The sequence below is a fragment of the Thermobia domestica genome, chromosome 14 (assembly GCF_964235325.1).
Source record: "Thermobia domestica chromosome 14, izTheDome1.hap1.1, whole genome shotgun sequence".
NCBI lineage: Eukaryota > Metazoa > Arthropoda > Insecta > Zygentoma > Lepismatidae > Thermobia > Thermobia domestica.
In genome coordinates this window covers 11,819-155,997 of record NC_137467.1, presented here as the reverse complement: position 1 = coordinate 155,997, position 144,179 = coordinate 11,819, and the positions used below count along the sequence as shown (strand labels likewise).

General features: G+C 36.1%; 2 protein-coding genes across 11 annotated transcripts in view; both read right to left on the bottom strand.

The window, feature by feature from the left end:
- The window catches only part of Ptp52F (Protein tyrosine phosphatase 52F), a 220,511-nt gene extending 147,108 nt beyond the window's left edge, over positions 1-73,403 (bottom strand). Inside the window, exon 1 of one of the 2 annotated variants that reach the window (XM_081737647.1) lies at positions 73,382-73,403. The gene's annotated coding sequence lies outside the window, so the exon portion shown is untranslated. Of the gene's footprint in view, positions 1-30,553; positions 30,851-73,381 lie in introns of those variants that run through there. The other variant, XM_081737646.1, reaches the window with a different exon arrangement.
- Positions 73,404-88,976: 15,573 nt separating this feature from the next.
- LOC145669471 (uncharacterized) lies at positions 88,977-143,347 on the bottom strand. Of its 9 annotated transcripts, none has more exons than XM_081737643.1 (4): positions 143,246-143,347; positions 136,563-136,664; positions 129,238-129,535; positions 88,977-100,060 (listed from the first exon to the last, which is right to left on the bottom strand). In XM_081737643.1, the coding sequence occupies exons 2-4, from the start codon at positions 136,573-136,575 to the stop codon at positions 98,221-98,223; spliced, it is 2,151 nt and encodes a 716-aa protein (XP_081593769.1). In that variant the 5' UTR covers positions 136,576-136,664; positions 143,246-143,347; the 3' UTR covers positions 88,977-98,220. The 9 variants fall into 9 exon arrangements, with proteins under 9 accessions (XP_081593769.1, XP_081593766.1, XP_081593770.1 ...); XM_081737640.1 differs by having other exon boundaries at positions 129,238-129,769; positions 143,246-143,263; XM_081737644.1 differs by lacking the exon at positions 143,246-143,347 and adding an exon at positions 142,932-143,155.
- Positions 143,348-144,179: the final 832 nt, after the last annotated feature.

Genomic DNA, 144,179 nt, shown 5'->3' with positions numbered 1-144,179 from the left:
TTGTCTACTCGAAGCCAACCAAGGCTTATTTTGGACTTACGCAGCATCCACAGTGTCACTTTTCATCTTTGCACATGAATTCTACACTAATTTCGTTCGTATTTGACTACTTTTACATGTCACCTTCACCTCTTGGTAGGGATTTTTTCAGTATCTCGCCCCCACAAGTATGGAGAAATTTCAACCAACTAAGTATAATTATAAATTATCATCTGAAACACAACAGTACGGGTGATCTTTTTCGCAGAGGAATTCGTTAACTACTGTTTCAATATCAATGTATTGGCTTTTTTTGCTGTCCATGCTGGAGATTGCCAAAGAGCTAAACTTCATTCTGTACTATTATGCTATGAATATAGTGGTTTAATTCACTGAATACTCGCTTAGATGATGCTCTCGTCACAGGAAAAGTGAGATACAGTTATAAAAGAAAAACGAAACGAAATATTTAAGTTTTACGTCCCACGTTATGCCGACTACGCTAATGGAGACAGTGATGATGAGAAACGAATGAAATCGTTTAATGAAGAAAGTGGGAGGAAACTGGAGAAACCCTGAAGTCCTGTGTGTGTCCTGAAGGAAAGGAAGTTCATTTTGCACATTGTAACTAAGTTACAAGAGGTTTACGTCCTAACTGAACGGCGCATCTACCGAGTCAACTTTTGGATTATCCCCTTAAGGTAGCTTTCAACGCAGCTAAGGGAAACGTATGTGAACGAGTAATAGAATCCTCCGTAGCAGAATGGATAAAGTCATGGTTCGATGACCACAAGGTTCCTGGTTCGAAACCTGTCGCCGAAACCAGATTTTTTAAAATCTTAATTCCTCAGTTCTGAAGATCTTTCTCTCCTTTCGTAATCATCTGATGCTCTAAAAGGAGTTCTCTACATTAATTCGACAACTGCTTAATGTGATCCTCGCAGTTCGAAAACTTCCCTTCTTATCTTTCACAAAATCAGAATTTTCGTCATAATACGAATGCTGTCCGATCATTTTCCCCCCAATTCTAAATCTGTGTATACAAATCATCCCTCTCTGTCTCCATACTTGAATCCCTCCCTCTCTCTCTCTCTCTCTCTCTCAATGTCACCCAGGAAGTCATATGGCTTGAGATCAAACCTTCGACTCTTGAAACCAAATGTAAGCTCTTTAGCAATGTGTTATCGTAACTCTATAGGTCTGTTGTTAAAACCAGTGTCTTTTAGACTTTATTCGGGGGGGGGAGGGGGGAGGAAGAGATTCTCCGGCGACATAAGATTTTCACTTTTTATTAGTGTATTACTATACATTTGATCAAAAAATACGTATTTATGAAGCTCAAGAGAAGGGGAATTACACCCTCCTGTCCTGCCCAAATGACGCCCCTGAAACATTTGCTTGCACTTACTGAAAAGAAATTAAATGAATCATTGAATAAAACTCGTTTCTGTCCGTAGATATTTTAGAGCTCTTGGCAATTTCCATAGATTTCTTAGGGAGCATCTTACTAGCTTGCACTCTTTAAAGAAAGAAAAGAATGAAACTAAAGATATTTATGAAGCTCTTGGAAGATTGTGTGACTTTCCTTTAATTTAGGCTCTTAAAATTATTTCAGAACAAACGAATGGAAAAGACTGTTTTAAAGCTATAACGTTGTAAACTTGATTCCTGTTTCTTTTTCAGCTGAATGGAAAGAGTGTACTACGTCACACACACTGCTTTAGACAAGGAGAGGTGGAGGACGGGGAGGAGTTGGAATAAATACTAGAAGCAACTAATCGATTGATACATGTATTGCGGGAATGCATAAGAAAACTGGGCAAGAGTTTGTTATTCATTTGGACTTAGAATTTTTGTAACAAATTTTATGCCGCGGACTGTACAGCTACATAAGCTCTGTCAAACAAATGAGCTTTTATAAACCATTTTTGTTTCTTTATGAAGAGGTTTTTAGTATATTTCCTACAACCTGTGATGTTAATTCACGCACTAAGGTCATGCTTCAATAAAGTGAAATTCTGAAATATAATAATGTTATGTTTTGTATGTATGTACGGTGAGTTATTAATCTTTTCCGAACCCGAAAGAAAACTTTTGCTTTCCTTATAGCATGTAAAAAATCCCGCTATCCTCAAAACTAAGAAGCTTTCCGCTCGAACAATTCAGTGGGTACACCGCTGTGTACCGTATTGTAATTTTGTATATACTATAGTATATTACATGAACTTTGTTATTATCATGGTGTTTCAAATATTTTATATCAACGCGTTAACGACACTTTTAGGTTATACGTAGAGAAGAAAACAAACAGGATTCTGAGAACTGAATACACTTAACCTAATGTTACGGCAATAACTCACGCAACATAATGTACGACACTGCCCATCTTTTACAATTGAACGCCTCTCCATATGAACGTGTTAGACGCCAACCATTCTGTAGAATGTTTGTATTAAGAGCTTGTCATTCTCTTCTCTTGCACAGATAGACGGCTGTGATTTCTACGCCTTTAAACAAAACAACAAAGCATTGATAAGAGCAACCTGTTCGTTTCGCAAAGCCAAGGTCATGAACAAGCTGTCACAGAAGTTGCAGAATGGAAACTTATTTATTTGCTTCTGTACAACGTTTATAAAAAATCAGCGCTCTTCTCGAAGGGCAGGGGTTACGTAACAGTCCAAACAAATGCTCTACAAGACGAACAAAATGAGGCTCTATATTAGAGCTCGGTATGAGTTATGAATGAGAAGATGCTTTGCAGCCATTCACGAAATTACAAGCAAGCAGCATATTTCGTCGTTACCCATACGTTGTAGTAAAAAAGTAGACTGTGAACTTCCTAAATCCTATTATCACTAATTTAATAATAATAATAATAATAATAATAATAATAATAATAATAATAATAATAATAATAATAATAATAATAATAATAATAATAATTTAAATTAGTGTGTTCCGATGTTCTCCCTCCGGCACTCGACCCTGGGACCCCATACAATAAAGACGCGTGCGAGCTACTTACTCATTAGACTCTGATGATATCGTGAGTGATTCAGAATACAAGACTCTAAAGTCCATTAGCATCCAGTTAGCGTACGCGCCTTTGGCGTGGGAGACCCGGATTCGATTCCCGGCGGGAGCGCATGTGGTTCGGATTCCACGTTAATCAGTAGGTCCCGTCTCATATAGCCTCGCTGCTGAAAGAGACGTTAAGCTAAAAAAAAATCAATCAATCAATCAATTCATTAGCATCCAGCTATAATAAATAAATAGAAATAAGTTTATGTAGTTTTACTCAGATAACACTATGCATGTGTTGCCACAGGACACAAAGAAAGAATTTGACTCCTTTAATTCGGACAACTTTCCAAAAATTAGTGATGTAAATATAAAATATGTAAATAATAGAACAAATAAAATATGCATATTATGAAGAAAAAACAATACATACGGGTTCCTACAAGAATATAGTCAAACACTTTTCAGACAACAGTCTGACCACTAAGGGATAGATATAGTAAAGCACTTGCTGCAAGCATCTTAATACTTAGAATGTGATGTTTCTCAGGACAAATTTCCTTCCCTCTCACTTCGATTTCTTTCGTAAAAACCTGGCTCTTGTAAGCGACAAACAAGGTGAACGATTCCATCAAAATATTTCAATTTCGGAAGAAAGCTACCAAGAACAGAGAAGGTAGAATATCTTGGTAGATCGTTAGTTCGTCTCTGACAAGGGAAGTTCTGTAACTTTCAATGGCGGAGCAATACCTCAGTGCAGGGACGTACGCAGGGGGGTGGGTCCTGGGGGTCCGGACCCCCCCCGAAATCCGGACTTTTTGTAAATTTAGTCCAATTTTACAATTTTTAATATAATTTAGCCTGAAATTGTGTTTGGACCCCCCGAAAAGGTTTGAACCCCTCCCGAAATAAATCCCTGCGTACGTCCCTGCCTCAGTGAATAACGTACAAGTCTCTGGCTCCAATCCAAGCCCCGATTAGTTTGTGAAGGGCAATACTGTAGGATTTGTCGGCATTGTCCTGTTTCCTCCTACATTGCCATTCCACTATTCTTTCATAACCATTCACTTCCATTCATCACTAATCTTCTTTAGCCTCAGGGGCGTAATCGCAGGACGTAACACTAGAAATTCCATTTCAGCTTTTAATTACATATATTGTAAAGATAAAAATGATAAAATTCAACTTAAATAAACATTTCAAAAAATTGTCGAAAACAAAATTCACTTTATTCTATTTGATCCTATAGTACAACTATGTTAAAGTACTGTATCAACTCTGTATTTTTACCTAAGAAGAGAGAGAGAGAGAGAGAGAGAGAGAGAGAGAGAGAGAGAGAGAGAGAGAGAGAGAGAGAGAGAGAAGAGGGAGTATTTGCCAATTTTGAATTTTCTTTTCTTTGATTTTTCGCTATGAGAGCGAGAAATCGGAAAATCTCAACATGCAATTGGTCCCAGAACTGACAAAGAGAAACAATGAAATGGAATATTTTAGTTTTACGTTCCCACGCTTATGCCGGCTAAGCTAAAGAAGACTGTGATGATGAGAAATGAATGAAGTGATGGAATGAAGAAAGTGGGAGGAAACGGGAGAACCTCGACAAAACCCACGCACACGGTGTTTGTCCACCACAAACCTCACTTGGCACAAGCTGGAATCGAACCAGGAACCCCATGCACCGGAAGTGAACGAACTGAGAAACGATAAAACGAAATCAGAATAAAACAATCTACATCAGCGTTTCCCAACCTTTTTCAACTTGCGGCACACTACAGGTGTAACTTGAATTCTCGCGGCACACTCAGATATTATTATTATTATTATTATTATTATTATTATTATTATTATTATTATTATTATTATTATTATTATTATTATTATTATTATTATGTAAATATAAAATACAGTGTTAATTTTTTTCTGTGATTACTGATATCCTTTTCAGAGAGAAGAAAGCTAGATTACTTGTTTTCCTCCATGGTAAATTATTATGCTTATTTTTGATTCTAATTTAAAAACAGAAAACAATTACAATGAAGTATAGCACTCAGGTTTTAAAAATACGCTTTCTTTTTCGAAAATTGTATCCAAACTTTCATTAAGAAGGAAGATCATTAAAGAACAAAGAAACAAATCTCTTGTGCTTTTAAAACACAAATGTAGGTCATTTGTATCCATGTTTGCTTTGTCGAAAGGATTGAATGATATTTTAAAATTTCAAGTTACGAAGTAATCTGCAATAATGAAGAAGCAATAATGGTGATAACAATGATAACAAATACTTTTCTAACATTAAAAATGTACAGAGTATAAAACTTAAAATTGTAGATTCATAGTAATGTACTTAGAGGTTCATAGTAATGTGCAACACATTTTTCCTCATAAATATAATGTAAGACTCAATGTTTTGCAATTTGATTGAGTGAAACCTGTCTTTAGCGGAATCGAGCGGGACTTGCAAAAATTTCCGTTAAAGTCAGGTTTCCGCTTAGTGGAGGTAGACCTTTCCTTTCTTTTTTTTAATACATGCTTATAAAGGGGCATACTGAGATAATATATTGCTGTACGTACATTCTTCGATTACAGTACTTCTTTCTTCTACGAATAAATACACAAAAAAATTAAAATGAATACAAAATATGCTATGCACATGTTTTCTTTATTTTTCTAATAGCCAAACAGGGTTTTCTGTGTACATTGCTGCTTCACTTTCCGCACACACTTTAGCCTGAGAAATTATGCTAAGTGAATCAGAATCACTTTTCCGTAAGGCAAATTTTTGCAGTTCCTTTAAACTTCTGAGAGCATTTTGATATGTATTTATTCTACACTCTTCTTGGAACTCGGTATCGTATTCCTCTTGTTCCTCTATCTCGTTTTCTTCTTTCCGACATTCCTTATGATTCTTGATTAAGTTGCGGGGATTAAGGACAATTTGTGGGGGTGAATATGAGTAGTGGTTGGGGAAGGTCAACACTGTCCAGAAATATTTAACAAAAGAACGAACATTTTATCGCAAACAGTGTAATGTATGTGTCTCACAGAATGTCTAAACATCTAAACGCTGTAGTCCGGAACTCAGAATTTTCCGTTAAATGTTTATTTTTCTTTCCGTTGTCCGCTTAACACAGTTTCCGCTTAATGAAGGGGCTTTTACACGTTTTGTTCTCCAAAATTCATGGGACCGTGAAATATTTCCGTTTAGGACAGTTTTCCGTTTAATAAAGGGTCCGTTGAAGACAGGTTTTACTGTAGTAGAATTAACAATTTTGTTTCGATTTCCTCGCGGCACACCGGTTGGGAAACGCTGATCTACATGATATAAAATAGCACTTAATCAAAACATTTACTCCTGAACAATATGTTTACATTCTCTATTAAAATGTTAAATACTCCCTTTGACACGTAAATATGAAGAAGCCATACCATTCACTATTTTATGTAACACAAAGTTTTTTTTTTCCTATTGCGACACGTTCACAAAACAAATCGTATTTTTAAAATATTTGGAATTTGGAATGCCTCCCATCAGAGAAGATTTAAAAACCGAAATGAAATAGGAGAATTCTGAGGTGTATATGATTCCTACAGTTACTAGTTCTCATTTTTTTCCTTTTTACCTAGCTTCCTCTTCTGTGAACCCTACCTCTCTCGTAAATATAGTGCAGGCCCCCTACTCCCACGTGTCACTCAAGACCTTCTGACCTACGTTTCCTCAATGTTTACTCCACGTCCCACACTCCCAATGGATGGGTCACTTCCAACGTTTATTTCCGGTGGCTTCCACACAAATAAGTTCCACATGGCTACGTCTTGCGTTGATCTATAAACATTATAATGAAAATAAAAGACTGTAACATTCGTCCGGAACAAGAAACTGTAAAGAAAAGAAGTGTCTGTGCTGCGTGTACACCACGTGACGGAGTTTGGTTTTAGTGGAGAAATTATAGTAGTAGTCTATATTTTTGTGACCCTTGGTTAATTTCGGAAACCGCTTCCCGTTACCTATTATCATTTTTACTCCATAGCAATAAACGTTAAAATCGAAGTGGTTGATTTATGCCACTTCCGATTTGAACAGAAGATGAAGAGAGAAAGATACCTATTCTCCCACCCCTCTTATAGTTTTTCTTCTATGTAAATCAATATTAAAACATGAAGTTTTCGTTGCTTTGAATTACATTCGGTTCTAGCAGAGAGTTACAGATGGAGACGAAATGAAATGTATTCTCGGCCGATTGCGGAAAACTGTCGCTATTAATTGTAGTTTGTATAGTAATCAAACCTAGAAAAATTCATTTCTACTACTTCCGGTTTGAGGATCACATTCCATTCCTAACTTTTGACTTTCTAGAATCTGGCCAAAATAATCAAGCAGTTCTTCAGTTTTTTTTTCTCTCCGGAACAGACGGAGAGAGTAAATACATAAAGGAATTTTGCTAAATCAAACTCTTTAAAACATTTACTGTATGAAAATAAACGTCAATTATATATCCCTTTAGCTACCTTCCTTTCCTATCTATCATTGTATCTGAAAAGGAAAATTTAATTTTTGGAGCCTTATTCTTTTATCATCAACCGGAAATGACGAAATAACTAGACTCATGTATAAAAGAGTAAAAGGGTAGTCGCTAACGCTCTCGACTTTGGTGTGAGCGGTCCGGGTTCCATTACCAGTGGAAGCACTTGGTCCAAACGATGTAACAACTTTTTCATTCTAGCCATTCTAAATGAACCTTTTCCTGGGTTTTCATCATTCACATCAGGCAAATGCCGAGATGATACCTAATTCAGTTTCATCAACGTCTTCTTCCTTCTCTATCTCTTCTTCGTTCTCCTTTGTAGAGTTCTTCAATGTATTGATATCGTCTTCTTGTTATTTCATCTTCTATCAGAGCTGTCCCGTCCTTGTTTATGATGTCGTCTGCGCGTTTCTTTTCCTCACCGAACTGCTTTCTAACCTTTCTATACGCCATTTCTGTATTGCCTTTGACAATATTTTCATCTATTTCCTTGCACAAGTTATTTATCCAGTTTTCTCTGGCCTTCTTTACTTTTCTGCTGATATGATTTCTGCACCTTCTATATTCCTCTTCTTTGTTATCTTGAGCTGTCTTCTCTCCATTATATCCAATACTTCTGCTATTATCCAGGATTTATATTGAGTTCTCGTTTCTCTTCGTATATGTCAGTCGGCTGCTTTTGTAATCCCTGCGTTCATGGCTTTCCATTTTGAGTTCAACTGCTAAAGCTAGCTTAGACGTCTCTCTGACTGTCACAGTTGGAAATTCCCTTTCGTGTTTTCATCTCTTCTTATACAGGGTGACTAGTAATTCGATACATTCCTTGCAAGGGGATATTCTACAAATACTTTGAAACATTTTCACCTATATGAACCGGGGGTCGCAAATCAATAGTTTCTGAGTAATCTGCACATATGTGATTTTTTCGAAATTTGTCGGCTAAGGAGAGGTGCGAGAGAAAGTTTTACCCTGACCCACTTCCACATATCGTAGAACAATGAAAGGACCCCGCTCAGAGCTTACGGAAATCCAGTTTCCGTTAAATTTGCTGGTATTGCAGCATGTTGTGTATTTTGGTCTCCTGATGTAAAGTCTCAATGGGCACGAAGCCCGGAAATCCCACGTTTTAGAGATCATCACTTAAAGAATTCACTCGTTTGTAAACTGAAAATAATAATTAGGTTCACATTTTATCTATGAAGTACAAACGAGCCTCTGTACGGTATACTAGGGTTTTTGGGGTCACTGATTCCGAATTGGAGGTCGTTTAACCTCCATCAAGCCAGGTTCAAGGTCATTTGAAGGTCAAATCTAGAGGGTACGTTACAAAAACCTGAACAAAAAGTACATAAATGTTTTTCTGAGGCGCTGGATCCGATTATGTCATTTTCTTAAAACGACATGATCATATCAAGGCCACTGCAAAGTCAAACTTAAAAGACCGTAGGAAAAATCTGAAAACACATAGATAAGGATTTTAGGGTAGCTGAAAAAAAACTTTCAAAGAATCGCAGTCACTTCTTACCTCACGTTCGAACCTGTAACACAGCAACGGTGCAGACTTACGAGCTGTACATTACCACATGACCTACATAGGTATGAAGTATTACACATGTAAAATTTCATCGCTCTACAATATGTGGAAGTGGGTCAGGGGGAAATTTTCTAGCGCAACTCTCGTTACTCGGTAGTGTTGCCACGAGACGAGAAATTTCTCGTGTCTCGTCTCGTAAACGATGTAACAACTTTACGACACGAGACGGGACAGAACCCTTTTAGACGAGACACGAGACGAGACAGACTACTTGTCCCGTCTCGGAAACGAGACGAGACACGAGACGGGACGGGACGTCTCGTGAAATGTCTCGTCTCGTCTCGTGTCTCGAAAATGAAAACGCTGGCGGGAATGGCCAAGATTAAAATTGCCAGTGGTCATATAGATTGCAAAAAGAAAATCCCCTGTGTGAGAAAACATGTTGAAAAGCCTTCATAGAAAAGTGTCCTCTGTCTATCGAATGAAACAATCGTGATACATGAGCATCCAGGGATATCATCCTTAATGTCTTGTCCCCAATTCCCCTTGCTGTAAACTGAGGAATTCTCTCTTTTTTATTTCTGGCTGGAATGATGACAAACAAAATCAAAGACAGGGAAGATATTTACAAGGTCAAGAAACCGAACTACCACCACCATCTATTCAATTTGAAAACTGGGTAAGGTCTACACTCATTACAGGCTGTAGTTGAAAGTTCTGGCTGAGATGGTGGAAGATAACAGAACAGACCACACTTGTCTTTATTCTCTGGTGGCGGTATTCTTTTTGCTATATGAACCGAAAACGGCAATTGAAGTATGTCATCTTGCAACTAAAATTTTGTCTTCTCTCTCTCTCTCTCTCTCTCTCTCTCTCTCTCACACACACACACACACACACACACATAAAACATACTTTTACCATTTTACCAATCGCTCGCTTATTATACAGCAGTCATGTTGTAAAATTCACCTCTTCGTTTGCAGGCGAAGGACAAAGAAAGCAAAGATATTATCGACGAACCCTTCAAATTGTTTCCTTTCAGCAAATTTATGATACTAACAATAACACTTTAGGTGAAGAGGTTTTACAGGGGGACCTTCGTTTTGTTACGCGGAAATGTTTGATCTGACCAGAGTGCGAAATTGTCCTCTGCTTTCATGTTGAGAGGAGGGTAATACTTCCCTTTCCTAGTGAATAATAATCATTAGGACCTGAATTATCTTCAGAAATTGTTTCTTACAGGCATATAAAACCTCTCGAACTTGATAAGTTTAAAAAACATTTGGTATAATATTCATGGAACTCCGTTGAAAGCAGAAAATATCATGAGAATGATCAAAATTCGAACATTGGAGAACATAATTAACAGAAAGAAATAGGATACCCAAACCATATTTTTAAACCTGCTATAAAATGTATATCCTATATTTTTACTAATTCCTTACTCCCATGAAAGTATCCTGGGGCGGATATTCTCTCCAATTTTTTCAGACTGAAATCCTTTTATCCCATACGATTTCGCCCCCTGACACAATACGAAGAAACAAATGCTGTTAAAATCCATACACATGACCCTTCCAGGACTCAACCCGGGGTCTTCAAGCCATGGTCTATCGCCGCAGACCGCTCGGCTTGGTATGAAGAGGTACGTTGTATGATTGCGAATAGATCACGACAATATAAGAAACCTTAATCCAAAATGGCTAACCAAAAATCAACTTTTTTTTAGCCACTAGCTAATCTGGGTGTACTGTCATGAGTTTGTTACACAAACGGGGCAACCACCACATAGTAGCACTCACCCCGCGGTTATGGGAACAAATTTGAACCATGGAGGTGAAGACTGGCCCCAAGCATTGTTTCGTCCGATGTGTCGTTCAGCTCCCATTACTATGGCACTTTAAGTAGAGGTTACTGTGCAGTAACATATAAAATTTCAATCAAATACTTTCCATTACTCAATAAAATTATTTGTTCCGAGCTTTTTTTTAAAAAAATAATTGCAACAAATCTAAACATGCTAAAATGGAAAGTAGTTTTTGGATTGTTATGGGTTAACACTGTGAAAACTAAAGGCTGGAATATATGAAATCAAAGTGTACACACATATTTCCATATCTCTCTCTCTCTCTCTCTCTCTCTCTCTCTCTCTCTCTCTCTCTCTGTATATATACAGTGAAACCTCTCTAAAGCGGACAGCCGTGGGGAATCAAAAATTGTCCGCTATAGAGAGGTGTCCGCCTTAGAGAGGTTTCAATATTTTCTTACGTAAATTAATAAACAAGGTAATATGCAATTGGAAAAAATATTTTTGCATGAATCATGTATTTATGAATATCACCAAAGTGTTACTGTACCTGCATTATCTTGCGTCATCCAATTCCCTATGTTCGAGACACGACATGGGAATAAGATGTTATAGTTCTCTGCATTTTACAGTTGTCGCTACTTACTACGTTTTCGGTGTATTGCTTTAATTCGTGAGTTAATTGCAGTCCAGTAATGACTTTTTAAAAATACAATATGTGTACCTGTGGTCAAAAATACCAAACTTGTCTTCTGCTTGGTTAGAGATTCCACCCACCGGGACAGTAGAATGATGTGTCATCCCAAACAGTGGGCAACTGTCAACCACTTTTGTTTCTGAAACAGGTTAGGTGGAAGTAGAATTAAATAAAAGGACATAAGGGTGTTGTGGAACAGAGACCCTTCCTCACGGTTGCTGAACAGACAGTTGAGGAGGCAAAATGTTGTCAGATTCTCTGTTGTGAGATGTTCTGTGTATTTTTACTGTAATTTTCAACTTGTTTCTAGATAAAGTGTCCGTAAAAGGAGGTAAATAATACTTATAACAGACAAGAAAGACTGTCCGTGTCCGTACTAGAGAGTGTCCGCTTTAGAGAAGTTTGCCAATATGTTTTTTCCTATTACAGTGTTTGGGGATTACAAAATATATCCGTTATGGGAGGTGTCCGCTTTATAGAGGTGTCCGTTAGTAGAGGTTTCACTGTATATATATATATACTATAAAGCAAGTGGGCTGATAGTATACGATAGTGTGGGGGATAGTGACACTTTTACATCGAACTTCCCTTGTCGTGTAAACATTATTTTACATTAGTGTCTTCATCTTCGACGTACTTATGAGCAATTTGCTGTATATTCGTGTATTGAAACTGGTGAAACAAATTTCAATGTTTCAGAATGGTAAAAAAAAAAAAAAAAAAAGCCAGGATCGAGAAGCCTCAGACAACTAACAGCAGAGATGTATTATCTTGTAAACTATTTGTCCTTGCCTTGTGAGCTTATTTGAATTTATTTTTAAGACCTTTAGGCAACTTTGGCCGAATGGATGATGATGGGGAAATTAGTGGAATGAAGAAAGTGGTAGGATACTAGGCAACTTCGAAAAAACACAAACATTCGAAAAATGATATGAAATGAAATCTTTGAGTTTTACGTCCCACGGTTATGCCGGTTAGGCTAAAGGAGACAGTGATGATGAGTAATGAATGAAATGGTGGAATGAAGAAAGTGGGAGGAAACGGGAGAACCCCGAGAAAACCCACGCACACGGTGTTTGTCCATCACAAAGTTGACTTGGCGAGGCTGGGATCGAACCCGAGACCCCAAGCACCAGAGGTGAACGCTCTACCACTGAGCCCCCGCGGTCCCCACACACATTCTATGTTTGTCCATCACAAAGCTGACATGGCACTAACCGAGATCGAACCGACTACCACATAGACCAGAGGTGAAGGCTTCACGGTGTAGCTACCGTGACATTTCTTGTCTTGTGTGGTGTGGGTAATACTTGTAACTTAGTTGTATCTTGATTAGCATAGTGCAGTCTGCTACATTTTACTTTCATTCCCATGGTATGCTACTATATTTTTTACGAGACAAGACGAGACAAGACGAGACAAAACGAGACAAACGAGACGAGACGATACGGGACGGGACAGAACCTCTCGAGACGAGACACGAGGCGGGACGAGCACATTTTTTCGAGACGAGACACGAGACGGGACACGCTTTGCACGAGACGAGACGAGACAGCCTGAAGTCTCGTCTCGTCTCGTCTCGTGGCAACACTATTACTCGGCAAATTTCAAAGAAATCACATATGTGGAAATTACTCACAAAATATTGATTTGCGACTCCCGGTTTATACAGGTGAAAATCTTCCATAGTACTTGTAGAAAATCCTCTTGCAAGGAATGCAGCGAATTACCAGTCACCCTGTATATAGTCGACTAGGATAGTAGCCACAACCAAATGACCCTCTAACCCCTAATGGAATTTTTCATTGTGGCACTAATACCTAATACAGTCGTACCTTGGAATCCGAACTTCATCCGTTCCAGAACCTGTCCGAAGTTCCAAGAAGACTTTTTCTTTAAAACAAATGAAACAGAATTAATTTGACCTAAGTATCACGAACTCGAATCATTTCAATAGCATATACAGAGCAAAATATTAACAAATAATAATAATTGAATAGTAGCTAAAACCACATGATATGTTAACTTGGTAACTACAAATTATGCGTATTACGCCACTATGCGTGGTAATTAAACGCCGATTGTTGGTGATTAAACGCGACCAAATGACGATCAAGCAATCGATCAATTTCGCTTCATGTTAGCTTGTAGACTCCTCCTACTTATATACTTATGACGTCACTACGCATGGCAATCGAAAGATTATTGTTGACTATCAGACTACAATTAAGCAGCCTTTCCTAATTCTGATCGGTTTTAGTTTCATTGGGGCTTACTGGTTAATTTGTTACACCCTCTACAAATTTATACTTATTATATCACTATGCATACTGATCAAACGATAATTTTCGTCATAAAAAGCGATCAAACGATAATCAAACAATCTGATTAAATTTCAATCAATTACGCTTACATCTAGTGTTATGGGTTAACTTAAAAAAAAAAAAAAAAAAAAGAAAGAAAAAGAAAGAAAGAAAAATGTTTTATTGCGTCACTACACGTGCTGATCAAACCCGGATTCTTGGCGATTAAACTCAATCAAAAGATTATCAAACGATGTGGATGAATTACGATCAATTTTGTTTTCATGGAAACAGGCTACAGGGACGTTTAAAAATATGCATATGCCGTCACTATGCGTCGCGATCAAACACTGATTATTGGCTATCAAACGATCTAGCCGTTTCGATCAATATAGTTTGCACGGGGGGAGCGCTAACAGGTCACCTGTCTGAAAGCGTGTGGGTGGCTCAAACACAGTGGTATACACACACAAACGCCCTTCCCCCCCAAACACACATAAACAGACAAGGAAACTGTTCTCACAGTTGTATTCCAGTGCAAGATGTGTTCGAATATTCTATTGGTATTCAAGATCTTCCAGTTTTGTGGTATTTGGATTCCGGAGGCAATTACGCCTGATGACGGTAGTACTTCCGTGGAAAAGAAAATTAGACAAAATGCATACAAGTCCTTTATCGCTTCTAGGTACTTAACATTTTGAGTAATTTCCTCTGTTCTGAAATTATGAGGCAAAGGAAATCTGTTATTTTTTTCTTTCTTTGACAAAAATATACTGATATTAAGACGCTTTTATTAGATGATTCAGTGTTTTAACATCGAATAATCTATTTTTGTTACTGGAAATGTAAATAGGTGACTCAAATTGCGACTATTTAATCTCTGAGTAAACATTTATATCAACAAATTGCTTCTAAGAATCTCCGTGCGTTGGCAAACAAGAAATTGCATCAGTAAAATGTACAAGTATTCAGCAAACATAAGTCTGTATTCTTAATACCTCAACAACAGAACAGTTGTAACTTCTTGCACGGAAGTAGAAGAGACGAAGGATACATCAGAGCATAGATCGATACTATAAATCATAATCTAACGAGGGAGCGTCACGAAGTGGCTCCGCTGAGATCCGAGCGAGACAATTGTGTTTGCATTTCACGTTATAACTAGACGAATCCCAAAGTTATACGTGCCACCGGGCGGAATATCATGAGTTACAACATGTTAAAGCTATTAGCTACAGAATAGTTTGAAACCAGTCATTTGTTCGGAAACGATTGAGTAGATGGAAATCTCGGCGAACAAGTACAGCTTAATTTTCAAGGGCACAGTTTTTGGTATAAAAAAGTTTGCCCCTGGGTCTCAGACGGGGTCCGACTCAAATTTTCAAATGACAAGCGGGGTTAAATAGCACATCGTTTGAAAGCTGTTGTGAAACGAAAGAAACTGGAGCAATTTTCGACTTTCTATAACAACCCTATGCAAAATGACGGTGGATCAAAATGTAAACAAAAACTTAATTGAAAAGCCCATGGCGTCTCCTATAAATCGGGAACGGTGGGACAAATTTGAAAAAAGGAAAGGACGTGTGGCATTATTTTCGAAGTACAACTATTTACGTTAAAGTATCTTGTCCCAGTCTCCCTTTCTTCCCCTCCCTCCACACACAGGGTCGCAGGTGGTGTCCAACTGAAAAGTTTCAAATGGTAAGCGGGGTTAAATATTGATAGCACATTGTTTGAAAGTTGTTGTTAAATAAAGAATATGGAGCATACTCGACCCTCTATGATAATCCTGTGCAAAATGGCGGCGGGTCAATGTGTAAACACAAACTTAATTCAAAAGTATATGACCAATTTGAATTCAAGATGGCCGCTTAAAACATAATTATGTCACTCATAAGAGTACAAATCTAAATCTATTTTTCTCTATTATGTGTTTAGAAACAAAAGGAAGACTAATGAACAATTGAATTTCATTTCAACTATTATTTCATTCCGTAACAAATGTTTTGTTCCTAATGCACGTTCGTCACGATTCTCTCGAAATCATTTTCGTAAATATAAGGAATATGAGACTTCCTATTCATACTGCTAAACGAAAGTCGAATTCCTTCGGGACTTTTCTAATTTTATCATACGTAGTTCATACATAAAGAACTTGCTGCACCAGTCAGGCTCTTGGGGGCTCTATTGTTACGTATTCGTGATGATTACACTCGTATGCCATTCGTTGGTTTGATCACAATATTACAAGCAATACCAAATACACAAAAAACAACAAAAAGAAAAAAGCGGTCATTTACAAGATTGGCGAGCAGTACTAAACCCCGTGTAAAGCATTTCAGTACGTCGAGCTGGTTGGTTTGGTTACAATATTCCAAAAAATAGCATATTCACATAAAACAGTAGCGTCATTTCAGATTTGGCTGGGGGGGGGCAAGACCCCTTGATATATGTAAAATTTCGCGTTTTTCACTGACTTACTACTATTATATTGATAAAATCTATATAAATCTTAAACTCGGGGAGGGGGAAATGCCCCTCCCTGCCCCCTAAATGACGCCCCTGACACAAAAACTCCTTTTTCACGCTGGCAGCCATATTGGATTACAGGTGATACGTCTTGGATATTTTGTGGATATCTTCTATTGACCATAAATGTAAAAATTACATTTCACTTCTCCAACTCCAGTGGTCTGAGCTGGTCATGTGTTCGATACATAGGGCGCATTTTAGTCTCGAGGTGTCGCGTTTTTGAACACTTCATATCTTTTCGTCACCTACTGACCAACATTCATGCCAGATTTGGTTTCCCTAGTTTCAACAATTTGGTACGCCTATCCTTTCGACATAGGTTTTAAGCAGCCATCTTGCATTCAAGGTGACCATAGACTTTTCAATGAAGATTTTGTTTAAATTTTGACCCGCCGCCATTTTGCACAGTGTTATAGAGAGTCGAGACTTGTTCCATTTTCTTTCATTTCAAACAGCTTTCAAATTATGTGCTACTTAAGCCCCCTTCCATTTTAAACTTTTGAGTTGGACCCCGTCTGGGACCCTCGGACAAACTTTTTTTTTTTTTACACCAAAAAGTGTGCCTTTGAACATGATGGGATATGTGGTCTGTCCGAACAAATGACTCGGTTCAAACTATTCTGTAGCTAATAGCTTTTATATTACAAAATATGTTGTAACTCACGATATTCCGCCCGGTGGCACGTATAACTTTGGGATTCGTCTAGTTATAACATATCAAATGGAAACACAATTGTCTCGTTCGGATCTCAGCGGAGCCACTTCGTACCCTCCCTTAAAGACACGTCTCCCTTAGCCTCCCGGGGGCGTTAAACTCAAACATAAACCATAAACTGATTACCTGGAATCGAAGAAGGAGCATTTCCCAACAGAGAACAGTACTCTGTGAAAGAAAAAATGAAAAAAGAAGAAAGAAAGAATGTATATAATAGATCTCCGGTTCATGAACAAGTTTTCTTAACAGCTTTTCCCTCTTTACGAATAATATTTTGCGGTACGAACGTGCGCACACGCATGTACGCACAAAATCCCATCTCCCAATAGCACCATTGCGCGTTTGCCACAAGCTTTGAGGCTCATTCCATACCAGTGTTCGCAAAATGTTGCGAACCGTGACTCAAAGCACGATTTGCAAAAATCAATTATACTGCTACACCCATTATCGAAAACTAAAACGCAGAGTTGCGTTGCGTTGTCACAATCTGTTACGAAATGGAGCGCATTATCTCTTACAGTCCTGAGTTCAAAAATTATCTTTTTTTCCTCTTTTTTTTTATTTTTTTTTGCACGTCTTGTGCTTTTAGCCTTTATATTGGTTTAAATTAATACTACTTATTTGTCTTTAAAAAATAGAATAACGTTATTTTGATTCTAAATTATTCTTCAGAGAAAACACTAGAACGACAATAGTGTACAGTACGATGTTTTCGTGGCTAGAACAGATTTATTATATTTAAATTAATTTCAATGTGAAAAATAATTTCAGTTCGGAACAGATTTTGTGATCCTAGCGTCTACTATAAAGATCTCCAATAAATATACGATACAGTACAAGAAATATGAATATTCGAACCGTAAGTATTGAAAATGCTTTACTTTCGTTGGTTCGGATGACTGGGGAGACACATTCTAGTAAGCTCACATTTGTTTTAAAATCCTTGTTTCAGCCAGCATTGCTACTGAAAAAATGTTTTATCTCGAAGCAAACAACAAAAGAATGTTCGTTGTAACAGATAGGAGCAGTGTTTCTTCCAATATGTTTTTTCTGGAGGCACTGTCCCCCCCCCTTCCCGAGTTGTGACAGTACTTCTTTGAAGGAGATCAATACAATACGTCTATAATATAATAATATAGAATGGTACCGTGTGAAAATAATATGTCGTCCTCCTAATATTAAGTGTGATCCCCCCGGGAAATTTTTCCGAAAGAAACACTGGGTAGGAGGAATTTCTAGCTCCACGGACGTCGATTCTGGAGTCTCCAGGAGGCCTGCTTCCCCTTCCCAAAGTTTTCTTGGGCCCCCGTGTTTGTACTTAAATTCTCATTCATTTCTTGTAGACAATATATGTCAACAACATACACATAGGGAATCTACCTGAAAGGCCCCACACACTTCCCTAGTGTTATACAGAAATCTACAGACAATATGCCAATTAACAACGGACAGCATCATTACCTTCTCATCTAACCTAAGTCCGGCTCTGATTATACAAACACAACGTTACTTTCTGACAAAAGTACCAGTGCCGAATACTCTATGGTGTGGAACTGGGCTAACTGAGAGTTTAACAGAATTTATTGTAGATTATGTTGGATCCAAGGACACCAGAGTAATCAATTTCTCCTGTCTTTTTTTTATTAAAAATGCCATTCAGAGTACGTCAGAGTTCGTCATAAATGGTAAGATGATGATTACTGTCCATCACTCAAAACTTCGTTCAGAAACAATTAAAATTGCTTTAGATCCTTCCATCTTGTGCACAATTATCATAGCCGCCCATAAATAACGTGTGCTCTCGGACGAATGACCCCGCACAATCCTTATGGAAACTGCATTTCGGTGGAATTGCGTGAAACCGTGATACGTTGTAGTATAGATATTGTGTTCCTAAAGTCTCAATGGAGGCAACCACCAATCACTGATCATTTGACCACTACAGAGTCACTTTTTGAAAACAGCCGAAGATATTGATACCGATATTCTGGATTTGGGTGTAAATGACTGAAACCGTGACATGTTATAGATGTTTTGATCCCGAGAAAAACTCTCAATGGTTGCAATCACAAATCTCTAACCGTTTGGTAACTATAGGTATTTTTTTTTTTTTTTTTTTGAAAACCATAATGATATTTTAAGGATATTTTGGATTTCGGTGAAAATGAATGAAATTGTATGTTGATGTCGTGATCCTGAGAAAAAATTGTTAATTTGTGGTTACCGAGCAACTTTAGGTCAATTGGTACAGAATTTGTTCGCATTCGGGAAGTTCGGTTCGGGTCGGTCATTCTGTCTAGGGTTTATCACAGCTTTCATTTTTCTCGCAAGATTAATTGGGATGTTATTTATGTTTAAATTGTGTTGGCCGCTACTCTCCCCATCCCGTTTCAGGGTTGTGGGATAGGATGACGAGATATAAACCTTTCCAGTTTTCCATAGAATCAGTGCCGTGCCATGGAAAATCAGCGCCCGGAGCGAGAGTATACGACTGCGGTCCCGTGCATATGAGTGAGGTCGACAGATCAACTGCGAAGCGCTAGAAAATTTTCTAAAATGACCCTCCTTGATTTTGAGCACTTTTATTGCTTTTTCCTTCCATTTTATATACTGTATATCTTTTCTTTTTTCCTTCCGAATTGTTCGCCTCCATACCTCGGGACACCGCTATCAGTAATAGTGATTAGGAAGGGGCGCGGACAAAATCCAAGCGGATAAAATCCAAGAGGACAAAATCCAAGCGGACAAAATCCAAGAGGACAAAATCCAAGCTAAATTCTGACAAGGCGGACAAAATCCAAGCGGATAAAATCCAAGGAACAGTATCATGTTCACAGCTGTGATATGTTCCTGTGAACACCCTAATTAAATTCATTTACTATTCATTCATTAATTTCATTTACTTTTAAAGAACTGAAAATCCAATAAAACATGTAAGATTGTCACAGTAAGAGCCCAGATGAGCTTTAATTACTTATCCATCCATATGAAAATATGTAAAAATATTATGCGTGTACAAATACATTATAAAAGTATGTATTTTCTTCTCAATATAATGCATTTAAGACCTCAGCATATTATTGTGAGACCAATCATTGGAGTATTTTAATTCAATTCTTATGATGTGGCATACAGAAGTCTTGATTTGTTTGTTGGTAGTATTTTATGTATATTTCGAAACAAATAATTATGAAATATGAAGTGTGTATTTTTAATAATGTAATAATGTGTGTGAATTAAATAATGTAAAAGTGTTATCTAGAAAATCGAAATGTGAAAATGTGTCTAGACAAACTAAATGAAAATGTATATGTTATTGGTTATTTTGACAACTGTAACTGAAGTAGATACTTTGAGGTAGAGAAGTATTTTTTATATCTAAATTATATCTTTTTAATTTTATTTTTACTTTAATTCTCAATAAATATAATAGAATTAAGTAAGTAGTGTACTCTTTTTAAGACTGAGCTGCTTTGCTGTTATTTGTTATCTCTGATATTAGCCAGTGCTTTCATTTTGTGGTTAATTTATGTGAGTATACTCTTTTTAGTCAAAATATTTCTGATCACCCTAAATTGGATTCACCTGGGCATGTCCTAGCAGTGACCATACTATTTTATGAGTAATTAAAGCTCATCTGCACTCTTACTGTGTCAATCTTACATATTTTATTGGATTTTCAGTTCTTTAAATCTAAATGAAATATTATTTCAATAAATTGAAGAATTACAGATAAAACTTTAGAATGAATTACAATTGAAGAAAGAAACAAACATACAATTTAATTAGGGTGTTCACAGGCACATACCACAGTTACGCACATGATACTGCTCCTTGGATTTTATCCGCTTGGATTTTGTCCGCCTTACCAGAATTTAGCTTGGATTTTGTCCGCTTGGATTTTGTCCTACACCCATTAGGAAAGTAGCATCCAAAGATACTTAGTATGAACTGTATACTGTAACGTCGCGCCCTCTACCAGTATTCAAGCATCTATAAAGGCTAACATATTTCTAAGTGGCTGTTACTGTAAAAGTATCTAGTACCTAAATTTATATTTTAGAATACCTCAATAAGGATAATACAACAAAAAAGAACTGGGTAACAGACGGGTTTTGTCGGAAATTGTCTGAGAGGGACAATTAAGATGTCAATCGATTCAGTAGGACCTAAGGAGTGTTTTAAAGTTGGTCTCATCACTTGCTGATGTATGGTTGCCGAGATATTCAAGATCAAAGTATAAGGGTAGGGAACCGTAGATAAATTGTGAAAATCAGTTCTAAAACGTACCGCATACAGCAGAAGACAGCACAACGTTGTGGAACAGTTAGAAACAGTCTGTCACAGTTTAAAGGAAAAATCTAAATACCAATTTTTCTGTTTTTGTTTTCTTTAATTGTAAGGGATTCTGTGATATGAACATCTTGTTATAGGCTAATAATTGCCATTCCCATTCTACCCTTTATAAGTAAAATTACCAACAAATCCTTTCTAAGCAGTATCTTACGTCACAAATTCTATGTACTGCCTAATTTCAAGTATTTGCTTTAAGCAGTTTGTAGTGTGCAAAACTTGTTCCATATATTTTCTATCTTTACGTATTTTAATTGTAATTCTTTCTCTTGTTATAGAAAAAATACTTCTGAAATCTTTTCTTTCATCCATAGAGGCTAAATTTTTCTTTAGTGATACTAATTTTCGAGCTTATACAGTGTAACAGGCTAAAACGCTATTGAAAATCACATTGAAAAGAATAAATAGAAGGGATTCAAACTATAACCTCTACCGAAAGAGTCTTACTCAACAATGAAAATTAAATAAGGTCGAAAATTACTATCAATAAAGAACCTGAAAGGTCCGTATGAATAAAAGTCTTGATGAATAAAAGAAAAGCTCTTAGAACTATTTTGTTTTTTTAATAGTTTTTAAAGAAAAAAAATCACATCGCAAAAACAAAGAGAGGTTTTGGATTGAAAATAGCACCTCTACCGAAAAGAGTAGTTACCAGCAAAAGAATTTTATTCAACAATGAAAACTGAATAAGGTCGAAAATGTGTATCAAAGAAGAATTTAGCATTTATGGATAAAAGAAAAGATCTCAGAAGTATTTTTTTATAACAATAGAAAAAATACAGTAAAATACGTTCAGATAAAAAAAAAGATATGGAATGATTTTTGCACAGGCCCGTATCTACAGAAGGTCTAACAGGCCGACCCCCTAAATTGTTACTGAACGCTAAAATTTTCACGATAGTCTTTCAAATGAATTATAATATGGTTCGATTGGCTGCTCTAACTTCCACCGGACTCCTCTACATTTTAGGGCTGGCAACTGGCCTGGTTTTGGACACTACAAACTGCTTAAAATAAAAAGCTGAAACTAGGCAGTACATATAATTTGACATAATATACTGCTAAGAAAGGATTTGATGGTAATTTTACTTGGAAAGGAAAGAATGGGAACGGTAATTATTAGCCTATAACATGATGTTCATATCACAGAATCCCTTACAATTAAAAAAAATATTTACGCTTTTCCTTTAAACTGTGACTAGTGTTGCCACGAGACGAGACATTTCTCGTGTCTCGTCTCGTCTCGTCTCGTAAACGAGACGAGACACGAGACGAGACAGAACCCTTTTACACGAGACACGAGACGAGACAGAATGCTTGTCCCGTCTCAAAAACGAGACGAGACACGAGACGAGACGGGACGTCTCGTGAAATGTCTCGTCTCGTCTCGTGTCTCGAAAATGAAAACGCTGGCGGGAATGGCCAAGATTGAAATTGCCAGTGGTCATATAGGTTGCAAAAGGAAAATCTCCTTTGTGAGAAAACATGTTGAAAAGCCTTCATAGAAAAGTGTCCTCTGTCTATTGAATGAAACAATCGTGATACTGTACATGAGCTTCCAGGAATATCATCCTTAATGTCTTGTCCCCAATTCCCCTTGCTGTAAACTGAGGAATTCTCATTTTTTTTCATTTCTGGCTGGAATGGTGACAAAATCAAAGACAGGGAAGATTTTTACAAGGTCAAGAAACCGAACTACCCCCACCAGCTATTCAATTGGAAAACTGGGTAAGGTCTACACTCATCACAGGCTGTAGTTGCGGTATTCTTTTTGCTATATGAACCGAAAACGGCAATTGAAGTATGTCATCTAGAACTAAAATTTTGTCTTCTCTCTCTCTCTCTCTTTCTTTCTTTCTTTCTCTCTCTCTCTCTCTCACACACACACACACACATAAACATAAAAACACACTTATACCATTTTACCAATCGCTCGCTTATTATACAGCAGTCATGTTGTAAAATTCACCTCTTTGTTTGGAAGCCGGTCGAAGGACAAAGGAAAGCAAGATACTGTCGACGAACCCTTCAAATTGTTTGCTTTCAGCAAATTTATGGTACTAACAATACCACTGGAGGTGAAGAGGTTTTACAGGGGGCCTTCCTTTTGTTGCGCGGAAATGTTTGATCTGACCAGAGTGCGAAATTGCCCTCTGCTTCCATGTTGAGAGGACTGGAATACTTCCCTTTCCTAGTGAATAATATTCATTAGGACCTGAATTATCTTCAAAAATGGTTTCTTACAGGCGCATAAAACCTTTCGAACTTGATAAATGTAAAGAACATTTGGTATAATATTCATGGAACTCCGTTGAAAGCAGAAAATATCATGAGAATGATCAAAATTCGAACATTGAAGAACATAATTAACAGAAAAGAAATAGGATACCCAAACCATATTTTTAAACCTGCTATAAAATGTATATCCTATATTTTTACTAATTCCTTACTCCCATGAAAATATCTTGGGGGAGGATATTCTCTCCAATTTTTTCAGACTGAAATCCTTTTATCCCGTACGACTTCCCCCCCCCCTGACACAATACGAAAAAACAAATGCTGTTAAAATCCATACACATGACCCTTCCGGGACTCAACTCGGGGACTTCAAGCCGATGGTCTTTCGCCGCAGACCGCTCGGCTTGGTATGAAGATGTACGTTGTTTTGATTGCGAATAGATCACGACAATATAAGAAACTTTAATCCAAAATGGCCACCCAAAAATCAACTTTTTTTTTAGACCACTAGCTAATCTGGGTGTACTGTCATGAGTTTGTTACACAAACGGGGCAACCACCATATAGTATCACACATCCCGCGGTTATGGGAACAGATTTGAAGCATGGAGGTGAAGACTGGCTCCAAGCATTCTTTCGTCCGATGTGTCGTTCAGCTCCCATTACTATGGCACTTTAAGTAGAGCTTACTGTGCAGTAACATATAAAATTTCAATCAAATACTTTCCATTACTCAATAAAATTATTTGGTTCCGAGCTTTTCTTTAAAAAAAAAATAATTGCAACAAATCTAAACATGCTGAAAGTAGTTTTTTGATTGGTATGGATTAACACTGTGAAACCTAAAGGCTGGAATATATGAAATCAAAGTGTACACACATATCTATCTCTCTATTTATCTATATACCGTATTTACGCGTGTATAACGCGTCCCCGTGTAAGCCGCGCACCCCCAATTTCTGGAACGTTAAAATTAAAAATAAATAAATACATAAATAAATAAATAAATAAATAAAAACTCATGTAAGCAGCGCACATCAATTTTCTGAAAAAAAAAATGTACAATGTATTTTTCATCCTACTTTTAATCATTAAAATTGTTATACACAGAGATATTCCAACAATACTGTGATTATTAACAGAAATCACTCCCGTGCCTAGCTTTCTTCGTCGCCGAGGAGCTGGAGCACGTATCACCATCGAACTAAATAAAGTCTTCGCTCCCATCGCTGGCATTGGAAATGCGGCATTTTTTAAAGCTGCGGACGACAAGATCCTCTGGAATTGAATTCCATGCTTCAATAATCCATTCGCACAAAAGGCGGAGTGCAGGTTTCTTAATTCGGCCAGTTGGCGTAGTTTCGTGTACTGCAGTTGCCATCCATTCAGTGTACAGTCGCCGCAAGTAGTTCTTGAAAGGCCGGTTGATGCAAAGAGGAAAGATGAACTGCAACTTGTCATTTTATATTAAAACTTTTCTACTCTTGCAAAATTACTCACGATATTCCAGTATTAGGCTAATAAAAACTCCCCGTGATTTTAAATGCTTGGTGGCTCAGTCAATTCTACATTTCCTTGTGTATGCCGCGCATCCTGTTTTTTGACTTCGTTTTTGTGCAGAAAAGGTGCACGGCATACACGGATAAATACGGTATCTTTCCATCTCTCTCTCTCTGATATATATATATATATATATATATATATATATATATATATATATATATATATACAGACACTATAAAGCAAGTGGGTTGATAGTATACGGTAGTGTCGGGGATGGTGACACCTTTACATCGAACTGTGCTTGTCGTGTAAACATTATTTGACATTAGTGTCTTCATCTTCGACGTACCTATGAGCATTTTACTGTATACTCGTGTATTGAAACTGGTGAAACAAATTTCAGTTTCAGAATGTAAAAAAGCCAAGGTCGAGAAGCCTCAGAAAACTAACAGCAGAGATATATTATCTTGTAAACTATTTGTCCTTGCCTTGTGAGCTTATTTGAATTTATTTTTAAGACCTTTAGGCAACTTTGGCCGAATAGATGATGATGGGGAAATTAGTGGAATGAAGAAAGTAGTAGGATACTAGACAACTTCGAGAAAACACACACATTCGAAAAATGAAATGAAATGAAATGAAATCTTTGAGTTTTACGTCCCACGGTTATGCCGGTTAGGCTAAAGGAGACAGTGATGATGAGTAATGAATGAAATGGTGGAATGAAGAAAGTGGGAGGAAACGGGAAAACCCCGAGAAAACCCACGCACACGGTGTTTGTCCACCACAAAGTTCACTTGGCGGGGCTGGGATCGAACCCGAGACCCCAAGCACCAGAGGTGAACGCTCTACCACTGAGCCACCGCGGTCCCCAAACACATTCAATGTTTGTCCACCACAAAGCTCACATGGCACTAACCGAGATCGAACCGACTACCACATACACCAGAGGTGAAGGCTTCACGGTGTAGCTACCGTGACATTTCTTGTCTTGTGTGTTCTGGGTAACTCTTGTAACTTAGTTGTATCTTGATTAGCATTGTGCAGCCTGCTACATTTTACTTTCGTTCCCATGGTATGCTGCTATATTTTTACGAGACAAGACGAGACAAAACGAGACAAACGAGACGAGACGAGACGAGACGGGACAGAACCTCTCGAGACGAGACACGAGACGGGACGAGGACATTTTTTCGAGACGAGACACGAGACGAGACATGCTTTGCACGAGACGAGACGAGACACCCTGAAGTCTCGTCTCGTCTCGTCTCGTGGCAACACTAACTGTGACAGACTGTTTCTAACTGTTCCATAAGGTTGTGCTGTCTTCTGCTGTATGCGGTACGTTTTAGAACTGATTTTCACAATTTATCTATGGCTCCCTACTCTTATACCATTGGCGTCTCTGGCATGTAAAATTTGGGGGGGACATCAAAGGAAATGATCTAACTGCTAGTATCTTAGCGGAATGTTAGATTATGTCACTTCAAAATATTGGGGGGACGCGTCCCCCCGTCCCCCCGCCAGAGACGCCCATGCTTATACTTTGATCTTGTATATCTCGGCAACTATACATCAGCAAGTGATGAGACAACTTTAAAACACTCCTTAGGTTCTACTAAATCGACTGATACCTTAATTGTCCCTATCAGACAATTTCCGACAAAACCAGTCTCGTACCAAGAACTGAAAAGGTTGCCACAACTGAAAACAGGGACCAAAAGAAAACCAGCGGAGCCTTCAAACCCGGACTTACTCTCTTCTTTTAAATATTCCCTGCAAACGATTTAGAAGTATAGCAGAGTTTACTAAATAGACTTTCTCGAACTAAATTAAATGACATGGGTGAGATGTCTTCTAGAGAAAGTTGTGGAAACAGGGTAATTGGTTGAACACACAGCTGCTTCATAAAATACAGCATAAATTATCGTGAATTAAAACTTCAACTTTTGTTCAACTAGGCCTATAATATTGTCACCAAATAAGGCATGTTTCAATCTATAGATTAACAGAATAATTCTCAAGCGTGAGAAAATAGTATCGCTAAAAATTGTGTTTCATACAGCCTATATTAGGCCTAAATAACATCGGAGAACTCCTGCCAAGTAGCAACTTCTTATTAAACCTTGTAAACGCATACAATTATATTTGGTTAAAATTATTTTGTTCATTACTGTACCTACATCATGTGTAATACATCTTTGCTGAAATCAGAAGATTAGTAGGCTGATTTAAGCCCTTCATAGCTCTCAGAGGGAGCTACGGGCCTCGAGGAGAGAAGAGGAACCACATTTAAGGTAGGGGTGTTCGATAAGGCTGAGGACCTATCGAACTTCGGGAGTGAAAATTTATCGAGTTGTCATCGGGTACTCGAAACCGTTCGAGTATTTGAAATTATCGAAGTTTCGGGTATTATCGAAATTTCGGGTATTATCAAAACTAGTGATGAACAGTTCGGTTCCTTCACCTCTCCAATGATTTTTTCTTGCAGCCAAACTAGTCAAACAACTTTTTTCATCTGACAAGTTATTGCAAAGTTGTATTTGTCGAAATCATATGTAAAATTATTTTTCTGCCTGCCCCCTTATTGGCGCAATCGGCAAAGTGACTATTAGTAGACTAATGGTGTCTTGAGTTCCAATTCCATTCGTGTGATCCATGTTTACTCTTCCTCTTTCTCTCTTCTGACAGACTGCTTAAACCTTGTACAGATTTGTGGGGAAAAAACTTTTCCTTCACTACATTGCTAAGGAGAGAAGTTTTAAAATGAACACTCTGCATATATGTAATACATATTATATACAAGTATGATAACCTCGAATACATCGTTTCTTTCGAACACTCTGATAATCCCGAACTTATCTAAATATTCAAGCTACTCGACAAATGCGATCATATTGATATATTTCTTTATTTGCTGCTTTCAAACAATTCGAGATTCTCGAACAGTTCGAGTGTCTCGAAGTTGTCTAATGTTTCTTACATTTCGAGTGCCTCAAACACTTCGAGAGTCTCGAACATTTCGGGAGTCTCAAACATTTCGGGAGTCTCAAACATTTCGGGAGTCTCAAACATTTCGGGAGTCTCAAACATTTCGGGAGTCTCAAACATTTCGGGAGTCTGAAACATTTCGGGAGTCTCGAAAGTTTGATAATTCGATAACATTAAAATTCTTTATCGATGAAACGGTTTTGAAATTTTATCGAATTGTTATCGATTACTCGATTATCGGAACAGCCCTAATTCAAGGGCTTCTGACAGGATCAAGTTTCAACTGTTATTCTTGAAAACATATAACGGGAGGGGGGAGCGAAGGAGACAAATGCCAAGTCACTGATTGGGAGCCCCAAGAATTCCTTCTGCGGCGGAGCCTCGAAAAGATTTATGCAATGTTCGAAATGATTGATTGATTTTTTTAGTTTAGCGTCCCGTTCAGCAGCGAGTCTATATGAGACGTGGACCTATTGATTAAGGGTCTTCACTACAGCGAAATTAAACTACCGCTAATTTTAGAGTTTTTCTGTAATATCTTCAAATCAAATAAAAAATATTCAAAAAATAGAAACGTAGTCAACTAGATAATATAATTTTGCGTGTGGATACTGTTATCACAACTCATCTATCTGATTTCAATTTGTAACTGTAGAAAGATTTAGCATTTTTTGCGGGTTCTGTAAATAGTGAGATACTAAAAGCGGATAGGTGAGTTGTGGTAAAGGTATCACATGCAAAATCGTATTGTCTAGTTCACTACGTTTCTATTTTTCGAATATTTTTATTTGTTTTGAAGATATTACAGAAAAACTCTAAAATTAGCGGTGGTTTAATTTCGCGGTAGTGAAGACCCTTAACGTGGAATCCGAACCACATGAGCTCCCGTCGGGAATCGAACCCGGGTCTCCCACGCCAAAGGCGCGTACGCTAACCGCTTAGCCACGAAGGAGCTCAATGTTGGAAATGAGTCGTATACTCTTCCGACACTTTTTTCCATTTAGTTTTTATGCTGGCATCTTTCATAGTTGAACACGTAAACGTATTAATTGGAAGGTACACTTGAAAATTCATATGCAACACATACAGTAGGTTACCGAAGTTAGCGTTTTGACATTTCTCGTTTCGAGAGGGTTTCTAAATTTAGTGGAGTAGCAATCTAAAACTAATGGACAAGGGCGCCAAGCCGATTTCTCTAAATTTGAAGGGGGGGGGCATTCAGATGGTGAAGATTTTAAGACAAATTGCACTCAAATCATACCAAATATTGTATATTTATAAATACAATAGGGGGCCCCCACATGAGCTTTGGGGGGCCGGGCCCCGCCCCCTCCCGAGTTCGGGGCCCTTGCTAATGAACCCTTCCATTTCTTTCGTTTCCTTATTTGCGTCAAAGTATTTTTGTAAAGGAGAGACAATGAAAATCGACAGGGTTGCGGGGTTTGAAACTATTTTATTATTTCAAAACAAAAATTCAATTTTGACTTCTATAACAGATGTTTGATTCATTTTCAAAACCGAAATCGAATATCGATTTTCGGTATTCAATTTTTCAAATAACTGAAAACGTCATGAATACGAACAGCACTAATTTGAAATCTGGTTTTATTTATTTGTTTAATCAAAAGATTTAATGCTACCAAATGACAAAGAAACAGAAAAAATATTAATGATCAATAAGCCTATCCCAGAAAAAAAAAATAAAAATAAATTGATGGCAAGCAAATGCACAAATTTAACTAACGTTGTTAATAAAACACGAAACATGCCATTATTAATAATGGTTCTACAGATGTCACCTGCGTTCCGCAGCTCTAATATTGCCATTTGTAAATAAAATCACCCGATATTTTGACAGACTATTTTCTGTCCTCGCCACCTTTGTCATGCAAACGGCGAAGGACCCCGTAAAGGTTAAGGCCGCCTGTACTGTAAGCCTTTTTTGTGTGTAGGATCATTCGGTGGATTTTTCTTTTTTGACGATTTCACCGCTCGTTACAGTATGTTCCTGGCCTAAAACGGTTTCCAAAAAGACGAAACCCAAGCTTTCACGTCTAAGAATGAAATCAGAAATATTTGATATTCAATGGAAAAGGAATTCATTTTCATAGAAGCTTCAACATAGTTTTATATAACGTTGATGATTACAAAAATCCATGTTCGATAGACAGATAACATGATCCTATTCAAAATTAAAACTATGTTCTTGAACCAGATTCGAATTCTGAGCACCGTTTTTTTTTATTTATTATTATTATTATTTTATTCGTGCTTTCTGAATAATGTTACAATCCATTTAACTAGAAAGCTTAAATCAAAATATTGTAATAAGAAATGAATAACACTTCACCTACCTTTTAGAAATCAACAAAATTAAACGTGGCTACAACCCATTAAAAAAAAAATTACGTTAATTTTATCATATTGAGAAAACGCACTACACAACAAAAACACTCAGAAACCGTCTCGTACACATTAACACTGTTTGACCATCGCTCACTCACTGCAAGCGCTGAGCTCTAAGACCCTTGCAGCAGTTGCTTATCAGCTGTGGAGTCACGTGGCGTGCAGATAGCTGAAGGAAGTGACACAGGAAGGAAACAGAAACACTTGAGACGCTAACGACATTCCCTGTCAACAAATAGGCCGTTTTATATGAGTGTATCATCTGAGATTTCATGATGCGTTTTCTGTTTCATAGAAGCTAATATAGTTAACGCCTTCATAGCATAGTAGCCTCTCACCAGCATTTAGCTATAGTGAATCATCCAACTACAGCTACATAAATAGCCCTATAGGGCTTGAGCCATTTCTCCAACCGGGGACCGAACTCCGGTCTGTGTACACCACGAAAATGATAGCATTAACTATTTATCAAAATGAACCAGTTATCAGTCTTAAGTTATTTGCACCCCATTATTTGAACTTGGACAATCAATCACTTTCATAAAATGATCCATCTCAGTCTGCGGGTATAAACGTAGGAGTTAAACTAGAAACAATCCATTCAAGTCAGGAAAAATTAAAATTAAGGTGAATTACCCTATAGTCGACACATAATACATCATTCAAATGCCAATCGCTTATATACAGTAGATGTAGCCTATTATTATAAAACATTCTATATGGCTTTCAAAAGAATATTCTGCTCTACTATTATTACTGTATTAAATACCAATATAACATGTAAAGAATTTGAGTTAATAGCAGGGGTAAAAATAAGGGCAAACACGGGGGAACGCCGTTACGACGTTTCCAAAAGTATCTATAGCGTCCCTCCACTTCCTAAAAATACAATGGGCGTGACGTTATGTGTCCCCCTATCTTTTCAGATTCTGGTTACTATTTACCCCTGGTTAATAGTATTTTTAAAAATAGAAGTATACTCGTTTTAACATATGCTCGAAACAAAACAAATTAAATATTCACTTCCGAAGAGGACAATTCTATGGTACTTAGATAATTGTGACTAATAAAAGTGTTCCGTGCGAGCGGTCCCGGGTTAGATTCCCGGTGGAACACTCGGTGGAAAAAGTGTAAAAAAGCTTTTTTCAGGCTAGCCGTCCTGAGTGATGTTTTCTTAATTCACACCAGCCAAATGCCGAGATGGTTCCTCATCTATAAGTCCCTGGCCGCTTCCTTCCTTTTCAGTGGCGGATTTAGAAGGTAAAAAGTGGGGAGGGGGCAACCAGAGCCTAGACTATGATAGGTGTATCATGAGTTTATAGTAAACTTTCAAAAATATATAAATAATAGCTTAAGTTAGTTTTGTTACTCAAAAACTGGGGGCCTAGCGCCCCGGCCCCGGACTAGATCCGACTCTATTCCCTTGAACTCGACGACGGACGCCATCTCTTCTACGTGACGGGTTAACATGGACTTAGATGTCGAAAGCCCAGAAGTCTAGATCCTAAATCCTAATAAAAGTGTTCCCCATTTGAAAAAAGTTTGAGAACCACTGCCTCCTATGTCCACTATCCAACTGTAATATAAATCAAAACGAATCAGTACGCACAGGGAAGGGTTTAAGCTCCTAAGTTTATATTATTTTAGGTGTTTGTATACATAGATAGCCTATCTTTAACATGGTAAACACTGGCGTACGCAAGGAGTGCTTTGGGGTTTTAGCCCCCTTAAACAAGATATGTAAAAATTAATATTTACCAAATAAGACATACGAATACCTAAACCTATGTAAACTTGGGAGCTTGAAACCCTTTCCGTGAACTTTGCGTACGCCACTGATAGTAAATGCTTGTTTTTCCGTAATATCTTGTTGAAAGGAGAGTATAATACGGAACCTCTCCCTTGCTTACCACACTGATCAAAACAAACTTATTTTCTCAGCGAAATAAGTTAAAAGTGAATTCCTACTAACATTTAGTGCCTATCTATTAATATGATTTGACAGTAATGTGTTGCATATGAGATCGCACTTTCGTTGCTTGAAATCCTCTCGACATGTGGGAGAGCTTTTTGCAGCGCGGGAGGCCTCTGTCGGTGGGGCTGGAGAAATACAAAAGAACATCTCCTCGTGGGCTGCAACAATTCAGGGGATTTTGGTCAAGGTTGGGAACTGTTTACATCTTTCATTCAGACGGAATTAACAGATGTTGTTATGAGCATTCGCTATTGACTAATATTCTGAAAGGAACGTTTACAACAAACACTGTCATACCATGTGAATGAATTGATACTTCACTTATGTAGTGTAGTCCCCGTTTCGTTTTGCTGAGAAGGTCATCATTTTGGAATCACCGCTAACTGAAACTACAATAAGTAGTTCTTTAGCTACTTACTATACGTACATTACCAAATGCAGAATATTTTTTTTTTTAAGAATGATGGATTTTCCACTAAAAAGCCGGACTTTCTATTGCCCATTGACCGTCGATTAAAGGAAGCAGGGGGTCACGGTGCTTCAGTTGTAGAGCGCCCACCTCTGCTGCGTGGGTTTCAGGCTTGAATCCAGCTCCCATCAACTGGGGTGGGTGTGGCGTGTGTGGGTTTTCTCGGGTTTTCCTGTTTTCTCCCATTTTCTTCATTCTCCTTCTCCGTTCATGTTCATAGTCACCGTTTCCCTAACTAATTTAGACGTTAAAGTATAATAATAATAATAATTATTATTATTATAAGGTGAACCCGAATTAGGCGCTCCCCGCTGTCTGTTATGATTCTATTCCAGAACCATTGTTCCGAGTACCGTATATAATATTGTTTTAATTTTAGGGGCATAAGTTCATTTTATAGTACCAAACTACTTAATGCCGAAACTTTTTATATATATATATATATATATATAGCAGAACTTTTGTTTGGACAAACGTGCATACAGAAACTGGTTCTGATGATCTTAATAAATTGACGCAAACAGTTTAACATTTCTATCATTTCTTGTAATTTTTAAAGGAAAACGTAAAAAGCATATACTCTAAATGTACGATAATTCAAGTGCGTCCGTAAAGTTGCGCAACCCAAAGTTCGAATGCGTATATCTTTTGAACCAAGAACAATAAAGAGATGAGACTTGAAACAAATGTAAACGTGTTCTATGTAGATTTTTTCGAGATCAGGACCAATGTTGGAATTTGGATTTTTTTTTGTAGTGTCGAAAGAAAGTACCGAAAGTATAAAATAGAAAATGTAAAAAATGAAGAAAATCAATAGGCTATTCAGTTGCAGAAAACTGATTTCCTGCGGGTGAATCCCTGTGTACATGTACAGTATGCATCAACATTTATCCATTGGTGCGAAAATGTGACAAAGTGTTGTCATGTAGAAAGACTATTTAATACAAATCTGTAAAATGGGTGTTTTTTTTTTTTTGACAGAAACGCTGACCGTGCCAACACTGTTGTCGTAAAATTACTGCAACAGATGTGTTTTGGGTTAATTAATGATAAGCAATAAGAATTTGCACATAATTGATAACCTGGATTTTTATTCAAAAATTTGCTATAAAAAAATACCCACCTGACAGCTGGCATAAAAACTCAGGTTATCAATTATGTGCAAATTCTTATTGTTAAGCGGAGGGGAACTTTCTTATTTTATATATATAAATAAAACCCATCCCAAAGTTTGGAGCCCTTAAAAGTAGCAGTATGACAACCCACCGCCCCCCCCAGAAGTCGGTCCTGGATCCGCCCCTGCTAGGTTACCACTTATTTTTCTCAGTGTATGCAACTCTGATATGAACACTGTAATTGGCTAGAATTACCTGTTGTGTTCTTCTTAAATAAATCAATAAATCAGGGGAGCTTTAGGATTTAAATTTTGGGCAGACCCGCTCCCTCGCTTATGGATACATATACACATTTGATTGATTAATGACAGTAATAAATCACTTTTACAGTCGTGGTTGATGCTGTTTCTTAAATAATTATCTACTACAGTAAAACCTCTGAATAACATACACCAATGGGACATTAATTTTTGTCCGCTACTGAGAGTTGTCCGTTAAGGGAGGTTTCACTGTATTAATATAAATAGTGGAAAATATATTTACTCTTTATTGTATCTTTTAGCGTTTATATATTTTTTTCAAATTTTTTGGGTAGTCCCGTGCTTACCCGCTGAAGTCACCACTGGTGTGGATCCCACGTTAAACTGTAGGTCCACGTCTCGTGTAGACTCGCTGCTGAAAGGGACGCTGAACTCAAAATCATCATCATTACAATATTTTTATATCTGACAGGAGGGGGACTATTTCCATGATACCTCTTTGCCCCATATGACAACTTTAATAAGATTTACAAGTTAACCATCCATCACCAGAGCGACTCACAAACTCAGAATGCAGCAAATATAATCTTGTAAACCGATTGTCCCTCAGGGCAAAAGGAAGAACTATCGAGTTGCTAACCACGGTAAATAGAAGAAAGTTATTTGTTACTGACAGCCATTGCCATTGAAGCTCAGAGTCCCTGGAATTAATCACCTTCCGTTTTTTCCACCAATAGCCTTGAGGCTGAAGACGATGCTATTTTGTTTATAAACAGTCACATTACGTCATCTATAAACAGTCATATTGTGTATAAAGAACTTCAAAATTCATTCAGTTCGTATTAGCTTTGTATCAAATGAGCAACATCTGAGTCACTAGACTTTAACGCAAATTGAACTGCTAAAAACAGAACGGATGAGTAATTCAGTGGTTAAAAAACAGGCTTCATACGCACGTGCTTGATGGTGTGATCCGTGCGACAACATTTATATTAGCGTATTCTACTGAGACGGTAGGATTACATCTTACGAAAGTTGGCCTTGCACTTAATGCAGCGAAAACTTTACCGAATAACATTTATAGATGTTCTTTTATATATAAGCTGGACAAAATTAAACCATTTTGGAGAGCCACGTGGGTCAATGGTAGAGCGTTGTATCCCTGGTTCGATTGCAACTCGTGCCAAGTGCATATTGTAGTGCAGAAAGACCGTGAGCGTGGGTACTATTTTAGGCCCATCATCGTTTCCTTTAGCATGAAACGTAGAAAGGAGACGAAGAAGAAAGAAAGAGAAAGAAACAATTTTCTGATTGAAGTTTAATTATATTTCAATGCATAGAATGACTTATTTCATAAATTAAACGCAAAACAAATGTGTTTATATGCCACACTTGTCGTCATAATGATAGGCTGTGTGTTTATATGCCACTTCCGTCTCTATAGGTTTAAATGATATTATTCCTATTTCGCAGGATTGCCTTAAGATATTCAAAAGGTGTCAATTTCTTTTTTAAATTATTAATAAAATGTATGAGTTTATTTATTTATTTATATTTTTTTCATCCTGGGATATTGTAGCACTAGTTCATTTTTCCCGTTTCTGTATTCCCCTCCCCCCATGTGTGAGAAATTTGGTTGGAGTTTAGGATCCCTTTCACCAGCGAGGATATATAAGGCGTGTTCCTACAGCTTAACAAGGATCCAAATCACATGAGTTCGCACCGGCCGTGGGCTAGGAACTAGGAAGTGTGGAACAAAAGTTAAAAATTTAGCCTAAGAGATACATTCACTCATATTTCAATATTGTCCGGTATTTCGTTCGGTTCTTTATTTCCCGTATTTTGGTATGGTTCTGAATGGCTCGATATTTCGATGTAATTCGATGTGTACGGTATATTCATATTTCGGTATTTTAAAATACCGAAACCGATTTCGATTTACGGTATCTTTGACTCCTACTTCATCCTGTTGAAGGTAGTGATCAGCAGAAAGAAAACACATTATCTTCAAAATATTGTTGTATCATGAGAAATGTATTTTACTATTTGATTTGTGTTATGATTTTTTAAAAAAGAAATTCCTTTTTTTAAAGAAAAAGCTAAATTTTATGTGTTTAAAGTTCTTTCAAAGCATTATATATATTGTTAATTTTTTTTTTTTTTTGGGAAACTTATAATTTATTAACATGGTTAATATACATTACAATTTTCAAATATTATATGAAGGTTATTGTTAAATAATATTAGTAATGTAACAATCTTTCAATTTTTATTATATTAGAATATTGTATATTGTATATTGTTAAATTATATATAAAAAACATCCTCAACACACTAGGAAAGCTAATAATTTACGTTTACAACTTAACAATGTAGTGTAAAATTTAAGCGAATAATAATAATACGATTTAACCTGTTTCTGAATCAGAAGTTGCATCTGAATGGAAAATAAATATGTTAAAAAAATATCATGAAACGAAATGAAATCTTTAAGTATTACATCCCACGCAAAATACGTATTAATTCGTCACGACGAATACGAATCTTATTATGACGAACGTAGTAGTCAGACTGCAAATACAAGCGAAATTCTCATTGACGAGTTGAGTCGTCATTGGCAGTTAAGAGAATGAACTCTGATAGACGATTGGTCGAAACTTAATTCTATGACTAAAGTATCTCGGCTGGTAATTGAAACAGTTACTATGCCGTGGGTAAATGAAAACTTCACCCATGACCCACTCTGGCCCACCACTACCAAAATTCATCATCATCAACTCTGACAAATGACCACGCCCTCCTCTCCACTGACTAAAGAGTTTACATTTGTAATAAAACAATGCTGAGAAATTATCACAAAGCGGAGTTTGAATTTCTACTGTCAATCGCTCAAGAACCGTTCTGTTACAATATCAGTGTTTCTGACCTTATTTCCTTCTTGAATTACATACACTTTTTTTTAGCGGAAAATAGGATGAAATTTAAAAGTCAAGTCAAAGTAGGACAACGTAAAGAAAGAAAGAAAACATATACAGTGGACTCTTTTTAATTCGAAGTCCAAGGGGACACGAAAAACTTCGAATTATTCAACAACATTCATTTTCACATATATAACAACAAACAAACCAAAGTAGTGTGCATCAAAAATATATTCATATGGTGTAGACTACCTGTAAAGCTGCTTATTATTTGTGTGATCGAATACCGCAAACTAACAAATGACATTGACTCCACATAATTCAAGCTACGTGTACAATGGAAAATATATTTACGTACAACACTACAACATACATTGAATAGCCAAAACAATTAAACACCAGTAACAATTTGAATATTTTGTTCTCACTTTTAAGAAGTCGTAAACCTCATTTTCTTAAATTTGATTGTTTTTCTATGGTCAATAAATCTTGAATTTCATGTATTGCGTGGAATACGATATTAATAACATTTGGTTGACTTTATCAATAATTCATCTTAAATTTTCAACCAATTCAGAAACAAGATGAGGTTGGCACACGTTCTCTATCTTTACTTCTTCCCCAACTCACCTTCATCTTTATCATTACATAGATTTTCTATTTATCTTTTGTATTACCCTTCCCTATGGCTGCATCTGGATAACTTGAAACACGTTAAAACTGTATTTCTCTGTTTACATCTGTCCAACATTAAAATTTTTCAACTGTATTTACTTCGAATTATCCAAAACATAGGTTCAAAAGTTCGATTTATCCACGATTTTTTACTATTGTTTTCAATAAGTTTTCAAAGGGAATGGACTTCTGTTCGAATTATCCAATATTTCGAATTATCCAAGTTCGAATTGACGAGACTCCACTGTAATGTAAAATTTGACTGTCTCAAAAGTCAAGTAGGTCTACTAAGTTCTATAAGTTCTATTACTATTATTACAATTACAAATATCGATATTCAAAAGTGTCTGAAATTCTTTTTTTTCACTTAGATATACCCATGCCAGGTAAGTAAATAGAAACAAATGAAAAGGGAAGAAAAATGGAGTCTTTGGAAGTAAAACGTAGACAAATTCAGTAGTGTTCAGAAGATCCTGTTTACAATGCACTGATCAGAGTTATTTGATTTTGAGTCTAACGTCCCGTTCAGCAGCGAGGCTATATGGACCTACTGATTAACGTGGAATCCGAACCACATAAGCTCCCGCCGGGAATCGAACCCGGTTCTTCGACGCCAAAGGTGCGTACGCTAACCGACTGAGCAGAGTGAGTCGGTGGGTCAGAGTGGATCACGGAGAGTGATGGGACGCAATGGGTCACGGGATGTTGATCCATGACCCACTGACCCGCTCGCAAATCTTGACTCACGATCCACTGACGCACTCCATCTGCAGTCAGTACTCCATTTATGGAATATTGATAAAAACCGTTAAACTCAACGTTGCTTGTAAAGATGTTAAGTGATTTGCTGTCTCCCAGTTGTCTATTGCAAAGAAAACGAACTAAAAAATTACCTTTCGTTCCAGCTATCGTGTGGAGTAACGGACGGATATTACAATCTGTGAAGGCTCACTCCGGTGATCACAATAATGGACGATTGGTGAGAATAACAGTTGTTGTCAGACTAATTGGTTGATTAATTGGTATTTCATCTACCTGTTCCAGAGATGGAATAGGTCAATGGGTCGGTTGGTCAGTGGGTCAAATGAGTCAGGATTTGTGAATGGGTCAGTGGGTTGTGGGTCAACAAGATGTGATCCACTGCGACCCACCACTCACCATGACTCACTCTGACCTACCGACCCACTCTGCTCAGTGCATTGTAGACAGGTGCTTTTGAACACTGGTGAATTTGTCCACATTTTACTTCCAAGGCATCTATTTCTCTTGCTTTTTTCATTTCTGTTTACTTACCTGAGATAAGTATATCTAAGTGATAGAAGAACTTCAGGCACTTTTGGATATTGATATTTGTAATTGCAATAATAGAAATAGGACTTATACTACTACTTAGCTTTCGAAGCCTGTGAGTTTTTAGAGGAGCTAACTACTGGAAAAATACATTTTTGAATCACTGTAATATATAAATTATTATATAAAAATTGAATGTAACTATCTGTGCCTGTTCATCACTGCCAAATTGCAAAGTCAAATGAAATTACTTGATATACAGTTAGACCTTAATCCAAACTGGGATGTTATCATATCGTTTTCATTATAATGCATATCCTCCTAAAGGGGTAGTGGGAGTCCGAATTTTTGCGAAAGAAAAATAGTATCTCAGAAGCTGTTCAACTTTGGGAGCTGAAATTCAGTATATTAACACGTTCAGCAAAATGTCCTACAACATGTCCTAGCATTTTTAAAATTCTCTTTTATGGGGAGATCACTTTCTATATATGGGAAATTGGTAGTGGGTTACGATTGATATTAGTAGAAAAAAATTCAGAAGCAATTATTAATTGAGAAACAGAATATATAGTGCTTCGCTTTATAATCCACTACTTTCTATTATAATAATTGCTGAAGCTTGTGTTTATTATTACAGCACAAGACCTTAAACCCATAAAATTGTAAGAAAAATATACATAAAATTTGTACTGTAAGCTTAATTACATGGAAAATTTAAGTTTGTGTTGGACGCTTAATTGTATAAAAATTTTTACACTATTCTTTCCCCTTTAACGTTGGTCTACTTACCTTGATTTGGGACTTTGGAATTTCATCTTTTTTTCCACTGAAAAGTATCGGTAATTCAACAAGGAAATAATTATATATGATAATTTAATTGAAGTTCATCGCAATATAGCCCATGACAAACAGTTTACCATTTTATATCGTAAAGGGCAGATCCACCGGTATTGTAACAGCGCTGCTTGAGCGATTGACAATAGAGAAGAATGCGTGAATCATGGGTCACAGTTGATGACGATGGGCTTTAGTGGGTCACAGTGGGTGAATGGTACATGGGGGTGGTGGGTCAAAGTGGGTCACGGCGGGTGATGGGTCAGAGTGGCTCCTGGGTTAAGTTTTCATTGCCCATCTCTGCCCTGTTTATCACCGAGTCTATATGAGACGGAATCTACTGACTACTGGACATATTTGGGTTTGAATCAGAGCCGAGTACTCCTGCCTGTAATCGAAGCTGTGACTACCCACAAAGAAAGCAGCGCATTATCCACTGATTTTCTTAAAAGCTAACTGGTGAGCTTAAAAGTAGTTGAGTAACTTGTTTTCTTAAAATTCTCACTTGATTACTTTTAACTTTGTATTACGTTGATTACTTTGCACGTTGCCATTCTTCTCAGATGAAGTCTCCAGGGTTTCTTCCAGAAAATTTTGTCCGGCGGAGGGCAAATCAAAGTGTGAGGGGAATGCTCCCCTAGACAAGAGAAACGTGATCAGAATTTAACTTATTTTTGGTCTCGGGGGAAGAGTTTGGGAAGAAAGTGTTCCTGAATTAAACATTAATTGCTTCTTGTCATGTGCTACCATTTGACTATAGCAACTGGATGCTTCAGTCCATGAAGGGCCAATTAAGGGTAATGTGTATTAGCGACAACATAAAGCAGTGATATTTAACGTAGGATACGCGATGACTTCTTAGTAAGGGTACGTGAAATTTAAAATAACTTATTCCAATTAAATTTATACCATGATTCTCCTGCTTTTACTTAATTAATTATTTGTTTTTTTTTTATATACGTAGTGATTTCAATTAAGAATCGGTTAAAAGTAGGGATGGCCACATTTTCCGGAAAAACGGAAAACGGAAAATATCTTTTCCGCAAACCGGAAAATTGAAAACGGAAAACGGAAAATTTTCCGGAAAATCGGAAAACGGAAAATTTTCCGGAAAATCGGAAACGGAAAATTTTCCGGAAAATCGGAAGGCGGAAAATTTTCCGGAAAATCGGAAACGGAAAATTTTCCGGAAAATCGGAAACGGAAAATTTTCCGGAAAATCGGAAGGCGGAAAATTTTCCGGAAAATCGGAAGGCGGAAAATTTTCCGGAAAAACGGAAACGGAAAATTTTCCGGAAAATCGGAAGGCGGAAAATTTTCCGGAAAAACGGAAACGGAAAATTTTCCGGAAAAACGGAAACGGAAAATTTTCCGAAAAATCTGAAGGCGGAAAATTTTCCGGAAAACGGAAGACGGAAAATTTTCCGGAAAATGAAAATGTTCGCTTGGAATAGTGACATTGGTCGTCTTAGGGCCTACATTAAGAAATATAACGAAAAATGCTACGCGAAAACAACCTGTAAATGAGGCAATGCTCTTCACCATCTAGTGCTAAAGAAACGCAACTCAAACTTAACATTAGACAGGAGAGAAAAGGTCGAGTAAATCAGCGACGAAACATTCCTTCCTCCTACATCTATTTGTACACTTGCTTAATCATGTACTTTTTTTGTTTGCGTGAGGGCTTGCAGATCATTCGTTTGCACCGGGAAATTCCCATCATGCGTGTGTTTCGGGGAATCCCCGATTATGCGTGACCTGAGGGCAGAACTCTGGCAGTAGAGCTGGCAGTGTGTTATTAATACAACTGGTATGTTTATATTCCAACCATTTCTTCATTGCTTATCATGACCACGGTGATCTGTCAAGGTCACAGCTCCTGGGGGGCCGGGGGCAGCCCCCTCAAAGTTCATGTGGACCCCGCATTCTATTTATAAATATACAATATTTTGCACAATTTGAATTCAGTTTTGTCTTAAAACCCTCATATATACCTTCTGCATCTGAATGGATCCCCAAAGTTACAGAGAAATTGGCGGCTTAGATTGATTCTATAGAATCCACACGCAGTAGTATTGGCGGGAGTACACTACGTATTCCAACTGAGCTCAGGCGTTAGAACATCGGATTAACATTCAGAAGGCCAATGTTCGATTCGAGCACCCTATCGTCCCGATGTTTTTTTTTCTGTAAGTTTATTATACTCAGTTACATCCGACCTGTGCCATAGACTTTTTAACCCTAAGACAAATTCAATTCTACTGATGTAATTCAATTTTACACTTTACCCTAGTGTTACCATCTTGCAACTATAAGCGTCACAAATTCCAAATACCGGTACTATTGAGATAAATACCATAGTATGTAGCACTACTTGAAACTAGCGCCAGCTATTCATATAATGATCTATTCCACATAATTCTCTTCGTAACTTTTTCCGCTACTTTCTCTTAAACTGAAGGACGATTCCACCTAGTTATCGATACATCAATTCAGTTCTCAATGCTGACTTATTATCTGTGATTCTGTATGCATTTGAAAGTTTTACTTATTATTAGAGCAACCCAAAAGCATACAAAAGCATAAAAAGCATAATAGCTATTTGCACATATGGTTGGTACCTTGAACATGGTTGTGGCTGTCTAAGGGTCCAGAAGAAACTAATTTTAAAAGCATAATTTTAGAAAATAAAGCATAAAACATAATTTAAAAGATATAGCACAATTCTTTAAAAAATCTCTTTAACTTCAAGTTTAACATACGAGTATTAATATTTTTAAGAAACAATATTTACAGTGCAAAATCATTGAGAACATACCAATGCAACAATGAAAAGCTTATTTTTATTTTTGTAAACTTTTTGGTCTAATCTTTTGACGTGGAGAAAAGAATAAAGGACAAAAAGAAGAAAACTTCCACCAACAATGAATAGTACACAAGAACTCCACACTATAATGTTATGTGTACCTCTTGAAGTTGAGCACTTTCTGTACTTATTGGTGGCATCTTTTACTTTCCCTTTCTGTATATATGCACCTCTAAGGCGCACACAAGTGATTAAAAAAAAAAAACTGACTCGAGTAAAGCCTCTCTTTACAGTGCATTAGGTAGAAAGTTCATTAAATATGAAATAAACTGGTTGCATAAAATATTAATAAATAGATCAAGATATTTAGAATATTTAATGTATAGTAAATATTATACGTTATACACGATTGATGTAAAACAATGATTGAAATTAATAATAAAGCATAATTTGGAAAAAAATAAAGCATAATGTGGGTTGCTCTACTTATTATTCTACATTCATGTTTTGTTACTAAATTGTGAACTCCTAATGCAATCAAAGTGTTTATTATTATTATTATTATTATTATTATTATTATTATTATTATTATTATTATTATTATTATTATTATTATTATTTCATAAACGTAGATGATAATCTAGGTGCTGCTACTTCTATATCTCAAATTATCGCTTCACCTGGCGCACGCTCAAATGCATCTAAAGTAACAGAAAGATCCCAGAAAAAATGTTTTACAAATAAGGGAACATAGTAGTACGTAAGAAACAGAAAATAATTATGTCTGATCTCAGAGACCCTAAACCTTGTTCTTCCGCAAGAGCACAGGTGCTTGATAGTAAAATAAGTAATACGGTACCAAAGGATTCCTCCAAAGGATTCTTCTTCCTTTGTCTTTCGTTGAAGCAATTCGGTTTCTTGAATTTATGAATGAAGTAGAACCAAGTTACCACTCACCATCCAGGCAAACTGTAACTCGCCGTATTGAGGCCTTGTTTTCTAAGGAGTAGTGTGGCTGCGGAATCGATTGATTTGACAACAGATAGCTGGGCTTCGCAGGCTGCGGAAAGTTATATTACAATCACAACCCACTATATGCTTCCATCTGAGTTCAATAAGTTCAGTCCTTCAAATAATTGAAATAGAAGTGAGGCACACAAGGGTAAACCTAACCTAACCTATAAGAAACCCCCACACGAAGAAAGACTCTATTAGAATAGAAAGAGTTCAAAATAAATTTCTGCGGTTTCTGGTGTACAAGAGAACACGCATCTTCCCCACATATGAAAATAGTACTTCTCTTAATGAAAATTTTAACACAATGTCTCTCAATCACAGAAGAGTGTTAAATGACATACTCTTGTACAAAATATTAAATAACAAATTAAATAGTAAGGATTTGGTCTCTGACTTTCATCTCAGGGTACCCAATGGAAACATACGTGTGGGCAATGGAAATTTCTTTTATTGTAAGAAATCTCGAACAAATGCAATAAAACAGTCCCCAACGTGGAGGATGGGTGCAGTGTACAACAAACTGAGTAAATGTAAAAAAACTTCTCGATATACACGGTATGAGTCAGAATAGATTTCGCAAATATCTTACAGCTATTCTACACGCAAAAAAAAAAAAGAAAGGTTACTAGTAAACAAGAAAAAGGTGGACAGTAACCAAGTTAGTTTGTCAATAAGGAGTGCGATTTAAGTTAAGGTTACTGGCAAAAAGCATGCATAAAACAAAAGCCACTCGTTCGATCTCAATGAAAGTTTCATCCTTTCCTTGTCATAGTATCTCACGAGTGTATGCTAAGTTCGAGCGCGTAAACATAAACGAGAAGTGAATGACAGCCGAACAGAGCAAGGCTGTCCGCGAGAGGCTTATCCAATTCTACGAGAACCAGTGGACATGTGATTTTATGGCTGCTTTAAACCATTTTAAGTGTGAATATCCTTATAGTACAGTGCATAGAATGTTGAAAAATTATGTGGAGACTGGTGAAGCATCACGAAAGAAAAAATCTGGTTGCTCAATTTCAAAATGTACACAAAAAGTGAAAAGTTCGATTAGACGAGAACTCTTGAAGACCCCTAACTTGTCAAACCGTTTTTTTAGGACGAAAATATCAAATTTCTGAATTCAGTGTAAGGAAGATCAAGAAAGAATACGGATTCAAGGTTAAAACATGTAAAAGTGCACCATTTTATACAGACGAACAGAAGAAGCGCGCTAAGATCAACTGCCGCAAACTCTCCGACAAGAAGTTCGCGAACAAGATTGTGATCATGGATGATGAAACTTACTGTTACCAAAATTTAGCGTTCGTACCTGTTTCCAAGTATGTATCGTACATTGGTAAACGTCAAATTAATCCTAGCAAGTTCGTGAAACCCAAAGACAGGTATACGAAAAAGTTTTTGATCTGACAAGCGATCGTGACAAACGGTAAAGTTTCGTCTGCTCTTGTTCGAAGTGGGGCAATCAACGGTGACCAGTATTTAGAGTACATTGAAAATGTTTTGTCTCTATGGATACAAAAAGAGTTCACCGGACATGATATTGTGTTTTGGCTCGATATGGCATCCTCGCATTATGTGAAAAAAGTGCGAGACGCGCTTACTGATGCTGGTATCGGGTTTGTCGGTAAAAACGAGAACGCGCCAGAACTTCCTCAGGCTAGAAACATTGAGCATTTTTGGGCTCTAGTTAAACACGAAATGGCTAGAAAAGCTTACTTTCATCAAGGTTGTGAAAGATATGCAAAACAAAGTGGTCGGAAATATCAAAAGAAGTGGCGAAAAGTAGTGGACAAGCGCTTTTCCAGTTCCTGTTCAAGCTTAGAGAAATCGGCCGTAAGGGTGTCTACAGCGTCAAATAGTAAACTACTTCTTTTTTCAGATATCATTTGTTTATTATATTAAAATGTGTTGTGATTTCTCAAGAAATAAAAAAGTTATTACAAAAATTCAAAGTTCCCTTAACTTAAATCGCACTCCTTATATAGACAACAGAGTCGTGTGTCCCAGCAGCCAAGTCAAAAAGGTTAACGAGAGAAGGTGATCGTAACCTTGCGTTACAGGTTAACATTGCTAGGTTACAGTGTAATAACTCACAGGGGTACGCTAACCGATCACGTAGTTACCACTATCAATCATAGCCTGTAACCGGTAACCTTGTTAGTATGTTGGAATAACCGACTGCTCGGTTACGAAACAGGGTGCGACAACTTTCTAACCGTGTATTTTGATTAGTATAACTTATTTAATAAATAACAGTAACATATATTCACTCAGCCACGAGCACATCACAAAATACAATACTAAAATAGATAATAACTACTTATTTTCATTTCTAGTATGTACTTTTTTTTTGTCGTCATCTCGTTTAAAGGGTAACGCCCTTTTTTTTTTACGTTTACCCGCTTAAAGGGTTGCGCCCTTTCTTCGGGAAGAGGTCGGATTGTATAGGAGCATCAATTTTAATATGAGAGGGTCTAGGTGGTGTTTAGTCATCTTTATTTAACATTTTATTCAGTTCACTCATAGGGATGGGCATCAATTAAGTGAGGGCAATTTTCATCTGCCATGGATGCTAAGGAAGAGGGTAACGCCCTCCCCTTATAAGCCACCAATATCACAAGTATTTAACTAACAGTGGGAATTTGTTTAGGTGATACTCTTCCCTATAAGCAAAGACGTAAAAGGATTTTGATATTTGTACCGTAACGCAACGTAAAACGCATTATGTTTCCTGAACACATTACAAAATTATTGTTACGAGTGTGTGAATTATTTGACGACAATTACATAACTAGTAGTGCTACCATCTAGTGTGGATATTTGTACTAGAAACATGTCACATAACATTTTATTCATTTAAATCTCAGAATATGCATAAACCTCCGTAAATAAACTTTCCTTCACATTTCTCTATTAATTTATGTAGAATCCATATTTTAATAACTGTTTTCCTATTCCTTCGGATGTATTCATAATTCTTAAAACTTTTCGTTCTTAAAATTGCAAATGGCGACCTTGCTGTTTGTACTTCTAGTAATGCAGTGTTACCAGTAGACAAGTTTCGGAGGGTTAAATTTGCCTTGTGTGAAAATCGGTTGATAACAACACAGTGTTTTAAATTAAATTAACCTTCTTGAATTGGTTACCTTCTAACCTATTTTATAGGTTAATAGCAACCAAACACTGGATTGTTTCTACACATTTTCTAGTAACCTTTCTTGATTGATTACCGGCGACCTCGTAAAATTAACCTTTTTTTGTCTCAGAAGGGTTGTTACAAATTATTAACTGGTTCTAGCAGCTAAATTGTCCATTAACCCCCACTAGGTTACAGGGGCGGATCCAGAGGGGGGAGATCGGGGCGATCGCCCCCCCAGGAGGGGAACTTTCTTATTTTATATATATAAATAAAACCCATCCCAAAGTTTGGAGCCCTTAAAAGTAGCAGTATGACAACCCACCGCCCCCCCCAGAAGTCGGTCCTGGATCCGCCCCTGCTAGGTTACCACTTATTTTTCTCAGTGTATGCAACTCTGATATGAACACTGTAATTGGCTAGAATTACCTGTTGTGTTCTTCTTAAATAAATCAATAAATCAGGGGAGCTTTAGGATTTAAATTTTGGGCAGACCCGCTCCCTCGCTTATGGATACATATACACATTTGATTGATTAATGACAGTAATAAATCACTTTTACAGTCGTGGTTGATGCTGTTTCTTAAATAATTATCTACTACAGTAAAACCTCTGAATAACATACACCAATGGGACATTAATTTTTGTCCGCTACTGAGAGTTGTCCGTTAAGGGAGGTTTCACTGTATTAATATAAATAGTGGAAAATATATTTACTCTTTATTGTATCTTTTAGCGTTTATATATTTTTTTCAAATTTTTTGGGTAGTCCCGTGCTTACCCGCTGAAGTCACCACTGGTGTGGATCCCACGTTAAACTGTAGGTCCACGTCTCGTGTAGACTCGCTGCTGAAAGGGACGCTGAACTCAAAATCATCATCATTACAATATTTTTATATCTGACAGGAGGGGGACTATTTCCATGATACCTCTTTGCCCCATATGACAACTTTAATAAGATTTACAAGTTAACCATCCATCACCAGAGCGACTCACAAACTCAGAATGCAGCAAATATAATCTTGTAAACCGATTGTCCCTCAGGGCAAAAGGAAGAACTATCGAGTTGCTAACCACGGTAAATAGAAGAAAGTTATTTGTTACTGACAGCCATTGCCATTGAAGCTCAGAGTCCCTGGAATTAATCACCTTCCGTTTTTTCCACCAATAGCCTTGAGGCTGAAGACGATGCTATTTTGTTTATAAACAGTCACATTACGTCATCTATAAACAGTCATATTGTGTATAAAGAACTTCAAAATTCATTCAGTTCGTATTAGCTTTGTATCAAATGAGCAACATCTGAGTCACTAGACTTTAACGCAAATTGAACTGCTAAAAACAGAACGGATGAGTAATTCAGTGGTTAAAAAACAGGCTTCATACGCACGTGCTTGATGGTGTGATCCGTGCGACAACATTTATATTAGCGTATTCTACTGAGACGGTAGGATTACATCTTACGAAAGTTGGCCTTGCACTTAATGCAGCGAAAACTTTACCGAATAACATTTATAGATGTTCTTTTATATATAAGCTGGACAAAATTAAACCATTTTGGAGAGCCACGTGGGTCAATGGTAGAGCGTTGTATCCCTGGTTCGATTGCAACTCGTGCCAAGTGCATATTGTAGTGCAGAAAGACCGTGAGCGTGGGTACTATTTTAGGCCTATCATCGTTTCCTTTAGCATGAAACGTAGAAAGGAGACGAAGAAGAAAGAAAGAGAAAGAAACAATTTTCTGATTGAAGTTTAATTATATTTCAATGCATAGAATGACTTATTTCATAAATTAAACGCAAAACAAATGTGTTTATATGCCACACTTGTCGTCATAATGATAGGCTGTGTGTTTATATGCCACTTCCGTCTCTATAGGTTTAAATGATATTATTCCTATTTCGCAGGATTGCCTTAAGATATTCAAAAGGTGTCAATTTCTTTTTTAAATTATTAATAAAATGTATGAGTTTATTTATTTATTTATATTTTTTTCATCCTGGGATATTGTAGCACTAGTTCATTTTTCCCGTTTCTGTATTCCCCTCCCCCCATGTGTGAGAAATTTGGTTGGAGTTTAGGATCCCTTTCACCAGCGAGGATATATAAGGCGTGTTCCTACAGCTTAACAAGGATCCAAATCACATGAGTTCGCACCGGCCGTGGGCTAGGAACTAGGAAGTGTGGAACAAAAGTTAAAAATTTAGCCTAAGAGATACATTCACTCATATTTCAATATTGTCCGGTATTTCGTTCGGTTCTTTATTTCCCGTATTTTGGTATGGTTCTGAATGGCTCGATATTTCGATGTAATTCGATGTGTACGGTATATTCATATTTCGGTATTTTAAAATACCGAAACCGATTTCGATTTACGGTATCTTTGACTCCTACTTCATCCTGTTGAAGGTAGTGATCAGCAGAAAGAAAACACATTATCTTCAAAATATTGTTGTATCATGAGAAATGTATTTTACTATTTGATTTGTGTTATGATTTTTTAAAAAAGAAATTCCTTTTTTTAAAGAAAAAGCTAAATTTTATGTGTTTAAAGTTCTTTCAAAGCATTATATATATTGTTAATTTTTTTTTTTTTGGGAAACTTATAATTTATTAACATGGTTAATATACATTACAATTTTCAAATATTATATGAAGGTTATTGTTAAATAATATTAGTAATGTAACAATCTTTCAATTTTTATTATATTAGAATATTGTATATTGTATATTGTTAAATTATATATAAAAAACATCCTCAACACACTAGGAAAGCTAATAATTTACGTTTACAACTTAACAATGTAGTGTAAAATTTAAGCGAATAATAATAATACGATTTAACCTGTTTCTGAATCAGAAGTTGCATCTGAATGGAAAATAAATATGTTAAAAAAATATCATGAAACGAAATGAAATCTTTAAGTATTACATCCCACGCAAAATACGTATTAATTCGTCACGACGAATACGAATCTTATTATGACGAACGTAGTAGTCAGACTGCAAATACAAGCGAAATTCTCATTGACGAGTTGAGTCGTCATTGGCAGTTAAGAGAATGAACTCTGATAGACGATTGGTCGAAACTTAATTCTATGACTAAAGTATCTCGGCTGGTAATTGAAACAGTTACTATGCCGTGGGTAAATGAAAACTTCACCCATGACCCACTCTGGCCCACCACTACCAAAATTCATCATCATCAACTCTGACAAATGACCACGCCCTCCTCTCCACTGACTAAAGAGTTTACATTTGTAATAAAACAATGCTGAGAAATTATCACAAAGCGGAGTTTGAATTTCTACTGTCAATCGCTCAAGAACCGTTCTGTTACAATATCAGTGTTTCTGACCTTATTTCCTTCTTGAATTACATACACTTTTTTTTAGCGGAAAATAGGATGAAATTTAAAAGTCAAGTCAAAGTAGGACAACGTAAAGAAAGAAAGAAAACATATACAGTGGACTCTTTTTAATTCGAAGTCCAAGGGGACACGAAAAACTTCGAATTATTCAACAACATTCATTTTCACATATATAACAACAAACAAACCAAAGTAGTGTGCATCAAAAATATATTCATATGGTGTAGACTACCTGTAAAGCTGCTTATTATTTGTGTGATCGAATACCGCAAACTAACAAATGACATTGACTCCACATAATTCAAGCTACGTGTACAATGGAAAATATATTTACGTACAACACTACAACATACATTGAATAGCCAAAACAATTAAACACCAGTAACAATTTGAATATTTTGTTCTCACTTTTAAGAAGTCGTAAACCTCATTTTCTTAAATTTGATTGTTTTTCTATGGTCAATAAATCTTGAATTTCATGTATTGCGTGGAATACGATATTAATAACATTTGGTTGACTTTATCAATAATTCATCTTAAATTTTCAACCAATTCAGAAACAAGATGAGGTTGGCACACGTTCTCTATCTTTACTTCTTCCCCAACTCACCTTCATCTTTATCATTACATAGATTTTCTATTTATCTTTTGTATTACCCTTCCCTATGGCTGCATCTGGATAACTTGAAACACGTTAAAACTGTATTTCTCTGTTTACATCTGTCCAACATTAAAATTTTTCAACTGTATTTACTTCGAATTATCCAAAACATAGGTTCAAAAGTTCGATTTATCCACGATTTTTTACTATTGTTTTCAATAAGTTTTCAAAGGGAATGGACTTCTGTTCGAATTATCCAATATTTCGAATTATCCAAGTTCGAATTGACGAGACTCCACTGTAATGTAAAATTTGACTGTCTCAAAAGTCAAGTAGGTCTACTAAGTTCTATAAGTTCTATTACTATTATTACAATTACAAATATCGATATTCAAAAGTGTCTGAAATTCTTTTTTTTCACTTAGATATACCCATGCCAGGTAAGTAAATAGAAACAAATGAAAAGGGAAGAAAAATGGAGTCTTTGGAAGTAAAACGTAGACAAATTCAGTAGTGTTCAGAAGATCCTGTTTACAATGCACTGATCAGAGTTATTTGATTTTGAGTCTAACGTCCCGTTCAGCAGCGAGGCTATATGGACCTACTGATTAACGTGGAATCCGAACCACATAAGCTCCCGCCGGGAATCGAACCCGGTTCTTCGACGCCAAAGGTGCGTACGCTAACCGACTGAGCAGAGTGAGTCGGTGGGTCAGAGTGGATCACGGAGAGTGATGGGACGCAATGGGTCACGGGATGTTGATCCATGACCCACTGACCCGCTCGCAAATCTTGACTCACGATCCACTGACGCACTCCATCTGCAGTCAGTACTCCATTTATGGAATATTGATAAAAACCGTTAAACTCAACGTTGCTTGTAAAGATGTTAAGTGATTTGCTGTCTCCCAGTTGTCTATTGCAAAGAAAACGAACTAAAAAATTACCTTTCGTTCCAGCTATCGTGTGGAGTAACGGACGGATATTACAATCTGTGAAGGCTCACTCCGGTGATCACAATAATGGACGATTGGTGAGAATAACAGTTGTTGTCAGACTAATTGGTTGATTAATTGGTATTTCATCTACCTGTTCCAGAGATGGAATAGGTCAATGGGTCGGTTGGTCAGTGGGTCAAATGAGTCAGGATTTGTGAATGGGTCAGTGGGTTGTGGGTCAACAAGATGTGATCCACTGCGACCCACCACTCACCATGACTCACTCTGACCTACCGACCCACTCTGCTCAGTGCATTGTAGACAGGTGCTTTTGAACACTGGTGAATTTGTCCACATTTTACTTCCAAGGCATCTATTTCTCTTGCTTTTTTCATTTCTGTTTACTTACCTGAGATAAGTATATCTAAGTGATAGAAGAACTTCAGGCACTTTTGGATATTGATATTTGTAATTGCAATAATAGAAATAGGACTTATACTACTACTTAGCTTTCGAAGCCTGTGAGTTTTTAGAGGAGCTAACTACTGGAAAAATACATTTTTGAATCACTGTAATATATAAATTATTATATAAAAATTGAATGTAACTATCTGTGCCTGTTCATCACTGCCAAATTGCAAAGTCAAATGAAATTACTTGATATACAGTTAGACCTTAATCCAAACTGGGATGTTATCATATCGTTTTCATTATAATGCATATCCTCCTAAAGGGGTAGTGGGAGTCCGAATTTTTGCGAAAGAAAAATAGTATCTCAGAAGCTGTTCAACTTTGGGAGCTGAAATTCAGTATATTAACACGTTCAGCAAAATGTCCTACAACATGTCCTAGCATTTTTAAAATTCTCTTTTATGGGGAGATCACTTTCTATATATGGGAAATTGGTAGTGGGTTACGATTGATATTAGTAGAAAAAAATTCAGAAGCAATTATTAATTGAGAAACAGAATATATAGTGCTTCGCTTTATAATCCACTACTTTCTATTATAATAATTGCTGAAGCTTGTGTTTATTATTACAGCACAAGACCTTAAACCCATAAAATTGTAAGAAAAATATACATAAAATTTGTACTGTAAGCTTAATTACATGGAAAATTTAAGTTTGTGTTGGACGCTTAATTGTATAAAAATTTTTACACTATTCTTTCCCCTTTAACGTTGGTCTACTTACCTTGATTTGGGACTTTGGAATTTCATCTTTTTTTCCACTGAAAAGTATCGGTAATTCAACAAGGAAATAATTATATATGATAATTTAATTGAAGTTCATCGCAATATAGCCCATGACAAACAGTTTACCATTTTATATCGTAAAGGGCAGATCCACCGGTATTGTAACAGCGCTGCTTGAGCGATTGACAATAGAGAAGAATGCGTGAATCATGGGTCACAGTTGATGACGATGGGCTTTAGTGGGTCACAGTGGGTGAATGGTACATGGGGGTGGTGGGTCAAAGTGGGTCACGGCGGGTGATGGGTCAGAGTGGCTCCTGGGTTAAGTTTTCATTGCCCATCTCTGCCCTGTTTATCACCGAGTCTATATGAGACGGAATCTACTGACTACTGGACATATTTGGGTTTGAATCAGAGCCGAGTACTCCTGCCTGTAATCGAAGCTGTGACTACCCACAAAGAAAGCAGCGCATTATCCACTGATTTTCTTAAAAGCTAACTGGTGAGCTTAAAAGTAGTTGAGTAACTTGTTTTCTTAAAATTCTCACTTGATTACTTTTAACTTTGTATTACGTTGATTACTTTGCACGTTGCCATTCTTCTCAGATGAAGTCTCCAGGGTTTCTTCCAGAAAATTTTGTCCGGCGGAGGGCAAATCAAAGTGTGAGGGGAATGCTCCCCTAGACAAGAGAAACGTGATCAGAATTTAACTTATTTTTGGTCTCGGGGGAAGAGTTTGGGAAGAAAGTGTTCCTGAATTAAACATTAATTGCTTCTTGTCATGTGCTACCATTTGACTATAGCAACTGGATGCTTCAGTCCATGAAGGGCCAATTAAGGGTAATGTGTATTAGCGACAACATAAAGCAGTGATATTTAACGTAGGATACGCGATGACTTCTTAGTAAGGGTACGTGAAATTTAAAATAACTTATTCCAATTAAATTTATACCATGATTCTCCTGCTTTTACTTAATTAATTATTTGTTTTTTTTATATACGTAGTGATTTCAATTAAGAATCGGTTAAAAGTAGGGATGGCCACATTTTCCGGAAAAACGGAAAACGGAAAATATCTTTTCCGCAAACCGGAAAATTGAAAACGGAAAACGGAAAATTTCCCGGAAAATCGGAAAACGGAAAATTTTCCGGAAAATCGGAAACGGAAAATTTTCCGGAAAATCGGAAGGCGGAAAATTTTCCGGAAAATCGGAAACGGAAAATTTTCCGGAAAATCGGAAACGGAAAATTTTCCGGAAAATCGGAAGGCGGAAAATTTTCCGGAAAATCGGAAGGCGGAAAATTTTCCGGAAAAACGGAAACGGAAAATTTTCCGGAAAATCAGAAGGCGGAAAATTTTCCGGAAAAACGGAAACGGAAAATTTTCCGGAAAAACGGAAACGGAAAATTTTCCGAAAAATCTGAAGGCGGAAAATTTTCCGGAAAACGGAAGACGGAAAATTTTCCGGAAAATGAAAATGTTCGCTTGGAATAGTGACATTGGTCGTCTTAGGGCCTACATTAAGAAATATAACGAAAAATGCTACGCGAAAACAACCTGTAAATGAGGCAATGCTCTTCACCATCTAGTGCTAAAGAAACGCAACTCAAACTTAACATTAGACAGGAGAGAAAAGGTCGAGTAAATCAGCGACGAAACATTCCTTCCTCCTACATCTATTTGTACACTTGCTTAATCATGTACTTTTTTTGTTTGCGTGAGGGCTTGCAGATCATTCGTTTGCACCGGGAAATTCCCATCATGCGTGTGTTTCGGGGAATCCCCGATTATGCGTGACCTGAGGGCAGAACTCTGGCAGTAGAGCTGGCAGTGTGTTATTAATACAACTGGTATGTTTATATTCCAACCATTTCTTCATTGCTTATCATGACCACGGTGATCTGTCAAGGTCACAGCTCCTGGGGGGCCGGGGGCAGCCCCCTCAAAGTTCATGTGGACCCCGCATTCTATTTATAAATATACAATATTTTGCACAATTTGAATTCAGTTTTGTCTTAAAACCCTCATATATACCTTCTGCATCTGAATGGATCCCCAAAGTTACAGAGAAATTGGCGGCTTAGATTGATTCTATAGAATCCACACGCAGTAGTATTGGCGGGAGTACACTACGTATTCCAACTGAGCTCAGGCGTTAGAACATCGGATTAACATTCAGAAGGCCAATGTTCGATTCGAGCACCCTATCGTCCCGATGTTTTTTTTTCTGTAAGTTTATTATACTCAGTTACATCCGACCTGTGCCATAGACTTTTTAACCCTAAGACAAATTCAATTCTACTGATGTAATTCAATTTTACACTTTACCCTAGTGTTACCATCTTGCAACTATAAGCGTCACAAATTCCAAATACCGGTACTATTGAGATAAATACCATAGTATGTAGCACTACTTGAAACTAGCGCCAGCTATTCATATAATGATCTATTCCACATAATTCTCTTCGTAACTTTTTCCGCTACTTTCTCTTAAACTGAAGGACGATTCCACCTAGTTATCGATACATCAATTCAGTTCTCAATGCTGACTTATTATCTGTGATTCTGTATGCATTTGAAAGTTTTACTTATTATTAGAGCAACCCAAAAGCATACAAAAGCATAAAAAGCATAATAGCTATTTGCACATATGGTTGGTACCTTGAACATGGTTGTGGCTGTCTAAGGGTCCAGAAGAAACTAATTTTAAAAGCATAATTTTAGAAAATAAAGCATAAAACATAATTTAAAAGATATAGCACAATTCTTTAAAAAATCTCTTTAACTTCAAGTTTAACATACGAGTATTAATATTTTTAAGAAACAATATTTACAGTGCAAAATCATTGAGAACATACCAATGCAACAATGAAAAGCTTATTTTTATTTTTGTAAACTTTTTGGTCTAATCTTTTGACGTGGAGAAAAGAATAAAGGACAAAAAGAAGAAAACTTCCACCAACAATGAATAGTACACAAGAACTCCACACTATAATGTTATGTGTACCTCTTGAAGTTGAGCACTTTCTGTACTTATTGGTGGCATCTTTTACTTTCCCTTTCTGTATATATGCACCTCTAAGGCGCACACAAGTGATTAAAAAAAAAAAACTGACTCGAGTAAAGCCTCTCTTTACAGTGCATTAGGTAGAAAGTTCATTAAATATGAAATAAACTGGTTGCATAAAATATTAATAAATAGATCAAGATATTTAGAATATTTAATGTATAGTAAATATTATACGTTATACACGATTGATGTAAAACAATGATTGAAATTAATAATAAAGCATAATTTGGAAAAAAATAAAGCATAATGTGGGTTGCTCTACTTATTATTCTACATTCATGTTTTGTTACTAAATTGTGAACTCCTAATGCAATCAAAGTGTTTATTATTATTATTATTATTATTATTATTATTATTATTATTATTATTATTATTATTATTATTATTATTATTATTTCATAAACGTAGATGATAATCTAGGTGCTGCTACTTCTATATCTCAAATTATCGCTTCACCTGGCGCACGCTCAAATGCATCTAAAGTAACAGAAAGATCCCAGAAAAAATGTTTTACAAATAAGGGAACATAGTAGTACGTAAGAAACAGAAAATAATTATGTCTGATCTCAGAGACCCTAAACCTTGTTCTTCCGCAAGAGCACAGGTGCTTGATAGTAAAATAAGTAATACGGTACCAAAGGATTCCTCCAAAGGATTCTTCTTCCTTTGTCTTTCGTTGAAGCAATTCGGTTTCTTGAATTTATGAATGAAGTAGAACCAAGTTACCACTCACCATCCAGGCAAACTGTAACTCGCCGTATTGAGGCCTTGTTTTCTAAGGAGTAGTGTGGCTGCGGAATCGATTGATTTGACAACAGATAGCTGGGCTTCGCAGGCTGCGGAAAGTTATATTACAATCACAACCCACTATATGCTTCCATCTGAGTTCAATAAGTTCAGTCCTTCAAATAATTGAAATAGAAGTGAGGCACACAAGGGTAAACCTAACCTAACCTATAAGAAACCCCCACACGAAGAAAGACTCTATTAGAATAGAAAGAGTTCAAAATAAATTTCTGCGGTTTCTGGTGTACAAGAGAACACGCATCTTCCCCACATATGAAAATAGTACTTCTCTTAATGAAAATTTTAACACAATGTCTCTCAATCACAGAAGAGTGTTAAATGACATACTCTTGTACAAAATATTAAATAACAAATTAAATAGTAAGGATTTGGTCTCTGACTTTCATCTCAGGGTACCCAATGGAAACATACGTGTGGGCAATGGAAATTTCTTTTATTGTAAGAAATCTCGAACAAATGCAATAAAACAGTCCCCAACGTGGAGGATGGGTGCAGTGTACAACAAACTGAGTAAATGTAAAAAAACTTCTCGATATACACGGTATGAGTCAGAATAGATTTCGCAAATATCTTACAGCTATTCTACACGCAAAAAAAAAAAAGAAAGGTTACTAGTAAACAAGAAAAAGGTGGACAGTAACCAAGTTAGTTTGTCAATAAGGAGTGCGATTTAAGTTAAGGTTACTGGCAAAAAGCATGCATAAAACAAAAGCCACTCGTTCGATCTCAATGAAAGTTTCATCCTTTCCTTGTCATAGTATCTCACGAGTGTATGCTAAGTTCGAGCGCGTAAACATAAACGAGAAGTGAATGACAGCCGAACAGAGCAAGGCTGTCCGCGAGAGGCTTATCCAATTCTACGAGAACCAGTGGACATGTGATTTTATGGCTGCTTTAAACCATTTTAAGTGTGAATATCCTTATAGTACAGTGCATAGAATGTTGAAAAATTATGTGGAGACTGGTGAAGCATCACGAAAGAAAAAATCTGGTTGCTCAATTTCAAAATGTACACAAAAAGTGAAAAGTTCGATTAGACGAGAACTCTTGAAGACCCCTAACTTGTCAAACCGTTTTTTTAGGACGAAAATATCAAATTTCTGAATTCAGTGTAAGGAAGATCAAGAAAGAATACGGATTCAAGGTTAAAACATGTAAAAGTGCACCATTTTATACAGACGAACAGAAGAAGCGCGCTAAGATCAACTGCCGCAAACTCTCCGACAAGAAGTTCGCGAACAAGATTGTGATCATGGATGATGAAACTTACTGTTACCAAAATTTAGCGTTCGTACCTGTTTCCAAGTATGTATCGTACATTGGTAAACGTCAAATTAATCCTAGCAAGTTCGTGAAACCCAAAGACAGGTATACGAAAAAGTTTTTGATCTGACAAGCGATCGTGACAAACGGTAAAGTTTCGTCTGCTCTTGTTCGAAGTGGGGCAATCAACGGTGACCAGTATTTAGAGTACATTGAAAATGTTTTGTCTCTATGGATACAAAAAGAGTTCACCGGACATGATATTGTGTTTTGGCTCGATATGGCATCCTCGCATTATGTGAAAAAAGTGCGAGACGCGCTTACTGATGCTGGTATCGGGTTTGTCGGTAAAAACGAGAACGCGCCAGAACTTCCTCAGGCTAGAAACATTGAGCATTTTTGGGCTCTAGTTAAACACGAAATGGCTAGAAAAGCTTACTTTCATCAAGGTTGTGAAAGATATGCAAAACAAAGTGGTCGGAAATATCAAAAGAAGTGGCGAAAAGTAGTGGACAAGCGCTTTTCCAGTTCCTGTTCAAGCTTAGAGAAATCGGCCGTAAGGGTGTCTACAGCGTCAAATAGTAAACTACTTCTTTTTTCAGATATCATTTGTTTATTATATTAAAATGTGTTGTGATTTCTCAAGAAATAAAAAAGTTATTACAAAAATTCAAAGTTCCCTTAACTTAAATCGCACTCCTTATATAGACAACAGAGTCGTGTGTCCCAGCAGCCAAGTCAAAAAGGTTAACGAGAGAAGGTGATCGTAACCTTGCGTTACAGGTTAACATTGCTAGGTTACAGTGTAATAACTCACAGGGGTACGCTAACCGATCACGTAGTTACCACTATCAATCATAGCCTGTAACCGGTAACCTTGTTAGTATGTTGGAATAACCGACTGCTCGGTTACGAAACAGGGTGCGACAACTTTCTAACCGTGTATTTTGATTAGTATAACTTATTTAATAAATAACAGTAACATATATTCACTCAGCCACGAGCACATCACAAAATACAATACTAAAATAGATAATAACTACTTATTTTCATTTCTAGTATGTACTTTTTTTTTGTCGTCATCTCGTTTAAAGGGTAACGCCCTTTTTTTTTTACGTTTACCCGCTTAAAGGGTTGCGCCCTTTCTTCGGGAAGAGGTCGGATTGTATAGGAGCATCAATTTTAATATGAGAGGGTCTAGGTGGTGTTTAGTCATCTTTATTTAACATTTTATTCAGTTCACTCATAGGGATGGGCATCAATTAAGTGAGGGCAATTTTCATCTGCCATGGATGCTAAGGAAGAGGGTAACGCCCTCCCCTTATAAGCCACCAATATCACAAGTATTTAACTAACAGTGGGAATTTGTTTAGGTGATACTCTTCCCTATAAGCAAAGACGTAAAAGGATTTTGATATTTGTACCGTAACGCAACGTAAAACGCATTATGTTTCCTGAACACATTACAAAATTATTGTTACGAGTGTGTGAATTATTTGACGACAATTACATAACTAGTAGTGCTACCATCTAGTGTGGATATTTGTACTAGAAACATGTCACATAACATTTTATTCATTTAAATCTCAGAATATGCATAAACCTCCGTAAATAAACTTTCCTTCACATTTCTCTATTAATTTATGTAGAATCCATATTTTAATAACTGTTTTCCTATTCCTTCGGATGTATTCATAATTCTTAAAACTTTTCGTTCTTAAAATTGCAAATGGCGACCTTGCTGTTTGTACTTCTAGTAATGCAGTGTTACCAGTAGACAAGTTTCGGAGGGTTAAATTTGCCTTGTGTGAAAATCGGTTGATAACAACACAGTGTTTTAAATTAAATTAACCTTCTTGAATTGGTTACCTTCTAACCTATTTTATAGGTTAATAGCAACCAAACACTGGATTGTTTCTACACATTTTCTAGTAACCTTTCTTGATTGATTACCGGCGACCTCGTAAAATTAACCTTTTTTTGTCTCAGAAGGGTTGTTACAAATTATTAACTGGTTCTAGCAGCTAAATTGTCCATTAACCCCCACTAGGTTACAGGGGCGGATCCAGAGGGGGGAGATCGGGGCGATCGCCCCCCCAGGAGGGGAACTTTCTTATTTTATATATATAAATAAAACCCATCCCAAAGTTTGGAGCCCTTAAAAGTAGCAGTATGACAACCCACCGCCCCCCCCAGAAGTCGGTCCTGGATCCGCCCCTGCTAGGTTACCACTTATTTTTCTCAGTGTATGCAACTCTGATATGAACACTGTAATTGGCTAGAATTACCTGTTGTGTTCTTCTTAAATAAATCAATAAATCAGGGGAGCTTTAGGATTTAAATTTTGGGCAGACCCGCTCCCTCGCTTATGGATACATATACACATTTGATTGATTAATGACAGTAATAAATCACTTTTACAGTCGTGGTTGATGCTGTTTCTTAAATAATTATCTACTACAGTAAAACCTCTGAATAACATACACCAATGGGACATTAATTTTTGTCCGCTACTGAGAGTTGTCCGTTAAGGGAGGTTTCACTGTATTAATATAAATAGTGGAAAATATATTTACTCTTTATTGTATCTTTTAGCGTTTATATATTTTTTTCAAATTTTTTGGGTAGTCCCGTGCTTACCCGCTGAAGTCACCACTGGTGTGGATCCCACGTTAAACTGTAGGTCCACGTCTCGTGTAGACTCGCTGCTGAAAGGGACGCTGAACTCAAAATCATCATCATTACAATATTTTTATATCTGACAGGAGGGGGACTATTTCCATGATACCTCTTTGCCCCATATGACAACTTTAATAAGATTTACAAGTTAACCATCCATCACCAGAGCGACTCACAAACTCAGAATGCAGCAAATATAATCTTGTAAACCGATTGTCCCTCAGGGCAAAAGGAAGAACTATCGAGTTGCTAACCACGGTAAATAGAAGAAAGTTATTTGTTACTGACAGCCATTGCCATTGAAGCTCAGAGTCCCTGGAATTAATCACCTTCCGTTTTTTCCACCAATAGCCTTGAGGCTGAAGACGATGCTATTTTGTTTATAAACAGTCACATTACGTCATCTATAAACAGTCATATTGTGTATAAAGAACTTCAAAATTCATTCAGTTCGTATTAGCTTTGTATCAAATGAGCAACATCTGAGTCACTAGACTTTAACGCAAATTGAACTGCTAAAAACAGAACGGATGAGTAATTCAGTGGTTAAAAAACAGGCTTCATACGCACGTGCTTGATGGTGTGATCCGTGCGACAACATTTATATTAGCGTATTCTACTGAGACGGTAGGATTACATCTTACGAAAGTTGGCCTTGCACTTAATGCAGCGAAAACTTTACCGAATAACATTTATAGATGTTCTTTTATATATAAGCTGGACAAAATTAAACCATTTTGGAGAGCCACGTGGGTCAATGGTAGAGCGTTGTATCCCTGGTTCGATTGCAACTCGTGCCAAGTGCATATTGTAGTGCAGAAAGACCGTGAGCGTGGGTACTATTTTAGGCCTATCATCGTTTCCTTTAGCATGAAACGTAGAAAGGAGACGAAGAAGAAAGAAAGAGAAAGAAACAATTTTCTGATTGAAGTTTAATTATATTTCAATGCATAGAATGACTTATTTCATAAATTAAACGCAAAACAAATGTGTTTATATGCCACACTTGTCGTCATAATGATAGGCTGTGTGTTTATATGCCACTTCCGTCTCTATAGGTTTAAATGATATTATTCCTATTTCGCAGGATTGCCTTAAGATATTCAAAAGGTGTCAATTTCTTTTTTAAATTATTAATAAAATGTATGAGTTTATTTATTTATTTATATTTTTTTCATCCTGGGATATTGTAGCACTAGTTCATTTTTCCCGTTTCTGTATTCCCCTCCCCCCATGTGTGAGAAATTTGGTTGGAGTTTAGGATCCCTTTCACCAGCGAGGATATATAAGGCGTGTTCCTACAGCTTAACAAGGATCCAAATCACATGAGTTCGCACCGGCCGTGGGCTAGGAACTAGGAAGTGTGGAACAAAAGTTAAAAATTTAGCCTAAGAGATACATTCACTCATATTTCAATATTGTCCGGTATTTCGTTCGGTTCTTTATTTCCCGTATTTTGGTATGGTTCTGAATGGCTCGATATTTCGATGTAATTCGATGTGTACGGTATATTCATATTTCGGTATTTTAAAATACCGAAACCGATTTCGATTTACGGTATCTTTGACTCCTACTTCATCCTGTTGAAGGTAGTGATCAGCAGAAAGAAAACACATTATCTTCAAAATATTGTTGTATCATGAGAAATGTATTTTACTATTTGATTTGTGTTATGATTTTTTAAAAAAGAAATTCCTTTTTTTAAAGAAAAAGCTAAATTTTATGTGTTTAAAGTTCTTTCAAAGCATTATATATATTGTTAATTTTTTTTTTTTTGGGAAACTTATAATTTATTAACATGGTTAATATACATTACAATTTTCAAATATTATATGAAGGTTATTGTTAAATAATATTAGTAATGTAACAATCTTTCAATTTTTATTATATTAGAATATTGTATATTGTATATTGTTAAATTATATATAAAAAACATCCTCAACACACTAGGAAAGCTAATAATTTACGTTTACAACTTAACAATGTAGTGTAAAATTTAAGCGAATAATAATAATACGATTTAACCTGTTTCTGAATCAGAAGTTGCATCTGAATGGAAAATAAATATGTTAAAAAAATATCATGAAACGAAATGAAATCTTTAAGTATTACATCCCACGCAAAATACGTATTAATTCGTCACGACGAATACGAATCTTATTATGACGAACGTAGTAGTCAGACTGCAAATACAAGCGAAATTCTCATTGACGAGTTGAGTCGTCATTGGCAGTTAAGAGAATGAACTCTGATAGACGATTGGTCGAAACTTAATTCTATGACTAAAGTATCTCGGCTGGTAATTGAAACAGTTACTATGCCGTGGGTAAATGAAAACTTCACCCATGACCCACTCTGGCCCACCACTACCAAAATTCATCATCATCAACTCTGACAAATGACCACGCCCTCCTCTCCACTGACTAAAGAGTTTACATTTGTAATAAAACAATGCTGAGAAATTATCACAAAGCGGAGTTTGAATTTCTACTGTCAATCGCTCAAGAACCGTTCTGTTACAATATCAGTGTTTCTGACCTTATTTCCTTCTTGAATTACATACACTTTTTTTTAGCGGAAAATAGGATGAAATTTAAAAGTCAAGTCAAAGTAGGACAACGTAAAGAAAGAAAGAAAACATATACAGTGGACTCTTTTTAATTCGAAGTCCAAGGGGACACGAAAAACTTCGAATTATTCAACAACATTCATTTTCACATATATAACAACAAACAAACCAAAGTAGTGTGCATCAAAAATATATTCATATGGTGTAGACTACCTGTAAAGCTGCTTATTATTTGTGTGATCGAATACCGCAAACTAACAAATGACATTGACTCCACATAATTCAAGCTACGTGTACAATGGAAAATATATTTACGTACAACACTACAACATACATTGAATAGCCAAAACAATTAAACACCAGTAACAATTTGAATATTTTGTTCTCACTTTTAAGAAGTCGTAAACCTCATTTTCTTAAATTTGATTGTTTTTCTATGGTCAATAAATCTTGAATTTCATGTATTGCGTGGAATACGATATTAATAACATTTGGTTGACTTTATCAATAATTCATCTTAAATTTTCAACCAATTCAGAAACAAGATGAGGTTGGCACACGTTCTCTATCTTTACTTCTTCCCCAACTCACCTTCATCTTTATCATTACATAGATTTTCTATTTATCTTTTGTATTACCCTTCCCTATGGCTGCATCTGGATAACTTGAAACACGTTAAAACTGTATTTCTCTGTTTACATCTGTCCAACATTAAAATTTTTCAACTGTATTTACTTCGAATTATCCAAAACATAGGTTCAAAAGTTCGATTTATCCACGATTTTTTACTATTGTTTTCAATAAGTTTTCAAAGGGAATGGACTTCTGTTCGAATTATCCAATATTTCGAATTATCCAAGTTCGAATTGACGAGACTCCACTGTAATGTAAAATTTGACTGTCTCAAAAGTCAAGTAGGTCTACTAAGTTCTATAAGTTCTATTACTATTATTACAATTACAAATATCGATATTCAAAAGTGTCTGAAATTCTTTTTTTTCACTTAGATATACCCATGCCAGGTAAGTAAATAGAAACAAATGAAAAGGGAAGAAAAATGGAGTCTTTGGAAGTAAAACGTAGACAAATTCAGTAGTGTTCAGAAGATCCTGTTTACAATGCACTGATCAGAGTTATTTGATTTTGAGTCTAACGTCCCGTTCAGCAGCGAGGCTATATGGACCTACTGATTAACGTGGAATCCGAACCACATAAGCTCCCGCCGGGAATCGAACCCGGTTCTTCGACGCCAAAGGTGCGTACGCTAACCGACTGAGCAGAGTGAGTCGGTGGGTCAGAGTGGATCACGGAGAGTGATGGGACGCAATGGGTCACGGGATGTTGATCCATGACCCACTGACCCGCTCGCAAATCTTGACTCACGATCCACTGACGCACTCCATCTGCAGTCAGTACTCCATTTATGGAATATTGATAAAAACCGTTAAACTCAACGTTGCTTGTAAAGATGTTAAGTGATTTGCTGTCTCCCAGTTGTCTATTGCAAAGAAAACGAACTAAAAAATTACCTTTCGTTCCAGCTATCGTGTGGAGTAACGGACGGATATTACAATCTGTGAAGGCTCACTCCGGTGATCACAATAATGGACGATTGGTGAGAATAACAGTTGTTGTCAGACTAATTGGTTGATTAATTGGTATTTCATCTACCTGTTCCAGAGATGGAATAGGTCAATGGGTCGGTTGGTCAGTGGGTCAAATGAGTCAGGATTTGTGAATGGGTCAGTGGGTTGTGGGTCAACAAGATGTGATCCACTGCGACCCACCACTCACCATGACTCACTCTGACCTACCGACCCACTCTGCTCAGTGCATTGTAGACAGGTGCTTTTGAACACTGGTGAATTTGTCCACATTTTACTTCCAAGGCATCTATTTCTCTTGCTTTTTTCATTTCTGTTTACTTACCTGAGATAAGTATATCTAAGTGATAGAAGAACTTCAGGCACTTTTGGATATTGATATTTGTAATTGCAATAATAGAAATAGGACTTATACTACTACTTAGCTTTCGAAGCCTGTGAGTTTTTAGAGGAGCTAACTACTGGAAAAATACATTTTTGAATCACTGTAATATATAAATTATTATATAAAAATTGAATGTAACTATCTGTGCCTGTTCATCACTGCCAAATTGCAAAGTCAAATGAAATTACTTGATATACAGTTAGACCTTAATCCAAACTGGGATGTTATCATATCGTTTTCATTATAATGCATATCCTCCTAAAGGGGTAGTGGGAGTCCGAATTTTTGCGAAAGAAAAATAGTATCTCAGAAGCTGTTCAACTTTGGGAGCTGAAATTCAGTATATTAACACGTTCAGCAAAATGTCCTACAACATGTCCTAGCATTTTTAAAATTCTCTTTTATGGGGAGATCACTTTCTATATATGGGAAATTGGTAGTGGGTTACGATTGATATTAGTAGAAAAAAATTCAGAAGCAATTATTAATTGAGAAACAGAATATATAGTGCTTCGCTTTATAATCCACTACTTTCTATTATAATAATTGCTGAAGCTTGTGTTTATTATTACAGCACAAGACCTTAAACCCATAAAATTGTAAGAAAAATATACATAAAATTTGTACTGTAAGCTTAATTACATGGAAAATTTAAGTTTGTGTTGGACGCTTAATTGTATAAAAATTTTTACACTATTCTTTCCCCTTTAACGTTGGTCTACTTACCTTGATTTGGGACTTTGGAATTTCATCTTTTTTTCCACTGAAAAGTATCGGTAATTCAACAAGGAAATAATTATATATGATAATTTAATTGAAGTTCATCGCAATATAGCCCATGACAAACAGTTTACCATTTTATATCGTAAAGGGCAGATCCACCGGTATTGTAACAGCGCTGCTTGAGCGATTGACAATAGAGAAGAATGCGTGAATCATGGGTCACAGTTGATGACGATGGGCTTTAGTGGGTCACAGTGGGTGAATGGTACATGGGGGTGGTGGGTCAAAGTGGGTCACGGCGGGTGATGGGTCAGAGTGGCTCCTGGGTTAAGTTTTCATTGCCCATCTCTGCCCTGTTTATCACCGAGTCTATATGAGACGGAATCTACTGACTACTGGACATATTTGGGTTTGAATCAGAGCCGAGTACTCCTGCCTGTAATCGAAGCTGTGACTACCCACAAAGAAAGCAGCGCATTATCCACTGATTTTCTTAAAAGCTAACTGGTGAGCTTAAAAGTAGTTGAGTAACTTGTTTTCTTAAAATTCTCACTTGATTACTTTTAACTTTGTATTACGTTGATTACTTTGCACGTTGCCATTCTTCTCAGATGAAGTCTCCAGGGTTTCTTCCAGAAAATTTTGTCCGGCGGAGGGCAAATCAAAGTGTGAGGGGAATGCTCCCCTAGACAAGAGAAACGTGATCAGAATTTAACTTATTTTTGGTCTCGGGGGAAGAGTTTGGGAAGAAAGTGTTCCTGAATTAAACATTAATTGCTTCTTGTCATGTGCTACCATTTGACTATAGCAACTGGATGCTTCAGTCCATGAAGGGCCAATTAAGGGTAATGTGTATTAGCGACAACATAAAGCAGTGATATTTAACGTAGGATACGCGATGACTTCTTAGTAAGGGTACGTGAAATTTAAAATAACTTATTCCAATTAAATTTATACCATGATTCTCCTGCTTTTACTTAATTAATTATTTGTTTTTTTTATATACGTAGTGATTTCAATTAAGAATCGGTTAAAAGTAGGGATGGCCACATTTTCCGGAAAAACGGAAAACGGAAAATATCTTTTCCGCAAACCGGAAAATTGAAAACGGAAAACGGAAAATTTCCCGGAAAATCGGAAAACGGAAAATTTTCCGGAAAATCGGAAACGGAAAATTTTCCGGAAAATCGGAAGGCGGAAAATTTTCCGGAAAATCGGAAACGGAAAATTTTCCGGAAAATCGGAAACGGAAAATTTTCCGGAAAATCGGAAGGCGGAAAATTTTCCGGAAAATCGGAAGGCGGAAAATTTTCCGGAAAAACGGAAACGGAAAATTTTCCGGAAAATCAGAAGGCGGAAAATTTTCCGGAAAAACGGAAACGGAAAATTTTCCGGAAAAACGGAAACGGAAAATTTTCCGAAAAATCTGAAGGCGGAAAATTTTCCGGAAAACGGAAGACGGAAAATTTTCCGGAAAATGAAAATGTTCGCTTGGAATAGTGACATTGGTCGTCTTAGGGCCTACATTAAGAAATATAACGAAAAATGCTACGCGAAAACAACCTGTAAATGAGGCAATGCTCTTCACCATCTAGTGCTAAAGAAACGCAACTCAAACTTAACATTAGACAGGAGAGAAAAGGTCGAGTAAATCAGCGACGAAACATTCCTTCCTCCTACATCTATTTGTACACTTGCTTAATCATGTACTTTTTTTGTTTGCGTGAGGGCTTGCAGATCATTCGTTTGCACCGGGAAATTCCCATCATGCGTGTGTTTCGGGGAATCCCCGATTATGCGTGACCTGAGGGCAGAACTCTGGCAGTAGAGCTGGCAGTGTGTTATTAATACAACTGGTATGTTTATATTCCAACCATTTCTTCATTGCTTATCATGACCACGGTGATCTGTCAAGGTCACAGCTCCTGGGGGGCCGGGGGCAGCCCCCTCAAAGTTCATGTGGACCCCGCATTCTATTTATAAATATACAATATTTTGCACAATTTGAATTCAGTTTTGTCTTAAAACCCTCATATATACCTTCTGCATCTGAATGGATCCCCAAAGTTACAGAGAAATTGGCGGCTTAGATTGATTCTATAGAATCCACACGCAGTAGTATTGGCGGGAGTACACTACGTATTCCAACTGAGCTCAGGCGTTAGAACATCGGATTAACATTCAGAAGGCCGATGTTCGATTCGAGCACCCTATCGTCCCGATGTTTTTTTTTCTGTAAGTTTATTATACTCAGTTACATCCGACCTGTGCCATAGACTTTTTAACCCTAAGACAAATTCAATTCTACTGATGTAATTCAATTTTACACTTTACCCTAGTGTTACCATCTTGCAACTATAAGCGTCACAAATTCCAAATACCGGTACTATTGAGATAAATACCATAGTATGTAGCACTACTTGAAACTAGCGCCAGCTATTCATATAATGATCTATTCCACATAATTCTCTTCGTAACTTTTTCCGCTACTTTCTCTTAAACTGAAGGACGATTCCACCTAGTTATCGATACATCAATTCAGTTCTCAATGCTGACTTATTATCTGTGATTCTGTATGCATTTGAAAGTTTTACTTATTATTAGAGCAACCCAAAAGCATACAAAAGCATAAAAAGCATAATAGCTATTTGCACATATGGTTGGTACCTTGAACATGGTTGTGGCTGTCTAAGGGTCCAGAAGAAACTAATTTTAAAAGCATAATTTTAGAAAATAAAGCATAAAACATAATTTAAAAGATATAGCACAATTCTTTAAAAAATCTCTTTAACTTCAAGTTTAACATACGAGTATTAATATTTTTAAGAAACAATATTTACAGTGCAAAATCATTGAGAACATACCAATGCAACAATGAAAAGCTTATTTTTATTTTTGTAAACTTTTTGGTCTAATCTTTTGACGTGGAGAAAAGAATAAAGGACAAAAAGAAGAAAACTTCCACCAACAATGAATAGTACACAAGAACTCCACACTATAATGTTATGTGTACCTCTTGAAGTTGAGCACTTTCTGTACTTATTGGTGGCATCTTTTACTTTCCCTTTCTGTATATATGCACCTCTAAGGCGCACACAAGTGATTAAAAAAAAAAAAAACTGACTCGAGTAAAGCCTCTCTTTACAGTGCATTAGGTAGAAAGTTCATTAAATATGAAATAAACTGGTTGCATAAAATATTAATAAATAGATCAAGATATTTAGAATATTTAATGTATAGTAAATATTATACGTTATACACGATTGATGTAAAACAATGATTGAAATTAATAATAAAGCATAATAAAGCATAATTTGGAAAAAAATAAAGCATAATGTGGGTTGCTCTACTTATTATTCTACATTCATGTTTTGTTACTAAATTGTGAACTCCTAATGCAATCAAAGTGTTTATTATTATTATTATTATTATTATTATTATTATTATTATTATTATTATTATTATTATTATTTCATAAACGTAGATGATAATCTAGGTGCTGCTACTTCTATATCTCAAATTATCGCTTCACCTGGCGCACGCTCAAATGCATCTAAAGTAACAGAAAGATCCCAGAAAAAATGTTTTACAAATAAGGGAACATAGTAGTACGTAAGAAACAGAAAATAATTATGTCTGATCTCAGAGACCCTAAACCTTGTTCTTCCGCAAGAGCACAGGTGCTTGATAGTAAAATAAGTAATACGGTACCAAAGGATTCCTCCAAAGGATTCTTCTTCCTTTGTCTTTCGTTGAAGCAATTCGGTTTCTTGAATTTATGAATGAAGTAGAACCAAGTTACCACTCACCATCCAGGCAAACTGTAACTCGCCGTATTGAGGCCTTGTTTTCTAAGGAGTAGTGTGGCTGCGGAATCGATTGATTTGACAACAGATAGCTGGGCTTCGCAGGCTGCGGAAAGTTATATTACAATCACAACCCACTATATGCTTCCATCTGAGTTCAATAAGTTCAGTCCTTCAAATAATTGAAATAGAAGTGAGGCACACAAGGGTAAACCTAACTCAGCACTTAGCCCATGTTGCATAGTGGAATATTTTAGATAAAATACATGCAATTGTCTATGACAATGCTAGTAATATCACAAGTGCGGTACGAGAACTTCCGTATGCAAGCATATGTTGTTTTGCTCAGACCCTAAACTCTCTATAATTAAGGGACTTGCAATAGAGAAAATCGAGAAAATGTTAAGTGTTGTTAGTCGAATTGTTTCCCACTTTAAATATAGTACGTTGGCAACGTCAGAACTGGAAAAACAGTAAAGGTTATTAGGATTGGAAGTACATTTCCTTATACAGCAAGTTAAAACTCGGTGGAACAGCATACATGAAATGCTTGAGAGATTGATAGAACAAAGAAGAGCTCTTAACAATGAATTATCAGATAGAAATGTAACAAAGACGTCAGATTGCAAGAAATTTAACCCTTTAAGGATGTCCAAAATTTTAGACTTTCACTCAAACAGCTACTGCTTCCTTACTATTTATCGTAGGATCATGGTTCATACCTCGTTTTTCTCACGATAGAGCATACTTACCAACGGTACCACGTGTCGGTATCATAAACCTTAACCGGAAAATCGAAAAAAAACGGAATTTTTCTGAAACATCACCCCTTCGTAACACTTGCGCCCCTCGGGCCCGTCCCCGGTTTCACGTAGGGATCTAAAAAAATTGATAAATACCCAAAGGTAGGTCTACACATAATCCTTATGCAAGTTTCAATCTGGTATCTTGAAAACTAAAGGCGTGAAAAAGTTTTGAAATTTGCCTTAAGAAAAAAGTCACGTCCCTTCGCACCACTTGGCGCCGCCAAGTTGACTATCCGGTTCCAAAACGCATCTGCGGTGTTCTTTGATCCATCCTTGACTTGAAAAATAAAAAAAATCCCGGCTTAAATACCTGTTATAGAACCTAAATAAGCGGTCAAAGACGATAGTACGCCATGGTATATAAATATACCAGAACTCTTTAAAAGGTTAAACTTCCTACACACTAGGGATGACTACATTTTCAGGGAAAACGGAAAACGGAATATAATTCTTCCGGAAACTGAAAAATTAGAGACGGAAAATTTTCCGGAAAAACGGAAACGGAAAATTTTCCGGAAAATCTTAAGACGGAAAATTTTTCGGAAAATCGGAAACGGAAAATTTTCCGGAAAATCGGAAGACGGAAAATTTTCCGGAAAATCGGAAGACGGAAAATTTTCCGGAAAAACGGAAACGGAAAATTTTCCGGAAAATCGGAAAACGGAAAATTTTCCGGAAAAACGGAAACGGAAAAATTTTCCGGAAAATCGGAAAACGGAAAAATTTCCGGAAAAACGGAAACGGAAAATTTTCCGGAAAATCGGAAAACGGAAAATTTTCCGGAAAAACGGAAAATTTTCCGGAAAATCGGAAAACGGAAAATTTTCCGGAAAAACGGAAACGGAAAAATTTTCCGGAAAATCGGAAAACGGAAAATTTTCCGGAAAATCGGAAGACGGAAAATTTTCCGGAAAAACGGAAAACGGAAAATGTGATTTCCGGAAACCGGAAAACTCTTTTTCCGGAAATGGCCATCCCTAGTTAAAAGTCGGATACATGCTTCAAGATCCTTTGAAGTACTGATAAGAAAATTGCGTAGTACTGTCATAACACGGAATAAGCCTGATGGCACGGCATTCACTTCCAAGTGTGGAATTAGGCATGATTGTGTCTCATGTTTTCCTGTTTAGTTTTGTCCACGAGACGAGACATGTAGTTTCAAATTCGAGACGAGACAAATTTCTCGAGTTTCGTCTGTTTCATTTGATTCTTTTCTCATTCAACGAAACATTCCTAGCTTTAATAAAACGGTCCGATATAATTAAAAAGTAACCCTTATAGAGGCATAGTGTTGAGAATTGCACTAAAGGTTACATGAAATGAAATTTTAAATTTTACGTCTCACGAATATGTACGGAAGATAACGAAAACGGCAATAGTAAACAAAATTGTGGAAGCAAACGGGAAGAGCTCTACAAAACGCACGTACAGGGCGTTTCTTCGTTCATTACAAAGCCTACTTCACACGAGTTAGGATTGAACCAGGGATTGCAACTACCAGAGGTGAACGCTCTACCAATGAGTCACTGTACCTCGTAAAGCCTAGTACAGTTTTTTTTTTTTTTTTGTAAAGACCACAGTTGAAAGTTTTATCGTCCCGCTTTCAGAGCACAATTGCGTTTCTTGTTTTCCCCTTCTAGCTGTAACAATACAAATATTTAACTTGGTCTTCTGAAAAGTTGATGATTTTGAGCTGTGTTATGTTGCTTTTAAATCCACGATATCAGCTCTAAAGCAATGCAGATGGTTATTGTGGTATAGTGTTTTACCGTCTCGTTTTGTCGTCTCGTTCTAGAAAATTTTGTAGAAATCTTCTCTAGTCTCTATTCTCGAAGAATTATTTCTTTTTCATCTCGATTGTCAGAAAGCTTTTCGGAAATCTTCTCTTCTTGTTTTGTAAAGGCATTTACAAAATTTACGATCCGATTTTTTTTTCTTAATTTCAATTAAAAAGTGCAAGAAAAGCCGCGTCAAAAGAGGTTGAAGAAGAGTTTAATGTTACAATATTTGAATGATATTTGTGTTTGGAGTGTATTGTGTAATGTTTTCTGTATCTTTAATCCTGCAACTACCATACATTTTTACACACATGTTCTATCATTCGGGTCCAATGGACCCTAATTAAGAATCGAGGATATGGAGTAATTTTATGAGATTTTCACATTGTTTTATTGTATGAAAAAACAAATACAGCGCAATAAATTAACTTTCATGAAAAGAATAAAAATATTGAAAAGTATAATCACGGGTCCAATGGACCCGCTTGGTAGTTCTCGGGTTAAACATTGATAAATACTCTTCGTTGTGTTCGTACAATCACTGTCTCAGTTCTTATACTCCTACAGCGTTTGAAATGAAAGATTAGTTTAGGACAGTCGAGAAATTTCTTTTCTCATTTCGAATTCACAGATACACTACTCGTCTCCATTAAAATAGTTGATGTGTGCAAAGTACTTACGTACCAGCTCAGTTGATTTTCAGCAAACACTCTAAAAGACCCACTCATTTGTTTCTCACAAACCATAAACAGAATAAGACGGAATGAAGAGGTCTTTGCATTTGACACCGGAACTGTGAAGGCAGATGCTGATAGCTTTTTTTTTTTCATCTCCCCCGCTGAGCTCCTCTCCCTCTCTCATCTGTGAAGACTTCAACTGAGCGTTTGCTCCTCTTATTTTTATTCCACAAAACATTTCTCTAATCACAAACAATTTTATTTGAAGAATAGAATTTCATTTTCTAGAAGAATCCCTACCAACACAAAAGTTATTTTTAATTTCTACGATGTTAAACATTCTGTTTGTAAATTAATAAATAATAAATAAATAAAAATAAAACAACAATTTTACGGATGCTACAAAAACTGGGTCAAAAGATTGACATCTTGGACAAGATTTTTACGAATGATAAAAAAAAAAAACATCAAAAGATTGTAATCTTGGTCAATAATTACTGTTCGAATCAGGTGCCACAAAATTTTTGAACGGACCCTAAATCGAGTTTTCATATTTTCTACGGAATAAGCACATCATAGGAGTTAAGTTTGGGTTTGGCTATACTATATGTAGTTCTCCATATATAAGGTCTACAAGATTTTTTTTGACTGGAATATATTGGATCTTTTGATCCAATAAATAAATAAATCGAAAGGTGAGACAAGGCTACATGTCATCAAGATGAAGAAAATAACGTAAATAGGCCTCGTCTGTCATTTTGGAGAAAATCAAGAAAAAAATTGAAAATCTAAAAATTTACACTGAAAAAAAAACACACGCCCTCTCTTAAAATAAAACTGATTATGAAACATGTTATTACAAACTTTTGATTAATAAGACGTAGCCTTAAGTTAAGACTAACGCTTAAATTTTTAATTGTCATTTGAGACATGAATCAATACACATTTGAAGATAAATTCTCATGCGTAGTGTTTGAGCAAATTGAGAACGAATGTTTATTACTGATGAGCAAATGCAAGACCAAGACCAAGATCCAGGTGGTCTTGGTCTTGGTGTTGGTCTTGAACACCCAGTCTTGGTCTTGCTTGCAAAAGTCTTGCAAGTTTTGCATTTAAGCAATCTTATGCTTCTCATAGGTAAATTTTATTCTGGATATAAGGAATAATAAATTCTACAATGCACCAATAGTAACGGAAATACAATGTATGTTTCTAAAACTAATATGGTACCGTCAAAGTTTCGAACTCGACCATCAACTTGGGGTGCGGAATTCTCAAATCGAAAAATTAACTATCCAAAAAGTATCTACGAATTTTGTACATTTTTGTACACCTTTTAAAAAATTTTGCACACCCCTGTATTTCGAAAAAAAATGGCCTACTTACGGTTGCCACCATAAGCAAACCATTAAGTTCGAATGCCGATTGGCAATATATGATATATAATTACCGAATTTGATTCAATATATTCCGTAAAATTTTGTACACCTTCCTTAGATTTTGTACACCATCCAAATAATTTTGTACACCCCTGTGTTTCCAGTAATTTTCGATCAAAATTCCGCACTGCAAGTTGACGTTCGAGTGCGGAATCACCAGATCCGAGATTTAAGTAGCTAAAAATAATCTGCAAATTTTGTACAATTTTGCACACCTTTAAAATAATTTTGTACACCCCTGTGTTCCGAGAAAATTACCGTCAAAGTTTCGAACTCGACCATCAACTTGGAGTGCGGAATTCCCAAATCGAAAAATTAACTATCCAAAAAGTATCTACGAATTTTGTACATTTTTGTACACCTTTTAAAAAATTTTGTACACCCCTGTATTTCGAAAAAAATGGCCTTCTACTTACGGATGCCACCATAAGCAAACCATTAAGTTGGAATCCCGATTGGCAATATATGACATATAATTACCGCATTTGATTCAATTTTTTCCCCTAAAATTTTGTACAACTTCCGTAGAATTTTGTACACCATCCCAAAAATTTTGTACACCCCTGTGTTTCCAGTAATTTTCGATCAAAATTCCGCACTCAAAGTTGACGTTTGAGTGTGGAATCACCAGATCCGAGATTTAAGTAGCTAATTATAATCTGCAAATTTTGTACAATTTTGTACATCCCTGTGTTCCGAGAAAATTACCGTCAAAGTTTCGAACTCGACCATCAACTTGGAGTGCGGAATTCTCAAATCGAAAAATTAACTATCCAAAAAGTATCTACGAATTTTGTACATTTTTGTTCACCTTTTAAAAAATTCTGTACACCCCTTTATTTCGAAAAAATGGCCTTCTACTTACGGATGCCACCATAAGCAAACCATTAATTTGCAGTGCCGATTAGCAATATATAACATAAAATTAATGCATATGATTTAACGTATGCCGGGAAATTTTACACACTTTCTGTAGAATTTTGTACACCATTCAAATAATTTTGTACACCCCTGGTGTTTCCAGAAAATTAGCTAAAAAATTTCGAACTCAACCATCAACTTAGAGTGCGGAATCTTCATATCGAAGATTTAAGTAGACACAAATAATCTTCGAATTTTTTACACCTTTCAAAAATTTTGTATATCCCTGTATTTTGAAACAGTTGGCATCAAATATGGATTCTACCATAAGCAAATCCAACTTGGAGTGCCACTTAATAATATCAGACATACAATTAGCGGATATAATTGTACATGTTAAGTAGAATTTTATACACCTCCCGTTGAATTTTGTATACCACTTAAATATTTTTGTAAACCCTTGGGTTTCGAGAAAATTAGCTCCAAACTTTCGAACTTAACCATCAACTTGTAGTGCGGAATCATTATGTAGAATATTTAATTAGGCAAAAATAATGTACAAATTTTGTACACTTTTGTACACGATTAAAAATTTTGTATGCCCTGTATTTCGAGAAAATGGGAGTTGAACTTACGGTTTCCGCTTTAAGCAAACCATCAACTTGGAGTATCGATTACTAATATAAGACATACAAGTAGCGGATGTGATAGTACATGTACCGTAGAATTTTTTACACCTCTCGTAGAATTTTGCACACCACTCTAATAATTTTGTACACCCCTTTGTTTGAAAAATTAGTTCCAAAATTTCGAACTCAAGCATCAGCTTTATATGCGGAATCATCATATCGAAGATTTAAGTAGACAAAAGTAATCTACGAATTTTGTACACTTTTGTACACCTTTCAAAAAATTTGGTTAACCCCTGTATTTGGAAAAAATTTGGCTTTAAACTTACCGATTTTATCATAAGCAAACGATCATGTTGGAGTGACGATTCGCAATATCAGACATATAATCAGCGGATATTATTGTAGATGTTCCGTGGAATTTTGTACACCTTCCGTAGAATTTTGTACACCTCTATGTTTCGAGAAAATTAGCTCCAAAATTTCAAACTCAACGATCAGCTTGGGGTGTATAGTCTTCATACTGAATACTTAAGTAGAAAAAAAATAATCAACGAATTTTGTACAGTCATGTACATCCTTTAAACATTTTGTGCAACCTTATATTTCGAGACAATTGCTCTTAAACTTACGCTATCATGCATATCAAACCATCAACTTGGAGTGCCTAATCGCTATATCGGACGTATAGGTATTAGATATTATTGTACATGTTCCGTAGAATTTTTACATCTTTAAAATAATTTTGAACACCCCTGGATTTTGAGAAGAATACCTTCAATATTACGCACTGAATCATCAACTTGGACTTTCTACTCATCATTTCGAAGATTTAGGTAACTGTAATCGGAATTGAATTGAACTTGAGTTCCTTGTTTTTAAATCAAATAATGGTAACAGAATTGTATTTTAACAATACTGTAAATTATTCTGAATAAACAAAATATAGAAACATTACATGTAAACATTACATAAATATTTGGAAACGTGTAGGGCAAATAAAGTAAGAATATTAACAAAATTAAAGAAATGTAGAACCATATTATCATTAAATGTAAAATAAGAACGCTTTAACGAGCATTTGTCTTATCTGCTTCAAGATTTTTTCTTCTAAACTAATACATACTTAGGTTTGTATTAATAGTATAAAGTTGTAGATAGCTAATAAACGTTCAAAATTATGGGAGACAAAATATTGAGAAGATATATGTTACAATATAAGGAACAACACTAAAACAAGTATCAGTTATACTATACGCTGTTAGTTCTCCTATTGCTAATAATAATATTAATAGGAACTAGTAAATCTACACATAAGTTGCCTCACACAAAGTCGAACGTAGACACGCTCTCATTGTCTCTGGATGTAAACTATTATCGTTCTCATTCTATGGCGAGCAACGTTAAAAACAGAAGTGGCTGTTTTCTGCAATTTCCTGTTTAAATAGAGGATTACCAAAGGAGATGGAACTATTCTTGAGTCGTTTAAACGATTGGAGAAAAACAGCTTCTTTCTATCTATTACAGTTTTTGATTTTTGAAGATCAATATGGAAACCAGAAGTAGTAAATTTCTACCACTTCCTTTTAAAGAAGAGAGATATGGGAAACGATTATATGCCTCCTGTCAAATCGATTCCAGGAAACAGCTTCTCGCTATTTTTTTACCGTTTCTGTTCTATGAAGAGAACATTGAAACCAGATTTTAATTTTTACCACTTCCGGTTTCAACAGAGGATTACCGAAGATGATGGGAGCTATCCCTGATACAATTAAGCGATTGCAAAAACCACTTGTTTCTATGTTTTGCCGTTTTTGGTCAATGTAGATCAATATTGAAACTGGAAGTAATAAATTTTTATCACTTCCAGTTATAGCAGAGAGATACGGAAAAAAATTATACATTTTCTCAACACGTGTAATCATAAAAAAAAAGAACAAAAGAAACCTCACTGACTTTCATTGTTTGTTCTATGAAGATCGAAGAAGACGGAAGCTATTTCTTACTGGTAGATACTTAATCGGTTCTACCGCTTCTTTCTATCTTTTACCGTTTGTGGTCTATGGATTAATATTGAAATAGGAAGTTATAGTGGATTCCAACCACTTCCATTCATCAGATCGCCGCCAAAACTATACAGCAAAAACTACCTCACGAGTCCATCCTAAAAATTTGAAGTCAAAAGAACCAAAATAGGGGCTTGTAGCGTAGTACTGACAAAAGCACAAATGCAGATCGAGTTATCTTATGAGCTTACTTCGTTCGGCACTAATGTACAACGTAATCTGATTAGTGAGCTGCCACATTTGTAGGCCTGAAAATAAGTTCTCATTCACAGAGAACGCGCTTCAAGTACGGGATTGGGAATTCGCCTACACCAGATAATCCGAATGAATGAGCCACTGTAACCTATGTGTCTCTTAATTCAGTATACACGAAATAATACAATAGTAGCCAATATAACTTCATTGGAAAATACGAGTTAGTTCAATAGTTATAACATATCAAAGCAATAGCTTTCTTGGAAACATAAAGAGGCACAGAACAGACAAAAGACGATTTTATACGTTTACACGCTTTACATGGTTGAGTTCGAAATTTTTGAGCTAATTTTCTGGAATCACAGGGGTTCACAAAATTCTACATCGGACGGTAATTTTCTCGGGGTGTACAAAATTATTTTAAAGGTGTACAAAATTGTACAAAATTTGCAGATTATTTTTAGCTACTTAAATCTGGGATCTGGTGATTCCGCACTCAAACGTCAACTTGGAGTGCGGAATTTTGATCGAAAATTACTGGAAACACAGGGGTGTACAAAATTATTTGGGTGGTGTACAAAATTCTACGGAAGGTGTACAAAATTTTACGGCATATATTGAATCAAATGCGGTAATGATATGTCATATATTGCCAATCGGCATTCCAACTTAATGGTTTGCTTATGGTGGCATCCGTAAGTAGAAGGCCATTTTTTTCGAAATACAGGGGTGTACAAAATTTTTTAAAAGGTGTACAAAAATGTACAAAATTCGTAGATACTTTTTGGATAGTTAATTTTTCGATTTGAGAATTCCGCACTCCAAGTTGATGGTCGAGTTCGAAACTTTGACGGTAATTTTCTCGGAACACAGGGGTGTACAAAATTATTTTAAAGGTGTACAAAATTGTACAAAATTTGCAGATTATTTTTAGCTACTTAAATCTGGGATCTGGTGATTCCACAATCAAACGTCAACTTGGAGTGCGGAATTTTGATCGAAAATTACTGGAAACACAGGGGTGTACAAAATCATTTGGATGGTGTACAAAATTCTACGGAAGGTGTACAAAATTTTACGGCATATATTGAATAAAATGCGGTAATTATATGTCATATATTGCCAATGGGCATTCCAACTTAATGGTTTGCTTATGGTGGCATCCGTAAGTTGAAGGCCATTTTTTTCGAAATACAGGGGTGTACAAAATTTTTTAAAAGGTGTACAAAAATGTACAAAATTCGTAGATACTTTTTGGATAGTTAATTTTTCGATTTGAGAATTCCGCACTCCAAGTTGATGGTCGAGTTCGAAACTTTGACGGTAATTTTCTCGGAACACAGGGGTGTACAAAATTATTTTAAAGGTGTACAAAATTGTACAAAATTTGCAGATTATTTTTAGCTACTTAAATCTGGGATCTGGTGATTCCGCACTCAAACGTCAACTTGGAGTGCGGAATTTTGATCGAAAATTACTGGAAACACAGGGGTGTACAAAATTATTTGGATATTGTACAAAATTGTACAAAATGTGTACAAAATTATGAACATGTTTAATATGTGATTTGCCGATTCCGCACTTTAAGTTGATGGACCTTACTTTCCTTATAATATTGAAGTATTAATTTCTTTTATGTTTTTATTTAATTTCCTTTAGAATATGAACACGAGCCTATAAAAGTCGAAATATTTTTAAATAGACATGAAAAGAGCTAAAATCACCGGAAAGCATTCCAGTTTTCACCCTCCGACGTGTGCTGTTAAGTTCAAAAAGTATTTCTTGCTGTAACGTAAGTCTAGGGTGAGCTTTTTCAACATCAAAGGTATAAAAACAAAAGGGTATTCTAGAGTCTTATTGATGCATCCATTCTCAGAAGATCAAGGTTTATGCAATAGCGTTTAGTTATAGTTTTGTCGAGGAATTCCATGTGGTTGGATTATAACTGCTATAATCAGGAAGCTTACACACATGTTAAAACTGTTTTAACGAACCACAATGCAGATACAAATAATAACTTGATTTTTCACGGTTACAGCAAAATAATTTTGCAGAATTTCAGGCCATATCGCCATTTTCTTTGATATCAATTGGATTCTTGTATGAGTGTAAGTTTGCATGCAGTACCTTCTGCAAGCGTTTCACTTCCATAAGTCATGTGTAAGTCAGCAGGCAGTGGCGAGATGAGCATTAACCTTCGCGGCCTAGACTTTCCATTGTAAAAGAAAAATGCATGTTTTATTATTTCTTTTACAAGTACATCACTTGGTCTCGCCAAGCGGTATATTTGTATTATAGCAAAATAATGCACTTTTCTTCTGCAATGAAAGTGCAAGCTGTACTCGCCAATGCATCCTTCAATGTGCTATCACTAGCAGAAGACTTGCAGAGGAAGTAAAGTGCTTGCTGCAGGCTTGCTATGCTAAGTTCTACACACTTGCAGTAGACTTGCAATAAAAGTATATACCTGCAGAAGATTTACTACACTCACTTGATGAAAACCTGCTGTAGCCTTGCAATGCAAGTATACACTTGCAGAAGACTTACTACAAACTTGCTGTAGACTTGTTAGGGACTTGCAGTGCAACTCGTATCCTTGCAGAGACTTGCTTTTAACCTACACAAACTTGCTGCCAACATGTTGTGCACTTGAAGTGCACGTGATATACTTGCTGAGACTTGCGTCAAACCTGGACTAGCTTGCTGCCAACTTGCTGTGCACTTGCAGTGCAAGTAGAAACTTGCTTTGCAAACTTACCATACATTTGCACTGCAGGCGTGCTGCAAGTTCGAAGAGCGTCAACTAGGAAGTTTGCATTAAACTTGCATCAAACTTGCAGACTTGCATCACAAGTCTGCTGTAAGTTTGCCAGACTTGAATTGCAAATCTGCTGCAAATTTGTTGCAAGTCATTTTTGCTATCTGGGTTGTGATATATCTGTGCTTTATCATTTCCATTGTGAACCCAGTAGTAAGGTTACACCTAGACTGCGTTTGACAATGTATCGCACAATATCTCCAGCTAGAAAGCAGTGAAATACAGTTATCTTTGTTGCAACAGTACACTCCATTAATATATTTTACAATGTTAAACACAGATGGGAAGAAAAGAGTGAGAGTGACTTCGACAACGTGATCTCACGTTGGAGAAGTGTGCCAAATCAGGTTCCCCATATTCTGTGTTTAATGTGGTGATGTACAGAAGAATGCTGGTCAAAAGTGCAGTGAACACAAAACATTGTTTAAAGTATACTACCAAAATATACAAAGCATTAAAAACAATTTTACGGACTGTGCTATTAATATTAGTTAGTTGCTGGAATATGGGTCTTCAGTGGAGTGAAAAATGGCTGAAGGAATCGGGAAGGAACAGTGGAATGCCGTTTCTCTTCCAATTCTCTATATAGAGAAACGACCGCAAGACCACAGGGGCGGAGTATGTATTAAAAAAAAATTGTACAGCAGAGCCGAGAATGATCTCTTACGTGAGTGTGAAATTATTTGAGCCGAGGTAATCAAACACAAACTTGAAACATGCCACGAATTACTTCCAGATAACGTCACAAGGTGACAAAATTTGCTCATTTTGGTGACTATCCCCTTGGCGGATCCCATGGTACAATTTGTACCATACGGGTGTTTTATGGTACATTGTGTTATAACTCTTCTATTTGAGCCTTTTCGTCCGTTTTTTTTGTTTTTTGTTTTTCAAGTCCAGAGGCATTGTAGAAGAAATTACGTATGATTTCACACCTTCCTGCGTCCAGACAGGAGGTGATGACGTCATAATTTTAAAATATATTTTTCTCTTATAAAGCCTATGTTCATGATTTTTTGGCTGGCTTATTTTTGCTCGTAGAAGATTGAAATTTTGCACAAACATTCAGTCCACCGAGTAGTATTTACCAGATTTTTTTTTCAGATTTCTGCGTTAAAACAGGGGGCAATCCAGAGGGGCAAATTGTTGAAAAAAGGGATATTTTTACCCCAAAAATCCCGTTTTTCCTCATTTTCCCGCCTTAGATACATGATGGAGACACGTGAGTCATACTGTCTGAAAGGCAGTTCCATCCTGAAGAGAATGACGGTCGAATTATTATCCTAGGGTAATTAGGGATGTCTGAGGGAATTTTTGTCAAAATATACTTCTGTATAGGGAAAAATGGGACATGGTCGGTATATTTTTTGCGGGCTTATTTTTTCATGTAGAAGATTGAAATTGTGCACAAACATTCAGTCCACCGAGTAGTATTTACCAATTTTTTCAAATTTCTGCGTTAAAACAAGGGGTGTCCAGAGGGGCTAAAAGTTGAAAAAAGGGATATTTTTACCCCAAAAATCCAGTATTTCTTCATTTTCCCGCCTTACATACATGATGGAGACACGTGAATCATACCGTCTGAAAAGTCAGTTCTATTCTGAAGAGAATGACGGTCGAATTATTATTCTAGGGTAATTAGAGATGTCTGAGGAAATTTTTGTCAAAATATACTTCTGTATAGGGAAAAATGGGACATGGTCGGTATATTTTCTTTGCGGGCTTATTTTTTCACGTAGAAGATTGAAATTGTGCACAAACATTCAGTCCACCGAGTAGTATTTACCAATTTTTTCAAATTTCTGCGTTAAAACAGGGGGGTCCAGAGGGGCTAAAATTTGAAAAAATGGATATTTTTACACAAAAAATCCCGTATTTCGTCATTTTCTCGCCTTAGATACATGATGAGGACTCATGAATCATGCCGTCTGAAAGTCAGTTTTATTCTGAAGGGAATGATGGGCGAAACATCATCCTGGGGTAGTTAGAGATGTCTCAGGAAATTTTTTACCTGAGATAATGGTCTTTTGGGGTAATTTGGGGCATTGTGGGAATTGTTGATAAAATTTCTCCCGCCTTTACTATTGAAGATAAAAGCTTGAAATTTGGCACACACATTCAGTCTACTATTCATCAGATTTTTTGAGATCTCTACGTTCACACAGGGCCGCCTCCAGAGTGGCCCAAAGTGTGAAAAAAAATCCATCCGAAATTTTCCATTTGACATCATTTATCCCTCTCCTGATATACGGTATGAGCATGCAAGTGATGCAAGTGAGGTATGAACCATGATCTATAATGGGAGTGCCGGTCCTGGGTTCGAGTTCCGGATGTCCGTGTTCGAAGCGCCAGGTATAAGGTCTGTTCCTGTGAGGGAAGCCAGATATAAGGGGAATGGGGTTCGATACTCGTTTGTTTCAGTTCGAGAAGACCGACTAACAATAATAATATTGGGATTCGAACCTTGGATCTCTCTAAGTCTCCTTTATAACATCATTCGAACGCACTAATTAGTAAAGTGACGTAAGAAACTGGCAACAATGTGACGCAGGAAGAGAAGCGTGTGTGTTCTCCAAGACGATATACGAGTTGAACGTACTAAGATTTTGTCTTCAGGAAGCCAGTAAAGTCTGAATAATGAAAGCCATGTAATCAGACAACTGTAATACACACACCGCAATGTCAAGCTAGTGCAACATACTAAATTTTACACTTTAAAATATTAATTTGCATCAAGAAACTTTGGAACAGTGCTACGCGTACAAAGTATGTTTTAACAGCAATGGAAGTCAACTATTTGTTAGTGCCTGAGTGAATTTCATTTCGTATATCCGCCGTGATCGGATCGTCGTGAAATCTTCTAATAGGGCCAATTTATTTACGGATCGTCGTGAAATCTTCTAATAGGGCCAATTTCTTTTCGAGTAAAATGTTAAAAGTAATATGAAAATGTTAGTATTGTCTTAAATCATATGTAGTATAACCAACATAGTGAATCCTAACACACAGTTACCTACAATTCTTGTTATCATTTCTAAAAGTGATGATAGTGCTAACCAGATGTGTTTAATACGTTATGCCTTTCTTTTAGCGATTGAAATGTGCATCAGTTAAAACGTATACGACGTGAAGTGTTTGTTAGAAGGTAAGGTATCTATCAATAGAGAAGTTCAAACATTTACTTTCGTCTCCCACCACTCGTCTGGTGTTAATCACGCATGGCTGTCCTACCTTGCACTCTTTTTACAGGTATTGACCAGTGTATCTTGGAGCTGACGTAACAGCGATGGTGGGTATACGGCTTATGCCTCTGATACACATAACGCCCGAATCTTAGGACCGTGGAGGAGTGAAGATACTTGTTTATTGCCAGTCTCTTACGTCAATTTACTAATTTGTGCATTTGAATGATGTTGTAAAGGAGACTTTGAGAGATCCAAGGTTCGAATCCCAATATTATTATTATTAGTCGGTCTTCTCGAACTGGAACAAACGAGTATCGAACCCCAACTCCTTCATAAAATGGCGCCCGAACAGGGACATCCGGAACTCGAACCCAGGACCGGCACTCCCATTATATCTGGCGCCCGCCCAGCGTGGGGCAGATGTTTTAGTGTTAAGAAAGCAAATTTTTGAACTTCACTGTTTTGTATTCAATGCCATTCAATGTGATAAATTTGGTAGTATAATATTTTACAATGTCAACGCTTAGTGAAATGGAAACACTGCTTGAAGCAGTAAAAAAGCTGTCCGCAGATTTGGCTGCAACTAACCAAATACTAAAATCAAATCATGAAGAGTTGACTAAACAATTCGAGAATCTAATAGCAGATGTAGTTGAATTACGCAAAAAGTATGAAACGCACGAAAAGGTTGAAAGTAATTCTCAGGAGCTGTTAAATCAGCCAAACACTGCTGTACAAAAGCAGGTAGGTCCCAGTTTATGCATACAAGAATGCGAAACAATTACTGAAAAGGCAAATTGTGAACTTAGCAATTAATGTTCTGCGAAAGAAACATTTCTTCACATTCTTTTACATGTAGTGTTACTTACATTTTTATATTTTTGTGTTCATTTTAGAATATATAATTCATAAATCCACGTACAAAATGCTAGCGCTGAATTTAATGAATGTAAGAGCACAGATAGAGTTAGAGTACGCTAACGCCATAAATGAATACAAATATAGTATTGTTCCATTTTGTTTAGAAGAGTTTCAAAATGTTTTAGGCCTCGATGCAGAAACTCATAGTTTCAATAGAGTAGCGAAACTTGCTATTTGTGAACACGTATTTAATTTTAATTGTGAATATAGGAAAAACCTAGAAAAGGAGGTTAATCTCCGCGTACGTGGTATTAGAAAAACTGCCCAGTACCAAAAATTGAAAGAGAAATGTGCTCGTGGCAAAAATATATATTTTCAGTATGTAGCAAAAAAGTTGAAACTTCAATGTGATGACGTTAATGTCAAGAATAAGGTTATTGAAATAATAGTTGAACGGTTACAGAAAAAGTACTCCGATGTTAGTTCTTTTAGTGACCAGGTTAGTACGTTCAATGAAAAGGAGAAAGAATTATTTTCAAGTAATGTTGAAAGTCCTCCTCAAAATGCTCTTGGTAGTATCAAATCTATCCTCAAAAAATGTAACAAGGATGTCAATTTACATACTATGTCAGGTAATGTGGATCAAACCGAAAAGGAAAACAGAATCTCTAAAAAGGTTAGATTTACAGATGAATTTAATGTTGACCCGTTAGCACATGTTCGCCATAGTTGTCCTTTTGAGGTTAGAACTAAAAGTTGTAAGAGAACATTGGAAAATGTTGCCGATGATACTGATTTATATCCAAACCCTGTTAAGAAAGGTAGGTTATCTGAAGGCCAAGAATCGCATTTTGTTCAAGTTCATGAAAGTGAAAATAGATGGAGTGAATTGTTTCAGCTGTTGGATAATAACACTGTACAATTACAAAGCGTTACAACCAAGCTGGAAAATATTTCTGTTCTACAGAGTGATGATGTCTTTATTCAGGGAAATGAAGTAAGTAATGAAAATGTCAGTGTAAATGTAAACACCGTGCAGATTGATTTCATGGAGGCTACCTCCAATAGTAGTATGAGTGTGGTTAACGTAACCACCACTAGGGAAATAAAAAGTGATACTGTTGTAGTATTTTTAGACGAGAATAAAGTCTGCACTTGTCCCTTATGTGATAGGAAGTGGGTGGATCAGCTGTTTCCCCCCTCCGACTCAATGCTACTTGTTCGTAAAAAATGCTTGTCTACAAGTCCTGTAATTTTTGTGGTGTACACACGACATGTTATGAGTTACCCTAAAGAAAGCTGCATTAAGCAACCAATTCAGATTGATGAGTTGCATTATTTTTCCAGTGGTAATATATCTTTAGTGTTGCTGAAAGGTACAGTATGTATGTTCGTAATTGTATGTTTTAATAGAAGTGAAACCATTCCATGTTCGCTTGGCATACATCGTGCAACTTGTAAATCTATGAAATTTAGATTCAGAAAAGGTAAGGAAAAGTGTATTGAACTAAGTCAAAACGTTCAGATTGATTATACACCAACCAGTACTTTGTACTCAACTCGATATGTTGTTGAGAAATTTAGAAACAGAAATTTTTGTTTGGAAAGCAAAAGGTTTTTCCACCGTGCGAGAATGAAAAATAACTTGAAAATTGGCAAAAAGGTGTGTAAATTAAGTAAAGTATTATGCCTACGTAGAAAGTGTAAATTCTTCGCTACCAATTTTCGCAATGACACTCAAATAGTAAATGTTCCGAGTGTACAAACCATTCACAAGGTAACTGCTAATTCTCATAGTAAGGTAGTACAAAAATCTAGTACTTACAGAATGTTGCGTTCTTGTACTAACAAAAATCAGTGGATGCCGAGTATGGAAGTTAAACTCAAAATTTTTGAATGCATGAGAACTTTACGATGTTGTACTAAATCCAATACGAAAAGGAATTGGGTAAACGACATTAACACATAGCCGGATTGCCCATTTTCCATATTTTTGACATGGCAATGAAAAATAAATTCTGGTTACATTGCAGAAAATTTTCTACAAAATTATTTTTCTTGTTAGTAACTACTTTTCATGCTATAAATATTTTTCAACACTGTTAGTGTTTTACAAAATTTTGAATGTTCAAATAAAATGAATAATATTTTATTGTGTGTATCACGTTAACGGCTATAGCCAATACATTCAGGAAAAATTTTGAATATTAATTTTTTCGCTTCATATATTGTTGCACCTCATAAGATATTCAAAATGTTGAATGAGAGATACCATTTTTAAAATTTTGATATTTCAAACATACGTAATACGAAATTATTTGTAATAGTATACTTTTTCGTTAATGTAGTCACAACGAAACTTTATTTTTTTAATCAGAAAATATAGTTTTTCTTTTCGTAGTGCAAGAGTAAATTTGCGCAGTGAAAATTTCATATATAGTGAAAAGAAATAAGTTTAAATTGTGAAGATGTGGGAAATCTTTACAGAATATTCCATCACAGTGTTGCAATTTTACAAAATTAAAAATTTGTCGAATCACAAATTTAAATATTCTGGTGAGAAACCATTCGGTAATAAACCTGAATAAGCACATTTTAAATTAATGCAGTAAAGATTTCAATTTTTAAACAACAACCGTGCGTCAATTAATAGTAATGTATACTTACGATGTGTTATACCAATTTATTTGTTTTACCTAATCAGTATGCCTCTGGGATTAGTAATCAGCTGAGGATACTTGAATTTTGATGTGGTAAGTTATGGTAGTTACCTATACCCACCTTCATGGCGCGTTGTTTAAAAAAAATCACAGAATCAATATTCAAACGCAAATGTGAGATTAGTAATATGAATACTTATATGATAATTGTTAGCAACTATTGTTGCATTCACTCTGTATTAATCTTTTCGTTGAATACGAAAATATTTCAAGTAGTACTTGAAGACATTGAAGCAAAGGTCCCTCCAATATTATGGGTTATTCATATTATGCAATGCCCGGAGTAGGCAATTTTCTTATTAGTCCCCTCTGTATTATTTTTGAACTTTAACCAAATGTTCTATCTTTTCACTTTGCTTCGGGGATGGAAACATATTAATAAATAAATGGGTTAGGGTCTTGCAAATGTTATGCAGGCAGTATATTTTTATATACTTTGAGCGTGACGAGCTCACATGTGCCCAGTTTATTTCATTTTAAATAAATGAAATATTTTTAGTGTTATATTTACATATGTGCCTTTAATATGTCATTTTAATAAAGTATGAATTAATTGCGTGAAATATATAATATGTTTTACTTGTGTTGAATTATTTTGAATATTCTTAGTGAATAATTTGTGTTAATATGTTAATGAACATACACTTTTGAATTTTATGAATAATATTGGTGTTCAGGAATATTTTATCTTTATGAAAAGCAATATCATGATATGTTGAATTACTTAGTGATATATGCTATTTTGAGTGATGTTGTGTGTTTTATTTTAGAAATTAAAAGGCATTACTGCAAAATATTAAATCAATTTTATTATTTTAAATTTATTGGTATACATTTAGTTCGTGTTACCTATACTTTACTGTGTATTCTTAAATATGGCATTGAATACAATACCTTACCAAATGTAATCTCTTATTGAATATGTTTATTCATCGAATACATTATTGTATTGAATATATTAATATGTTTGTGTAACTTGGTTTGAATTTTGAAAAACATTATGAAGTACAATGTTGGATAGTATTTTGAATTACAAATAACTATTGATTTATATTCAAATATTGAAATTATTTTGTGTTTATATTTCAAGGAATAATTGAAATAAATGAAAAATACAAACAAATAATAAAAATGAAAGGACTCAAAAGACATTTACGAAATGGCCCTCGCGTTATCGTAAATGGCCCTCGCGTTCGTTATTCTTCGAATTTCGCGATCATGTGCGTTCGAGTGAAGCTACAAACTGTTCTTCTTCAGTGAAAACGAACTTCAAATGACATTAACCCTCTATGGACTAATGGAATGCTGTGATTGCTGTTGTGTTGCAGTATGGTTAGAAAGACTTGGATTCCAGGGTTCTTGCCCACTTCTGTGATACTTTCAGTGGACATTCCGTTCGACGCCATCTATAACAGTATGGATTGGCTTGGATTTTTAAACCAACCCTCGTATTTCCCCAGCGTCAATTAGAAATATAATGCAATCAGCTAACAGTTGGAAGAGAACAATGCTCAGGAATTTGTCACCCAAAAGGTACCTCACTTTTCTAGACAGTCTTGCTTCCTCCCGTCAGCCCATATTTGGAGGAAAAATTTAGCTATTCTCGTTGTAAACACCCACGCACAAGCCCTCATGACGATGACAGATTTTTACGTGACAATGTAAAAATTATTAATAATCGTCAATTTTACTACTTATTGGAACAATCAGTGTTTTAATGTGATTTCTATTAACTTATGAACATTATAATAAGGCAAAAACTCAATGCTCTCTACGAACTATATTTTAGTTTTGTCAGTGTATTCTTGCGCTACTAACTGGCAACGATGTGACGCAGGAAGAGAAGCGTGTGTGTTCTCCAAGACGATATACGAGTTGAACGTACTAAGATTTTGTCTTCAGGAAGCCAGCAAAATCTGAATAATGAAAGCCATGTAATCAGACAACTGTAATACACACACCGCAATGTCAAGCTAGTGCAACATACTAAATTTTACACTTTAAAATATTAATTTGCATCAAGAAACTTTGGAACAGTGCTACGCGTACAAAGTATGTTTTAACAGCAATGGAAGTCAACTATTTGTTAGTGCCTGAGTGAATTTCATTTCGTATATCCGCCGTGATCGTCGCGCGTATTTACGGATCGTCGTGAAATCTTCTAATAGGGCCAATTTCTTTTCGAGTAAAATGTTAAAAGTAATATGAAAATGTTAGTATTGTCTTAAATCATATGTAGTATAACCAACATAGTGAATCCTAATACACAGTTACCTACAATTCTTGTTATCATTTCTAAAAGTGATGATAGTGCTAACCAGATGTGTTTAATACGTTATGCCTTTCTTTTAGCGATTGAAATGTGCATCAGTTAAAACGTATACGACGTGAAGTGTTTGTTAGAAGGTAAGGTATCTATCAATAGAGAAGTTCAAACATTTACTTTCGTCTCCCACCACTCGTCTGGTGTTAATCACGCATGGCTGTCCTACCTTGCACTCTTTTTACAGGTATTGACCAGTGTATCTTGGAGCTGACGTAACAGCGATGGTGGGTATACGGCTTATGCCTCTGATACACATAACGCCCGAATCTTAAGACCGTGGAGGAGTGAAGATACTTGTTTATTGCCAGTCTCTTACGTCAATTTACTAATTTGTGCATTTGAATGATGTTGTAAAGGAGACTTTGAGAGATCCAAGGTTCGAATCCCAATATTATTATTATTAGTCGGTCTTCTCGAACTGGAACAAACGAGTATCGAACCCCAACTCCTTCATAGATCCTAGGATAAATAGTGACGATGCAGTAGCTGCTTGACTGAAAGTCTAAAAAATATCCCAAAAACCCAGGATCTGGAAATGGCTATAACTTGGGCTTAGATATGAATCGACAGTAAACATGGGATAACATCAGACACAAATGACACCCCTCTGTCGACTATTCTATTGAAGGGCTCGATTTGGGCGAGTACAATATTCATAACGCACATAAAAGTAACAGCTTAGATTATGTCATCTCTATTTTTCTGACAGAATTTGACATCTCACATAAAACGTTGGTTCTCTTAGACCATGAGTTCCCCGTTCCCTATCTTACTCTCAACCCCAGCAACCAGTAATCCAACTCAAAAAGAAAGCTTGTACCTGACTGGAGGAAGGCTCCTTTGGGTAAAATTTGTAAAGTACTACAGGTGTTACAGTAGGGATGGCCGGATTTCGGATCTCGGATTTGGGTTCGAAATCCAGATCTCAGATCTTGATTCTTATCGAAACCCACATCCCAGCCAAATTGTGATAAACTTGAATATCTAAAATTCATCGAAATTAATTTCACGAAGTACTGACAGTGAAGAAAAAAACAGTAAATGAAGACGAATATTGACAAGTCTATTTGTCTCCTTCATTTTACACTAAACATCAAATGTTTGCCTTACTAAAAAAAATCTGATTTGATCCGGATGAGAGTTCGAATGTCGAATCTAGGTCCACCCGGTTGCAGGGCCAAGATGAAATACACACCCATTTATATTTGAAACCGGAAAGCAAAACTCGAATATTTAAAATTCTTCAATACACCTATTTCATTGACAGTTAAGGAAACATAAACAGTTAAGAGAAGTATTGACTAGTTTTTACGTATATTTATCTTGCTCAGTCTGCTCAAAATATCAAGTGTATACCTTACAATTAGATTTAATAATTATTTGGTAAATCACAATATGAGCACCGAGAATAAACTACGAATTTTGGTGCCCCTTATCTAGATTTGAAATTTCCGATTCATACATAGAATCAGGCTGGAAGATATATATTTGAGATCTGGACACCGAAACATGTGCTAGTACCAAGATCGTAGGAGTTTGTGCCTAGGTAATGCGAGCGGAAGGCACTTGCACTAATTCCGCATGTACTTTGGGGAACACAAGAAACTAAAAACAGATAAATGTTCTTTTTCAGGGGCAAGTCGCGCTTTAACATGACTTTTCATGAGTGTTATGTTCAAATACGAAATCTGTAATGGCGACTTGTTTGAAATAAATGCCTTTTCTTTTTTAGCAATAAAGTTAGGTACTTTCACATCGAGGAAAAACCAGCAAAGCACATTCCACTAATTAGAGTGCTGGTTCTTATGGAAGCTTTCACACTGAACCGAAGATTTCCCCATTTGGCCAAGATTCTTTTGGGCTTAGCCTGTAGACAGCTTCTGGTCTCAATTATTCCCATATAACAAGACTGACCATATATAAATTTCGTTCGAAATGATTTAAAATAGCACTAATTTACCTTAAGGGGATAATCGCGATTGAAATATTCGTAAATCAGAAGAGATGTAAAAGTTAAGCGTTAGAATAAATCCGATAATTCCTAATGCAACATACTGATAGCAATAAAACTCCTTATGTAACATTTTCAAAGCTAAGATTAACAGTTATGTTCTTGAAGAGGGTTTATGGCAACATACAATATTATAAATCCAATTATCATATGTAGTACCTCTGACAGCCCCGCATTTCACATCACCATCGCCCTTCATCCTGACAAGTGGGCAATTCACTTACCCACAATGACATTTTAGGTGTTCCAGTGACATCAATATCTCAGTTTAGGTTTGGGATCATGCTTCGGTGAACCTTGACTACCGCCATCAGCAGCTAGTAGAGAAACAGAACTTATTTCTGTATTACATAATGTGGGTAACTATTGCTTTTCATGTATAGAAGACGGAGAGTGTATGGTATTATCGCAGAAAATATTTGATACATAAGACTTAGAATGTCAGTATTTAGGAGCAACTTTTAAAATAATGTTACTTTAAATGTGCTACGGATTAGCCGAGAAAACCCGACAGCCAAAGTCGAGTGGTCTGTGGCATTAGGCTGTGGATCATTTTATGTGAATGTCTTGGATTCAAATCCCGCTTCGGGCAAAGGTGTTTTTAACTGTCCTCGTTTACTTCTATGTCTGTGTGGTGTCATAATGGTTACAGTGTAATCCGTGCAAAGCGTTCAACAGGTTAAATAATCTGATAAAAAGTTGTTACCTTTTTATATATAAAAAACAGAGGTAAGCGCGTGCCTTCGGTGCCCGTGGTCATGGGTTCAATTTCCGGAGACTCAACAATTTCGATGTTGACCCAGCATCGTGAGGACAATTGGGGACTTATCTTAAGTGAGAGGTAACGGACTCCAGTCTAGAAAGTCGGCATTAGGGATTTCTGGTGTCGGTGCGCTGACTACACATCCCCACTTTGAACGTAAGCCCGCTAGTAGGAACCAAACGACTGTCGTGCCAAGAATTTAGTTCTTTTAATTATCATAAATGCCTTATTTATTATTAAATTTTATCCAATATTTTCTTTTCAACTAGTTTGCGAAACTCAGAGCTAGCTACTTGTTTTCTTTTTAATTCATGTTAATGTAAGCACAACTAATCACTAAGGAAAAACAATCTTTTCAATAAAATTCGCTCGGCGTCTTTCGTAGCTCTAGTTATTTTTAGCTTTTTTTTATGTCGAAGGACGGTTTATCATTTTCCCCTAGATTACCCTATTTTTTTCTAGTTTTACCTATGTTTCTTTGCACGCACATTCCACCTATACCCACGTGCTTAATGTGTTCGTTTACAAAAGCGGGCCATTTTCCTGCTACTATAGAAAGTAAGAGTGCCCTGTATCACAGAAATGTTAATTGACGTATGTAAGTGAATATATCTGTGATGAAGTCATAATTACTCAGTTTTTGCATCGTACATAGTTTCCTCATCCTCATTAATCTATTCACCCCCGCTTCCTGAATTCCAGTTCTAGTATTCTTTCTTGGTGGGGAACTGATGTCTCATGTAGTCTTATTAACTATAACATAAGCAATAAAGAAAGTAGGGTTTAATTTGCTCTAATTTTAAAACATTACGTTAATTAAATAATAATAATAATAATAATAATACGGAGCGAGTTCAGGCTACTTGTTAGGATTCTTGCTTCGCAATTGGTTAATACCGGGTTCGAATTCGGAGACCAGACCTCCTGACTGAGGATTTTCCAGGGTTGTTCCTCAGTTATACTGGGGAAATGCTAGGTTAGTACCTTGATCTAAGGGTCTGGAGACCTTTCATTCCTTTTCCAATGTTGTTTTCATCTGTTGATTACTACAGTGTACAGTGGTCTCTTTGGATGTATTTGGTAGCTTATAGTATATAAACAATAACGACGTAATATATCTTCACGAAACATGTAGGTTAATTTAACTACAGCCTTACAGTCACAATAGATACATAAAGTTTTAACATAAATTTTTTTGACTTTTAAATACTATTTTCATATTGTTTCAGCTTTCAATTTTCTTTTGTATGTTCCCACCGAAAATCGAACCTGAGATCACATGAACAAATGCGAATATTTTAAATATTTTTGAACACTTTTAACATACAAAAAACAAAACGCTTCAATGATACGATACATGGATATGTTTTGGTTACGTCCTGCAATGTATGATTAAAGAAACCTGGAGGGTGAAGAAAAAATAAATCTCTTTTATATTTACTCCAACAAACTTCCGACCTCAGAAGGGCAAACATAAGTTAGGTAATAAAGTCATACAACGAACACAACTATATCACTTTCCTGAAATTCTCGTGTGTTTGTTTAAAAGTCTACTGTTGATCCACGCCAACCAGTCTATATTTCATGTTGTATATACGTTCGAAGTGAAAGATATTCATTATTACATTTGTTGATAGTTGGACTCTAATGAGTCAGAAACTACTATTAATAGAGAGATTGTTTTGTCTAGTATTCCTGCAATTAGAAGGGCCTTATCTAAAAGATATTTCATTTGTGTATGAGAAAATACGAAAGTTTATTTTCTAAAGAATAAAATAAATATTTTCAATGTGAAGCTAACATTAAGTTTCGAAGAGGAGCTAAACAGAAGAACTTGTTAAAATTTACATCAGTTCTCAGACATCTGAATATACTCTGAAATGGGAAGAAGTCAAACTTGAAAACATTTTACTAAAGAGACTTCAAAAGAAAGCGCAACATGTAAATATTGCAAGGTTAAAATAAATTAAAGAACAGAGGTAGCACAAACGTGTTATGGAAACATTTAAAAGCACAGCAACTTACTATATTAAGGAATCCGAAAAAAGTTTTGACGAATTTTAGTATTCAATTTTATCATCACAATTTCAGATGTAGGTTTGGATACAAATCAAGATCTGAGATCCTAGATCCGGACCCAGATCTGAGATTTGAATCCGAGATCTGGATCTAGGTCCGGATCCGGATCTCACTGGATCCGACATCCGGATCCGAAAATTTTTGGCCACCCCTATTTTACAATGGACACTTTTACTAGATGGAACAATAGACGAGGCGCTGGACACTTTCGCCGATGTTTCTAGTACAACAATAAAGATTTCGTACTGTTCAAAGAAGCAAATACAAGGAAATTTCCAACATGGCACGGCAAACAGAGTCGCCACACATTCCGAAAAAAGGCTTGGGAACTGTGGCGTTCACTTCCAAATGAATATGTATCTTAAAAGGAATTTCTGATGTAGGACTTTGTATAAAAAAGCTATTGAGATCCAGTAAATACCTAGACTATATTTCAAAAAAATCAGACACCAGCATCAACAACACTAAACAACTTTGTTCTCTTATCTGATCTAGGTCTAAAACTTCTAGCATACCTCTTTTGACATACAATGATGTATCAGGTGCAGAATATGAAGAAAGAAGAGAAAATTTTCATGAATACTTGTATAACAAATTCTCAAATGCATAACCAACGTACTTCCCTGTTCAATCCGTTTGCTCGTCCACTTTATCTCATTTATCTTTCACTCCTCTGGAGGATGAGTTACTCTTATTTTCTCTCCGGCATAAGAGTTTCTGGCCAAAACAACATAAGCCAGATCTTCTGCGTTCGACATCATCTTTTTTTTCTTTTCCACTTTCGCTCATTTCTGATAGATGTTTCAAGGAAACCTGTTTTCCCAGTTTTAGGAAAACAGCCCGTGTCCCCATTTATAAATCTGGATTACGAAATTAGGTGTCATCCTAAACTAATATTTCGCGTCTCAAACATATCAATCTTCTGCTAGAATATTATCAAAGACATTAATTGTTTCCGGTTCAGTACAATCCCAAATTTGGAGTGGAGGGTGGACGGCCGATCTGCCGTCAGAGCGAGCCAAAATGTGATTTCTTTTTGTTTCGCGTTTAATTCGAAGCCTATATCTTGAGATAAGTATTCACTTGTGGAATGGTCACTGAAACCTTTCTCGGCGACAGCCATCTTTTCACTATGCAGCAATCCCTGTGGCGGCAAAGCAGAAGCGCCGCCCACAGGGTAGAATTTGCCGTAACATCTCCATCCAAATACGGACTTAACCAACTTCTCTTCTAGACCTACATTCCGTTACCAAGGGCAGATACGTCATTTGAAGGAATTAACGTCGTCTGATCCGTTTACTATGTAATACTATTGTAGACCTCTATTGCAGTATATATATATATATATATATATATATATATATATATATATATATATATATATATTGTGCACTTAACATTTCTCCCAAAACTTAACAACTTGTGAGTGCGACAAATCCTTTTAATTCTTTTGTTATGTCTAGTAACATGACTTGCTAAAGCAGAATACAAACTATATCCCTTTGGACACCCACCACATGTGCCTGGTTATTCAGCTGTGTGCTTTAACATGAGATTTGCCAAATGTGAACTGCCACCAAATATCTTTCTACACTTCCCGCCCGTTTCAGATTTCTGTCCTATCTGGATTAACATGTGCTTTGCCATGTGTGAACATTGAGTAAATGCCATGCTACGCTCTTTGCATGTTCTTTCATTTATGTGTATTGAAATGTTTTGCAAGGTTTGAGCGTAAATTATATATTTTTCCACATCTTTTGTTCGTGTGAGATATTCCTTCTGTTTGGATTAACATGTCTGTAGCAAAAACTGAACGTCCATTAAATGCCTTTTGACACTTTTGGTATGTGTAGTACTTTAGCCGTGTGGATTAACATGTGTGTAGCCAAATTTGAATGTTGATTAAATCCCCCACCACACTCTTGGCATGCGTAATGTTTTGCTTTTGTGCAAATAAACATGTGATTAAGCAAACTTGAACTTTGCTCCTTTATGGGTATCATGTGTTTTGTGACCTACGAACGTGGACTAAATCCTTTACCAGACTTAGCACGTGTAACGATTTTCTTAACTGTGGATTAAAATGGGTGTAGCCAAATTTGAGCGTCGATCAAATACATTCTCACACTCTTGGCAAGTGTAATGTTTTTCTCTGTGTGCATTCACATGTGTGTAGCCAAAGCTGAACGCCGATTAAAAGCCTAACCACACTCTTGGCATAAGTAACGCTTTTTTCTTGTGTGGATTAAAATGTATGGAACCAAATTTGGCCGGTGATTAAATGCCCTACCACACTCTTCGCATTTATGATGTTTTTCTCCTGTGAGAATTAACGTGTGTGTAGCGAAATTTGAACGTGTATTAAATGCCTTACCAAACTCTTCGCATTTGTGATATTTTTCTCCTATGTGTATTAACATGTGTGTAACCAAACTTGAACGTCGATTAAATGCCATACCACACTGTAAGCATTGATGATGTTTTTTCCTGTGTGCATTAAGATGGGTGTAGCCATATTTCAACGTCGTTTAAATCCCCGAGCACACTTTTGGCATGCGTAACGTTTTGCTTTTGTGCAAATAACATGTGATTATCCAGATTTGGATGTTGATTAAATGTCTTACCACACCCTTGGCATGTGTTTAGCTTTGCTCCTTTATGGGTAACGCGTGTTGTGACGTACGAACGTAGACTAAATCCTTTACCAGACTTGGCATGTATAACGATTTTCTCCTGTGTGGATTAAAATGTGTGTAGCCAAACCGGAGCGTCGATTAAATGCATTTAACATTCTTTGCATGTATAATGTTTCTCACGTGTTGATTAAAATGTGGGTAACCAAACTTGGAAGTTGAGAAAACGCCTGACCACAATCTTGGCAAGTGTAATGTTTTTATTCTGTGTGAATTAACATGTGTTTAACCAGAATTTGACGTCGATTAAATGCCTTACCACACTCTTCGCATTTATGATGTTTTTCTCCTCTGTGAGTTACCATATGTGTAGCAAAATTTGAACGTGTATTAAATGCCTTACCACACTCTTCGCATTTGTGAGGTTTTTCTCCTGTGTGTATTACCATGTGTGTAGCCAAATTTGAACGTTGATAAAATGCCTTACCACACTCTTCGCATGTGTAACGTTTTTCTCCCGTGTGGATTAACATGTGTGTAGCCAAAATTGAACGTGTTTTAAATGCCTTACCACACTCTTTGCATTTGTGAGGTTTTTCTCCTGTGTGGATTAACATGTGTGTAGCCAAAATTGAACGTGTATTAAATGCCTTACCACACTCTTCGCATTTGTGAGGTTTTTCTCCTGTGTGGATTAACATGTGCGTAGCTAAACTTGAACGTTGATTAAATGCCATACCACACTCTTCGCACCTGTGAGGTTTTTCTCCCGTGTGGGCTAACTTGTGTCTAACCAAACTTGAACGTGTATTAAATGTCTTACCACACTCTTCGCATGTGTAACGTTTTTCTCCCATGTGGATTAACATGTGTGTAGCCAAAATTGAACGTGTATTAAATGCCTTACCACACTCTTCGCATTTCTGATGTTTTTCTGTCGTGTGGATTAACATGTGTGTAGCCAAATTTGACCGGTGATTAAATGCCTTACCACACTGTTCGCATTTGTGATGTTTTTCTCCCGTGTGGATTAACATGTGTGTAACCAAATTTGGACGTTGATTAAATGCCTTACCACACTCTTCGCATTGGTGAGTTTTTTCTCCTGTGTGTATTAGCATGTGCCTAGCCAAATTTGAACGTGTATTAAATGCCTTACCACACTCTTTGCATTTATGATGTTTTTCTCCTGTGTGAATTACCATGTGTTTAGCCAAATTTGAACGTTGATTAAATGCCTTACCACACTGTTCGCATTTGTGATCTTTTTCTCCTGTGTGGTTTAACAAGTGTGATATTATTTTTGAACGTAAACTATATGTTTTTCCACACTCTTGGCATGTGTAATGCTTTTCTCTTGAGTGGATTAACATGTGTGTAGCCAAACTTGAACGGAGATAAAACGCCTTACAACACTCTTGGCATTTATGATGTTTTGCTCGTGTGTGAATTACCATGTGTTTAGCCAAATTTGAACGTTGATTAAATGCCTTACCACACTGTTCGCAATTGAGATGTTTTTCTTTTGTGTGGATTAACATGTGTGTAACCAAACTGAAACGTCGATTAAATGCCCTACCACACTCTTCGCATTTGTGAGGTTTTTCTCCTGTGTGGATCAACATGTGTGTAGCCAAATGTGAACGTGTATTAAATGCCTTACCACACTCTTCGCACTTGTGAGGTTTTTCTCCTGTGTGGATTAAGATGTGTCTAACCAACCGTGAACGTTGATTAAATGCCTTACCACACTCTTTGCATGTGTGTAGCTTGTCACTTGTGTGGATTAACATGTGCTTACCCAAACAAGAACACACACTAAATTCCTTTCCGCACACTCCGGAGGTGTGGGATTTCTCACCTGTTTGCACTAAATTACCGTTCGAAAAAGATGAACTTCGACTAAAGCGTTTATCACACTTTTGGTACGTTTGACGCTTTTCACTTGCCTGTCTTAACGTATGTCTTGACAAACGTGATCGATTAAATCCTTTGTCAAACTGCTTCGAAGTATAAGATTCCTCATCTGAATAAGAAATGGCTTCTTTTGATGTAAGAAACGTATTCTCTTCTCCTTGAAAAGCAAATATGCTATCGCGCCTGCAACAATTCCAACGAACAAGGAAATGTGAATGGAGACAATAATTAAGTACCAACAAAAAATGAAATCATTCGCTATATTTCATGATAAAATTAAGTTCATTTTTGTTGTATTAAATGAAATACGTTAGAAATATGAAACGGAGTACAATTGAGAAGTATTCATATATATTTACTCTCAAAGAAGAGAATGCAATTTGTCTTAATGTGTCAAATTGAACAATCATTTGTATACTAGCGGAAATAAATCTTTGGCCAGGTAATGGCGACTGCTTCGAAACATGTGCCCAGTATGAGAATTAAATCTGTTATATCTGTAGTTTCGTGTGCTGAAGAAACACAGTGTGAACCAAAGGTTTAAGGATAACCCAAGCTAATAATGTAAACTCTGCCGAAGGTTACTGACTTATATCATTATAAAAGAAATGCGAAAGACTTTTTAAAACGAAGAAAAGTAACAAAACTTTCCAAGCGGAGGCACAGAAACATAACGTAATCGACTAAGGACGAATCACTTGCCGCATAGTGATCGTGGTTCACTGGTCAAGGCGCTTGACCAGTAATGGGGATGTTCCTGGATCGAATCCAGGTCGAGCATTTTTTTCCTTCAGGAATTTTGATGGCGATTGATCGGCGATGACACACGTTTTATTATCTTCAGAAATTTGAATACTCGGATGTTACAATACTTGAACTATCAAATCTACAGGAATAATAATACTATTAATTAGAATTATCTCGTAGAAGATTAAAAATTAGAAACTTATGGTCGCTCAGGTCATACCATTACAAGCAGAAACGTCATATTAAGCAAAAAAAAATGCATTTCGGTTTTGTTTAATGTTGATCATGACAAGAGGAATTTCTTAACTCGATACTAAAACCAAACAATATCGGGATGAGACTTAACATTCGACACGGGAGAAGGCTAACTCAAATCATCGTCTCGCTTTGGAGATGAGAATCGAGACGAGACAAAAATTATCGTAAACATTTATCGTTTTATCTCATTTCTCGAAATAATGTATGCCCCTTTTTAAGTAACAAATGCTCTCTTAACTCAATCTTACACGTTGTTATGTTACTTTGGATTTCAGAGCTCACTGAATTATGGTCTGTGTATATATTTTTGTAGCAAACCTTTTATAATTACATGTGCAAACTCTAACGGTTAGTATATTATATGACTTACTGTTCAAAGATATTCAGCTTTTTATATACAGTTATTTTCCTTATAACGTACACTGGAATATTTTCTACATGAAACGTTAGTGGAAAGCTTTTGAGTAGCTGCAGAGGTATCTCATGAAGGTATCGAACCTCTTCCTCGAAATCCCTACATTTAATTAAGGTTTGCAACTTTAAAACTTTTAGTACCCTTATTATTATTATTACTGAAGTGTTGGTTCACCCTGTTTCACCCAGCTCCCGGGTAGTGGGTATTGTGCTGAACAAACAACGTGTGTTTAGGTTTTCTCTGGGTTCCGCTTCCTCCCACTTTCTTTATTCCAATATTTCTTTCATTCTCATCATCGACGTCTTCTGTAGCTTAGCCGGCATAACCATAATTGAAAAACAAATTTTCTTACGGCTCTTCGGAGTTCAGGATCCCTGACTTCTACACGAAATTTCCCTCTAAACTTGTGTTTTAATATTTGGATAGTTGTAGGGACGTATGCAGAGGATATGTCCTGCCACGTCTCTCCAATCCCGACTATTTTGTAACTTCTACCTAACGATACGGCGATTTTACAGATTTTAATATAATGTGTTTTCATACCGAATTTGTCATCTATATTATTACTATTATTACTGATTATTTGAGACCTCAATATTAAGTCCTATTCCAATGCAAATAACCATACTGAAGTTAAGAGAAATGAAAAGAATTTTTTTGGATCCTCTATAAGGATGGATTGCCTTATAAGAGATACTTTGGAAGGAAAAGAGGGGGAAAGAAGGTGTCAGCTACTGGCAATATGAAAATCGAACCTTCGGAAGTGTTAACAGAAACTAAGTAGGATTTGTCTTCATCACCATACATAGTAACACCCTTTCTTTGGGTAAAAGACATTAGATTATGTATGATTTATATTGATATTTTAACATAATATGCAAACAAATATAAAAAGAATAGTTCCCATTTACCAATTTTCGTTGAACGAACATATGGAACGTGTAGAAAATGGCGAACGAAAATATTATTTGTAGTAAGAGGGGAAGAATTTAGAAACAATTCCACCATGACGTTTCAGTTAAATTCATGACTCATACTACGCCTGATTGATGAGCCGTTTGTATCCACGAATTGTTTACGAAACACGTGAAGTTTTCAGACAGTAGTAATCGAGGCTGTAGACTGTGACGTCATGTTGTTAGTTTTTCCCTGTGAAGGAAGTGGTTTGAACTCTAACTTTTAAGAACGAGAGAAATTGACTATTATTCATTTTATTATACATCAAAAATATCAACATTCTAAATTATATTCTTTTTCTGAATATCATCGGAGAGAATCGAACCGCGGACCCCTAACTCACGAAGCGAATGCTCAAGCTATTATCCTAAGACTGCTCTTTTTTTGTAAGAGTCAAGAAACACTCGCCTATGTAGCAAATTGCAAACGTTTAAGATTCCAATATTTTATTGATGATAAAACATTGTAGTCCAGAGAATTCACGTTTAAATTTTAAAACAAGGACCGAAATTAGCTCCGTAATGTATCTATTTATATTCGGTTATTCTCGTTTTACAGGTATTTCTAGTTAACCTGAACAGGGATACATCGAAGACATGTAATATTTCAAAGACTTTCCCATCGGGAATCGAAACTGAGACCCCCGCCTACTAAATTATCTGATGGTTGGGGTGCATAGTTCGTTCCCAAGGCAAGTAAGCTTGAGACGGACAACATCGAGTTCGTGGGTTTTCTCCGGCTATTTGCACATTTTCATTTCACCAATTCGTCCATCATAATTCACTTGCATCAATCATAGCCTTCCTTAACCAAACCGGTATAACCGTCGGACATTAAACGTAACGATTTCATTTTCAAGTTGTTAACCCAAACCAATCCAAATCGAAAAACAGTTGAATTTTATATTGCTCATTAACGCTTTTTTAAAAAAAATGTAGAAAAAATCATGGCGAAACGTAATTCCATTCAAAAGTGAAACAGAAGGCCCATAATGCATTAATCTAAGTTAAAACCATCACATATCGTTTGGAACTTTTCCAAAATATGTACTGATATTCTGAAAAGTGCTAGAGTTGTTGTAAGTTTGTGAGTCAGCGAGTCAGTGGTCGTGGGCCAACAGCATGTGATCCACTGCGACTCGTCACTCACCATGGCCCACTGCGGCCCACCACGCACAGACCCACTCTGCTCACTGTATTGTAGACAGCACCGTCTGAACAGCATGTTTCTTTTAACACTCGATTTTAACCATAGAAACTAAAAACACGTTTCTCATTCGTTGCAGTTTGAGATTCTCCAAACCAGGCCCGACCAGAGGGAAGATAGGGGGCGTGGGCCCCTAAACTTTCCGTGGCACCTGCAGACCTCAACACAGGAAATACTATTTAAATATGTGTAAGATAATTTTAATCACTTGTTCCCCTCTTAAAATATTCATGGACCTCCTAAATCTCTGTGGCTGGTTGCGGACCTGGTCCAAACCATCTGGTGTATGTATTGTGTATTATAGTGGTAACAGAAGAAAATTGCCACTTTGTTGGGGCTGAAGAAAATTGAAGAAGCAGTTGAGGTAATATTTATATCATGGCAGCCAAGGCGGAACAAAATGAGCCATGTGGGGCTTCTAATCCGTTCCTACTACTACTACAACTTCTTCGTCTTCTTGTTCTTCTACTTATACAGTAGAATCGTATAGCAAAACTGCACACGTAAGTAAATCACAATTTGAGTATTTTTTTTTATAAAAATAGAAAAAAATCTTGGCCCGGGCTTGAACCCCCGCCAAAAGAAATTATAATTTTTAGCGCATTGCGCCAATACGCACAACTACGAAGACCGACAGTAACAGTTATTTTATTTCTGCTGTATTTATATATCCTACGTGGCGAGAAACTGATAACTGCAACTAACCCCCTCCTATGACTAGGTTTGAGCGTGATTTAAAATTATGCTTCTGAACACGGGAGAATTTGTCTACGTTTTACTTTCAAGGCTTTCATTTCCCTTTTTCACTTGTTTCTGTTTACTTACCTGAGATGAGTATCTCTACATGAAAAAAAAAAAAAAAACAGCTTGAGGTATTCTTGGATATTGATATTTGTAATTGTAATAATAGCAATATGACTTATACTACTACTCGGCTTTCGAAACTGTGAGTTTTTAGAGGAACTAACTACAGCAAAAAATACATTTTTGAATCACTGCGATATATAAATTTATATATAAGGAAAGGAGTAACTAGTGTGCCTAATCCTTACGGCCAAATTGAAGTCAAATGAAATGAACTTCGGTATATAGTTAGGCCTTGATTCAAACTTGGACGTTATCATATTGCTTTCATTATAATAATATCCTAAAGTATAGTGGAAATCCGAATTTTTGCGAAAAAAAAACTTACAAGCCGTTCAACTTACGGAGCTGAAATTCACTATATTAACTCTTTATTGAAAATTAACAGAACATCTCCTACCATTTTCTAAACTTCTTTATTGCGAGGGTCGCCACTTTGTAAATATGGTAAATTGATACTGGGTTAGTTTGTAAAAATAATCGAAAACGATCGATATTAGTTGAGACACAAACAATCGAGCTTTGCATCATATATCCATATATGCTTACCATCACGAGCGGATCCAGGACGAAGTTCTGCTGGGGCGGTGGGTTGTAATGCTGACACATAGAGCTACATTTAAGAGCTTTAAACTCTGGGATTTATTTTTATATACAAAATAAGGAAATTTCTTGTTCTGAGGACCTTTTCTTCTTCTGTGGGGCGTACTCCCCCCAGGATCCACCCCTGGTTACCAAGCGGTTTCTACTACATTAATTGCTGAAGCTTGTTTTTTTATATGGAGCGCTTACAGCACAAGGCAATCAACCGATAAAGTTGTGAGAAAAAACGAGATAAAATTTGTAATATAAGCTTCTGTGTGTTGGTCTACAGCCCTTGATTTGGGACTTAAAAAATGTAATCCATTTTTCCACTGAAAAGTATCGATAAATCAACAAGGAAATAATTAGACCATGACAATTTAATTGAAATTCATCGTAATTTTACCCACGACAAACACTTTACCATTTTATATCGTAAAGGTCAGATCCATCGTTATTGTAACAGAATGGTGTTTGACCGATTGATGATAGAAATTCAAACTCCGATTAGTTAGAATTTCACAACTTGGTTTCACAAGTGTAAACCCTTTAGTCGGTAAAGAGGCCGTGCATCATGTGTCAGAGTTAATGATGATGCGTTTTGATGTGAGTGCTTCATGGTGATTGGTGGGTCGGAGTGGGACAGAGGTTCACGGTGAGTGGTGGGTCATGGGTCAAGGTTTCATTCACTAAGACCATCTTTAGGTTAACTGGTTTGGGTTCGGTTTCAACTTGAATCAGAATGTGTAATTTTATTTCAGAAAACGAACAGTAATTTGGTCCAGTTTTGTTTGAAAAGAGACCTATATTGCCACTTTTAAGAATATCAGCATATATTTTCAAAGTTCCAAACGATATATAATGGTTTCGTTTTAGGTTAAGATATTTTGAGTCTGCTGTTTCACTTTTGAATGGAATTACTATTCCTCAAAGTTTTCCTTTACATATATATATATATATATATATATATTGTGAAAACACGTTAGTGAGCAATAGAAAGTACAACTGTTTTTCGGTTCGGATTCTTTTGGGTTAACAGCTTGAAAATATAATCTTTACGTTTAATGTCCAACGATTATGCCTGTTAGGTTGAGGAAGAGTAGGATTAAAGCAAGTGAATCATGATGGACGAATTGGTGGAATGAGAAAGTGGGAGTGTCCTGAGAAAACCCACGAGCACAATGTTGTCCGTCTCAAGCTTACTTGCCTTGGGAACGAACCAGATACCCCAACCATCATATAGTTTAATAGGCGGAGTCTCAGTTTTGATACCCGGTGGGAGAGGCTTTGAAATATTAAATGAGCTCGTTGTATCTGTGTTCGTCTCCCTGTCGTTCAAGGTTACTGTAAATATCTGTGAAACGAGAACAACCGAATATAAATGAGATAAGTTACGGATATACTTTCGGTCTTTTTTTAAAATTTAAACTTGAATTCTCTCGACTACAGTATTTTATCATGACCGAAATCAGTGTTTCACTGTTAATAAAATATGCCTGTTAGGTTAGGTTAGGCTAAGGATTCGTAAACGTTTGCAATTTGCTACATAGACGAGTGTTTCTTGACTCTTACTTAAAAGAGAATTCTTAGGGTAGTGGCCTGAGCATTCGTTTCGTGAGTTAGGGGACCACGATTCCATTCCCTGCGAGGATATTAAGAAAAATTTTGTAATTTAAAATTATGATATTTCTGGTGTATAATAACAGGAAAAAAGTCAATTTCTCACGATCTTACAAGTTAGAATTCAAACGACTTCCTTCACAGAGGAAAAACTAATTATATGACGTCACAGTCTACAATCTCGATTCCTACTTTCTGAAAACTTTGCGTGTTTCACAAACAATTAATGAATACAAACGGGTCACCTTCAGGGCAAGTATAAGTCATAAATTTGTCTAAAACGTCATTGTGTAATTGATTCTAAATTCTTCCCCTTTTACTACAAATAATAATAATATTTTTGTTCCCCATTTTCAACACGTTCCATATATTCGTTCAACAAATATTGGTAAATGGGAACTATTCTTTTTTATATTTGGTTGCATATTTTCATAAAATATCAATATAACGCACACATAATCCAATGTCTTTTACCCAAAGAAAGGGTGTTACTATGTATGGTGATGAAGACAAATCCTACTTAGTTTCTGTTAACACTTCCGAAGGTTCGATTTTCATATTGCCAGTAGCTGACACCTTCTTTCCCCCTCTTTTCCTTCCAAAGTATCTCTCATAAGGCAATCCATCCTTATAGAGGATCCAAAAAAATTCTTTTCATTTTTCTTAACTTCAGTATGGTTATTTGCATTGGAATAGGATGTAATATTGAGGTCTCAAATATTCAGTAATAATAATAATAATATAGAAGACAAATTTCATAAGAGAGCACATATTAAAATCTGTAAAATCGACCTAGCAAAAGGCAAAATTTACAAAATAGTCGGGATTGGAGAGAAGTGTCTGGATCATCAGGACATACCCTCTGCATACGTCCCTACAACTAGCTAAACGTTATAACGGAAAGTTTCGACCCAAATTTCATGTAGAAAGTAGGGATAATGGACTCACAGGACCCGTAAGAAAAATTTGTTTTTAAGTAATGGTTATGCCGCCTAACCTACAGAAGACTTCGATGACGAGAATGAAAGAAATATTGGAATAAAGAAAGTGGGAAGAAGTGGAACCCGGAGAAAACCTACACGCACGTGGTTTGTTCAGCACAATGTCTACAAAGCGGGAGGTGGGTGGAACAGGGTGAACCATTAAATTAACAACACTTCAGTAATAATAATAATAATAGTAATAATGGTATTAAAAGTTTTAAAGTTGCCATAAAATTTGGCAAAACTTACTTAAACGTGGGGATTTCGGGGAAGGGACTCAGTTCCTTTAAGAGACACCTGTGCAACTACCCAAATTTAAACGAAAGCTTTCAACTAAAGTTTCATGTAGAAAGTATTCTACTGTACGTTTCAAGGAAAATAACTGCAATAAAAATAACTGAATATCATTGAACAGTAAGGCATATAATTAACTAATTTGTAGAATATGCAAATGTAACTATAAAATGTAGAATATGTAACTATAAAAGCTTTGCTACAAAAATGTATATAGAGACCATAATTTAGTGAGCTCTATTTTTTGAAATACATGATATTAGGATTCCAGAATTCCACGTTAAGGTAATGTGGCCAAACATTAGCACCCTCGTCACCCTTAGATTATTACTAGTGCTTGTACGTTTGTGCTCAAAACATAGAATTTAAATTTCTCATAACCTGGTGTAATGCCATTCGCTGAAATCGAAATATATAGTGGGTTTGGAATCCTGCTATTACAGGGTGTTTGCAATGTCCCTGGAGTGTTATTAGCATCGTGAAACTCTAGTCATTATTGTTTCTACGTTAAAAGTAGAAAGGGCGTGTGAAGATAAATGCTACATTTTGAATTCCGAAAAATTGAAGAAATTTGTTATGCATCACATTATAAAAGACAGGAAGCTGGACTCTTTGAAATAAATTATTTGATATGTTGAGCGCCTACAAGTATGTGGCATTTTATTACGTTACGTTCATTCAAATGGGTATCATAAAGACGGGAAAAGGATTAAATTTGTCCGTGAAAAATTATAATCTGACTGGTCTCTCTTGATAGAAAAAGGACAGTTGGCACACTAGCTTTGTTACTTTTAAAAAATTGTCGCGTGCAGCAGTGTTTTCGGAAGTACAACATTCAAGAGAGAGAAGACGAACAACCTGCATATTACACCTCAGTACACAAAGTTGACATAAACCTAATCTAGCATTAGCTAAAGAAATGGCTGAATCGATTGAAATTAAATTTTATACTGCAGTTAGCCAGACATGTATCTCATTTAGAAAACTTTTTTTCCTTTCTTACGTTGCTGTCACTAGAATGAAGATCCTACGAGTAACAGAACAGATTTAAATTTTACATATCTGATGAGTGGCTCATGTTTAGGAGGTGAAATTTGTCATAAAAAAAAAAAACTTTACTCAATACCAGTGAGTAAGTGATCTACGCCTTACGAGATGAAAACGGGCAACTTCCGCAAATTTCTTAATACATAAATTTACCATATGATATAAAATTAATATGCAATGTACAGAATTCCACCACGCATGTACAGAACTCAAGTGATCACAATTTTGCTAGCATACAAGAAATTTTAGGAAACCTACATTTTCAAGTAGATATTGAGAAATTAAGCTGTAAACTTCAAATCAACTTATACACTTCTTTAGATGTTTTAACAAGAGCAACGTCAAAAACAGCAAAAAAGCTTCTAGTACAGGACTTAAAAACTACTTACTGGGAAACAAAGTAATTCAATCATTTCTCTTTCAAGCAACGACTTTATTCTTTCCGAACGTGGTTCTTTACTTATATGGAAAAGTATATCCTCGTACTTTTTGGGAAAAAATATTGAAGAATCACTATTTCTTCCTCTGTAATTCACATTAATATTACCTGTTTCATTTTCGCGTCACTACAAAACAGTACTCACGGAAGAACACTTAGGGACACTCTTCACGTCGTATATCTACGTACTTTTAACGGCGTTAAACACAATACACCTTCTTTAAACACAAACTTGGAGGAATAAAATTTACATAATACTATATGTCTAATGTTGTCATGAAAACTGCACATTTATAAACCCTTACAACGTGGAAATTACAAAATAATAATAATAATTAACATTTAAATTAAATTCTGAAAAAAAATCCCGATTTTACCATCGAATTTCGAAGAAAGTATACATTTTGTTTATACTATCTATGTCAAGATATATTTTCTTCGCATAAATTCGTCTTGAAACTAGTCCACATCTCATTAAAGTACGAGTTAAGATCAAGATCCTGCACAAATTCTAAACCAGGGACAATAAGCATAAGCTTGCTCCCGGTTGAATTTACTGAACGATCTGTAAAAATTTCGAAGTTGAAGTTAGGCATTGGTTTTCTGCACATACTGATGCAGAGGTAGCACCCTCGTGATCAGGTGTTTGTTCCGCTGGTTACAAGCCGGTACAAGATAGAGAGCACACGTTCGAGGAATTGTGAATGAGAAAGAGTCAAATATTTGCAAAAAACGTGACCATCATTTGAAGTTTTCATAGTAATTTTCACTGAGTAATTTTAGTAGCAAACATTAAAGACTCAAAAAGTAAAATATTTACTTCACTTTAAACTTTAGTATACATTTAAAAATATACGAAACTCATTCACTCAGTGATTAGCCAAACCCGAAGTGCCACACCTCATATATTTAACTTCTCAACTGGATACCATCCTGCATTAAACAATGCCAACTTGGATTAATATCAGTCATTCTTAGGATATCGTATTGTATAATATTATCTTATCGTTTTTGACATACCAACTTTTCACAAAAGTTTTACAGTTCACATGCATTGACGCAAGCGACGTGACCCGCCTATCGTAGACGTATCAATTTCGTTATTTGTGCAAAAATATGTGATGTCTTCCTATTGTAAATGTTAACCATATATATATAGCACGTAAACTTTCTTTTCGTTCATCTCACGCTAAATAAGTTATTCAAAATTTAACGTCTTTTTCCTGCTTGTTAATATCCATCTTTAACCCTTTCAGCACTGACCTACACAATTGTGCAGATAGATAGAAAAAAATACATACAACACCGGCCGAACATGCACAATTGTGCAGTTTAATTTTTCTGAAAGCTACTACTTTAAAAAAATCTAAATCATGTTTATGAGGATTAGTAGATCAAACTAGGTTATGGAAACCACTACTCTTTCTTTCTTTCTTTTTTCTTTTTTTATGCCCGTTAGGCTAAGGGAAACGAAGATTAAAGCAAGTGAATAATGATGGAATTGGTGAGATGAAAATTGGGGGGAAACGGAAGTACTCCGAAAAAAACATGGACAACATGTTGTCCACCACAAATTTATTTGACCGGCACCAAGAATCCCATCCACCAGAAGTAAGCGCTTTACTTCTGAACCACTGTGCCCCCCGAAACAACGTAAGAAAATTAGAGGGTACTCAGGAAACATTTTAAGAAGGAACTTTCAAAGGTAAAGTCACTGCGCGGATGATCATCTCTATAAGCAGAATAGACTGACATGTCTCCCTCCTATATGGGCTACTTAAAACCATTTCCTCCATCCGGATATTATCCTACGTGATGTGAGCGTGGTTCCGAATTCGACTCTAACAAGAATAATCAAAAAATTTGGTGTTGACCCCACATATTAAAAACAATTACGAAGCTAGGTGAAATAAGACGAAACGGAATCAGGTCTAAAAACCTGCATTAAGGGTTACTAAAGCCATTATAAGGTATAGGGCAAAATAGGTTGCCTTACTCTCTCCGACACAAATGCATGAAAATAATTGATATTTCGGCATACTGAATTTTACGGCTAACATGCTAATTACTAGAGATGCAAGGGCTCGGAAAAAAACCGGCTTTTTTGGAAAAAAACTCGGTTTTTTCTGCTTTGCTTTTTTGCTTCGGAAATTTTGGGCTTTTTTCAAAATACTGCTTTAAATTGATAAAACAGACTTTGTATCGCTTCTCTATAACACAAAAAATCATTTAATTAGTGATTGATGCTGATAATAATATAAAACATCGAAAATAAACTATGAATTTCGAAAAAATATTTCAAACAATTTTTCTTCAACATATTTACATTATGAATTCCACAGGATTAACCAATGTATATAATAAGAATTTTTTAACCTCCTATATACAAAAGTAAGCAGAGTTGGCAAGAACCGTGGTTGTTTTTGAAAATGCCAAAAACCCGTTTTTGGGGGGATGTTTAAACCAGGCTTTTTTGGTTTAAACCAGGCTTTTTTGACTTAGATTTTTTGCTTTATGTATTTATATTACATATTCACAGAAATAGCCTAAGTTTGTTTCGCCTTGATGTTATTATGCAACAGCGGGGTTATGCCGGAAGAACTCCCATAAGCTTAAAGAAGTGCGGTCAGTAAATTTCTTAAGTTGAGAATCTCCCGCCCTAGCCATTGGGAAAATCCCGTCATTACTTGAAATGTAAGACAATAACGGGAAAATCCTGTTATTGCTTTGCATGTAAAATTTAAAGGTCAACGTACCATAATCAGTACGCTAAAACTGAGGTATTAAATTACAAATTTAGTACCGGTACGTAGATATCATTGAAAGTCCAATCCAAGCTAATGTTGGAAGCTACGTAGGCAATCGATAAATTTTGCCAATTTCTATCAATATATTTAAGCAATATTGGCTTCTTTATAAAACAACACGCATTTAGGCATGTAGAAATATACAATTTGGTTTGTTTCGTATATTTAGGCTTAACATCCTTACGAAATACCGAGGTTATCAAGGAGAAGACTTTCGCTTAAACTGACATCCGAACCGCTACTTGGGTTACGCATGAAAGAAGGATTTTGGTTCGACCGAGAATTGAACATGGGACACCTTGATTAAAAGGTGAAAGGGAAATAAAACTATTGCAGGTAGTTTGATATCTGGAAACGTTACCATGAAGTTCACACGATTCGCATTTTTCATTCTTTTTATTTTTGTGGTTTAAACCAGTTATTAAAAAAAAAAGTTGGTGTAAATCAGCCAACCCTAAAAGTAAACACTTCTTTTTAAAGAATACAAAAATAACTAGCAAAATAGTATGTAGTATTTTTACTTCAAAATATTCCATACCCTCTTTTTGAAACAAAATAAAATTAAAATAAAACATAAGAGAAATACTTAGATTTATATGATACACTTAAAGGCTGCACATCTAGAGCTTTTGGTTCTGTATATTCTTGAAATTCTACAGTTAAGTTTTATAGAACCACCATCACAGTTTACCCAATCCTCAAGTTTTCTGAATTTTTAACAAGAGGGATTCAACATATCATTACGGAACTCCCCCCCCCAAAAAAAGACTACGGAATATATTAAAGTTAAGCTAAATACAACTGCACAACAAACATGACTGAGTGATTAGCTTTTGCGCTTCTATTGGGAAGTCCGGGATTCAACCAGCATTCGACCATTCTGACAAAGCTTTTCTTCATTCCATCTGTGAATGTAGAAATAGTGCGTGTACTGTGAGTTGGGCGACTTCCTTTTTTATTGTTTTTAAATCGTTATTATTACTAATTACCAGCAGTGACGGTTTTGCGAAGGTTAGGGGGGCGGTCTTTCGGACTGAAGCCCGTTCCCCAAAGTTACGGAATGTCTGCAACAAACGAAATATCTATTATTTATGCCTTTACTCATAAACTTTAAGCTCCCGTCAAATAAAAATTACGAATGTTTAAAAAAACTAAACATTAGTAAGAAACCCTTCCCAAAATACTTTTCTAAATCCGCCACTAATTCTCAGTATAAAATGATTTTTAAAGTTGTATCCGGAAGATTATTGCTAAACATATAAACGAAACGAAATATTAGTTATGCCTGTACTCATAAACTTCAAGCACTTCCCAAATAAAATTAGGACTTTTTAGGAAACGAAACAATCAGAAAAAACCCTCCTAAAGTACTTTTCTAAATCCGCTACTGATTATTTGTATAAATTGGTATTCAAGGTTGTGTCCGGAAAATTATTGCTAAATCACTTCACAGCTACAGTATAACAGAAATGTGGAAGTACGGTTTGACGGATATATTGAAAAACGTACGCTTTGACGGATAAATAGAAAAACGGGCAAGTTTAACTTTTTGCGCTAGAAGCTAGAGTACTAAAAGCTCTTAGAAATGAAACACGGATGACAAACTAGAGAAGAAAAAAGATGTCGATAACTCAAAAGTTAAAATAAAGTTAAATAGCCTCTAAAATTACCCTCAAATACTACATTCTTCATGTTAGCTTTAATTCGTAAAACATGTGCTCCATCCATCTTGATGGTGAATTTCAGAGCGAAATATCACATTCAGGTCATGGAATTTTTATCTAATTATAGAATATACTATAAGAAAGCTATTTAGATAGAAAAATCATGAAGTTGAAAAAAGCCAAAATTTCCAAAATTCTCGTTTTTTTTCAAAAAAGCCGGCTTTTTATGTGAAAAAAACCATCGATTCAAAAAAGTCGGCTTTTTTGCATCTCTACTAATTACTTTCCTATTACAAAGGAAATTTGTAGAAAATAAATAAATAATATAAAATGAAAAAGTGTGAAAAATATCAATCTTTAGTTTTATAAAATACGACATTCCTTACGGTGATTGCGTAACATCCTTTGCCGTTTACGTATAAAAAAGAAAAAACTTAAAAACTCTGGTTTGGTCTGGCGGTCAGAATTTTGTTTCCGAAAATGAAGCTGGAATTTCTCCTCACATACATTCCTTCTCGTTTATCTTTCAACAGAAGTCCCCACTCACCCACCCTTTCCCAACTTCAGCTATTGCCAAAAAGAAAGGGGAGGAAGGGAAAATTCATGTAGTGACACCTACCAGTTGAAGCGAGCATTACGTCTACTTAGAAAAAGTATTCAAATGTCGAATTTATCAATGCATAATAGTTCATAATTGACGCTTTCTTACGTTTAATATGTGTTTTAACGTATATTACGATACGTTTGAAACAACTCCTAAATTAAAAAATAGTGACTTAGGGAGAACAACCGTTAAAATTTCAAATATCGTTTTTTTTTAAAAACTTTTATTGTATATTGATTACCGTGACTTTCATCATATATCTAATAAAAATATATTAGGTTTTTGAGAAAGGGACCCTAAAGCTGCATAGTGCAATCCTATAACATATCCAAAAATTATGACAATCTTCCATTTTGTTAATTAGCAGGAAGGAAGGAAAAAGTACACCAACACTTTTTTTTTCACAAAAGTTACTGATATTTGGCAAGGGCGTATTTTTAAAAAATCGGAACTAGCTTGCGGCATAAAATACATAAATTTAGCCTAAAGTTATACGATTTAAAAAAAAAAATTCGGAGGGGGGATAGGAACTCTCTAAATACACGTATTATCTGGGATTAAACAAACAGGCACGCACACAAAAGAATTTTCGTCTTAAATGTCCATGGTTATTTTCCCGTTGGAATAGTTAACAATTTAAAAACCCAAACCCAATCTTACTACGAGAAGAAAGGAGGATTTCTCCGTTCCAAATTCAAAACGGGATTTTCCCTCATCATTCACTGCATGATACTTGTTTTCATACTATAGTCTACATACTTTATATTTGAGTTTCATTGCATTTTGATTAACTTCCATAATCGAAATAACAGAACACAAACGAGGTTTTACTTATTTTCACTTTCTATTAATTTATTTCGGAATTTGATTTAAATCAAAGATTTTGTTGTAAAAAAATCAAGTAATTTAAACCAGACTTATTTAAATCAATCCACCCTGTTTTACGAGCTGTGATCTACTTTATGATATTATTGCATTTCATTTTCCTTTCTTAAAATAATATCTTAATCTAATTTAGAGTATTATTATTTTGGTGCATGTCCAAATAATCGTACAGATCAATATGCTTGCCAACTGATATACATTGAAAATATTATTGATGCGTAAAACATGCAACAACTCAATAATAATTAGTATATATTCCTCTTAAGGCTGGACGAAACTTGCGGGGCTGGTCCCGTAGGGAGCAGGCGGGAAGCGATGCTGGGTACAAGCATAAACGAATATGTTTGAAAACTACAGTACCTACCTATAACTTAAAAGCACTAGCCTCTCTACTAAAGCCGGAAGTGTTAAAACTCTTGTATGAGCCACAAAATTTTTGCCATTAACCCAGCATCTCGAGACAATTGGACATATACTGAAGTTAAACCTATAAAACTTAGCTACAGTATAAAAATTTTGAAACGACAGGAAAAAGGGGCTTTCTTTCTATGCACGCTCTTCGTCGGAAGAAAATTTACTATAACTTACTTTAATGGTTGTTGCTATATCATCACTTACTATATCAAGTATATGTATCCTTTAAAAAATGATTGCCTTATTAACTGAAGTGTGTAAACGAATGTGTATTGAAGCTATGAACATTCAATTCTTTTATAGAGTTTATTTATAATTTTCATTGGATCACCCCCCTCCTAATAAAATTTGTCATAAAAAAGTTTAGTATTGATAGACAGAACAGGTATGAAAGGAAATCGTGTATTGCTAAACAAAGCTTTTCCCTCATATGTATTCCGTCTATCAAAACAAAACTTGCTACACACATTTCTTATCCTCTATATAATTTTTCGAGATACAATTGGTTTGTGTGCTTTTACCCAGGGCCACTCCAGAGGAGTCCAAAATTGATAAGAAAGATTTGTGGAGGGAATTTTTCGACATTCTCTCAATTTTATCTGTTCAAGTACGTTACACAGCACCTCTGGAAAGCTTGTTTCGTGCTGAAGAGATGAACTATAAACCATGACTTTCGAATGAAGAGTATTGATGCAATACCTATTTCACTGCTAGCCAACGATTTTCTTTATAAGTAACAGGGTTAATGGGCCTCAGGTACTTACTCCGCTGTCCATGGCACCTACTTTTTTGTGCATGAACATATCTGTTGTTGTTTATCGAATGGATTACGTTTCATTCGGATGTCCGCATGACACATTGATGTCTGTTTCTTCTAAAGTCTTAGAATATCATTAGTTAAGCCGCTATACTCTCATCTAAGAATACATATTTTCCACTATGACAAAAAAGAAGAAACACGAAAAAATCTATTCATTCAAAATTACTTAAAATTACAATTTTAGGAGGACCAATTTCCAGAATTATCCCTGAAAGGATTCTCCTATAAGCCTGAGTGTTATCCGCACCCCAAGCCGAGATTCTTGGTCCTGAATGTTAAATTAAAGGACCTCTACTGATTTACAAACCCGCAGCCTCTGCATCGATATATTTCTGAGGATTGGCATTTTTTGGTTCTCTTTCACAGAAAGTACTATACTCGGAATACTTGTAATGTAGAAATTATTAAAAAAATGTTTTCTTCAATTTCTACAATTATACTTAACAAGGCAAGTATTTCACTAGTACAAGTATTTAAAAATACATTTCACTGTTATGATGTTAAACAAGTTATCAAGATGAGACTTCCTTTTGTATCAATCCGCTGCGTAAGTTGTGCAACACACACGTGCGCACACATAAATTACTACAGTTCTGCGTTTTCTTAGACCATGATTAGTGCCACCGATACTAAGAGATGGAGTTAGTATCAACGTACATTGGACTAAAGAAAAGTACAAGCAATTACAACCTATTCTGCAATCGAGAACGGGCTTACCGATGAAGAACACTGAAACGGACGATCAGCCATTTAGCATAATTCCCAGATACTCTCAATATTACTTCTATGAAATATATCACGTAATTTCTATTACTCTGCACCTGTCACCTATAACTCCATCTGGAGATAATCGATGTAACTACGTGAAGAATTCGTAGAGTAACTGGTAATGTTTCAAACTTAATCTACAGCCATTTGACAGCACACCATTGTTGCACGTCTTGCAAGTGAGACCAGAAATAAAACACAGCACTCCTAAACAACACTGTATTATTCATAACAATAAATAATTTACATGTTAGGTCTTAATCTTCTAACCAAGATCCTCATCAGACATACACTAAATCTGTATACAATGTAACTAAACTACTATACAAGCCAGAAAAGCCTTCCTGCTCCCTCATTGTTCAGGATAAATAGCCAATAACGACGCCATGTGAAGACAGCTTGAGCCAATCATAGAAGCCCAAATATGGCGTCCAATAAGAGAACCTATCAAAATAACACGAACATCATGAATCAACATTAACATATAATCCCCTGTATTTGTCAATAAGCGTTCTCTATTTATTATACTCAAGCCTTTACTCCAGTTCATTAAGTACTTATCTCCTTTTTCTACCCGTCGTGCCTCCTTCCACTTCCTCGGAAACATACTTTCTTCATATTCTAACATAATAACTTTTTCGCAGTCTACCTTATGTCCTTTTTCCTTGACATGTTCGTATATAGCATTAATTTCTCTACTATATTTACATCACTCTTATGTTGTTTAATTCATTCAATCAAAAATTTATCCGTTTCTCCAATATATTTCATATCACAATCTAGACATTTTGATATATAACATCTTTCTTCTCCTTTTTCTTTCTTTCTATCTTCTTTTTTACTTCTTACTAACACTAAAAACTACCTACTGCCTTTTCTTTACGCTCTCATATCCTGTTTTCTTAACATCTTTTTAAGAATTTCTATCTCCTCCCCTAACCCAATAATACATCTCTATATTACCTCTTTACCTTCCTCTCCAATTTCATCATTCCCGAAACCCACAGAAGCTTTAAAAATATCTCTTCTGCTATACCCATTCTCATATAACTGCTTTTCAAACTCTTCAATGTTGTCCTCTATATTTTTGTTACTAATGTTGGTAATTCGTGTCATCATATTCCTTATAAAATTAGATTTTGTGCTATGTCCACACTACTTTTCTAATTACAATAAATACCCGCATTGCATTCTTTCTGGTACCCTTATGTTCTAATTTTCCTCCCTTCTTTACTCATGAAAATATCCAAATAACAAAGAATACCTTTCTTCTCTAACTCAAGCTCTAACTGTATGCCTTATTCCTTATCCTAAATGATTTTTACAAAATCCAATAACCCTTCCTTAGACTCTTCCCAAATTCCAAAACAGTCATCAACACACCTAAACAAATACGTAATCATTCCTTCTTCATTACCTTCTTCTAGCATACATTCATGATGATATCTGATAACATAGGGCTTATCTTAGACCCTATATTCAAACCTACCTTAATTCTATATACGTATGTCACTTTTCAGTGTACAAAAACTAAAATCCCACAACTTACGTTCTCCCGTTTAAAATTTTTCATACTTTCTTCCCTCATGGCCCCTTAATATCATGCAATATGGTACATAAACTCAGGAGCACAGCTTTGACATCCAGACTAAACAAAATACAATTGTTTTCAATTACAGAATTAGTTATGTAGTCTATTACCTCACTATATTCCTTAACTACCAATGAGTCCTGTCTCTTATCCACTTTAAAACTGGTATCAATTCACTCTCCAATGGTTTAAATTAATTATTCTTACAATCCATCACGGGTCTTAATTTCACTTTTTTCTTGTGAAACTTTGGAAAACCTTTTAACACTGATATTCTCCGTTTTTCATTTACACACTTTTTGATCCCTTTTTCTTCCTTTATTTCTTGTATGATCTCTTCTTTCTTCTTATTCACTAATTCATACTGACCATCTATTAATTCCTTAACCTTGTCATTATACCACCACCCCTGACAAATAAAGAGAATTATATGTTAATGCTGATTCATGATGTTTTTCCCGTTATTTTGAAATGTTCTCTTATTGGTTGAGTAGTCATACTTTTGGGTTTCTATGATTAGCTTAGGCTGTCTTCAACAGACGTCGTTGACTGGCTATTTGTTCCGACCATTGAGGAAGAAGGTAGGTTTTTGTGGCTATTATATTAGTATGGTTGCATTATATAGAGAATTTGAATATGTCTAATACTGCTTGTAGACGATCCAAGAAAGCTTGAACAAGAGTCTTGTTCAAGACCATTCAAGAGTATTTGATGAAAAAGAGGCCAGCACTGACGTCATTTTTGTCTTGAATTCAATAGTTTCATTCAAGAAATTTCGTTTCGGTCCTGTTCGAAACAATGCAATTCAAGAGCATTCAGGAGACAATCAGCACCCGAGTTGATTGCAGGAAAATACAAAACAACTATGATGGCGTCGTGAGACAGAGCAGCAGTTCAATAAATATCTTTTTCTTACTCTTTTTCACAATTATCTGATATTGAAAGTATGCATTATAATAATAATAAAAAGCAAATATCCGCACTGAAAGATATTGTTAGTATTATTGTGATAATATAAATGATTTAATGTAGGTAGTTACAGTGCTTGCATGCTTATAACTATTGTTAAATTTTTATTAAGTGATAAGTATAAAAATATTAATTTGAGAACTTTATATACAAGAATATCGACTGTAGATTAAGAAAGAGCCCATCAAATAAAATATATATAGGGGAGGGTGGGCCAGAATGAGACAAAAAGTAGTAAATCAGTAATATTTTGTTTAATCGTGTCTATAAAATTAAGAACCTAAGTTATAATGAGAATTTGGTTCATTGTGCACATAAGGCATGTATTTCCAAACAAATATTGGTTACAGTAAGGAAGTGACGATAAATCGAAAAATAGTCTCCGTTTGTCTCATTGTGGCCCATCATAGGGCCGCAATGAGACATGCCATGGCCCACAGTGAGACATAGTAAGGAATAAAAACAAAAACAAAAAGTAACATGGTCTTACTAATAAAAACAAAGCAACTTATGGTTTCTCTTGCGAAACAATATAATTTTAAACTGTTACGGCTCGATATGCGCTTACATAGTTAACGGATGTTAAGCAAATCGAAGTTATTGTCGAATGTCACAAAAGATTGCAGTCTCTTTGTGGATTCTAAACGTTTCGGATTTGGGAATATCATATTCACATCGGACAGATGAACTAATGCCACATTGGAACATGAGGATACCAAAAGTAGCCTTCATATTTTACGCACTTTCTAAAAAACTAACTTGTAAATCATTATTATTGTCTTTTGACATAATAACCTTTGCGATGTAAAAAATGTTTCTAGATCACGTGAAGTCAACCAACACAAAATCATCAACTTCTGGATCACGTTCAAGCTCTTGAAAACCACTAGGATCAACGTGCGGAAATGTAGGGCTCGTATCAGGAAATCCTATGTCACCACTGCTTGATGAAATGTTATGGTCACATTCATCGTTGCTATCAGAGGAAATGAAATCATATTCGTTTCTTTTCTTCTTGCAAGGAAATAAACCTTTACACACACCTGATGATTTCCGTTTGCGCAATTGTCTTTCTTCTAAGTTCTTTTCAATTTTCTGTTTCTCAGGCGTATCAGTTGGGATTATGCTTGACGCTTTCGTGCGACCAGTCGTAGCTCGTTTGCTTTTACCAGCTTTAGGGAATCCTTTGAAAAGGACTGGACTGATAAATTTGGAAGTGTTACTTTCAATAGGGCTATCGGTTTATATGCCTATTTCTATACTTGCTCCTAATACACTAGGACCTGAAGAGTCTTCAACACTTTCAGCACAAACTACCATTGGGGAACTATCACTGATTGCTGGAGCTGTTGTATCATTTGAGTTATCACAAGGATCACGATCAGCAACATAACTGGTTAGAAAGTCATCAGCAGTGAATATTTCACTATCGAATGGAAGAATTCCCATTCTCTTAAAGCCAGATTTGTTGTTTGATGGTGTCATAGAGCGTTCGTGAGCTACCCCAACACAGGCAGCAATATCGTAAATTGCCATTGGCGTTCCAGGATGATGCAGCAACCACGAATCGACACCTGCATTATAATGATCTTTAAATGAATAAAACACACACATCCAACGCCTGAAGTTTACTGTTACAGTGTGGTGGTAAAGTGACTACAATCACGCCTTTTTCTTTAGCAACATTCAACGCCTCAATACTCAAATGACTCTCATGATTATCATATATAAAAATGGTTGGATTGTCCTTTGAAGAGCCACTGTGTTTAATGAAATGTCTCATCACTTCAGGAAAAACTTCACCTGTCATCCATCCAGAGCTAGTAACTAGCTCCAGGGTTCCGGGAGGGGCACCGCGAATCATGTGTGGCTTGAAGGTTTTTCGAGGGGAGATCATTGCTTATGGCAATGTATTTCCCGATGCACTTATAATACAGCATGTTGTAACCAAGACACCTCGTTCTCCACTCGTACTCCTACACTCGCTATCATCTGTAAGCATTTTCAAATATTTTCTCGAATGCACTTCCGTACTTGGTATCCTGCTACTTTAAATACCTCATCTTGTGTTCATGAGTTATTTACAGTATGCGACTCATAATCTTTATTTATATATCTATATGTGACCAATTGTTTATAAAACAATGTATGTACTACTGAAGTAAAGATTATATCCGTGAACAAATATCTAATTATGCATTTAATAAGATCAACACAATATGCTGTAATGATGTATATTCTTTATTGACTGTCAGGACTACTGAATTCTATTAAAAGTGATATAATATTTGTGTTATTTAGACTTTTAACTTATTAGTGAATAAGTAAGTACTTACGACGTGGTGCTAAATCCGGGGATAAGAGTGTGACCACAACAAACGTCAAACATTTTTCTGGAGTTAAGTAAAGAAACCGATTTCATAACAGACGTGTAAAATAAGTATACCGTAACGACTTGAGATCACCATCATCATAAATATCGATTTAAGTAATACTACTACCACTTTTAATATTAATAATCAGGGTGGATTGATTTAAATCAGTCTGATTTAAATCACGATTTAAATCAAGATTTAAATCACTTGATTTTTTAAATAAAAATCGCTGATTTAAATCAAAATTCCGAAATAAAATAATTTAAAGTGAAAATAAGTAAAATCCCGTTTCTGTTCTGTTATTTCGGTTACGGAAGTTAATAATCATAATACAATGAGACTCAAATGTACAGTATGTACAGCATAGTATGAAAACAAGTGTCATGCACTGGATGATTTGGGAAAATCCCGTTTTGAACGGGTATCGAAGCAATGCTGCTTTCTTCTCTTCGTAACAATGGGTTTGGGTTTTCAAATCGTTAACTATTCCAACGGGGAAATCACAATCGACATTTAAGACGAAAATTCTTTCGCGTGCGCGTCTGCTTGTTTGTTCCCGGATAATAGGGCATATATAGAGGGGTCCTATTCCCTCTCAGATTTTTTTTTTTTTAAGATTTATAACTTTAGGCGAAATTTATGTATTTCCTGCCTCAAGGTAGTTCCAATTTTTTAAAAATATGCCCCTACCAAATATCAGTAACTTTTGTGAAAAAAGTGACATTTTGATGAACGTTGCTATACTTTTTCCTTAATGCTTAACCTTTTAAATTATATTACCTGTTTTTATTCTATTAAAAATCGAATCTTCATTATTCGATTAAAAAAGTAGCAATAAACCTCTTTGCTTCGTTTTTTTCCCCAAGACTGAAGGCATTGTAGAACATGTTACATATGCTTTAACGCCTTTCTACGTCGAGACATAGTGTGTGATGACGACATAAATTTAAAAAGATATTTTTTGTTATGCCTATTATTATTATTATTATTATTATTATCATCATTTTGGCAGGCTTACATTTTACATTCAAAAGACTGAAATTTTGCACACTCGTTCAGTGCATCCCTTAGTATTTTTTTTTTTTTTTTTAGATGTTTTCAGATATCTGCGTGAAAACGGGGATCCAGAAGGGAAAATGTAAAAAAAAAAAAAAAATATATTTTTAACAAGATAGCTTTTTCCACGATTCAGATGGAGACATATGAATGGTACCGTTTGAAAGGCTGTTCTATTCTGAAGAGAATGACGTATGAACCATGATCCTAGGATAAATAGGGATGTTTCAGGAAACTGTTACCTGAGATACTGTTTTATAAGGGAATCTGGGATATTTGGGGGGATATTAATTTTCGCAGGCATACTTTTGCACCTAGAAGATTGAAATTTTGCAGATTTATTTAATGTACCCCTTAGTATTTTTCAGTGTTTCAGATCTCTACCTTAAAACACGGGGTTGGTCCAGAGGGGTAGAAAGTAAAAAAGGGTATTTTTAACAGAAAATACCTTTTTTCATGATTTTTCCGCCCCAGATACACGATGGAGACATTTGAATGATACTATTTGAAAATCTTTTTTTTTTTTTATTCTGAAGAGAATAATATACAAATGACGACCCTAGGATAAATAAAGATATATGAGGAAATTTTTATATTACATGCGGGTTATCTGGGACATTGTGGGGATGTTCTTAGCTCATTGTTAAATATTTCCCCGCCCTTACTATTCAAGATAGCTTGAAATTTTATACACACATTTAGTACACCCCTTAATATTTCTCAGTTGATTTTGAGATATGTGCGTTAGCACAAGGGAGTCCAGAGGGGATCAAAATTTGAAAAAAAAAATCAGAAAAATTCCATTTTCTCTCAAAACTTCCCGCTTCAGGGACATGGTAGGGAAATGTAAATGTTACCGTTTCAAAGGCTCTTCTATTCTGAAGAGAATGAGGTATGAACCGTGATCCTAGGATAAATAGGGATGATGATATAGCTGCTTGACTGAAAGTCCATAATTTTCCTTTTTAAAAAAGCCATAATTTAAAAGGGTTAAGAAACATTGTTTGGGATTAACAGAGGTTAACAATTGGGGATTAATTCAAAATTCAACCCCAATACTTTCACTTAAATGGCATAATTAGCATTTAATACTAATTCCTAATGCTTTTTCTTCAGTTCGCGACTTGTAATTTACGAGGAGAAAGATTTGATTTAAATCAAAAAAATCGATTTAAATCAAAAAAATCAACAAAAATGATTTTTTTTAAAAAAATCATGATTTTTTTCCACCCTGTTAATAATAAAACAGAAAAGTTGACTAAGTTAAAATGTATGACACAGGAGTGAAAATAATCAAATGAACGAGAAAAGAGCTAGATTAATGGGGGGAGGAACTTTGTATCCTTAGAATTAATATTGAAGAAACTAAATATTTGAAAATCCATATTTCTTGAGTTATAAATATATTTTTAGAATTCAGAGTCAGTACTACAGGCACACAGTACAGAAAAATATATCGCAAAGACCAGTCATCAAAAAGAGAACAAAATTAATTAAGAAACTTCGTCAAGACGCTAGCAATACTGTACTGCCAGCGGACAAAGGCAACGCGACATTACTCATACCCACTGAAGTCTACAAGAAGATCTCGGATTTACTCAACGACTCGAATTATAGACAACTCAAGAAAGAGCCCACCTCCATTAATGAACGTAGAATTATCAACCTTCTGAAGAAAACCAACATACTAGAAGAAACACGCACGAAAATTACGCCACATAATTGCCAACCACCGAGACTGTATGGGCTTCCGAAAGTACGCAAGATTGACATTCCAATTAGACATATTCTTTGGGCGATTGGAAACTCAACTTACTGTGCGGCTAAGTACCTGACTACTCTTCTTTAACCGCTAATAGGACAGTCTGAAAAGCACGTCAAGAACTCATGTGAATTCCTGGAAATATTGAACACGACACGCATTTCTCCAGACGACATCCTAGTCACTTTTAATGTGGTCTCTCTGTTTACCGGAGTCCCAGTATAAGACACGTTACATTTAATCAGTGAGCACTTTCGCCGGGGACTGTTGATTTATTCAAGATCACAATAACTTCCACATATTTCCTCTTCGACGGACAGTACTATGAACAAACGGACGACGTTGCCATGGGATTACCAGTGGCAAACTTTTTCATGAAAAGCTTCGAATAGAAAGCGCGAAATCAACACAATTAAAGACAACGTGTTTCTATAGATATGTTGAAGATACCTTTGTCATCTGGCCTCGTGGGAGAAATGCACTGCGATCATTCCTTGAATTTCTCAACAATCAACGCAGCAACATCAAAGGCTGCATACAATTTCTAAACATCCTCATTCGTCGCAAACCTGATGGAAGTCTGGGCCACAGTGTTTACAAAAAAAAAAAAAAAAAAAAATACCCACACTGAACATTATCTTAATGGAAACAGCTTTCACAATACACCAAAGGGCAATACAGTCACTAGCACGCTTGCGCTTAGAAGAAAATCATCTGGGACCAAGAAAGCTTCTGCAGTTAACTTGCACATCTCACGAAGACCATACTGGAGAATGGATACAATGAAAATGACATTCGATTGGTCCTTAAAAGGACCACTACAGAATCTGTGGATCCAGTCAACATTGCAGTCCTGCAATACACTGGGAAACTATCTGGAAAAATTCCTAGGAACATGAAGAGACACATCAAAATCATACACAGACCGCCTAACCTAACATAACCTACTCCGTCCAGTTAAAGACGATTTGGGTCTTAAAACGCCAGGAGTATACTGCATTCCCTGCGAATACGGGAAAACTTACATAGTACAAACAGGACGAACAAAGGAATATCGATGCAAGGAGCGTGAGAGACATATCAAGCTGTTTCATCCGGAGAAATCAGCCCTGGAGGAACACAGTACAACGGGACAAAATTTTATTTTCAGACACGAAAATTATTTTAAAGAGCTCAAACCACTGGGATAGGATAATTAAACAATCTCTTACTATAATACAAGAACCCAACAATATCAACAGGGGTACAGGATTTAACCTTACCCAGACATCGGCACCAGTCATAAAGAAAGCATATATGAATACGACCAATCAGCGTTAAGCTATAGGCCATCCAATCAGAGACACTGATTCTTAAGTCCAACTGGTGTCAGTATAATCACCCTGAAGACGAGAACGGTGTCAGTTCTTGAAACGTCGACTCTATCGTCGCACTTCACCTGGTTGATATCCCTAGAACATCTCTATAATTTATTGCATTTCTGCGTAATTTGTGTCTTGAATGCAAAATTGCAAAAAAGTAAAATTTCAAATTCTAATCAATTTTGCTGTGAATAAAATAATAACCACTTGAAAGTATAAGACACATTCTAAATTTGGCACAATTAGCCGGCATCCCACGTAGGAAGGCCAACTGATTTGGACACGAACAAAAATTTTTCCTCTTCATATCGTCATAAAAGTCGAAACGGAAGGGAAGAAAGAAGTAGAAACAGGAAGAACACAACGAGTCGATGAAATTAAAATTATAATATTGGGAGTTAAAAGAGGAAGCTGAAAAGCGAGAAACATAAAAGAAAAACATTTCATTTGCCGTAGGACTGTTAGATGCAATACTTAATACCTAATCGAAAGCGTTCCAGTCGAAAAGTTTTCTATCTATTCTTAGTAGTTATGAATCATCAGGGCTGGAACGCATAGGGTTAAATATAGGTAGATTACACGTTCAATTAGTTATTACTGAATCCACCAAAATGACATCAATACAATGCTAATAACCAACACATAGCTTAAAACATCCCAATGTAATGAGTTCGAGAATTCCATCCGAAACATTAAACATTACTCATCACTACTGTAACGTGTAATATTAATATTATACTTCTATTGAAAATTTTAATCGGACATAAAGAAAATTGTCAAACATATTTCAGATTTAAAAAGGTGATGTGTGTATCCGAAAAGCTTGAATCAATAAAAACTTCATCCATTAAACACTCACTACTTCACACCACGATCCACTAAGCCCACTATGTACCTTAGCCTTAGTAAATTACTCTGATCTTCTACTCTTAGCCACCACTGTGGTCAACCGTCACCTATTATGTTCGACGTTTAAGAAACACTTGATGAAAATCACCATTATATATTTACATTTCTTATGTGTATTTATTTAAATGTAATACATGATTGAATTAAATTTTACGTGGTGAGAAGAAAGGAAACACAAAGAACTTTCACATTTCGTTTCTAATCTGAGTGTGAATCTATATGGCTAATTCCAAAAGCTATATTTCCTCTACAGTAACAGCACATCACGCCATAATGATATATGCAGGTTGAATACTGGTTATAGCTTGCCTAAAGGCAAGAGTCAAAACTGCATAAAACAAAGTTTCAGTGAGGGTAAAATGAAGTCATTTCCTACACAAGTCAGTTACTGTAGCAGAAAGTCTTAACTATTTTCGTTCTTCATTCTCTCTTTTGTCTCGCACTTTCTATTAAAAGCATTCTACTTGAAAATCTTAAAATTTTGCGTTAATAAATTTCTTAAAGTCAATCATTGAAATAATTTAATGCTTACTTATTAAATAAACGTACAACAGCACACATATTAATAGTGTTTGCCCCAATTTCATTAAACAATTACAAAGTACCAGTTTCGATATTTCTCATTAAACGGTTATGTGATTAATTATTATTTAAACACAAAGAAAAAACCCTAAAGTTATAACTTTAAAACATTTCGTTATAGAATAGGTATTGCTGTCTATACCTAAGCAAAATGAAGTATGGAAGTAATGTATTCGCCTGAAAAAGTCGAAAGAGAGTAGTTAAGTTTTCATAACTTTCTTCTCTTTGTAATGTTATCAAATCCTATCGATTTCAATTGAATTTTAATCCTCTTAGATTCTCTTACCTTGGGCTTCTTAACTGTCAACATTTATTTGTAGAATGGTTATTTTAAGTTTAAACATCCTATGTTTATAAACCCAGGCTAAAGAAAAAGATAAAACGAATAACATAGTGCAATGAGGAAAGTGAGAACCAAATCAGAACTCCAAGAAATCGAAGGAATCTATCGCGATTTGGGACAGAAACCGTAGTCCCAATGCCGGAAGTGATCACACTTCCAGTGAGCAAACTTGACCCAATAACATGGTCAGTGTTCAAAGAACAAATGAAAACGTTTTTTTAACAGATCACATTATTTTGCCTGCTAATGTCATACAAAAGTAACAAGAAAAAAACCTTTTATCTATAAGCTTTACAAACGGTACAAGTGCATATTATGAGACACACCATCTCAAGATATAACTTTCTGAGAAAGAACTTTTACAAGTTAAGTTAATGAGCCATATAATAAAATAAGCTACTTGTAAAAGAGGAAAAGGTGAGTTTATGGTTGGTCTAGTAAGACTTCGTTTGTGATACATCAATATTAAGGATATCACAATAAGTGAAAGGATTCTGTAACGTTAACAATCTTATATATATATATAAAAAAAAAAAAAACCTTGATAATTCCGTCGTGTGATCCACATCTGGTAGTTTTAATTACCCAGGTGTTTTGTATATAAACTAATGTTACAGTTTCAAAACCGATATATAAATGAATATTAAAATATGATTTTTATATCATGAAATCTTTTGAGTGAGAGGGGAAAGATATAAATAATTCGGCGAGGTACTGTTCCCTGTAATAGGAAAAGAATTACAGAATACTGACATTACTCAGAAGCGTGTAAGTATTCAATCCTGATATTCAAGCCCTGGTGCAAGGTGGTTTATAGCAATTTACCATTACCTTTGCATAATTATCTCAGTGCCGAACTGTCCTACCTTTTACAACGCTATGCATTAGGTTGAATTATTTATGTGTTCAAATGTTTGCGATTCCAATAACACAGTTTAAGGTAAAGGAAAAATAAATACTTAGCAAAGTATTGCAAGTGTTGAAAAGAAATATTTATACAAAACATATCCGAGGTGAAATAAACGCATTTAAACGTACCTCAGGGCCTGTACATTGCAACCATCTTCTCGATTATTGTTTTCTTGAACATCCTCTTCGTCATCGTTCTTGTTTCCAATAGTGGCATACATGTGACTGCTTGATCCTTCTGTGATGTTTGTAAGATCGGGAGATGTTGGCCTGATGTTACTGCGAAAACGTTCGGTACTTGCAAATACATCAGCCGTTGGTAAGCGCTTCACCAAACATATTGCTTTCCAAGTTAGCTTCCAATCTGATATCGTTTCATGTTCATTCTCTCCTTCCGCACTTTCTCGTTTCTTATATTCCACAAGTACTGCAAGAGGGTCTTTATGGTCATTAGTGTTACTAGTACATAGCTTATAATTACATTCTTTAAATGACTCATTTTCTGTTTTTATTTCACCTTTAATACGATTGTTTTCTGTTTTTATTTCAATTTTATTACAGTCAAAGTTGAAATAATGTGAAGCCATTTCGGTCATATAAAACTGTTCACGTCGGAGATTTGAAACCTTCAGCAGTTAATGTTCGAGAAAAACCAATAGATCTGAAACCAATAAGAAAAATATTATTCGCTTTAACAAAATTTATGAGCGGGACAGAAGAAAACAACGGTAATTGCCGCATCAGGTGAAATTTAGTAGTGGGTGGAATTGTTTGTAATCACACTAGGGATGTAAAAAGTACTGAAAGCAGTACTTTAAAATATCCGAAATTTTGCTACTACTCATACCAAAATAATGATATAGGGGAGGGTAGTCCACAGTGTGACATTGTATACATTGAGAGAATTAAGTTTTCTCTGTAGCTTTTCGAGTTTGACGCCAGGTGTCTACCTCAGTTGGAACCCTATCAGTTCGCAGTCAGTTGCTTAGTCGGTTTGTGCATGGTGTGGACGAGTGAGGAAATACAGGTTTTTATTTTTTCACTTCTAAAGTTACGACTATTGTTGATTTAAGGCAATTGTTACAAAATGCCGTCACGTCCTATTATATTATTGTGATGGCACAATTCAAAAGAGGCATGATTTGTTTCGGTTCACAGCGGGTGAAAGTAGTCACTCGCTCTTGTTAATTGAGTCGACTTGTTTTGTTAACCTTCTGAAAAGTACACACTGAGACACAGACATGTAGTACACAGTCAGATGGCGTCTCAGTGAGTACCATGCATAAATACGAAACATGTCACTAAATATATTTGAGAGCAGGCCTCCAGAAGTGTGCCTATTAAAGGAATAAAGCCTAGCCTATAGCTACAAGCAGTATGCGAATTAACGGGAACTTCATAGGGAGATGAAATGTACATATATTTCAGAAATTAATATAAGGAAAAACAAATTTATTATGGATATCCAATCCATGTCTAGTTTTACAGGTGGTTTCGCCTCATCCTCAATAATTCGCACACTGGCTACAACACATTACTAATATTGTGATCGAAAGTCTAGTAAGTGCGTTAAGAAAGATGCCTTTTTTAGTAGATTATTGGACTTTGGACCTATCTTTCTTTCCTATTCTTGAGTCCATCCCCTTTTCTCTCTATTTTCTAGATGCGCTACTACCAGTCGATCAGGTTCATGAAGTTTGTCTACATAATCTTGATCAATTTATTAAAACAAGAGAATTAAAAAAAATGGAACGTATGCAAACAAGTGGCTGGACAACCAAGTGTTTTATATTTGTTCGAATGTAATCCAAAGCAATATTTTCGCTCACGGCGTTATTGTCACGTCTGTTTCAAACGTTTACGCACAAGCTGTGTGTTACTTTATGGGATAGTGGGTGCAGGGCCGTAATCAGGATACGTGGCTCCCGGGGCAAGCATTGTTTCCAGGTCACCATTAATATGGATTGAGTCAAAAACATTAGATGTAATGTTTGAAAACTATTTATTTGAAGCCCTCCCAACAAGGCGCCACCGGAACACATGCAACTATAATTTTCCCTAGGTTTGGTGATCTGGTGATAAAATGGTTCTCGTGGTTTCTTAACGTTGGAGAAGAAAACAAAATCAAAGCCGTACAAGCACATAGGCCATTCCGAAGATTGCAATAAAATATCTTCGACAAAACATTCATTTCACGGCATAGCTGAATCCCTATCTGTATCTACATTACACTAGCAACTACTTAGTGTTGAATAGTTTTTCATTTCCACGAGAGGCCTACCTACTAGGAACAGCGCAGGTGCGTTAAAGAACTACTCGAGTTCCTCTGTGATATGGTAACAAATCTTACATATAGGCCTAACATTTCCCATCCTGTGTAGCCTTTTTTGTATGCTTAGTATACTAATGTAGGGAACTTACTTCCTCGTCTTTAACATGCTTTCTTTATTTTTAGGTTCATTATGGTGAGGCGGCGAGGTATTCCAAGAAAGATAGGAAATAATGATCTGCAACAAATGGAAGAAGCAGTGAAATTGGTACTGGAACAGAAGTACTCATTACGAAAAGCAGCAAAGGAGAAGAAGCTGTCCTTTCAAAAACTATTTCACTACGTCAAGAAGAAGAGAAATAATCCTGACGTCCCAATCAAGATGCAACCGAATTATAGTGTTCGCAAGACATTATCTGAATTGGAAGAAAAGAGTCTAGCAGAGTACGCCGTTTCGTGCAGCAAGTTAAGCTATGGATTGACAACAAGAGCACTACGTGAGTTGGCATACGAAATGGCAGTTAGAAATGAAGTCAAAATACCGGAAACATGGAAAGAACACAAATGGGTAGGTGTAGAGTGGATGCGAGGGCTTTTGTACCGAAACCCAAACCTTAGCGTAAGACAAACAGAGCGCTGTGGTGTATTTAGATTAACAGCTTTCAGTGAGGGAAATGTCAATGCGTTTTTTGAAAACTTAAATGGGGTGTATAGTCGTTTTCCTCAGTTTGCTAATGGATCGCGTGTTTTCAATTTGGATGAAACAGGCGTAACAACAGTCCAAAAGTAAAAAAAAAAAAAAACAAAAAAAAGTCATAGCACAGGAAGGGACAAAACCAGTCAACAAATGTACTAGTGGAGAGAAGGGAGAATTAGTGACAGTGACAGCAATAGTCTCAGCAATTGGAACGTTTCTTCCTCCTGTAACGCTCTTTCCGAGGAAAAACTTTAAACCGCACATGCTAAATGGAGCTCCTACAGGAAACTTAGGATTAGCAAATCCCTTAGGATGGATGACAGCAGACATATTTCCAGAAGTTCTTCAACACTTTATTCAATATTCACACAATTCAAAGGAAAATCCGTCTTTGTTAATTTTCGATAATCACAAAAGCCACGTTTCTCTCCGCGTAAACGATATGCCAAAGAGCGCTGGTGTTACCATACTTACGATACCTCCATAGTGCAGTAACAAGTTATAGCCTCTAGATGTCTCCGTGTTTGGACCTTTAAAAGTGTACTACAACGCTGCAGTTGATTCTTGGTTGTTGAGAAATCCAGGTGTTTCCTTGCCTATTTACCAAATTGCAGCATGTGTTGGCGAAGCACTTACACCAACTAACATCGTTGCAGGCTTCAAAGCCAATGAAATTTATCCCTTTGATCAGGACATCTTTGACCCCTCAGATTTTTTTACCTTGAACAGTAACGACGACACCGGAAGCATCAACATCCTCCATATTCAGCACTCTAAGTAACACATCAGCAAAATCAACACCCCCCCAACAGTTCAACAACGACTCAATGTGATAAGGATTACAAGCAGTGCAATATCTCCCAAACTTTAAAGGAGGGTACCTATGGAAAAACATTTGTTTCGCCAGCTGAGTTTCGTGGTTTTCCGATAGCAGAAAGTAAGAAAAACAATACTGGAAAACGCCGAACTGGAAAAAGACAGACACTTCGGAGTGAGCTCTACTCGCAAGCCAAATCCAGAAAACAAAATCAACTGGAACAAAAGAAAAAAAAGCACATTGCTTGTAACTTATTTGACGATACCGAAAGTGACGAACCTTCGATTAATGACAACATTGACACCATCCTGAGTGGTTCGGATGATGATAATGATGCGTCAGATCTTCTTTCAGAAGACTACCTAAGTGAATTCGCCGATTTAGATCGTGTGCCAGTTCCAGGTGATTTTGCTCTTGTGCGTTTCCCAAAGGATGTGTTCTATGTCGCTGAAATATTCAATCCCTGAAGAAAAGAAGGTGAATGTAGTTTCCTATTTAAGGAAAAGTGCTAAAGTGGTGCATTTGTGAAGCCTATCGTACAAGATATAGCAGTAGTTGGTCCATCTGATATTGCTACGGTTCTGCCTAAACCGCTTCCAATGCAAACTAAGAGATTCGAAGGTTTCATCAAGTTCCCTTTTAGTTTTGGAAGCATAAATTTGCGTTAAGACATTTTTTGCACATGTTTGCGAATTGTTGACGTTGTCGATATCATATTATTCTTAAGCCTATGCTATAGTTTTTTCAGTAGAGTAGATTAATTTTCCCTGTTGTGCCTTAACAGATTTAAATACAAACTAAGAGACTGAAAGATTTCATAATTTCCTTTTAGCTTTTGGAAGCATAGATTTCCGTTAAGACATTTTGCACATGTTTGTTTGTATTGTTTACAATATCGATGTCACATTTTTTTTACTTGAGTAGCATAGGCTTTGTGCACAAGGAAACATTTCCACTGTTAGGCTGCTTAATTAAAATCTTTCGTGTTTTCAGGCTCTTTCACAAGAGAATATTAATGCATGCATTAGTTTGCTTTGAAAACGTAAATCTTTTTCAAAGGAAATTAATGAATACATTGTTAAGCGTTTGCAAAAAGCAGGAAAACATGGAGAAAACTTCAAAAGCCTGAAAGTGTAAGTGTTCGCTTGTGTACATAAACTTCTATTTGTTGTTATAATTAGTCTAAAAACAATAGTTAGAAGCACAAATGTATTTACTAACTTGGGTCTCACTGTGCACTACTATTGGTACACAGTGAAACATTAGGGCCTAGGTTACTTTTCGCTTCCTCCCACATATACTATGAAACCATTTTTTGATAAAATGTATCTAAAATTCTAGCTGAGATATACCCTCAAAAAATGGTTACTTCACTTTTTTCACTCTTTTAATATTATAATAAATACACGCCAGAAAAAAATTTTGTCTCACTGTGGACTACTCTCCCCAACCTAAAAGCCGAAAATACAGAACTATACAGAAATATGGAAGTACTCATCAATATACGATTTTTTTAAATTTTACCCCACGTCAAAGAAACACCTAACCTATTAATTTCTTCTACTTACATACGAGATATCATAGACCTATATCTTCTTTTTCCATATCATTATAATTGTCTTATACATTATTACATTTTATCGAGATACGATTCTTGCTTTTTTCTCTTTTTTTTAAATATACTTACCAATACTCAACGTAGATCACTGTTGCATGAACACAGAAAACGCCAAACTAAAATATTTTCTACTATATTACTACCATATATTTTTTTAAAAATAAAACATGACAGCAATGTTATACAAATTTTAGCGTATCTGGAAAATAGAAAATGAAATGAAATTTTGAGTTTTACGTCCCACGGTTATGCCGGCTAGGCTAAAGGAGACGGAGATGATCAGAAATGAATGAAATGAAGAAAGTGGGAGGAAAGGGGAGAACCCCGAGGAAACCCACGCACACAGTGATTGTCCACGACAAATTTCACTTGGCGGGAGCAGGGTTTGAACCCGCAACAACATGCTCCAGAGGTGAACACTCTACCACGGAGCCACCGCGGCCCTATCTGGAAAATAGAGATAATCGAAATAGTAGGTATTACGTCACTTCGCATAACTATGCGTTACGTTAAGAAACTATGCACACAATTTTTTAAAGAAAAGTACGGAATGCCCTTGAGATATTTGGTTAGACTGAATATGGTTAGCTTAGGTTACGCGAAGCGGCACTAGCACCGGCAGCCAGTGGGACTATTTCGTGGGACGGAAAATAAAGAAAATGAGGATATTCCAGCTTTTTTCCCCTAGCATATACCCAGGTGCATTGCTGGGACCTGGGAGGAAATTTATTTCCCTTTCTATGCTTTGTTTTCTAAATTATAAGAACCATATAACTAATTACTTTGATTTATTATTATTTACTTCTAGATTATAAATTATTTGGGGGTTAAAAATTAAACTTCATTAACTGTACTTTATATAACAAATTAATAATATGATTCTTTAAGTTCCGTTTCCATTTGCACTAGAAAGAAGCAAAGTACTAACCATGAACAGATGGTTGAAAGGAACCAGTTTGTAAAGTAACGTAGAAACTCTGTGGAAATAGAAATGAAGTACCACGAACCAAGTTTAGTAATAGATGTCGGTCTGTCTGCTGTTCGAAAAGAATGTGCGTGTAGCCGGTGGCGTCTGCTTGGTGATTTTTCGATCGAAGAATATCGATTTCCGTCTTAGAAGAAACTGCATCATAAACAATCTCATTGCAGGTTACTTGACGAGATTAGTATCATATTTATTTATTTTATTGCATGTTAAACTTTAGAAACTGTGGTCCTTATGACAGTGGCGTAACAAGAACAGGTGAGGGCAGTGGACAATGAAGGAAGAAGACAACGGTAGTTGCTACTTCAGGTGAAATTGAGTAAGTGCTTGGAATTGTTTGTGATCAAACTAGGGATATAAAAAGTACTGGAAGCAGTACTTTAAAATATCCGAAAATTTGTTACTACTTATAACGATATGCCTAAATCCTAAAAATACAGAACTTAACAGAAATATCGAAATACTCTTCAATATACGATTTTTTTTAAATTTTATCCCTTGTGAAAGGAAAACCTATTACTTTCTTCTACTTACATATGAAATATCATAGGCCTATATGTTGTTTCTTCATTATCATTATAATTTTCTTATACATTATTACATGTTATCGAGGTACAATTCTTGCTTTTTTTTTCCAAATAAATTTACCAATACTCAACGTACGATCAGTGTTGCATGAGCACAGGAAACGCCAAAACTAAAATATCTTCTACTATATTACTAGCTTATATTATTTAAATAAAACGTGAGGGCAATGCTATACAAATTTTCCAATTAAAATGGATAACATTTTCAAGATGTGTCGTAATATGTTATGGAGATTTGCTTGTTCTATCCAGCCATTTACCTTTACTCAAATGCATGTAGCATAAGCAATTTCTACTTAAATTTATCGTTGTCGCCTGTTTTAATTTGCTTCTCCAGTATTTAATTCTTTACATTTCTTCTAATAACTTATTGTATTTTTTGGTTTATTGGTTCTATTTGCGTTTAGCGTCCAATTTTGTAGCAATGATATATGAAACATAGACATACTGGTTAAGGTTGGATCCTAATATGAGTTCTTACCAGAAATGAACATGACGCACAGAATAACCTTAGACTATCTATAGAGATCTTGTAACATACACAATGGGGCTCCCTCCTAATCCTTTTACAGTCCAGCGCTACCTAAATTACATTAACAAAAGAACAAACGTATTATGAGAATGCGTAAATGGTATATTTTACTGAACTGAAACATTTAAAAAATAGACACCCGCTCGCGTTTTTTTTTTTTTTTTTTTTTTTTTTTTTTTGCTAAGTAATGATGTTTTTTCATATTTCAAACACCAAAATCAATGCCAGTCAAATCTTAATACGGAACTACCCAATGGACATATATATCAACAATTAATTTGATAACATTTAAAACTTAAGTAAAACAAAAAGGCAAGAGAAATATGTTACCTTTCTTTTTAACCAAATGTTTCAAATAAACTTACTTTAATAAAATAAATCCCTGTTCATATTAATAGCCTTTTTACAACTTAAAAGTTTCTTTCTTCGTATGACGAATAAATAATAATTACCTCGGAGCTGATGTAGTTTTGGCGCACAGTTTCGAAGATTTACAGGTAAAATAGAACACTTTGCATAGAAAGACATGACAACAGATATCTTTAAGGAACAAATCACTGCAAGCAACAAAATTTTAATATAAAATAATAGAGTTGTATTTTAGGTTTACAAGTGTTCCGGTAGTACCGTAAACATTACAACTGCTATACGACGCATTAAATAAGTAAATGCATATGCTAAGCGGCTCTATTAGATGCTACTTTCCACGAGCGGTGTATTTCTATATAGTGTACAGACGCTGTATTGTATCTTTGCAAGTGTAGCGTTACTAGTATGAAACAACTGCAAGTGCTAATGAAACATGTATCAAACCACTCGTCTCCGAGTTCGTTTACTCTTATAACCATCTACTCTGACACGTCTGCTCCCATTTCACACAGCCCCGCACACGTCCTGCTACGACTCGGGTAAAGTGCATTTGTGCTTTTTAGTGGCTGCCTAGCACAGGTCGGTGATCTTTTGCACTGTAGTTGTTACATTATACATTCAGAAGCTGTATTTATACGCAAATCGTAAAATTGTAATTTTTCAACAATTACTTCTGGTGGTCCCATAGAACTTTATCTAGTTCAAGCGACATATTTTCATGTTGACAATCGCAAATCCTTCAGGGGACAATAAGAAGGAAATTAGTAAAACTGATATATTGTTTCCCCAATTATTTCGAGTAGAGGTCTTAAAGTAAATCTGCACGATTTTCTCTACCTTACAGGCAAACAATCGTATATTATTTCCTCCTCTTACAAATATTGGTTTCACTCAGATATGACTGTTAGTACTTTATATCACAGTTGCCTGATAAGCTTCATCTCAAGTTTCTTTTTCTACGCCAGTGAATGTTTCCTCCCGGAGCTACAAAACTTTCCCCGGAGGTTTTTCCGATCGGACTGAAGTATGGTTACAGGTGCTTTCGCAGTATTTCTTTCAATCTTAGGCAGAAATCTACTCTACTAATCACTACTACAATTTATTTTCCAATGACATATTACCACTAAGTATTAAAGACGTATGCGTACGGAGTGGCCGAACATACTGAGACTGTGCTCACATAAAGACATGTTTGCAATCCAGATTTATTTTGTTTTCCTTCGTAATTCTACAAAGTTAGCAATCTTAAAGTATACCCTGGATTTCATAGATCTTAATTTAGTTACTAGATGAAGCGGAAATCGTCCGTACTATTCTGTTGGAGTTCTTGTCTGAAAGCGATTGTATTTCGTCTTAGCACAAAAACGGCGAGAAAATATATCTGACAATGTCATTCCCACAAATTTGGAAAAGGAATTTAGTGAACGTGCAGGCCGGTAATCTTTTTGCTACAGAGGCATTTCACACGTATCAATGGATTTGATCAAATTTTGCATACTGTATGACAGAACTAGCAACAGTAAATTATCTCCTTTGGACTTACGAAAATTATTTGCGAGTGATTGATTGTAGGAATGAGGGAACCTTAGAAGGAATCTTTCCCAAGACAGCCAATTACTGGGACCCACACCAGAGCACGAGATTCGCAGTGTCTGAATCAGTTACAAGGCATTCGTGTTGTTTGGTGGCAATTTAGCACAAATTGGTTTTGTTTTTTATTGTGGGTATTTTGTCGTACCGAGTATTTACACACAAATCATGAAAAAGGTTGTGTTTTAAACAAGTATTCGTGCAGTTTTACTATACAAATCCATTGTATAAGTAGTTATAGCAGTAAGAGTAGTAGTAGGAACGGGTTAGAAGCCCCACAGGGAACTTTCTGTTCTCGACATAAAATGAGCAAATTTAAGAATTGGCCAAATGTTTCCGTTGGATGCATATAGTAAAGTGGCACCAACATTACAAGGTCTGTATGATAAGTAATGAGACTCGCCGCGCCGCGGCGCGCGTGTCGCTGGAGCGGGTTTGTCGGTGATGGAGGATGTAGGGGGGGGTCCGAGCAAAGCAACGCACCGCGCGTCAGTTGGCTCCGAGCCTTAGTGGAGCGCGGACAAGCCTTGGACAAAGCCCTTGTGAACATTCTTGTCACGGCGGAAAATCAACAAACATGGAGGGTTCCATCGAACAGCGTTATGCGATCAAATTTTGCGTTCGCCTGGGGAAAACGGCTACTCAGACGCTTTCTCTCATCACGGAGGCCTACAAAGAGGAAGCCCTATCCAAAGCCCAGGTGTTTCGTTGGCACAGTGCGTTCCGGAACGGCCGGGAAAGCGTTGAGGATCTGGAGAGGGCTGGACGCCCGACAACAGTGACTACGGACGAAACTGTGGCAAAAGTGAGGGATCTCCTGAACTCAGACCGTCGATTATCGTTGAGATTGATTGCTGATGAACTCGATATGAACCACACAACAGTGCACAAGATTGTGACGGAACAATTGGGAATGAGAAAAATCTGTGCGAAACTGGTGCCGCGAGTGTTGACTGACGAACAAAAGCAACGACGTGTTGATTGTTGTCAGGAACTGTTGAACCTCATGAACAGTGACCCTAACTTTGAAGATGACGTCATAACAGGTGACGAGTCGTGGGTGTTCCAGTACGACCCTGAAACGAAACGTCAAAGCGCGGAGTGGCACACTCCTGCGTCCCCGCGCCCCAAGAAGGCCAGAATGTCGAAGTCAAAGGTGAAAACAATGTTGATTGTTTTTTTTGACAATGTGGGGGTGGTCCACAAGGAGTTTGTACCCCAAGGACAAGCCGTCAACGCCGCCTTCTACAAACAAGTCCTTGAGAGACTGCACAGGAGCGTCAAGTGGAAAAGACCGGCGATCGCTAGCCGGTGGAAGTTGCATCACGACAATGCCCCTGCCCACACCGCCTTCTTAGTGACCTCCTTTTTGACCCGGATTGGGGTGGAAGTCCTTCCACAACCACCCTACAGCCCAGATGTGAGCCCGGCCGACTTCTTCCTCTTCCCGAAGCTGAAGCCACGCTTGAAAGGAACCCGTTTTGCAGACGTCACAGCCATCCAAGCAGCCGTGACCACATTTCTAAAGGACATGCCGGCTGCTGACTTCCAGGGGGCGTTTGCAGCGTGGAAACATCGATTGCAGAAGTGCATCGACGCAAGAGGAGAGTACTTCGAAAGCTTTTAAGTCCCTGTACAGATCAGATCAATAAAACAATGTTTCCAGACCTGGTCTCATTACTTATCATACAAACCCTGTATTTCTGGTGAATCCCGTGAATTCCATCTATGCTAAGTAGAATTTTGTGATGAGAGCGAAAAATTCTGGAGGATACGAAATACGAAATTTTTACGTGAAATACTATCTCGGAGTAAACTTTAATATACTCGAACCACCTACGCATCAACAAGTAGGACGATTCAGTATAGTAGTGTAAGATAGAGATAAGTAACATAGAAGTAGGAACGGGTTAGCTTAACCTTAGGGTAGTTTTGACCCATTTTAAGTTTTTTTTTTTTTTTTTTTTTTTTTCGAGTGAGTATACAAGCTGGTGCAGGCACTGTAAAGTTAAACCCTAACTTGATTTGTAAACATGGAATAAATTCACGTTGCTACATTGTGAATTTTATACCCTCACGTTGGTATATTTTCTTCTACAAACACACTAACGGTTAAAAAAATAATGGCTCAGAGATTACACATTGGACATTATTGCTGTATCGCCGGACCAACTTCAAAATCGTAAAAATGGACCAAATTGTACTGCGTTCAGTTACATTTGGTTATAATGCGTTAAGTTACGTTACATTACATTATTAGGCATGCAGTTTTACTATACGGATAAACAGTTTAAGTAGTAGGAGTACGAGTAGGGGTATAGTAGTGATCCGCAAATTCCCGGGAATATTCACTGGGAATCTTCCCAGGAAAATATTCAAAAATTGGAATATTCCGGGAATTTATGTACAAACAAAAAGAAAATTGCATTCTATTGCTATATTATGATTACTAAATAAAATTCGTTTTTTTTAATCAGAGTATATTTGTCACTGTTATCTCCAGATTTTTTAAAACGTATATTCTGAATGGTCTCCAGAAGATTCTTTGGTAAGTCTTTACTTTTACTCCAACTGTGATTTTAATCGGTTCTTATAGGTTCAGTTACTTCTTGGAACTGTTTGTGCGTGAGTCACTTGTTGGAACTGTTCGTGCCTTTGGTGTGACGTGTTAGTTCATATTTTTCCCACTAGGTGTCTGTGTAGTTATATGGTAGTTTGTTAGTGTGATGTCACATGTTCTGTGTTCATGTATGTGTGTGCTGCTGTTTGTGGCATGCGGGAAGCGCGTAATTGAATTGGTTGAATTGAGTTAGAGAAAACCTATAATAGTTGTGGTCTAAAGCTGAAGATATTTTCGACGTATTGTAAAAGTGGATGTTTATTGGTTTCTTGTTTGTAATAATAGCAAGTGTGCTCGGTTTAATAAAACGACGTGTGTGCGGAAAAGAACATTTTTCAGTAATGTTGAGTATTGTGCATGTGTTCTTGGTATCTTATTTTTTCGTGTGTGGAATAAGCAGTTATGAGTTCATTATTCATGAGTGTTCTCCTATGGCGAAATGGTGAGTGTTTTCTTTTTTTAATTCATATTATTTTTATTCTTGATTTGTTTTGCATTTGAGTATTAGGCAAAGTATTTGGTTTGCTGCTGCTTGTCTTATTGTCTTGTTGAGATGTATATTTTTTTCTTTGTCATGCATTGATTTATGATTAGAGACGAGTGTTTTTTTTAAAATTTTTCCCTTCTTATCTTAGCTTTATAGTAGTGGTGTGATTATTTATTATTATTTTGGATGTTTTTATGGTACTTGAGCGGGGGGTTTGGGGGGCGGTAGCTTCCCATTTAGATCCGAAAATTCATATTCACCGCTTCACCTGAATTGATGTTTAGTAACATTGTGGCCCTTGTACTTATAGTATAATGCTTAACATCGTACATTACTTTCACTGTGTTAGTAATTGTAATCGATTCATGTGATCCGGTTCCGGGAGCAGTTTAGGAATGATTCCTAAACTGCTCCAGGAATCGGATCACATGAATCGGTTGAAGTCACTGTTTGGCTCAAAGTAAAAATTTGCCGATTCTTTAAAACGTATATTCTAAACGGTATTATGTTGTTTTATTATATTTAGAGAGTATGCATAAATGTATATTTATTAGAAATATGTCTTATGCGAGTAAATATGTTAAAAAGATTTGGTATAAAAAGTCCACAAACTTTTACACCGCTGAACAGTTTAAATTTACATTTTAGTGAATTTTCTAAACTTGACCCTACTACTGATATTGTAAACACATTAATTACTTACGTCATAAAGAAATTAGATTATGTAACTGCCACAAGATACTTAGTCTGTCGAAAAATTGCTAAGGTTGCCCAGTGTAAATAATGGCATATATACAGAATATTGATTGAAGTATACTGTGCTTTGTTACTGTGTACTATTAAATCACTAATTTAAGATTACGATATAGTATACATGAAGCTGCATCCGTTCCCGAAGGAGCAGGACGCTCATACTTTTAGGGATTATTCATTGAGTATGTACGAACTTACAAAGGGGGTAACAAAGCGACTTTTATTTACTTATCGACTGATAAGATACTGCATGTGTAGTGCCCTTGTACTTTATCTATGATATGTGTGTGGGGGGAGAGAATTTAACGCATATCGAATGTCTTGTGCACGCGGATATTTCTTACTATTGCACTACGTAGAAAATTTATGGCATTTCATGTAGAAGTGGTGATAGAACACAGAAGAAACGCAGATCAGGCGGTTCTCATGTATACTATTACCTAAATTCTGTAACAACGCTTGGTACATATATACACAGGTAATGAAGAACAAAACAAACCCTAATTAACACAGGTCCGGAAACGCCAGAACTAACGAAACATCCTGAGATGCAATCCTAATTTTGATAACATTATATTTTAAATGTGTATGTAATTACAGATACAGATATTCCCTTATTCCATGTCTCATCCTTCCTCAGAGAGCGAAATTCGAGTCAAAGACGACATGTATTACTAAGGGTTGTTCGGTGTGGATTGATAGTACTATTGCGCACCACTAGGTAATACTAGTACTAGTAGGAAGGTGTTAGAAGCACCGCAGGGGTTGTTTGGGTTCTGTTCTCGATATAATATGGGCAAATTAAAGACTTACACAATTTTTTCTGTACATTTTACAACCTATGGATCCGTTCCGTACAGCAAAACAACTGTACCTCTCCGCCAAATAGTCCATCCGCCTTCACATAGAGCAGTGATGCCAATTCCCTCAGAGCCGTTTTCCCTTCACAAGCTTTAGAATTTCCCTTTTCCGGACAAAATTTCCCTTCATCCAAACCGTTCAAGTACTGTACTTACTTAGTAAACGTATTTTCCATCGTTTTCGCTTCCACCCCCTCATCCCTAATCTTATAACCACATACAAGTAGATACCTGACAGCCTTACTTTGAGCTTATTCAGAATTTGAACTTGATTTGTTGTTTAGGTATCTAAGGCGTCGCGATAGAGGAGGGGAAAGGATATGGAAAGGTGTAGGTCAGGACCTATGTTAAAGGTGCAATCTCTGCATTTGCCTGGTGTGACTGAGGAAAAACCCTATAAATACCTCGGTCAGGACGGACAACCTAAATAAATCATACAAAATATAAAATAAATATTAAGTAAATTTAATTTTTATCCTAGATATCATGATAGATTTTAATATTAATGTAACCTAAAGTACAAAGAAAATATTAAGTATATATTTGGTATTTACTTACTTAAGAACAGCACTCCCATATTTACTGAAACGAATACGAACAATTACAAAGAAAACACTAGCTGATACTGTCTTTGGCTGTACACGAGGAACGTTCGTAAGCACAATACAAACTAAATCAAAGTTTAGAGATGCGGAATTCTTAAGAATGTATAATTCTGTGCGCACAGTCACTAGAAAATTTGTAAACTTACACACATACACTAATGACCAAGTATTCGCCCATATATACATATTTACATTCACGACACGTCCCGAACACGAATCCAAACCAAACTGTTATAATAGTTGCAATCAGTGGCGGCGGTTGGACGTTAAAAGTGGGGGGGG

Coding starts and splice junctions, on each gene's coding strand:
- LOC145669471 (XM_081737637.1), bottom strand. CDS start 129,704: ATGACCGAAATGGCTTCACATTATTTCAACTTTGACTGTAATAAAATT. Junction 100,061..129,237: donor TGCAATGTACAGGCCCTGAG/GTACGTTTAAAT, acceptor GAATTGTTGCAG/GCGCGATAGCATATTTGCTT.